At 28.8% G+C, this 139,040-nt stretch overlaps 8 protein-coding genes across 9 annotated transcripts; 3 read left to right on the top strand and 5 right to left on the bottom strand.

Annotated features, from left to right (window-relative positions):
- Nucleotides 1-18,040: 18,040 nt before the first annotated feature.
- LOC113855307 (probable pectinesterase/pectinesterase inhibitor 51) lies at nucleotides 18,041-19,813 on the top strand. The gene is made up of 2 exons (XM_027486893.1): nucleotides 18,041-18,987; nucleotides 19,072-19,813. The coding sequence occupies exons 1-2, from the start codon at nucleotides 18,048-18,050 to the stop codon at nucleotides 19,755-19,757; spliced, it is 1,626 nt and encodes a 541-aa protein (XP_027342694.1). The 5' UTR covers nucleotides 18,041-18,047; the 3' UTR covers nucleotides 19,758-19,813.
- Nucleotides 19,814-33,113: 13,300 nt separating this feature from the next.
- Nucleotides 33,114-40,496, bottom strand: LOC113855125 (UDP-glucuronate:xylan alpha-glucuronosyltransferase 1). Its single transcript, XM_027486616.1, is given in 6 exon segments — nucleotides 33,114-33,513; nucleotides 33,515-34,133; nucleotides 34,582-35,195; nucleotides 35,687-35,896; nucleotides 40,203-40,307; nucleotides 40,394-40,496. Coding segments are annotated over 5 exon segments (1,896 nt in total). The 5' UTR covers nucleotides 40,256-40,307; nucleotides 40,394-40,496.
- A 14,861-nt stretch (nucleotides 40,497-55,357) lies between these two features.
- On the bottom strand, nucleotides 55,358-57,114 carry LOC113855242. Its single transcript, XM_027486795.1, has 3 exons — nucleotides 56,851-57,114; nucleotides 56,544-56,736; nucleotides 55,358-56,319 (listed from the first exon to the last, which is right to left on the bottom strand). Exons 1-3 carry the CDS (start codon nucleotides 56,983-56,985, stop codon nucleotides 55,859-55,861), a joined length of 789 nt encoding a protein of 262 aa, XP_027342596.1. The 5' UTR covers nucleotides 56,986-57,114; the 3' UTR covers nucleotides 55,358-55,858.
- A 4,783-nt stretch (nucleotides 57,115-61,897) lies between these two features.
- Nucleotides 61,898-64,533, top strand: LOC113854683 (protein MKS1). The gene has a single exon (XM_027485833.1). It carries the CDS (start codon nucleotides 62,145-62,147, stop codon nucleotides 62,757-62,759), a length of 615 nt encoding a protein of 204 aa, XP_027341634.1. The 5' UTR covers nucleotides 61,898-62,144; the 3' UTR covers nucleotides 62,760-64,533.
- A 301-nt stretch (nucleotides 64,534-64,834) lies between these two features.
- Nucleotides 64,835-68,084, bottom strand: LOC113854682 (uridylate kinase). Its single transcript, XM_027485832.1, has 7 exons — nucleotides 67,753-68,084; nucleotides 67,517-67,658; nucleotides 66,681-66,734; nucleotides 66,277-66,368; nucleotides 65,845-66,071; nucleotides 65,462-65,638; nucleotides 64,835-65,310 (listed from the first exon to the last, which is right to left on the bottom strand). Exons 1-7 carry the CDS (start codon nucleotides 67,938-67,940, stop codon nucleotides 65,201-65,203), a joined length of 990 nt encoding a protein of 329 aa, XP_027341633.1. The 5' UTR covers nucleotides 67,941-68,084; the 3' UTR covers nucleotides 64,835-65,200.
- Nucleotides 68,085-70,057: 1,973 nt separating this feature from the next.
- Nucleotides 70,058-74,519, bottom strand: LOC113854614 (WD repeat-containing protein 44-like). 2 transcript variants are annotated; one of them, XM_027485729.1, is made up of 9 exons: nucleotides 73,781-74,519; nucleotides 73,387-73,747; nucleotides 73,179-73,305; nucleotides 72,970-73,060; nucleotides 72,632-72,789; nucleotides 72,475-72,526; nucleotides 72,277-72,356; nucleotides 72,098-72,191; nucleotides 70,058-70,979 (listed from the first exon to the last, which is right to left on the bottom strand). In XM_027485729.1, the coding sequence occupies exons 1-9, from the start codon at nucleotides 74,172-74,174 to the stop codon at nucleotides 70,441-70,443; spliced, it is 1,896 nt and encodes a 631-aa protein (XP_027341530.1). In that variant the 5' UTR covers nucleotides 74,175-74,519; the 3' UTR covers nucleotides 70,058-70,440. The 2 variants fall into 2 exon arrangements, with proteins under 2 accessions (XP_027341530.1, XP_027341529.1); XM_027485728.1 differs by having other exon boundaries at nucleotides 73,179-74,519.
- A 26,120-nt stretch (nucleotides 74,520-100,639) lies between these two features.
- On the top strand, nucleotides 100,640-108,925 carry LOC113856338 (macro domain-containing protein VPA0103-like). The gene is made up of 7 exons (XM_027488124.1): nucleotides 100,640-100,898; nucleotides 100,983-101,031; nucleotides 101,148-101,250; nucleotides 101,575-101,670; nucleotides 101,817-101,891; nucleotides 102,268-102,337; nucleotides 108,571-108,925. Exons 1-7 carry the CDS (start codon nucleotides 100,758-100,760, stop codon nucleotides 108,643-108,645), a joined length of 609 nt encoding a protein of 202 aa, XP_027343925.1. The 5' UTR covers nucleotides 100,640-100,757; the 3' UTR covers nucleotides 108,646-108,925.
- Nucleotides 108,926-131,960: 23,035 nt separating this feature from the next.
- LOC113856236 (U-box domain-containing protein 27) lies at nucleotides 131,961-134,258 on the bottom strand. The gene has a single exon (XM_027487971.1). It carries the CDS (start codon nucleotides 133,661-133,663, stop codon nucleotides 132,392-132,394), a length of 1,272 nt encoding a protein of 423 aa, XP_027343772.1. The 5' UTR covers nucleotides 133,664-134,258; the 3' UTR covers nucleotides 131,961-132,391.
- Between the last annotated feature and the right edge of the window lie 4,782 nt (nucleotides 134,259-139,040).

Below are 139,040 nucleotides of genomic sequence, written 5' to 3'. Positions count from 1 at the left end.
CAATTGTGCAATGCTAATATTTTGTACTTAAAATTAACAATATATATTTGAGATCTGATTGATTCTAACACTTGCTATGTAATTAATATATAATGTGTGGAAATTATAGGATATTATCAATACTAGAGTGGTTCAGCATCCAAATTAGCATAAAGAAAATTAATGAACAATAAGATAAAAGTTACGAACGAGTTATTCATTGAATTGGAATTGGTTTAATGAAACAATAAAATATGTATTTTGTTGGGATTTCAGGCATCAAGCTCAGAATGTGTTCAGACTTCTGAGATTGCTCGGTCTCTTTCGAGGCATTCACAACGCTTGCTCAATATTAGATACATGGAACTAAATGATTGTCCAAAAGTGATATCATTGTTCACTTTTTCTATTACTTCAACAATGTTGCTGGAGAGTTTGACGATTGATTCATGCGATGGATTGAAGCATGTAATAACAAGCATGAGACATGATGAAGATCGCAAGAATTTCAACTCAATCTTCCCAAAATTAAAAGAAATTTCTATCCGGGGATGTGACCAGTTGGAATATGTGATTGGACCAAACCATCACGAGGATGATGGTCGCAATCTAGAATTTCACATGGATTTCCCAGCTTTGGAAGAACTTTCTCTCATGAGACTATCAAAAATGGTCAACATCTGTCCCAGAAACTATGTTGTCTCGTTGCAATCTTTAAAGATGTTTGAGTTGGATGCATGTCCCCAATTTAACTCGGTTAGTGATTTGATGATTTCTGGGTATTCAAGACAGCTGCATAGCACAACCAACAAGGTATTGCTCTCATTTCTTGAAATTCTTGGTTAGATTTGAAGTGCAGAAATAATATAGACTACATCAATAAATAATTAATATAATATTATTCGATATCTTAAATGATGATGTGTTAATTTATTTGGTTTCGTCTCCCATATTTTTCTTTTTCCAAAACTCTTAGCCTTTTTTCCTCATTTATCTTTTTTTGGAGTTCATAAACAATTCCAATGTTCTTATCTGAATAATATACAATTAGACAATAATTTGATATTATTACAGAGTAGCTGAGAAATATTTAATAAAATACCTCAAAAAAATTCTCTTCATGTATTAAATTTTAATCATAACTTTATTAAAAAGGTTACATTTGATATCGTTAATTCTACTGAAAAATACACGTATTATGATATAAATATTATTTATGATGAATTTTTATAATAAATTATAAATTAATAATTATCTAAGTTCCTAACATTTTTTTTTATATTTTCAATATTATATTTTTATATTTACATAAACCTTTTAAATTTTTGGCATTATATTTAATTATTTTGTAGGAGCATAGTGCGGGAAAAAGTGTTGAATGAAAAGAGAAAAAACTCCAACCGTATTTTCATTTATTTATAAAGAAATATTCATAATTAAAAAAAATTATCTCTAACAATATTGCCAATCTATATTATATAATTTAGATGATAATATAAAAAAAAATGTGTGTACAATAAAGATTAAATTTTAAAAGTAAATGTGATTTTATTATGAAGGGATTATTTAAAAATAAAATATAAGTAAAAGCAACAATTTGACTTTACTGCTATTTACTGAATTATCTAAATATGTGTTATGAAAAGATGAGGAATGTTTGGAGATAAAGGCAAGTTAAAATAAATTTGTTGATGATATATCAAGTTATGATGATATAATATAAAATTTAAAATGACTATTAACTATCAGATACCAATTTTATTTTATTCTTTTCATTTTTATAACTGTTTTTAATTTTCCTTTCTTTTCTTGTACACTAATTTCTTTTATACATTTTTTATCGCCTTGCTTTATAGGACACAAGGGAGGGTGAGAAGCGCTTGCTCAATTTGGAAACTGTATGCATAAGTGGCGCCGGAGTAGAAAGTATTTTTCATATAGATGAACATCAGAAAATTGAACAACCATTGAGCACAACATTGAAACAGCTAGAGTTGTTATATCTAAAGGAGATGGTGTGTATTTGCGTGGCTTCCAAAAATTCTTTTACCTTCCAACATCTTGAAAGATTAATAATAGTGAGATGTGAAAAATTGGAATTAATCTTTACTGCTTCAATTTCAAGATGTCTACCAGAGTTGAAAACGCTAGAGATAACAGAATGCGAAGAATTAAAGGAAATAGTTGAAAAAGATGTAGAGAATCAGAAATTGTCTACACAAGCATGTTTCCCAAAGCTAGCAGCACTCATCATCCGAGAATGCAACAAGTTGAAACGTTTGGTTTCTGTCTCCAGCTCCGCATCCAATGCTTTTCCCAACCTGGAAATTTTAATAGTAAATGGAGCCTCAGAGCTAGAAGAACTGATTGGATATGAACAAGGAAAAGGTGATGGTGAGATGGGGAAGGTGGAAGTTAAGTTTCCAAAATTAAGAGTGGTGATATTTAGGCATCTGTTAAGGCTTTGTCATGAGGTTGAAACAATGCAGACCATAAGGCATCGTATTGTCTACAATTGTCCAAATTTCTCTTTGACTTCAACTACTTCTCGTGAGAAGCTTTACAAAATAGCTTCTGATTTGGAAGGTAAATAATACAATACATCATTCCTTATCATGCATCACTACACAGTTTTGACAAAAATGATGTTTTAGTTTTGTTATTTTGATGTAAATGTGTATACATAAATCCACTTCGGTAATTTTGCAACTAATCATCTAAGCTTTTCTATAACACATTTGAAATAAGTCTCCTATCTGTTAAATTTAATGGACTGTAAAATTTTTTAATTACTATTTACTTTTTTAATTTTGTTTACTTGCTGTAATATGTTTGATTGTGTCAGTAAGTAATGTTATGATTGGTAGTTTTAGGTTGCTTGTATTTTAGGTAGATTTGCACTCTTAGTTAGTGGGTGCATGACCTTTTTTGCTGCATATCAATATTGGGTTATTTTTCTGATGTATTTTACACTAAAATATCAATGCATGGTTGTAGAACAGAATAGGTTATGCAACAAAACGAAAATAGCTCTGTTCTTCCCTTTCCACTCTTCTCTTTATATTATTTTATGGTTCTGTTTTATGTTTTATGGTATTTTGCTATCTTCATTTAACAGTGGTATCTAGAGCTTTGTTCTTATAGGTTGTGGGTCTCTAAAAAAAATATTGAGAGGAAAGATTAAACACTTATGAGTAAGTGAGTGAAAAAATGGCTTCAGGGAACAATGCTATGTTTACTGTTCCTCAATTTTCTGGGGAAAATTTTCATATATGGGTAGTCAAAATGAGATCATGTTTGAAATCTTTTGACTTATGGGAGTATGTAGATCAAGACAAGCAAGTTCCAGCATTGGGAACTAATCCTACAATGGCTCAAATTAGGCAACATGAGGAGGAGACCTTGAAAAGGGAGAAAGCTGTTTCGTGTTTACATTCAGCCTTGGCAGATGATGTGTTTACCAGTATTATGCATCTGGAAACAGTTAAGCAAATATGGGATGAACTAAATGAGAGACATGCAGGTGATGAAAGGGTACGGTCCATCAAGCTCTTGACTTTTAAAAGAGAGTTTGAGATGCTAAAAATGAAGGAGAATGAATCAGTCAAGGATTACACTTCAAAGTTGTCCCATTTGGTGAATCAAATGAGGTTGTATGGTGAAGTTGTGGATGACAGCAAGGTGGTTGAGAAAATATTGATCATCTTACCTGACAAATTTGAAGTCAAAGTTGCTGTAATTGAAAAATCATGTGATCTTAAGAAACTAACTGTTTCTGAGATGGTGAGTAAGTTGCATGCTCATGAACAAAGATGTTCTATGAGGATGGATGATATAACTGAAGGTGCATTTCAAGCAAGACATAAGGGGAAACAACCTGTACAAAAAGATCAAAAGAAGCAACAATATAAAAAAAGAGGTGATAAAAAGGGAAAAGACAAACAAGATGAGAGTTCAACCGAATCTACAGCAAGGGACCATTTTCCTCCTTGCACTACATGTAAAAGGACAAACCACTTGTCTAAAGATTGTTGGTATAAGGGGAAGCCTCAGATTCAATGTAATAATTGCAAGAAGTGGGGACATAGAGAAAGGTACTGCCGATTTAAGCAGAACCAATCTCACCCACAACCTGCACATCAAGTCAACTTCTCAGATGAGCAATTTGAAGAACACTTATTTATGGCTACCCAAGCATGTAGTACAGGTTCAAAGAATGTATGGTATGTTGATAGTGGGTGCACAAATCACATGGCAAGAGACTCAAATCTCTTCACCTTTTTAGACAAGGCTATTAGAACCAAAGTCAAGCTTGGAAATGGAGATATTGTACAAAACTAAAGGAAGAGGTATTGTTTCTGTTCACACTAGCAAAGGTCCTAAATTTATTTATGATGTTTTATTAATTCTAGATTTGGATCAGAATTTGCTAAGTGTTGCTCAGTTCATGAAAAGAGGATATTCCTTTCCTTTCAAAAATAATGGCTGCATCATATTAGATTCAAATGATTCTGAAGTTATTAATGTTCAAATATGTGATAATAGCTTCCCAATCAGTTTGAATCAAGTGAAACAATCTGCACTTGTTTCTAAACATGATGATTCCGCACTATGGCACAAAAGATATGGTCATTTTAATATGGATGCATTGAAATTTTTGCAAATTCATGAAATGGTGAGAGACATGCCTGTGATGGGCAGTCTTGATGATTTATGTGATGTTTGTCAATTGGGAAAAATGCACAGAAAGTCTTTTTCAACAGCAAATGTTACAAGGGCAAAGAGCAAGTTGGAGCTTGTTCACACTGATTTGTGTGGTCCAATGAGCATACCTTTTTTGAGCCAAAACAAAAATTTCATCTTATTTATTGACGATTTTACAAGAATGACATGGGTGTATTTTTTATCAAGCAAAGCTCAAACTTTTAATGTTTTTAAAAGGTTTAGAGTTATGGTGGAGTCTCAAAGTGGCTGCAATATTAAATTGTTGAGATTAGACAACGAGAAGGAGTATACCTCCAATGAATTCAATATGTTTTGTGAAGAAATGGGAATTATTCATCAATTGACAGTCAGCTACACTTCTGAACAGAATGGAGTTTCTAAGAGAAAAAACATAACTGTTATGGAAATGGCAAGATGCTTGATTGTAGAAAAGAAGCTACCAAAGAACTTTTGGGCTGAAGCTGTCTATACAACAGTGTATCTCTTGAATAGACTTCCAACAAGAGCTGTTCAACAGAAAACACCAATTGAAGCATGGATGGGAGTAAAGCCCTTTGCCAAACACTTGAAGATTTTTGGTTCAATATGTTATATTCATGTTTAGCAGCTAAAAGAACCAAATTAGATGATAAAGCTGAAATGGGGATTTTCTTAGGCTATGCTGCACACTCTAAAGGTTATAGAGTGTATAATTTCAAGTCAAAACAGATTGTGATCAGCAGAGATATTCAATTTGATGAGAATGCATATTGGGATTGGGAAAATAATGAAGTTCAAAGAAGTTTGAAGTTTGACCAGCAGCAAGATACAAATGATGATGAAGTTCAGGTTGCTGAATCTAATTCCCCAATTTTGAAAACAAAGTCTTTGGCTGAAATTTATGAAAAATGTAATTTTGTTGTGAATGAACCTTCTACTTTTGAAGAGACTTTCATGCAAATAGAATGGAAAGATGCAATGAAGGAGGAGTTGAATATGATAAACAAAAATGGTACTTAGGAACTTACTTCAAGGCCCAAGGACAAGCATGTTATTGGTGTGCAGTGGGTTTATAGAACCAAGTTGCATCCTGATGGTTCTGTTCACAAACATAAAGCTAGACTTGTTGTAAAAGGATATTCTCAAATGGCTGGAGTTGATTATGGAGATACATTTGCGCCTGTTGTAAGGCATGAAACAATTAGATTAATTGTTGCTCTATCAGCTCAATATAGGTGGAAAATCATTCACTTAGATGTCAAATCAGCTTTCTTAAATAGAGTTTTGGAAGAAGAAATTTATGTTGAGCAGCCTGCTGCTGGTTTTATTATTGCAGGTCATGAAGATAAAGTTTATAGGCTTCATAAAGCCTTGTATGGGCTGAAACAAGCTCCAAGAGCTTGGTATAGCAAAATTGATTCACACTTTCTGCAAAATAATTTTAGGAGTCAAAATGAGCCCACTCTTTATGTTAAAGATTGTGGCAATAAGAAGAAAATTGTTATTTCACTTTATGTTGATGATTTGCTGGTTGCAGGTGATGATATTGATGAAATTGACAAATTTAAAAAGAGCATGTTACAGGTCTTTGAAATGACAGATCTTGGAATGATGAAATATTTTTTAGGAATGGAAGTGCATCAACTCAATGATGGAATCTTTCTCTCACAAAGAAAGTATGCTACTGATTTGCTCAAAAAATTCAAATTAGAGAGTTGTAATCATGTTTCAACTCTCCTTGCTATTAATGAAAAGCTTTCAAAGAATGATGGTGATGCAAAGGTTGATGTAACTTAATATAGAAGTTTAGTTGGCAGCCTTCTTTACTTGACTGCAACTAGACCAGATTTGATGTTCTCTGCTAGTTTGCTTTCAAGGTTCATGCATTCACCAAGTTTAACACACTTTGGTGTAGGCAAAAGAGTGTTGAGATATTTGAGAGGTAAGCTGATTTTGGTATTTGGTACTGCAATGGAGATGGAAGGCTTAAAGGTTATGTTGATAGTGATTGGGCTGGTTCTATTGATGATTCAAAGAGTACAACTGGATTTGTCTTTTCACTTGGAAGCGGGGTGTTTTCATGGAACTCCAAAAGGCAAGCTGTAGTTGCTCAATCTTCAGCTAAAGCAGAGTATATTGCTGCAGCAGCTGCTTCAAATCAAGCTATTTGGATTAGAAAGATATTGGATGAGTTGAATCATGTGCAAGAGGAGCCTACAGAGCTATGGTGTGACAATAATTCAGTCATTGCTATTGCCAAAAATCCAATTCAGCATGGGAGAACCAAGCATATCAATGTCAAATTTCATGCAATAAGAGAAGTTGAGAAGAATGGTGATGTTCAACTGATGTATTGCAGGTCTGAGGAGCAAATTGCAGACATTTTTACTAAGGCACTTTCATGTGCCAAGTTTAATGAGCTGCGGAACAAGCTTGGAGTGTTCAAGAAAAGTTTTAAGGAGGAGTATTAAATTTAATGGACTGTAAAACTTTTTAATTGCTATTTAATTTTTTAATTATGTTTACTTGTTGTAATATGTTTGGTTGTGTCAGCAAGTAATGTTATGATTGGTGATTTTAGGTTGCTTGCTTGTATTTTGGGTAGATTTGCACTCTTAGTTAGTGGTTGCATAACCTTTTTTGCTGCAGTATGTATCAGTATTATGATGGGTTATTTTTCTGATGTATTTTACACTAAAATATCAATGCATGGTTGCAGAACAAAATGGGTTATGGAGCAAAACGAAAATAGTTATGTTCTTCCCTTTCCACTCTTCTCCTTATATTGTTTTATGTTTTATGGTATTTTGCTATCTTCATTTAACACTATCATAGGGATGGTTGTACATCTATTACTGCAATTTTGAAGCAAATCTTCTCCCACTGAACAAACAATCTGGGTATCCTATTTACGCCCAAATAAAACCTTAGAAAATATTTGCTTCATTTATGCCCAAACACTCATCAGATATTTCTCAAACAAACAAATTATATTATTCTCAAATTCTAAGTAAGCATAATCACATAAGTTGTAATTTCTTTTCTTTCCTTTTTGTTAATTAATATGCTTCTTCACTAAAAGCATGAATAATTTAATTATGAAGAATAAAGGAATTAAGATTATGATCACTTAGACATAGAGTCACCATATGCTACTGTGGAACTATCTAAATTATTTTATAACGTTAAATGTTGAAGTAATAATTGATGTTCCATATTTCAAGGTCGATGTTGCAATTTTTTTTTTCTTTTCACTGTCTAATGGAGTCCTTTGTGTGTGTATTTTATAGGCTTGCAATTGTTTGGGTTTGATATTGATGTAATATTTGACAATCTTGATCGAGGAATAGAGAAAGTCACCGCTGACTATCTAGTTGACATCGAAAGCGAAGGAACTTCAGGAAGTATGTTGCCCTCATCTAAGGTAAGTGCAAATCAATCTATGCAATATCTAATTAATAGACAGTTATAACAATGATTACATCAAATCAAACGACTCATCCATTGCTTCAAAAAACTTTACAAAGGTATATAATATATCCACTGCTAATGGCTAACCCACTTTTTGGCACCATTTTTTATGATTCATTAATTAATTCTAAAATAATCCTTGCCATCTGGAATTAACTTTATTAGAAAAATGTTAGATCATAAAAATGTGTTGGCTTATGAAAAAGAAAAGTGAAAAGCATTTGCTTTTGTCATCTAGTAATTTACGGTTCAAATCACTTTTCAGCCTCAAATGAAACATAATGATCTTGCAACCTCAGAAAATGAGCTACCTTCTTCACAACTCAATGAAAAAGAGACAACCATTATTGGAAAAGATCCAACACCAATGAAATCAACAATAGCAACTCCTCTGACTTCGCTTGTAAGTTTATAAACTAATTGACTTTAAAATGAAATTTTAGAAATAGTCCAAAACTAATTCTTTTCATGCTTGTTAAATATTTCAAATAGAACTTCAAGGATTGCCAGTCAACCAGTGATCCAAATTTTCTAGACCAACAACATGCGCTTAGAGAAACAATAGTAACCTTAGACATTGCTTAAATAACTTTTCTACCACCTTATGATATTCATTACATAATAAGAGTGGACTTTTTCTAAGCTGTAACTTTAAAACAACTGAAAATATATTGTTCCCTTTCCTCTTGTACAGAGTATTGAGGCAACAGTCAAAGAATGCATTCCAGAGGAGCGAGAAATTAGTGTTGCTTCAACTGACAACATTGTGACTAAGAGAAACGAAGAACTAGAGAAGAAATTTATTAGAAGAGCTTCTATTTCTGAAATGTCAGCAAAAGCAACTTCGCAAACATTTTCAAATTTGATTGAACGGTCATCTCCAAATCCCTCAGATATTCCTCTGCCTTAACCACCGTCGAATGTGAGTCTATGCTAATGTTGAAATTCTAATATACACCCGTATTTTGCACTTGGCTAAATTATAAATTTAATTCTTATTTCTAACACATTTCTTTAATTTGGTCTTTAAAGATAAAATTACAATTTAGACCTTACTATTTAATACAGATGGTATTAGATAAAAGTACTAAAATTTACACACACACACAAAAGTTGTATAAATTAAAACGTAAATTTTAAATCACAGGGACTAACTTGTGCTATAATTTAATTTTATATTTGAAATATAATTATTTTTTAACTAACAATTATTGACAAAAAAATTGCATTCATTATATTAAAATTATAAAAGTGTAATAAATATTTTTATTTTTATACAATTTTATTATAATTGGTTGTTTAAATCTAGTCTTAAGGGTCAAAATTAATTTTTTATTTTTTTATTTTTTTTACCACACCTTCAAATGAATAAATAAAATATCAATGTTAATATTTTTGTTATAATTTTTATTACACATCAGTTACTATATAATATTAAAAAAAAAACTATTTTTTATGAGAAATAATAGATATACTATCTTTGAGATATAAAACTATACTTAGATATAAGTTTGTTAAAAGATATACGTTTTTAATCACTTAAAATATTGTGATTTTTTCGTTCAGTATTTCATTTTTCTTTTTCTTTTTTAGTTAAACAAGTCCATTTTTTTATTTTTAATTAGAATACACATTTGACTATAATAAATGTTTCTTATTTTAATAAATTTTATTAAACTTAGTTGTTTAAACTCAATCTTAAGAGATACAATTAACATTTTTTATTTTATATTTTAAATATATAAGATTTTAGTTTTCTAAAATTTCATGAGTTTTTTATTTGGTGCATTAGTTTTTTACATAAGTAAATTTTTTAATTTTTAATTAGAACACATATTTAGTCCTTATATAATTTGTTTATATTTTGTTGACTTCCATTTAATATCATCAAAATAATTTTAAACTTTAAACCACAAAAACTGATTTAAAAATATTCACTTGTATGGGAATTTAATCGTAACATTTTTATACAAAGATTAAATTAAAAATTATTTTATGTATAAAAATTCAATTTATAATTTAACTTTTAGATTATTAGATATGTGACATGTATTTTGACTTACTTAATGTTGACCCATATATTTAGGAGTGTCTTAGTATAAGTAATAAACACCTTATGATATACATTACATTATAAGACTGGTCTTTTTCCGGTCAACCAGTGAACCAAGTTTTCTAGACCAATTAACAACATGCTCTTGGAGAAACAATAGTAACCTTAGACATTGCTTAAATAGCTTTCATACCACCTTATGATATACATTACATTATAAGAGTGGTTTTTTTCTAAGCTATATATAACATCAAAACAACTTAAAATGTGTTCGTCCTTTTTCTCTTGTATAGAGTATTGAGGCATCAGTAAAAGAATGCGTTCCAGAGAGTTCCAACTTGATTGACAGAGAGGGAGAAATTGGTGTTGTCTCTATGGACAACATTGTGACTCAGAAAAACGAAGAACTAGAGAAGGAATTTATTAGAAGAGCTTCTATTTCAGAGAGGCCATCAATAGCAGCTTCACAAACGCATTCAGATTGGATTAAAGGGTCATCACCAAGTCCCTCGGATATTCCTCTGCCTAAACCGCACTCAAATGTGAGTCTATCTTAATGTTGAAATTTTTTACATACGCCATGATTTTGTCATGTGTAATTTTATTTTATTAGATATTGATATGATATCACACATGTATTCTGACAAAGTGTATAGTGACCCATATCCTTAGAAGTGTCTTACCTTACTTGTTTAGGTGTTCTTTTTTATCTAAGTGTCCATGCTATGTATTTGTATCTGTACCGAGAATAATGCTTTTACTCTTATCTTTCACTGCTTATAGGAATTGATGGATGAGCAATCAATGGCTGAATCATGTATTATAAAGCAACAGAAGCCATTCGGAGAAACTGTATGTATTGTTGAAATTCCTCATGTGTATTATGTAAAATCACATGATTATAAATTTACTATAACGAATTTCAAAGGAAATTAATAGTTGAAATGGAAATAAGTGTCCAAGAACACTGAAAAATCTCACAATAATCTTTCATTCATAATTTGTTGAAAATAGATATCAACAAAAACAACCAAAGGAAAATTTAAAACCCTCTAGTGGACATATTGTCAAATACTAAAAAAATACTAGTAACTATTATGAATACAAGGTAAATCCTTAGTTATCATAAATAAATATAATGTTAATCCTCATAAATTAACAAGCTTATCCATTTGTACTGCAAATTTACATTTTAGACATAAACACCTAGTCTGCAACTTAACTACATTTTTGTGCTATACAGTCTCTTCAAGAAATAGCGGAGCAAAGTACTAAAGAGGATTCTAAATCAGAGAAAACCATAACAGCAACTTTGTCCTCTGATTCAGGAACCAGGAGAACATCCCCAGGACCATTACTTGCTTCCCTCCAAAAGGCATCGAACTGAAACGCTTATTTTGAATTTTAAAATGTGAATGTAACTATGGAAGTGTGTATGTATTTATTTTTTCGTTTATGTGTAGAGTACTAAGAGAGGTGTTGAAGAAGGAGCATCTGAAGAGGCAAAGATGGCAACTTTGTCAACTCCTTTGAAACCAACTAGCTCACGGCCAGGCCCGTCAGTTACTCCTCAGCGTGAATCATATCGACACGTAAGTTTATTGAATGTAATTACCTTTTGAATGTAGGTAAGCTTAAAATAAGGTTTCTTTGTTTGTTATTCAACATCTATCATAAAAATGGGATAGAAAAATTGACATAATTTAAATTAGACTTCTTATGCTTCTATCCAAAGGTGCATCAAAGCAATTGTTGCATGGCAAGTATTGTGGCTCGATGCTAATGCTTTATTCGGTTATTCTTTTCTTTCTGTTCCGCCCAGAGTGAAATAAGACCAAGCCAAACTGAGACACTCACCTACAATGAAAGTGAAGGCCATCCTATAAACATTCAAGACTTGAAGGATGATGGTGATGGCCAAATGTCAGCTTCTGTTGTCACCACAGATAACTTGGTGGTTAAGGTCCTTACTGACCTTGAAGAATCTCTAAAGATGCCTATGAAGGACATAGCTTGCTCTGAAACTAATAGCCTTCGTCTTCTGACGGCTCTTAACTTCTTGTCTCGACTTTCTTTAGAATATGTTACCCTATCAGATGGACTTAAAGCTATAATAGAATCATTGCACAAAGAGTTTCCAATTATTCTACGTTCCTTCAAGCAAGCCTTTGCTACCACCAACAAATTTGTAGTGTTTGAAGAAAGAGTGAAATCAATCAAGGAAGAACTTGATCATCGAAAAGAGGTAGCAACTACTCTTGCTTGCAATATTTCCAAGACTAGGAATCTTATGGATGAAGCTCGACAAAAGGAAGCAATGTTGAAGGAACAGATGAATAGGTTGGAGGAAGAAATAAAAGATTATGAAGCTAAATTATCATCACTTGAAGAGGAAGAGAATTAATTTGTTGAAGAAACTATATGGTAAGAAAAAGAGTGTGATACTATGAGCAATAACATGTCTCAAATGGCGGAAGATCAAAGAAAAGCATGGCTAGAATTATATGAGGTCGATTATAAATGGTCGGTTCTGTGTAGCCAATTTGAGCATAATCGCATTACTGCTAAGAATCCCTCTTAAGGATTTTATTTTTCTTGTTTGTTGTTTTATTAAATGACCATATTTATTAAGTTGTGGAGGGTGCTACATTACGAACTCATCACTTATATTTTGAGTGCATTGATTATCAACAAAAACACTGAAGACATGTAGCTACTATACTGTTCATTATTTTGTTTCTACTGGTGTATGCTTTGAATAATGGTTTCAGTTGTGGAAAAATGTTCACTTTGCTTGGTCTCTCTCTTGTTCTTTGCTTGGTCATTCAGCTTAATCTTTTCAATGTACCTTTTTCTCGAGTTGTCTTCTTGTGAATCAAACTCATTCTATATGTTTTGAGACTGTGTGTTATGCATATAGCTTGGTATTTATTCATGCAGCTCTACCTTGCAACTTTTAAAACGCCTATTTGTGTCATTGAGAAAATGGGTTCCGAATTTTCAATCTGTATGTCATGTCTAGAAGCTGTAAAATTATTTGGTTCAATACCTGAATTTACAACACTTAAATATTATTTATGTAGAAGGTAAATTACATACATCTTGAAGACATTTTTTATAACTCTCTCTTGTATCACAAAATATACACACTTGTATATGTCAAGAATAGTCTTTCTTACACTGATCTCCTTTTCTTTTCACACTGACACCTTGATGGAGAGAGAGAGTATATTTTTTCAAGAGTTAGGTGGAGATCAGACTCCTTTCAAATAAAAATATAAGTTTCTAATTTTCATCCATCATAGATATTAGGTTCTACACATACTATTCAGTACACTCATACGACTCAGTCTAATAATTATATGTACATATAATGATTTTTAAAATCCAAAATAGGATTATAAAATGAAATATTAGTCATACATACAATCTATTTTAATAAATTAAAATTACACCAGTCAATAGTAGTCTAAATAAAAAAAAAATTCTAACAAAAGCATCAATCCCAGATAGAGTAGCCTGTTGGAATGAGAGAAGAACACGAGATCATAAGCAATGCAGTATAAAAAAACTAATGTTAACTGAATTGACCATCAAAATAATGCCCAGTACTTAGACCCTGTTTGGATTGAGGAAACATTTCTTGTTTTCATTTTGTATTTTTATTTTCATGAAATAATTTTTATTTTTAAATTTTTAATATTTAAAAATATGTTTGATTTGACTTATCATTTTTTGTTTTAAAAATAGAACATATTAAAAATGTATTTAGTTTAATTATTTTCATAATGAATTTATTTATTTTATATAAAATTTTAAACTACCCATTAATATTTTATTAATAAAAAGTGTTCATAATAAAAATTTTAGAATATATATTCTTATTAATACCAATTTTATTGTACTATTTATTTAACAAATTTAAACAATATCACTATTATATCTCAGTATTCAAAAATAATAAAAGATTATATAAATATAAGTTATGATTTAGACCATGTGTGATGATTTATATTGATTAACCCTTACTTTTGATGCTTCTATTTTTGCTTTATATTATTCCATTTTTATTTTAATTTTTTCTGATTTTATAATTATTAATTCACTTCATTAGCTTAAAGTTATTTTTAACTTATTTATTTTAAAAATTTTGGACTCTTTACTTTGAGCTCACTTAAAGATCCTATATCTTTCTTTTTCTTCTTCTTTTTTTCAAATTTTTGTAAATCATCTCCATCAACGTCAATAGCTTTATAATTGAAATGAACACCCTTTAAAAAAAGTCTTTTTCTATTTTTTTTCTCATCTTTAGAGGTTGATATTTCATTTGTAAAAGCTTGACACAATTTCCAGTTGTTGAAGTAGAATTGAATTTCTTATCAAATGTATCATAGTCATGCTCAAATTTATGTTTTTTAAATTATTTGTATTTTTTTCAAATAATAAATGAACAATTTTAATATTAAGTATATCTATACATTAAAATAATATTATAATTGATATTGATATTATTTTAAAATAATAAAATTAAACTTACTATTTACAAATATTCTTGTACTTCTTTAAGAACATTCACTTTATTACCTTCAAATTTCATGTAATTCTTATGTGAGATAGCAAAGTTGAAAATTCACAATATTGAAGACATAAGCAATTGAATTTTTCCTTCAATTTATCTATATCATAATTTTCTCCAATTTTATCGAGCAACTCATTATTTATATCTTTCCAAATTGTTATCTTAAATATAGACTTTTTCCATTTAATTTTTTTTTTACTTGTTCATAAATTATATCAATGAAAGCTTTTCTGTTTTTGATTGTCCATTCCATGACCTCTCCCTTCTCACTTTTTCTTCTCATCTTGTGTTAATAACTATATATCAAATAAACATATAAAAACATGAATTATTATTAATTAATTTTAAAACAAATATACTAAATAAATAAATAACTTATAAGTAAAATAATAATTTATTACTAAGATAATATGTTCTAATTTTTCTTTAAATAAAGTCTTGTCAATATTGAAAGTATTTTTTTATTTTTTATTTTTTTTTATTAACCAACTTATTTTATATATAAATTAATCAGCGCAATTATTATTTCTGCAAAACTCATGAAAAGGATGACATTCAAATTATATGAAAATTGAACATTGATTCAAGGGAAAGAATGACATCAAAATTATACAAAAATTGAAAAACTCATGCAAAGATATCAAAAATAATAATGCTCATCAAAAATTTTATGAAAAAAATAAAAAAAAATGTAAAAAACATTGTTATTATGTTTTAACAAAAAAAAAATTATGAGAGAAAAAGAAGGAAAAAGAGAAATAAATGTGAAAAAATAAGAGGAAAAAAAAAAGAAAAAGAATTACATGTAACAAACAATTTAAGTGAAAAAGACAAAAAAGAGCGTATAATTGAATAAAAAAGACAATACGCAAAACAAAATGTAAATCGACAAATATAATAAAATTTAATTATAATTAAATAATATTTACAATAACGTCACTGCATTTTCATTTTTTTTAAGTGTTCTCATTTTTTTTAAATATTGAAAAAAATGTATTTTTCATTTTTAAATTTAGATTAAAATTTAAAAATATTTTCAAGAAAAATATTTTTTAAAACTGAACCAAACATATTTTCTCTTATTAAAAATAAAAAAAATAGCAAACCAAACATGCCTAAATTTTCAAAAGTGGTATTAAAATTATACTGTGGTTTCATTAAAAAAAAAGAAAAAAAAAAGCATAGTCTACGTTATTCTTTCATGGTATAATTAACCGCTCCTCTTGCTTTTGTCTGATTGGTTCCAGGAGACCGTACATGGTTGCCAAGCACAAGCAAGACCAAGTTTATGCCTATTTATTATTATATTGTTAGAATATTTTAGAGCAATTTTCTGGTCCTAAAAATTAAAATCATATTTTTAACTCAACAATAATCCAAACTTTACCGTTTATTATAATTAAGGCAATATAGTGTTTTAATAAAATTAAGATTTAAAAGCTATTTTGATGCCGTTGGTGTTTGATATGCCAAAATGATGTTACAAAAAACTCTCTGCTATTTAATACAAGTAAGAATCAATACAACTAAGATATATAAATTATAAATTTATATTAAATCAATTTTTCATATTAAAAATTTGATAAAAAAATTATTAAAAAAATGAATATAAATATTTCTTAAAATTGTTCATTAAAAAATTACACATTATAAGAGATGGATTCCCACAAAGTTGTCCGCCATCAATATGGGGCCACGACCGCTGCCAAAATACATCAAATGTTATTATAATTAGCATCCAATTATACAACATAATCAGCACAAAGTGTTCCCTTCTTTTACATCAAAGGGTTATTACAGCTACCAAAATATTCTACTAATTAACTTCTAGTTATTTATTCTAAATACTTGCTAATAAAAATTTATACATAGTGTTTTTTATTAAAAATTATAATATTTAATACAATAGAATTTATTGTATTTTATAATTTTTCATTAAAAATTATTATGTATAAATTTTATGTTTTTTAACATATATTATAAAATTAAATTATTTATTTACTAAGAATAAGAAATATGGTACATTTTTATTTTTTTATTTTGTATTTTATAATTTCAGTCTTAAGCAACTAATAATAGTAAAATTTTATTAAAAAGAAAAATATTTATTATATTTTTATAATTTTAATATAATAACTATGTATTTTTTTTATAAAATTTTTTTATTTGTGAATACTTAAATTTAACTCTAAATACTGAAGTTAACAAAATTCATGTATTTTAGTATTTTAATTGAATTCAATAAGTGCATATTAATTAGCTTTTCCAGCTTCCTAGAATCAACTAGTTAGTCAATTAGGAAGATTAATGGAGGAAAAATAAATTATTTATTTAGATAGAAAATATCAATGGAGAAAGAAAATTTTAATGAATTGAATAGAGAGTAATTTAATCATGTGAAGTTTATTTTTATGATTATATTCATTTAATAATTGATTCACTTTTTGTAACACTTTTGAAAAATACTTTTAAAGCAGAATAAAGAAATAGTATCATATTTTCACTGTCGTATGAAGAAATACTAAAAAGAAATATTATTCTATTTAGTATTTAATTACTCTTATGCATGCATCGCATTACGGGAAATTTACTTTAGTCCTACATCATTTTATATACTCATGGTACACATTTTAAGTGAATGTTTGGTTGAATTTATTTTTAAAAAATTGCAACTTTTTAAAGGAACTTTAAGAAAATAATAATTTTAAAACATATTTAATAATATTTTATGTATAGTAACTTTATAAAAAAAATTACAAAATATTAATAACATATGAAATGATATAGTTTTTTTAGTAAACTTTTTCTTTGGTATACCATAAAAATAAACTAAAAAAATTAAGAATCACAATCTAAAAAGTGAAAAAAAATGGGAAACCAATGGAATTAGACAAAAATTCCATTCCGTAGAACATTGAAAAGTGAAAAATAGATGAATGGCTCGTGACCCGTAGAGCATTCGTGAACGCGTCGAACCCATCATCCATCACGTTCCATGTTCCAACCCCTACCCTAAAATCCTTCCCCCTTCCCTTCAATTTGTCACATTCATAAGAACCAATGTGCCACCACTAATTACCAATTACCAATTACCATAATTTTCACTATTATTAACAATAATATATTGTGTATAGTGGTGGCCACATCCACTGATCCACTCCTTCATCCCCATAAAACAAACACAATCCCATCCCGTGACCAGACCAGACAATATAAATTAGAGCATCACCCATCGTTAACAAAGGAGACTCACCATACCCCATGGCTTCTCTCTTCTATCTCTCTCTCCTCCTAATCCTAACCCTCTCCTCTGCCACGCACCACCACCATTCCCCCTCCATTTCCGCCGCCGCCTCGTCGGATATTCAACAAGCCTGCAAGGCCACGCGCTTCCCCCAGCAATGCGAATCCTCTCTTTCCCAATCCCAGAACCTCCCTCCCAACCCCACCCCTCTCCAACTCCTCCAATCCGCCATCGCCGTCACCTCCGACAACCTCGCCACCGCGCAGTCCATGGTCAAGTCCATCCTCGCCTCCTCCTCCGACAGCCGCAACCGCACCGTCGCCGCCACCACCTGCATCGAGGTCCTCACCAACTCCTACCACCGCATTTCCCTCGCCAACGATGCCCTGCCACGAGGCAGAACCAAGGACGCTCGCGCCTGGCTCAGCGCTGCCCTCGCCTACCAGTACGACTGCTGGAACGGCCTCAAGTACGCCAACGACACCCAAATGGTCTCCAAAGCGATGTCGTTTATCGACTCCCTCACCACCCTCTCCAGCAACGCCCTCAGCATGGCCTTCTCCTTCGACGCCTTCGGAACCGACACCGCCTCGTGGAAACCGCCCGCAACGGAGCGCAACGGTTTCTGGGAATCCGCTGGGTCGGGCGGAGGATCCGGACCCGGCTCCGACGGTGGTGTTCCGTCCAAGTTAACGCCAGACGTTACGGTCTGTAAGGGTGGAGGGAACGAGTGTTATAAGACAGTGCAGGAAGCCGTTAACGCTGCGCCAGATAACGCCGCTGAGACGCGGAGGTTCGTGATACACATAAAAGAAGGGGTTTACGAGGAAACCGTTAGGGTTCCGTTAGGGAAGAGGAATGTGGTGTTCTTAGGCGACGGAATGGGCAAAACGGTCATCACTGGCTCTGCAAACGTTGGACAACCCGGGATGACCACTTACAACTCTGCCACAGTGGGTATGATTCTTATTTTAAATAATTGTTTTATATTTCAAAACTTTATCATATAATAATAATTTATTAAAAATTTAATGATTGCAGCGGTTCTTGGGGATGGATTCATGGCTAAGGATCTGACGATTGAAAACACAGCAGGGCCTGATGCTCATCAAGCAGTGGCTTTGAGATTAGACAGTGATCTTTCTGTGATTGAGAGTTGTGAATTCTTAGGCAATCAAGATACTCTTTATGCTCACTCTCTCCGACAATTTTACAAGCTATGCCGCATTGTGGGTAACGTGGATTTCATCTTTGGAAACTCTGCCGCCATTTTCCAAGACTGTCAAATCCTTGTTCGTCCCAGGCAAGTGAAGCCCGAGAAGGGTGAGAACAATGCCATCACTGCGCATGGCAGAACAGACCCTGCACAGACTACGGGCTTCGTTTTCCAAAACTGTTTGATTAATGGCACTGAGGATTATATGGTATTGTATCGCAGCAAACCTCAAGTGCACAAGAACTACTTGGGTAGGCCTTGGAAGGAGTTTTCTAGGACTGTTTTCATTCGTTCAGTTTTGGAAGCCATTGTCATTCCTCAGGGTTGGATGCCATGGAGTGGTGACTTTGCTCTCAAGACACTCTACTATGGAGAATTTAATAACTCCGGACCCGGTTCTGATTTGTCTCAGAGGGTGTCATGGAGTAGCAAGATCCCTTCTGAGCATGTGTTAACATATTCAGTTCAGAATTTCATTCAAGGAAATGATTGGATTCCATCGTCTCAGTAATTAGCCCATCGTCGTTAGAGTGATAATCAGAGAACCGTTAGGAGGCATCAGTAAATGGGGGACCTTTATTCACCACCCCCCCTGTAATTACTTATTACCCATTACTATTACAATAACAATATCTACATTAGAAAGAAATTATAAATCAAGTTCTCAGTCGTATTGGGATGACCCCGGTTTGGAAAGTTGGATTTTTTTTCTTTTTCATTAATAAATGGTTTGTTTACATATGAACATGACCTGATCAAGTAAAAGTAGTACACCTTTACGTCGCTTTCCATATAGTGGAACTAGGAAGAACAAGGCATGGGGAAAAACCATTATGGGCACCACGATCCTCTAAAGTTAGCCCATTAATCGTTTCGTTTTCTCCAACTGTTGCGTGGACAACACCTCTCACCCTTCTTGCGTTATACAAATGGCATCATAAGTACATAAATGTTTTCTTCTATGTATTTAAAGCAAATAGTATTTACGGTCACAACGAAGTTGGACGCAGTCACCATTGTTCCAAAGAAGTTAATGCCTAGTGTATATGGCACGTTTGCCTCAACTTGAGCTTTGCCAAAAGGGTCGTTTAGTTGCTAATGTGTCTCACTCCTTTTAATAAATTTTCCATGTTCCCGCTGAAACATCGCCTTGATGATGAGTATGTTGAAAGCGTTGTACGTTTATTAGAATGAAACCTTTAAATGAGGGGTGTAAAATGGCAAAAAGAAAAGAATTGAGATTTCTTCATTTTATAGTGCGAACATAGCTCTTATGTGTTTATATTTTTATATTTTTGTTTAAGTAAAAATGCAAAAACTCATAACATAAAGATCTGGAGGGAATCTGATAAAAAAAAAAATAGAATAGAATAAAAAATAGGAATTTGTTAAGAACGGGTATAAACATCTATAAATATAATATATATATATATATATATACTTATTACATTAAAGTAAAAATAGAATGAGTATTTTATTTTAATGAAATTTTATTATTATTAATTGTTTATTTTTTAATAAAATATAATAAATGATATGATAAAATTGATAAGAAAATAGAGAAAATTTAAAAAATATATAAAAGTAAGCATAAAAAGTATAACTATTGGTTGATAGAAGAATCGTAGTTCAACCCATACAAGGAACGGTCGGAAATTAATTTGACAAAGAAAGAGCATTGGTTTGGGCAGGAAATTCTCATGATCGAAGCTATAATCACGGACGTAGGTATGGAGCGTTGCTTCCTCCCAAGTCCCTTACGTAGAGTGACCAAACACAGGTGTCCCCACAAACAATTTCATTACATCAGCATCGTAGAATAGTCTAGTGTTCTGCTTGGTCACATGAGGACTAGGCTATTACGGTAGTCACATGCGGCGCAATGGTCTCAAAGTACTTCCAAACCGAAATCAATTTCAAATTGACTGGTTCATACTTCACGTGAGTTTGCTCACTATTCATTGAGCATTGTAATTAGGTTAACTGTCCAGGTGTCTTTAAAACTGCAAAAGCTATTTTACTAGTGTGTTTAATTTCCATTTTAATCTCTCAAGTTAAAGCTTTTACGTTAACGTGAAAGTCCACTATATTGTGTTAATTTGAAGCTGCTTTAAGCATAATGAACATCATTCTAAACAAACAATCAAATCCAGTGACAGAGATACCATTGGTTTCATCCATGAGCGTGTTTAACTTAGCTTTTTACCTATTTACTTAGTTTAGTATCTAGCGTTTAAGTGTACAACCTCTTGACCTTTTTTTTACGATCATTATCTTATCATAATTTTATATTAATTAACTATTTAGTAGCTAATTTTATCAAATACTGGTGTTGTTTAGAAAAAATATATATTAATCGGTATTTTTTTTAAGACACCAATTATTACAGAATTAAAAGAAGAAAAATTACTAAATACACATCCACCATATTTCTCAATGCATCATTATTGTAATTAGAAATAAAAAATTATAATTTTTTATTTCTTAATCAGTATCCTTAAGAACTTTGAACTAATTTATCCACTATCTTTAACAAACGCATCCTAATTTGCTGCATAAGTGCTAATTTAGTAGTTTAGTAAACAAGAATGGATTAACAGGTTGTTTGTGGGCACTTTGAAATTGGAGCCATCCATATTGCATAGTGAATGAGTGGGCTCTCCATTAAGAAATGCTCTACTGAAGTGAATATAATAATGAGCAGGTTTGTTGGTTCCATGTGTACTCGGAATATTGTGGCTGATAATCACAATCACAATCAATCATGGGCAATAGTTGTTAACGACACCCCTATGAAACTTTCCTATTCAATTCGATTTTCAAAGAGTGGTTTACATTGTTGAATAATATGCCTGGTCGTTCAACCAGTTATTGCTCTGTCCCCAGCCTTGTTTTTCGCCACCATCAACAGGTACTAGAGTGCCTTAGCAACCACTTAATTTTGTTTATCACTTTTTATAATACGTCACTTCAAATGTATGATTAAAAATTAATAAATAATTTCTTTTTATTAAAATTCATGACACCTAATATTATTATATATTAAATCCCGTTATTTTAAATGAATATTTATTATATACAATTTTAATCATACCATTTATAATATTTTTTTAGAGAAATGTTTAACAGTATTTTTGCATTATATGCCTAACCAAATTCAAGTTCATGGTGTGTTTGGTATGAAACCCTCCCCGGTACCCAATTTGATGCGATGTTTCCTTACCATAAAACAAAACCCTGACGCATCGTTGCCCTATTCGCGCTTTTCAATAGTTTTTAAATAATAATAAAAAAATGTTAGAAATTTTTATTTTATCAAAATAGGATAATTGATGGATGTGGATTACAGTAAAAAATAATAGAAACGTACGACTAAATTATAGAACTTACTCTATATTATATCAGCTTCAACATAAAACACTTGAATAAACGTGTTAGTTCAAAGCGTTAATTTACTTTGCACTTTATAAAGAGTTAAATTGGTTAAAATTAGATGTATGGGTTTATAATATAAATAATATTAAAAATTTTATGATTTCAAATAAGTTTCTTGATATATAAATAATATAATATTTATTAATATAAGTATTATTATATGGATAATTATAATAATTTTTATCACAGAAAATATACTTTATTAAAAACTTCGTATGTTTTCACACGGCAGTCGGCAGCTCGTTAGTGTAAGATGGCAATTCATTTAGCTTCTTGTAATATGCCAAATTACTTTTTGTTTTTACATTAATATGCCAACTAACTAGATTTCTTAAGGGACTTTAAGTGGATTAGCTCCTTCCACAATAAGGGGTTAAGTGGTAGCTTATCGTCATCAATATACGTTGTTCTTTGCAAGATGTCAAACACAATTTATGAATATAAATTTGAATTATCTTATAGTATATAGTTTATAATTAAAAATAAGCTTTTGATATTATATATATATATATATATATATATATATATATAACTTTATGCTATCAACTAATTGAAAACTATGGTTGGTATGACTTTTGAAATAACTATTATAAAATTCAATAATTTTTAATGATATAGTGATCTTTGGTTGAATGATAGTGTAAAAAAAAAATATCTACTGTTAATAAATTGTAATTAAATTTAATCAAATAATATTAAGAGTATTATTTAACCTTTAATAATTTACATTAATACATACGCTATGTATTTTTGAAAATGTACAAAAGTTACTTTTATTATTACTTGTGAAAAATAAAAATTATAAAAAAAAAGACCTTCATTGAATCCGACATTGGCTCTTATAAAAACTTAGTTTTACCTAAAAAAAATTTAGTATTATTTTTTTTACATTATCATTAAAGATTAAAATTTAAAAGAAAACATATTTAAACAACTAAAAAAGTTTTCAAAGTTAATACAATGGTGTCAAAATATTAATCTAAATTTAAGAATTTATAGTATTGAAATCTTATGTATTTATACACATAGGAGGATTAATATAGATTATATTCATTCTTATATTATTTACTTTTTTTATGATCTTAGATTGAACTAAATCTTATATTATATTATATTATTTTTACATTTCTTTTTAGAATTTAGATGTATATTTTTTGGATGAAATAGTTTATACTTAATATTTGTTATGAATTGAATTTTTGTATTTTGATAAATTTTTATGTTAATAATTTCTTAAAAAAGCTTCAAAATGACTTAAATTTGATTGGATTAAAAATTGGATATTTTTAACACTATGATTGTTGGTATGTAACCATAGGTTAACTTTTTTATGCAATATCAAAAGTTTGACTCTCTGAATTTGTTTTAGACCCAACATAGAGTCTAGCCCAAGTTTTTGAGTGTCAAGTCTGTATTTTATATATATATATATATATATATATATATATATATATGAATGATGTTGTAATCATTTAACTATGATGTCTTTATATTTTGAATGTGATGTTATATTTAATAATAGTATGAAATGACTTGGATTTATGTATGTGAGTTGTATAGTTGTTGAGTATAGAGCTTATGCAAGTTGTGTGGGTTGAATAGGTTTAGTTGGTATAAAACTACAAGATATCTTGTTGTATCAAGATATCTTTTGCTGTAGCGAGAATAAATTGTCCAGAACGAAGCTCTCTAGAGTTTTCTCGTTGTAGCGAGGGAGTCAGACTAAGCGCCAAGAATCTTATATTTTCAGGACAATCTCGCTCAAGCGATATGAGTCTCACTCAAGTGAGACAGGATAGACTTGGTCCAATTGTCTTCTCACTCAGGTAAGAGGTGATCTCGCTTAAGTTAGCAAAGATTTCACCCAAGCGAGGTGAGTCGCTTAGGCGAGGACTCACATGAAAATTGTCTAATTCTCTAAACATTATCTTACTTAGGCGAGAATGACCTTTACTCAGGCAAGAATATCAAAAAGTGCTTAGAAAGAACATTGTATAGTTTTTTCGCCCAGGCGAGACAGGGCTCTCTCAAGCGAGAAATGCTCGCTTAAGTGACAGCGCACTGAGGGGTATTTAACAGATTTTTAGTATGAGAATTTCATTTCATTCCAAACCTTACATTCTCTCTCAACTTTATCTGAACTCTCACTTCCTTCTCTCGGATAAAAACATCTTTAAACTCCAATCACTCCTTGAATCTGAACTTGGACATTAAATTTAAACGACTCCAAGTAAGTTTCTTTGAATTTAACTTTATTTTCTTCATTCGTTTCTCTTGTTTTTCATTTCTTAAAAGTATCTCACGATATCCAAGAAAACTTTCATTGATGAGTAAGAACCTTCATCAATCTCTCTCTGAATACTCACCTCGAGGTAAGGAGAACTCTATTTTATCATTTTATGAAAGTGTATATTTGGTGCTCATGGGAGGATTATTACATAATTATTGTATGAAACTATATGTTTAAATAATGGGATTTGTGAAGAAAAATTTATGATATACATGTTTGATTGATTGAATTGAGTGATCATGCTGTGTTATATGCAATATGTGATGAAAATCAAGTGTGAAATGTTATAATAAAGTATGAGACTGTGCTTGTTGATTTGAGATGTTTAGACTATATGTCGAGATGTGTATGTGAAAATTTAGCTGAAAAGTATTGTGCAATAAATGTTATCTGGTAGTTGAGAATTATGTCAATATGATAAAAGGTTAAAGATACTGGTTGGAATGACGCAGTGACTGAAAATATATCATGATGCTATAAGTGATGTGGACTTAGTCCGGAAGTACTTTATTAAGCACCATTTTTTAGCTGGATAAGAAAGTGCCATGAAAAGAAATATGATACGGGTATGAAGTGCTGAATAGATCTAGTATGAATAGTTATAGAGATATGTTTGGGGTATAGAGTCCGGAGACGATGGTAAATATGGGAGAAACGTAGGGTAGTGAGGGATATTTGCGTATGTGTACATTGTTTCTAAGAGCGAATACGTCACATGACTTCACACTCATTTTCTGACTAGACTCCTGACTATACCTTTGCTAAAGGGCCTTTTATTGCATATGTTGTATCCATATGCATGAGTTAACCAACGATTATTTACCTAATTGAGTAAGACCTCAAGAAATACTGGAAGCATCATAGTTTTGTGATCACAGTATATTGAGAATGCGTGTTTAAGAGAGATATTTAGGAATTTATGATAAATTATGTAATTTGTGTAACACCCTTGTTTTTATATTTATTATTATAGTATTGAATGTTAGTTGTATATGTGAAATTAATTGAATTGTGGAGATTTTAAATAGTGTAAGCTGCATGATATCTCACTGTAATGAGAAAGAGCATCCATAATCAAGCTCTCTGATGCACTCTCGCTGTAGCGAAGAGTTCTCGTTGTAGTTAGAATGACAGACAGCAAAGGAAAATTGTGTCTAATATTTTCTCTACAGCGAGAGAAGGGCTCGTTGTAGTAAGAATATCACAAGTTAAGGGGTATTTAAGGATTTTCAATATAGAAAACTTGGATTACAATCTAACTTTTGACCTATCCTCAATTCTCTTTGATCTCTAACCCTCTTTTCTCAGAAAATCTCCCCTAAACTTCAACCTTCCTCTGAATCCGACCTTGGAAGTTCAACAAATCAACTCCAAGTAAGTTCTTGGAGCTGAGTTCTTTCATTTTTGTTTCTTTTCTATGTTTCTAATGAGTCACTGCTCATCTAGAAAATTAAAAGTTTTTGGCATATTTGATTGAATTTAAATTATAAGTTAATGCAATTAATTGAAAATTTTAATGGAATGTTGTAATTGCTGAAAAATTGATGGATCATTCATATTTTGATTGCTGACATTTGAATATTGAAGGAATTAAAAGAAGAAAATTGACAATTGGACTAAAAAGCAGAAGTTAAGTGCTGTAGGACATATTTGTGGGAACACGGACTTCTGATTGTGGGGACACGATGCTGATTGAGCATATAAAAGCAAAATTTTCTGTTAAAGGAGACATCTTTTATCTTTCATTTTTAGTACATTCTAGAGACGGAAAAATTTAAGTTTTCATACAGTTTACGTATAAATGGTAGCTAGGGTATTTTTCTTACATGTTTTCTAGAGGATTCTTATAGGAACTTGCATTTCCTTTTCATTTTCTTTGGTTTATGTAATGGAACAGTACCTCTCTCATTTCATTTTTGTTATAAGTGCAATATATTTCAGTTTTATATTATTTACTTTCATTATGTCTAGCTAAATATCTTGGAGTTGAGTGAGGATGAACTTATACCTTTACCCTTTGCAATGAACTAACATTGGATATAGCTCAAGATACAAACTTTAATCTAACATCTTAATTCTAAACTTAATGTTTTTATGTTCTACGTGAATGGGATTGATAAAAAGGAGTTTGTTGTTAGAAAGTAGTGAACTTTCTTGGAAACAAATTAATTTGCTCATTATGAATTGTTTAGAGATAGAAATTTTTGATGATGTGGTCAATGGGTCTAAATCTTAATGCTGAATATTTTTAGTTGTATCTAAAGAATTAGGACACTAATTTCATTTTAGAACCAATTACCAAGGAATTGAAGTTGAGTATTTTAAAAAATATGACCATTAGAAGAAGTTGTGTTTTGAGTTATAAATATATTTGTATGCAAAGAAAAAGGGATAAAAGATTCCGAACTCAACCTGCCTTTTAATTGTTTTCAGACCTACTTCCAATAATTAAGACATTTAAATTCTGCAATTATTTTGATTTTCATTCTCAATTTTAGTCTCTCAATTCTATTCATTTATAAAAATCAATTCTAGTAATTTTAATTTCATTTAGTTTACAATTCTGCAATTAGTTAAATTTCGTTCTGTTTATATCATGTTTTTGGTGACCTAACTAGTGTTATTCTTGTGTGTTGGTATTTAGCATTAATCTCTGTGGACGATAATCTAATTTGTTATTTCAATGATTTGGTACACTTGCTAAAAATTTTATGAGTTTCTCACTTCTCAAAATGCTCTCTTTTGTAATATCTGGGAAAAGTTATGATCTTTCACCGAAATCTCTCATAAACCTTCTTTCAAAACTTTGTTTCAAGATAAGAAGGGCTCTATTTTGCCATTTTAGGCATAATAAATATTTTATACCCATAAGAGTACTTTTTATCTATTTTCTTGTATGATTTTTATGATTGAATGATATTATATTGTTGTGAAAGTATGTTGGGTTAATTTTGGGTGTTAATGATATATTCTGATAGTATACGTATTTGAAACTTAGTACATAAGTGCTTTACTAAGCACTATCTCTTACCCGAGTAATGAGTTTGACATGAAAAAGAGTATGAGATGAGTATGAAGTACTAAATAGATCTAGTGTGAATAGTTACAGAGATATAATAGGGTATAAAGTCCGGAGATGATGAAAAATCTGAGGAAAGTGTAAGGTAGTGAACGACATTCGCTCATGTATACACACTCTTTCTGAGAGTGAATGTGCCATATGGCTTCATAATAATTTTCTAAGTAGACTCATAACTGTACCTTTGCTAAGGGGCCCGTTATTGTACACGTTGTATCCGTTTGCATAGGTTAATCAGCGACTATTTACCTAGTTGTGTAATATCTCAAGAACTGTTGAAGGTATTATATATTTGTGATCACAGTGCACTAGGAGTGCATATTTGAAAGAAAATAATATAATGACTTGTGATGGAATATATGCATATGTGATATATTACTTTTGAGATTGATATTATTATGTTTTTTTATATTCCATGATTATGATTGTGCTGTGATGTTAATTTTTAAAACAGTGTTATGTTTAAATGATAAGATAGATACTCATCCTTACTAAATATTTCAAGGAACAAAGATGACGGTACCACAAAGACAATTTTGATTAGTAGACTATCTTGTTAGTAGTAGAATGAATTATAAATTTAAAAATATCAATGTTGTGTGTATTTTAACTTTAATATGGATTGTGAAGATGGTAATATATGGACTGTAAAGATGAATATAAATTATGATATTCCTTTTGAGTTCCTTACAAATAGTTGTATCCACCATATCCTTAGTTTTTATATCTATTGAAAGACAGTTAGACCTCAAAAGTTGTAAATAATGTTTTTACTTTCCATGATCATAACCTTTTTGGGGAGATCCACTCGGTATACATTTGAGAGATTCTCAAGTATAGAGGTTGTAGCGGATTCTGGTAATGCCTATCTTGGAGAGGACGAAGAGTTGGTTGCTGAGAATCTAGCCGAAATAGAGGACTAACACGATATTGATTACTAGGACCTAGTCTTCAGTGTATGGGTGTGGATAAAGACTGTTAATATGACTTAGTTTATTTTAATTATGTAAACATTTATTTTAAGACCTACAACTTTTTGACTAATAATTTGTAAATTATTACAATGTTCATATGTAAATAGAATTTAGTATCTGTATATTTCTGTAACTATTTCAATATAATATAATTACTAAGTCACGATTTACTTTGTATATTTTACGCTCTTATTAATTTTGTAAACAAATTCATCTACAGAAAAGTTTTAAATTCATTCTAAATTTTATGTTGTTTGTTTTAATTTAAATTTATTTTGATGTCCTTTGAAAATACACGAATTATAAGGTATTTTAAACGTCAAAATTTAGGGTATTACAATTTGACTATATGAGAATTGTTGTCATGCTATTTTGTGGTTGAATTTCTTCTATTCTATGCTTATAATCACAATATGATATTCATTTTTATATGAATGTATGTTTTATGATAAGATAAATGATCATCCTTACTAAACTTTCAGGGAACAAGGATGACGATACCCTGAGAATAAATCAGATTGATAGATAGTTATGTTTAATGTAGACTAAATTATGTATTTAATAAATATTAGAGAACTTGCTATTTTAAGCTGGTCATAGACCGTGATGATGTACCTAGCCATATTTTTATTTTAGAAATGGAATTGTATCATAGCATTCCCTTAGACTTTCTTGTAAATAATAGGATTCACCATGCCGTGTGTATATATATTTATAGAGGTACAGTTAGAACTCTGGTAGTTGTGACTTACTTGTGCACTTACCACAACCTTGATCATCTTGGAAGGCTGACCCGAGTAACTTTTGAGCGGGTCACGAGTGTTGAGGTTATGGTTAACTCTAGAGATCTTTATCTTAAAGATGATGAGGATCTAGATTTTGAAATTGCGGTATAGCATGGCAATGATTAGTACCTAGTCCTCAGTATCTTGGATATAGCTTAGAACTATTTTGTAACTTAGTTTATTTTGGTTATGTAATTATTATTTTAAGTCTCACATATTTTGATGAATAATTTGTAAATTATTATACACATTACATGTAAATACACATTCAGTATTCATATTTTGTAAATGTTTCTAATATACCATAATTTTTAAATTTCTGGTTTACCTTATCTGATATCATCGTGTTGGCAAACTTGATAAATAATTTTATTCATGAAAATATTTTAAATTTACTCATAATTATATTGCCTCGCATATACGAAAATTTACATTTCATTTTTTTTAATTTCAATTTTGTATAAATAAAATGTGCAGTTTAAAACTAAAATTTAGGATGTTACACTTTCCCTTTTGTTTTCTCTCTGTTCTCTTACCCTCCTTTTTTAGAGAAAAACATTCTCAAAGTCGAATTTCTTCTTAATCCAAGTGTGAACGCTTATTTCCTAGAAAATCTAAGTAAGTTTTCGGAGCTTAATTCTCCATCTTTATTCCTTATTTCCTTGATTTCTCTTCTCAAGAGCTTTATGTTTTGTAATGATAAGAAGATCTGAGTTCTTTGGTCGTTATATGTCTTTTTGGGACTTACGAAAGGAATGATATAGGAAAACATCTATTTCTAGGTAAAAGGAGCTTATTCTAAGTTATTGTAATTACCCATAGAAATATTTATATACAAACCTTGATATAGTTAAGAATAAATCACTTATGAATAAAACCTAAGGTAGAATACCAAGTATATATATATATATATGTATATGTATATATATATTTGTAAAAGTTGAACTGTTGAGCTAAGATAATATATGCTGAAATTAACTGATAACTAATAATATCTTATGTTAGTTAGGCTGTGATACAAGTTATAAATAATAAAAGATTGCTATATCATGTTGATTGTTGTTGAGAACACATTGATATTGAACTATACTATCATGATTTGTATGAAATATCATCATACTAGAGTCAAGTTACATATTTAGGGGTAGACATGTAACGGTTAGAAAACATGTTGAGTTGAGTTGTGCTGTATACCTGGATCAAGATACTGGAATGGGTCGCTTCCAAACCGGTAATTTGTAAGTTTTTTCTGGATTAATTAAGCTATAAAACTAGTTAGAACTGAGTTATTGCATTTGCATTAGATGGGCTGAAAATTTGCTGAAATTGTTGTTTTGCTTATTGAGGATTATGAAAGTTGTATAAACATTTTTGATATATTTTCATACTCTATGATTATGATTGTTGGTTATATAAGCTCACCCTTATATTTCTGTCTGTGTCAGTGTATGTAGTACGATTTTACGGTAGTACGTGAATTGGTGTGAGAAGTGACGTGTCTACTTCTCACGCTGAAAAGCCTAGCTGAAGGATATTCTGTGTTTAGTGTTCATTTTGGAAGATTGTAATTTTATGTATTTTGTTAATCTAGACTAATTAACTACATATGTAAATATTTTATAATTTTGATAAATTTATATTTTAAACTCCATGTAGAACAACTGTTATAAATATATATACGTATATAAATTTTTGAGTTATATAAAAATGTTCTTAAAGCTTTGTTATTATGTTAAGATGTTAAATTTTCTTTTTGAAAATTATTTTGTTCTTTGCAGGATAATACGTTGTTAAAGTGGATTAGCTCCTTCCACTGTAAGGGATTAAGTGGTAGCTTATCATCATGAATATACGTTGTTCTTTGCAAGATGTCAAACACAAAATTATGAATATAAGTTTGAATTATTTTGTAGTATATAGTTTATAATTAAATTAAGCTTTTGATATATATATATAAAAATTATACTATCAACTAATTGAAAACAATGGTAGGTATGACTTTTGAAGTAACTATTATAAAATTCAATAATTTTTAATGATACAGTGATATTTGGTTGAATGATAGTGTAAAAAAAATTACAAAGTTAATAAATTGTAATTAAATTCAATTAAAATAATATTAAGAGTATTACTTAACCTTTAATAATTTATATTAATACACACGCTATATATTTTTGAAAATATACAAAAGTTACTTTTATTTTTATTATTTGTGAAAAACAAAAATTATAAAGGCAAAACTGACCTTCATTGAATTCGACACTGGCTATTATTAAAAACTTAGCATCATCTAAAATTTTCTCAAATTTATTTATAATAACTTAGCACTTACAAAGTTTTTTTTTTTTTTACATTATTATTAAAGACGTTTAAAACTGAACCCTCCAATTAAAATAAAATAAAAAAACATATTTGAACAACTAAAAATATTGAAAAGTTAATACAATGGTATCAAAATATTAATCTAAATTTGAGAATTTATAGTATGGAAATCTTATGTATTTATACACATTATCTTTTTTATCAGATAAATTTTTATAGAGGATTAATATAGTTATATTCATTCATACATTATTTACTATATTTTATGAATTTAGATTGAACTAAATCTTATATTATATTCATTTTTACATTCCTTGTTAGAATTTAGATGTATATTTTTTGGATGAAATAGTTTATACTTAATATTTATTATGAATTGACATGTTGTATTTTGACGAATATTTTATGTTAATAATTTCTTTAAAAAATTCAAAATGAATTAAATTTGATTGGACTAAATCAATTGAATGATTTTCAACACTAGGCAATTGTTGGTATGTAAATCATAAGTGAACTTTACGTGCAATATCAAAAGTTTGACTCTCTGAACTTGTTTTTGACCCAATATAGAGCCTTGGCCCAGGGATAAACCCCACATCACACTTCTAGACTTTGACAAAAAAAATAAAAATTACTGTAACACTAAGAACTTGTTTGTTTGTTTTTTTTTTTTATAAATTATATTTTAAAAGAATTTTAAAAAACTATTTTTGAAAAATAAAAATATGTTGAAAAACAATTTTTTTTATTTTTAAAAATAGAAAACTGTTTTTAAAAAACAGAAAACTAGACAAGTTCTACGTACATAATATTTGCAATATAATATATGATCAGACAGAAGAATAGACAAAGTACCAAAATAAGAAAAGGATTTGTTACATGATATTTATGCATAAACTGTAGAGGAATAAATTTTGTTCCTTTATGCCTTTTTCCTACACCAAGAAATTTAACATTTGCATGGAAAATCTAAATCCACATGTCACAAAGCAGAGAGAGATGATGTGGCAATGATGGGTGGTGTAGGAGTATAAGACTCATCATCTGCCCAATTAGTCTCTCCCCAGTGCTTCAACATGCTTTCCCATGAACACAAATTTTCTATGCATTTATTCAATCGCTGATCTTTAACTTTGATTCTCCAATGCCCATTTGTGTAGTTTGCTAATTCAGCTTGCCTACGATCCCATTCTAACTGTGCCTTTTGCTTGGACTTCAACATGCAAAACTGCTGCAACATCTCGGGCATTGCATTATGCACCTTCCACCACCTTTCATGAGCAACATCACTTGCAAACTCACGAAATATATTAGAATTCCAGTTACAATCATAGTCACGGAAGCACAACCATGGCTTCATTCCTAGATAGTGAAGGACATAGAGGCTCAGCACCAAATAACATGGTCTTCGTTTGTTTCTTCTCTTCCTCATCACCAGCCCAAAAATGCTTCAGAAAGTTCATGTGTCTTGGTATCCTATGCCACCATGTAAATATTTCATTTAAGTATCCTTGGTCCCCTCCATTGTAGGAAAACTCATTAATATTATCCATTAGGAGCTTGAAAGTGCAATTTGATGGCCCAACCACCATCACACCTGAGTTAAAAAGTGTGGCATCGTTTCCTGTAGCAGTGATTTCTGGCATTCCAAATAGGAAATCTATGTTTCTTAGTATGAGTAAATCTGCATCAATGAATATTATCTTGTCATAATCTGTTAGTTGCCATAAACGAAACTTGCTGTAGTTCCATTCATTGTAAGCATCTTTTTCAGCTTTTGGGTTTCGAATCCTTTGTATTGTCCTAATTTTCCACCCTGCTGCTTCCAAACCACTTCTGTGGTATTCACTGATTGTTTCATCAACAAGTATAATTAGGTCCCGGGTTGATCCAGACATGCGAATGCTTTGTGCAGCAGCAATAGCTCCACAAACATAAACATGAGCTGAATGAAGAATTGTAGCATATGCTTCTCTATGAACATCTGCCGCGTAAATCAGCTCTGCTTGAAGTTAATTCATTTTTAGTCATGTCATCTATATGATAAGAAAAATATAATTAAGACAATAAGATAAAATTTCTGTTGCACATGGATTACAACATAACAAGTCTGTTGTAAGTAGAAAAGATTGTCATATTTCTTGGTTGTGTAAATATGGAGTTTTCAGGTTTCAAGTTTCAACAGCTTTGCTTCTTTTAAAGAGAATCTAATTATTCAAGAATATATATTTTGTAGATTGGATTTGTGATTCTTGAGCAATTATTACGTTCAAAATCACATTTATCTTGCAATAGAAAATTGGTCTAAAAATGTGTTAGAAACAAGTCATTGCTGGTTTAAGGACTGGTGACTGTATACAAGTTCCCATGTTATATGTTTGTTATAATACTATGATGTTATCATGTAATGTCTACTATGTGTGTGTTAGAAAAAAGAGAGTAGAACTAACCTTTTCCCCTCAAAGGAAGTGCAAGTTCACACGATCCTACTGGGAGGTGTAGTTTTTTTCTCAAAACAATCAAATTTGGTTTGTATAGCCATACATTTCCTTCATGTCCCACAAGTTCTTCGCAGTGAAACAAATTTGGTGTGGGAAAGAAATGGGTAACAAAAAGCACATACACAGGGTAATTTCCTTTGAAAGAGGTTGCAAGTTCAGTTGCTGCTAGTTGCAAGTGCAACCTAGCTACATCTCTAGACCAATTATTCCCCCTATTAGGATGAGGATGCTTCACAGCTATGAGATTAAGCCTTGTTCCAGGAGATTTAAGACTTGGGAGAGCAGGACAAATGGGAACTTCAGTTTCTTCTTCCTCATCAATCCATTCTGGGTACAGTGATTCTCATGTCACATTTTTTGCCGCATACTCCAAGTGCATAACCAAATGTGTCACATCAGGAATAAGCTGTTTCCAATGGTTTATTTCAGTCTTATTGAAGTTTAGAAGGCCAACCCCTTTAAATTCTTTTTTTCTAGTCAAATTCTCAGTAATTTGCAATATACCATCCCAGTTAATATTTACATTCGATATATACCGAGGATCTGAACCACCCCATATCCACCTGTTCATAAAATTTGGTCTGCACCATATAAATTTGACACGATGAGTTCATCTTCTTCTTATATATTCTACACCAACTTAATTTCACATTTTTCGAAACCAGATTACTAGGTGGGCATGATACAAGAATTTGCAAGATAATTTCACTCGTAGTATAAGGAAAATTTCAGTCATTATTTTTTTCGTTCTCTGAAATTTAAGGAAGAAAAATGTAAAATATGTCACTCTGTATCATCAATGATAATTATTATGAATCATATTTTTCTACTACTTAACAAAATTCAATACTTCTAAAGATATTGCCATCCTTAATTGAATTCCTTAAACAAAGTTTCATACGTCTTAAACTAACAATATATGCGCGAATTGGGAAGAAGAAAACAAGTGTTTGATCACTTGTGGGCGATATTTGGTTTGGAAGAAAAAAAAAAAAGAACGATATAGAGCGAATATATTTAAATGTAGCGTATGCATGTGAAGAATAATACCTACCCAGAGCTAGAGCTTAATAAATGGTGGCTTTTGTAAACCTCTGGAGAGTACATGAGAGTTGAAAAAGTGCCGCAAATGATTAACACAAGGACAAAAGGTTTTAAGAAAGAAAACTTGCATCTTGAGCTTTTATCATGGATGGGTAAGTGGATAGGCTTCTCTATATCTTTTGCATTACTTCTTGGTAATCTTCGTCTGTATAACTCTTCACTGCACCACGTAGTTATTCAAAATTAAAATAATAGATATAGCAGAAGAAAACAAACAAAGAAAATAATATTAGAGACCATTGCAGATAAGAGTTTTAATTAAACTCTGGCAAGCATACTGAAATATTCTTTGACAATTCCATTGTTTGTGTCTGTTTGGCAGAAAATACAGTAAATCTACAATGAGTAAAATGTTTGTGATTTTTCAAACTTAATTTTATAAAATGGTGAGTGGCAGGCATTATAATTCTTTTTGTTTTCTATATTTATTTCTAAAATCACTAGGCCTGGCCTAATACAATGGATTTAGGCTGGTCCATTTTCTATTTTCTCTTTATTTATATAATTAGAGTATAAAAATAATTTTAAATCATTTATTTGATTGATTTATGTTACAAAATTAAATTATCTAAAAAAAGTAAAATTAATTAATAGTTAAAAATAATTTTTTTCAATGCAATAATGTTTAAGTAAATTTTGAAAAATAAACTTAATATTGATTATGATAATTTTAAGTTTTCTTTTGGTCAAAAGATAACTTTAAAATTGTGGGCCAAATCATGTCAAGCAAGGCCGGATCAAACTGGCCTAAGTTAGATGAAAAAAAAGGAATATTTTGCTTCAATTTTATTGACCCAACACGTACACTTAGGTACAACATTTGTGTAGACCAAATGAAAAATGTTTACAATGTTTTTAGCTAAAACCCGCCAAAACCAAGGATGGCAGTGGATAAATAACTCGATAGACACTCACAAAATTTATCTACAATAATTAGAGTATTTATCTGTTATATAGATACGTGTATAAGTATTTAATTATTTACTTCATCCTATATATATATATATATATATATATATATATATATATATATATATATATATATATATATATATTAATTGTGCTATTTATATAAATTTTGTTCTATAAATATATACTAAATTTTTATATTATTATATTATTTATATAAAGTTATATAAGATTAATATAAAAATATATTCAATAATAAAGTAAATCAAAAAAATTATTTTGGTTTATATTTTTAATAAAAAAATTTATTTACTATTTTATATTATTTAACTAGGCTAATACAATTTAATTATTACCTAATTGATATGAAATCGAATTTTTTTAAAAATATTATTTAATATGACACACATAAAATATTTTTCACACAAATATTTTCGTTAATAAAATTATATTAATATTTAAATCATAAAGTGAATGATAAATAATAAATATATTGTAAATAATTTATAAATTTTATAATCACATACTATTACCATAAGCTTATTATTTATTGATAATATTTAAATTTTATTTTTTATATTTTAATTTAAAATATTATTTTTTTATGCAACATGTGTAATACAAGTATAACTATAATTTATTGAATCTAAATAATATTATTCTTACCATTTATTTACATTTAAAGAAGTTTTTGAAAGGACATAAAATATAAAAAATATTATTAATTCTTATTTGTTAATTTTTCTTCAGATAAAAAATATTTTTTTTATTTTCTTCAGATAAAAAATATTTTTTTTTATTATAAGATTTTATTGTGACCATTTATCTTTTATTCAAATTCTTTCTTTTAAAATTTATCTATATTATAAATATTTAATTCATTAAAATAATTTTTCAAACTATATTTATGATGCAAAATATATTTCACCAATTTGCAGGGAAGTCTCCAAATCATGTCATAGGACTGTTAGATGGTTTCCTCCTCCTGTTGATAATTTCAAATTGAATGTTGATGGTACTATATCCAAAGTTACAAGTGTTGCTGCCTGTGGGAGTCTAATTAGGGATGCTCATGGCAATTGTATTGTTGGTTTCTATAGGAAGATTGATCTCTGTTCCCTGTGGCTGCTGAGTTATTGAGTCTTTTCTTTGGTATTCAGATGGTGATTCAACTCAAGCTGCTAGCTATATGGATTGAGTCAGATTCTAAGGAAGCCATCTCTCTCATCTTGAAGTTGCAACCAACTTCCCATCCTTTATTTCCTTTAATTTGTAACATTAGGGAGGCTTTGAAGTTTATTAGCTTTATTAGGCTATCTCATATTTGTAGAGAGGCAAATGGTTGTGCTGATTTTCTTGCCAAGATAGGCCTTGACCTCCTCTCTCCCTGTGTCTAATTTATGGATCCCCCTTCTTCTTCCCTTCTTCCCTTTTTAAGCTTAGACTCTTGTAGTTCTGTGTTTCCTAGACCTTTTGTACAGGTTTTTGGGCGTTTTGCCCCTTTTCTTAGCAAAAAAAAAAAAATTTCAAAAATTTATATTTTTAACAAAATACTTTTGTGTAGTATATGAGTTAAAATACTAGTATTAATATATATATATATATATATATATTATTAATTATATTAAAAAAAAGTGTTATGTGTCAATTTCTCGTTGTCGTTTAGTACTTGAACTTCTTTGTCCTAACCCTACTCTCATTCTCAATGTTTGTCTCATTAAATCCTATTGCAGCAACCATGAATCGTTATTCATTAAAGCTAGTTGTCAATGTCGTTACAAGAGGTCATCAAGTGATCCCACATAAGAGGCACCCACTGTGTAGATCTAACTTGTTGTCATTCTGTTGTTGTCGTTCAGTCGGATCTCACACAAGATAGGGTCATCGCTTACAAATAACTTGAGTGTTTAATTTCACTTATGTTTTTTAAGAATTTTAGTTTAGAAAATTATTGTATTAAGATACATTTAGCACTTGTAATATTTGAATATTTATTTTTTATCTATGCTTGTACCTTATTCGACAACTACGTATTAAATTTTTATATTATTATAATACTTATGTGAAATAAGCATATTTTTCTTTATAAATATTTTTTTTTCAAGAAAGCAACAGAAGTCCCTCTTTCAAAGAACCGATTCTTTATACGGTAAATGAAATGGCTATTGGATGGGAAAGCAGTATACGAAGGACTAGTACCCAAGCATCAGGAGATGTGAGAGCCCTCGCTTGAAGAAGCTTATTGTGTGTGAAAATCCAGTCGGGGAATCTTTGAATTGACTCCGCAGCTGAGCAAGCGCTCGAAACATAGCTTAGGGAATGCCTTGAGCGAGCCGAGTGCGTATCCCCTGAGTACGATGCCCTAGATCCAGCACCAACCGATCTATAAGCTTTGGCCGGGCCAACCATTGATCTATTCGAACGCCTTCCCGCAGTTTTTCCTTAAGAGATGCCGGCTTCTGGTGTGGTGGTTGGAACCTTGTGAAAGACCAAGCAAGAATCGTCCTTTTAGCCACTCGAGAGGTTTGAATATAGGTACACAGGTACCTAGAGGGCATGGGTACGAGGATTAATGTTCATACTTATGCGGGTGTGAAATTGGATACTAGTATTTTTTTAAAAACACAGATATGAGGATAGGTATTATAGTACCCTATCCATACCCTACTCAGTGTCATTCCTAACCAAAATCATGTAAATACAAAAGATGAAGTATAACATTATTTATCCTTTATAATATTATGTAGCCATAACCTTCTGTGAAATATTTTAAATATATTTTTTATTGTTAATTAAAAATTTAAAAAAAAATATGAGTGAGATTTATTAAATGGAGAAATGAAACCCTCAAAGTTTTGCAATTTCAAAGAAATTTCATCTGATAATAAAATGTACTGTTTTATGTTTCAATTTATTTGTCCAGAAAAAAATTATTTATCTATTCATATAAAAGTTTAAAATAATATTAATTATTATTAACTACTTGATTAGCTCAAATTAAAGAGAGGTCCATTAATAAAAGATAAATATGTAAATCATCAAATAATTCTAACCAAATAATTAAGTTTATTAATCTTGTAATTTCGTTTCTTTCTGAATAAACAATTAAATATAAAGATAGTATTTGAAAAAAGTATGTTAAAGCATATCCAAAATAGTTGCTCATCTAGTAGCAACTACATACTGTTGGACAGCATCTTAATTTTTACGCATTAGAGTATCAATTATTTCAAATTGTAAATTCCATTATATTTTATTTTATTTACTTTCGACGAGTTTCACTAATAAGTTTTAGCAATTCATTAGAGTTGCGTAAATGGTATTGTCAGTGTGTTGCTAGTATAGTTTTATTTTTCTTAGTAACATTATAATCACAATTTTGTTAAACACAGGTTTTGACAATTCTGATTCAAGATGTGAAGCACGAGACAGACATAAGATCTTATAAATGGTCCTAAACAATGATTTTCAGAGGAACAGTTTTCAAACTAATGGAGGGAACAACTTGTTAGGAGCGACAATGATAAAATGAGAATGGGTAGCAAGAAAGAACTTACATTGGTGCTGGAAAACGGTGTCTACCTTCAACGGCATGTGGAGAAGTACCCATTGTTCCTCATATAATATCACTTTTCACTTTTCAGCTACAGGGGCATGCACATCTGACCTAAACATGTAGGTGACCAACTTCAGTGAAATAATCATTAAGTGAAGTATAAACATCTATGTTAAGATGTAAATTTACGACCTCAATTGCAATAGCACAATCTTTAGAGGGACAAAAACTGATTTGACACATAATAAGAAACCCAGAAATCAAGATAGACAAACAAGGTTATTATTATAAAAATGTGTGTGAGAGAAGAGGTTGAGATATCTCTAAAAAAAAAGACACCTTTTAGAGGTTGGTCGAGAACAAAGATAAAGGGTTGGAAGGGACACATGATTGAATAGTTGGGGAGTTTGAGTCAATGTAGACAGGCTGACAGAGTTACGTCCTTGAGAATTTTTTCTTTCTTTTTTAGGTTTCATTTTAGTTTTTGGGTAGTCACCAACTCTGCCCATCTTTCAGTGTATTTTTCTAATTCCTAGTTTTTCTTCTATTTTTAGCCATTTCTTTTCCATTTTTAATGTTGGAGTGCAAACCCTCCTACTTGCATTCCTCTTCCTGCTATGTAAATCAATTATTAATTTGCACTTGACAAGCCACGATAATTAATACAAAGAAGACATTATGTGCAAACATAATTTTCCTTTGCATATTATGTAGTATACTTCAACTTGACACTTTTAGTGGTAAGGGAAGTAATAGCCAATTAGTCAGGGCATGCATGGTTTTAGCAACGGTTTTTGTATGATTTAAGTTTTAGCCGCTCTGGTGAGCAAATGGTACTTAAATCTTCTCACAATCTTTCATACTAAATAGATATGTACTTACTTTGCTGCCTTTTGTTTTCTCAGGATCATATAACAGAAGTTTATGAAAACAAGTGCTTATTGGGTTGAGAATTGAAGTCGCACACCTCATGTTTAATAAGTTATATGTTAGAACTAGAGTACCAGTATAATAACACAACTAAAATAAAGAGATGAAAAATAAGAGCCAATAAAGATAATATAAAATTATCATAGAAGAAAAAATTACACTACTACTCACTCTAAAATTTACTCCTTCAAATAGGAGACTATTACTACCAAGTACAACCTCGGTGTAATACAAAATCAGAGGGAAAGAGAGGATTTTTTGGGATGATGCTTAAGGGACCCTTAAGCCTCCTTTTATAAGCCAAAGGAGGTCCAAAATATGAGTACCCACCGATGTAGGACTTCTATCATTCTCCCACTTAAAGATTATGATTAAGTTAATCATATCTTCACACATTATAATTATATGTTGCTTATATTCCTAATAAGCCATACAAGGATCGACACCATGTAAACTTGTCATTATTCACTGGCTTTGTCATTATGTCTGCTATGTTGTCTTTGGTGTGAATCTTTTGCATATCCACTCTACCTTCCTCTACTACTTCACGAACAAAGTGGTATTGTATACCTATGTGCTTTGTTCTGGAATGAAAGGCTGAATTCTTTGCAATATGTAAAACACTTTGACTGTCACAATACACAGTAGTAGTCTGCTGTTTGTGCCCAAGTTCCTCCAATAGCCTTTAAATCCAGATTGCTTCCTTGCATGTCTCAGTAGCTGCCATGTATTCAGCTTCTGTAGTAGACAAAGCCACAACAGTCTGCAACTTAGATAACCAGCTTACTGCCCCTCTAGCAAGTGTAAACACATAACCAGTAGTAAATTTTCTTTTATCCAGATCTCCTGCAAAATCTGAATCAACATAGCCTTTCACAATAAATTCTGATCCTTCAAAACATTATGCAACATTAGAGGTTCCTTTTATGTATCTAAGGATCCTCTTTACAACATTCCAATGCTCTCTACCAGGATCTGCCATGTACCTACTGACTGCTCCCACTGCTTGTGCAATGTCTGGTCTAATACAAATCATGGTATACATAAGACTTCCCACCGCTGATGCATACGGTACTCGAGACATTTCCATCATCTCCGCTTCATTGCTAGGACACATACTTGAGGATAATTTATAACTGACAGGAAGTGGGGTAGAGATTGGCTTACAGTCTTGCATATTGAAGCGCCGTAAGACTTTACGAAGATAATTCTTTTGAGAGAGCCTTCCTATCTTTTTTTGTCTTGGTGTATTTGCATCCCTAAAATCTTGTTTGCTGGTCCCCAAGTCCTTCATATCAAACTCCCTAGCTAATTGTGCCTTCAATTCTTGGATTCGATCTTTGCTGGGGCCTACCACCAGCATATCATCCACATACAACAACAAAATAATGAAATCATTATCACCAAACCTCTTGTAATACGTACAATGGTCTGAATTCAATCTGTTGTATCTGAGGCTAATAATGAAGGAATCAAATCTCTTGTACCAACACCTTGGCGCCTGTTTTAAACCGTACAGAGATTTGGTCAACCTGCAAACCAAGTCTTCCTTTCCTTGTTCTTCAAAACCTTCTGGTTGGAGCATATATATTTCTTCTTCAAGTTCACCATGAAGAAAAGTAGTCTTTACATCCAGTTGCTCAAGATGTAAATCAAATGCAACACACATTGTCAGAACAATTCTGATTGTGGTTAATCGGACTACTGGAGAGAATATCTCGTTGAAATCAATGTCTTCTTTCTTAGCATATCCTTTAACCACTAATCTTGCACGATACCACTCCACTTGATCATTACTATCTCGTTTTATTTTGTAAACCCATTTGTTTCTAATGGCTTTTCGACCTTCTGGAAGTGTTACAAGTTTCCTTGTCTTGTTTCTATGTAAGGCTTCCATTTCTTCTTGCATTGCTGCCATCCACAGAGAAGCATCTGAAGTGCTCACAGCCTCTTGAAAGGTTGATGGTTCTCCTTCATCTGTTAGAAGACAATATGCATCGTGGCTTGCCATCACATAGTCTGAGTGCCAAGATGGTCTCCTTATCTCATGTCTTGTTTGTTGAGTTTCTCCATCATTAGCATCATTTGGTTCTTGTTCTCCGTGCTCTTGTTCTGCTTCAGAGTTGTCATCTTCTTTAGCCTTCCTTTCTATCACTACTGAAGTAGTGTCTTTGGTAGTACTGTCATCTTTCTGCTCCTTTTGCAGTTTATTTTCTGCAAAGACTACATCTCTGCTAACAACAACTTTGCGGGCAGTGGGATCCCACAAGCGATACCCCTTAACATTGTCAGCATAACCCAAGAATATACATTTCCTGGATTTTGGATCCCGTTTTGTTCTTTCTTGGGAATTGTACATCACGTACACAGGACATCCAAACACATGTAATGAAGAATAATTAGGTGGCTTTCCATTCCATATCTCCATTGGTGTCTTCAAACCAATTGTTGTTGATGGTGATCGGTTTATTACATAATAGACAATTTTCACTGCTTCTGCCCAGAAAGATTTAGCCACTCCTGCTGTTCTTAGCATAGCTCTTGTTCTTTCTAGAAGAGTTTTGTTCATCCGCTCTACTACACCATTCTGCTGAGGTGTATGAGGCACTGTGAATTGCCTTGAAATACCCTCTTACTTGCAAAATGCCAGAAAATCACCATCTACATATTCTCCTCCATTGTCTGTCCTTAAGCACTTAATTCTTTTCCCAGTTTCAAGTTTTACTAGTGCTTTGAATTCCTTGAACACTGGAAACACATCTGACTTCTTCTTGATTGGGTACACCCATAATCTCCTTGAGTGATCATCAATGAATGATACAAAATATTTTGCTCCTCCAATAGATACTTCTGGTGATTCCCATACATCAGAATGAATCAAGTCCAGTATGTGTCTGTTTCTTGTAGTCACGTTACCAAACTTCAATCTATGCTGCTTACTTGTCACAAAGTGCTCACAAAATGGTAAGGTTACCATTTTGAGCCTTGGTAAGAGATTACGTTCTGCTAGAATTTTCAGGCCTCGTTCTGACATATGACCAAGTCTACGATGCCACATCATTGTTTCTTCTTCTTGACTAATTGCAACTGATGCATCTGCTTCTTGCAACGTATCTCCCAAAAGCATGTATAAATTAGTTGTGAGCTTTTTTGCTTTCATCACCACCAAGTTGCCTTTAACCACTTTCAAGATTCCACCTTCAATATGGATCTTGCAATTGAGGTTATCCAATTGCCCAATGGACAATAGATTCTTTTTCAAACCTTTCACATGTCGTACTCCTTGAATTGTACGAACAGTACCATCATGCATTTTTAATTTGACAGTACCAATTCCAGCAATTTCTAGGGCATGATCATTTCCCATGAACACGGATCCTCCCGAGATAGGTTCATAATTGTAAAACCAGTCTCGACATGGAGTCATGTGCCAGGTTGCACCTAAATCCAATATCCAACATTCATGAAGTTGTCTTCCACCTCTAGAATTTACTGCTTCACTATATAAGATTTCACCATCATCTGAGGTACTTGCAACACAACCTTGAGAGGTTGATGCTTCAATATTCTTCCCTCCTCCACTCTTCTTGTTCCAACAATCTTTCTTCACGTGCCCTCTCTTGCCACAGTTGTAGCATTTGAGGTTCTTCCTTCTCTGAGATTTTGATCTACCATGATTCTGGCTCCCATTGGAACCACGTTCCATTGATCTTCCTCTCATCATCGTCAATGCTTCTGCCTGTTTAGAATTTTCCAGTCTATCTTCCTTATTCTTTCGCCTGGATTCTTCTTCAAGAACTGCTCCAACAACATCATCAAAGGATAGACGACCGATAATGTTGTTATTTGTTATATTGATGATGAGTTGATCATATGAATCTGGTAAACTCTGGAGGAGAAGCTTCGCACGTTCATTTTCTTCTATGTTGAAATTTGCGGCTGTAAGATGAGCAAACAGCGTATTCAGATTGTTGATGTGGTCCGTTACTGATGTGAACTCACTCATTCAAAGAGTGTAGAGTTTCCTCTTCAAGAATATTTTGGTGTGAAGTGACTTGACCTCGTACAACTTGATCAGTGTGTCCCAAATCTCCTTTGCAGTCTTCTTCTCTGCAACACTAGATAACACTAAATCAGCCAATGCTAAGTGCAAATTGGCAACAGCATTGTTATCCATTTCTCTCTATTTTTCTTCTGAAATATCTGCAGGTCTGCCTTCAATTGCATCAAGACAATTGTCTTTCCTCAAAATTGCTCTTATCTTCAATTTCCACAAGGAGAAATTACTCCCATGAAATTTCTCTATCTCATATTTTGCTGCCATAATTTTTCTCTTAATTATACCGACTTATGTAACTTTCATTGTGAATAATACTACCTACTAGAACAATAATAATGGTAGACTGTGAATAAATACACACTATATATGCACTTTTACACTACCAAAAAATTGTATACCCAGTAACAAGAATAATTCTTTTCTGATGTGGCAGATCAGACAATACTGCAACCACAGAGCATACTAAGAATTTCCTCTAGCACTATACCAATGTACACTATAGCGGAATAATATAAACAACCTAGAAGCTCTGATACCACTGTTAGGACCAGAGTACCAGTATAATAACACACAACTAAAATAAAGAGATGAAAAATAAGAGCCAATAAAGATAATATAAAATTATCACAGAAGAAAAAATTACACTACTACTTACTCTAAAATTTACTCCTTCAAATAGGAAACTATTACTACCAAGTACAAGCTCGATGTAATACAAAATGAGAGGGAAAGAGAGGATTTTTTGGGATGATGCTTAAGGGACCCTTAAGCCTCCTTTTATAAGCCAAAGGAGGTCCAAAATATGAGTACCCACCGATGTGGGACTTCTATCATTATACACTCTCCGGTTCTTCTTATAAACAAAATAATTTTTTTTTTAGTTTTTATTATAAGAAATAAATGATAGTTTTAAAATATATTAATTACTTAATTTTTTTTATATTTTTTTTATTAGTGTCCTTAAATATATAAATTATTAACTACACTATTTAATATCATGAATATTTTTAAAATAAATTTTATATTTATAAAAAATATAAATAATTTAATTACTTTTCTTAGTTCTGATTATTTATTCTTTTATTTATTGTAAGAAAATCGCAAAAGGTATTATGAAATATTCACTCAAAAAGAAAGCATGTAGTATATTACTTTTCAATCTCATCGTACATTTGGTACCTAATCTTTAATGTTGAATTCCCAGCCTAATCTTCTTATAGAGAATGGGCGGCTCGGTAAATTTCTTATCCGCAGTAGGTGAAGTCTCTTTTCATTACAATTTTCTCTGTATGTTGATGTACACAAGCTTTTGAAGAAATTGAGAGCCTGATGACATCAAGCACCTAAAATTATCTTCCAGAGACAGTTACACGTTAATTTACTATTTTATTGTCTTTTCGGTATTATCTTATAACCATTATAATTCAATTAATCTTATTCGTTCAGGTGTCCTTTCATACTATTCCACCAAACCGGTTTTAGAAGCACTATCAATATCAATGAAAATCTTCAAAAATACAGTAAGAAAAAATGGAACATATATGTGTGTGTATTAGCAAAAGATTATTGCATAAGTTGACCACACCTTGTCCATTCCATTCCATCTTTTTGTTCTTTGCTCTTAAGTTAAGGCATGCAATGTGGAGGGGAAATGGTGGGGAATGCAGAGTCATTACAACTTACAATCTTAACCTAGTGGCTGAAATGCAAGAGGGTTTAACATTCACTTGCAACAAATAAAAAAAGGATCATATATTTATTATTAGGTATTGAGATTGTCCTTTTTGGTATAGAAGTTGTCTATTGAAAGTTAAACTCTTGATATTAACATTGTGAGTTTACACCAGCGTAAAACATAATATCAATAGATAATTTTGTTAAGAAAAAATTTGATATAGGCTTTTATGTATCATTATTTTCATATATATTACTAATATAATACTTCATATTAATAATATGTAGACCAATAACGTGTTTGCTTATAATTTATTTTTTATTAGATAAAATGTATATTAACAAAAAAACAATCTTAATATCTATTTTCTTTTCCAGTTAATGTATGACATTTTTTTAGTGTTATAAACAATTCTCTAAAGAATTTGTGAAGGAAATAAAGATCCCTAAACAATCTATGATGTGATGATAACTCAAACCAAGTGACAAGTAGTCGAACTAAAAAGAATAAATGAAATAGTTAATTATCCTGCTCAAGTGTGTGTGTTTCCGAAAGATTAGAGTGTGTTTGATTTTCTATTAACATGGATGTTTAAGCATGCCAATAGAAAAATAATAATTGCTTCTTGTCAAACATATGCTAAGTTCTATCCAATCGAAGATTAAACACGTAGATAGAATTTTGGTACGATGAGTACTCAACATTTAAATAAACTAACTAGATGAAAATTATCAGATTTTCGAGGCATCAATTGACCACGTAAGTACTCTTGATGCAGTTTGTAAAGGAGAGTGTCAATGTGGTGACTTTACTCATGAATAATTAATGAACGCTCTTCTTTAATAAATGTGTGTGACTCCTTTATACTTTTAACTCTAATGTTATGCTTAAAGTTTTAGGTGAATGAGAAAGTAAAACCCAACTGTGATTGACACTCTAATCCATCCTAAAAAGTGTTACAATATGTGTTTTAGTTTATGTGACAAATTCTATGTATAATTATTCCATAGCAGTTTAATTGAATTTTAAAATTCATTTAAAAAATGTAAAGTCCATTCTATAGTAGTCAAGATTAGTTAAAAATTTACTTAAATATTAAAAATAAAATTGGTGTGATATATATAGTTGATCTTGATGATGATCATCGATCAAACACTATTGAATTGACAAGTATCTCTACGACTACTTAAAAATATTTAATCAGGCGACCAAATGAGAGAAAAACTCCACAGGGTTTCCTCCACTAGAGGTGCACACAGCATAGGGATGGCAATGGGTAAAATACCCGATAGGCACCCGCAAAATTTACTCACAATGGGTAGGGTATTTACCCGCTATACGGGTACAGGTATGGGTGTGGGTAAAAACTCGCAAATTTTAATGGGGATGGGTGCGGGTATGGGTATCTAAGTACCCACCCCGCCCCATACCCGCATATATATATATATATATGCTTAAACTTTATTCTACAATTATGAATTGAATTTTTGTATTATTATATTACTTACGTGAAGTTATATAAGATTAATATAAAAATATATTTAATAATAAAGTAAACCAAAAAATTTATTTTGGTTTATATTTTTAATAGAAAATTTATTTACTATTTTATATCATTTAATTAGGTTAACACAATTTAATTATTACATAGTTAATATGAGATTGACTTTTTTTTAAAATATTATTTATATATGACACACATAAAATATTTTTTACACAAATATTTTTGTTAATAAAATCATATTGATGTTTAAATCATAAAGTGAATGATAAATAATAAATATATTATAAATATTTTATAAATTTTACAATCACCTACTATTACCGTAAACTTATTATTTATTAATAATATTTAAATTTTATTTTCATATTTTAATTTAAAATAATACTTTTCTATGCAACATATGTATTACAAACACAACTATAATCTATTGAATCTAAATAATATTATTCTTACTATTTATTCACATTCAAAGAAGTTTTTGAAAAGATATAAATATAAAAAATTATTGTTAATTTTTTTAAGATAAAAAAGTAAAATTTTTTAATATACACGTATATTTCTTTATTATAAAATTTTATTGTAACTATTTATCTTTTATTCAAATTTTTTTTTAAATTTATATACATTATAAATATTTAATTCACTAAAATAATTTTTCAAAAATTTATATTTTTGATAAAATACTTTCGTATAGTATATGAATTAAAAAATACTAGTATTGATATATATATATATATATATATATATATATTAATTATATTATATTATTTTAATTAAATCTATTATTTTTCTTACAATTTCAAATTCAAAAGTTAAAAAAAATATTTTATGTATCAACTTTCTATTGTTAGTATTGAACTTCGCTACTCTAACTCTATTCTCATTCTCAATGTCTGTCTCACTAAAACTTAATAACTATGAAATGTTATTCATTAGAGTTAGTTGTTAATGCCGTCACAAGAGGTTACTAAGTGATCCCACACGAAAGGACAACTATTGTACAGATCTATTTCGTTGTTGTTCTGACATTACCAATCAATCAAATCTCACACAAGATAGGATTATCACTGACAAATAACTTGTGTGTTTAGTTTTACTTATTGTTTCTAAGAATTTTAGTTTAAAAAATTATTATATTAAGATACATTTAACATTTATGATCTTTGAATATTTGTTTTTTTATCTATATTTGTACCTTATTCGACAACTACATATTAAATTTTTGTATTATTATGCTACTTATGTGAAATTATATAAACATATTTTTCTTTATAAATATTTTTTTTTTCAAACAAACGCGGGTAATGGGTACAAGACGGGTATGCGAGTACCCAGAGGGTACGGGTACGGGGATTAATGTTCATACCCACGCGGGTATGGGTCTGGGTACGGGTATTTTTTTAAAACGCGGGTATGGGGATGGGTACTGTAGTACCCTACCCATACCCTACCCATTACCATCCCTAACACAGCATACATTGGGTCACAGTGATCAAACTAGGCCCACCCCCATTCACTGCACAATCCAATTTAGCAATTTTTTTTTCTTCTCTTTTGCAATAATGTCTTATTTTCTTGTCATGTGATTACTGAACAAAAATAATAATAAATTGAATTAAAGAAAAATTTAAAAATACAGAACAGAAAATGAAAAAAAAATTTAATTCATATTTTGTTTCTCACCATTCTATATAATTTATGGTCCATTTATAAGCCCAAAATAACAATGAGTACACATATATGGATAAAATAATATTAAATATCAAACTTAGTAAAATAATATTTTTTTACGAAAATTAAATTTTATCGATCATTGAAATTACAAGTAAAGTTCTAATAATATTTATTAAAATTATAAAATTTTATATAATTTAAATATTAATTAATAATTTATCACACTATTATTTAAATTGTAGGTATATATCTTTATTAGACCACGTATTTTTAATGTTGTCACAATAATCTCAAATAGGATTATTCATAATTATTAAAAATATATATTATAATTTAATAATTAGATTAATAAAATTTAATGATTATAAAAAATATTAAATTTAGTATTTTGTTAATTTTAATATTTGGTGTCATTTCATATATGTATGTAATATTTTGATAAATACATGTCATATTATTACGTGCATGATAGTTAAATAAATCAATATGATTTTTTTATATCATGCGTGGAAAATAATTGTGCTAAAACCTATGTTTTTATCATGTCTTTTTTACATGATGTGGTATAAAAAAATATCATACTTTTTTATTGAGTCACGTAAACGAAATCATGGTCAATGAGGACGACAAGCGTGGAGTGTATGGTGACAATGCATGGGCACATTTTTTTTTTCTTTCTTATGATATTAAATTATTAATCATATAGAAATTATTAATTAATATTAATTTAGTATTTGATAAATTATTGTAGTTTCATTGAAATAAAACATCATAATTTAGTTATTATAAAAATATTAACTATTTGTTTTAATTTCCTTAAACATATAACTGACATAAATTTTACCTTCTAAAATTTGAAAATGTCAAATAGTTTTTTTAAAGATTAAAAATGTTTTTCATTTATCATATTTGATGAGTTTTATTAAAATTTATGTCAATAATAATAATAATAATAATATAGGCAGACTATATATACTTGTATTTTATTAATTAATAATACTTTTTTTTCAAAACACGCATGGAGAATCTTCTTCAGAGTAGTACACTAGTACATAATGTAATTCGATAAGCAAGTCATATGATTCTTCATAGAAGTCTTAAAGTTTTGTGATTTTTAAATTCTTTTCTGGTGTGGTTAGGGATAAAGAAACACTAGCATGTATATGTGCTTTCTGTAAATGAGTTTCGTGGAGACAAGTGTTAGAGATTAAATATAAAATATTTATATGTTTTCACTTAACATCTTTCATTAGAAACATTAATCCATGACGATAAAGCACGAAGTCCTTATGATCAAACAATTTAAAGTTTGATCCTTATCGTTAGTCTAAATAGTCGTGCTTCTAGTCTAAACGGCTCACTCAATAACTAGAGTCTTTTGGATAATTAATTTATAGCATCATAAATTTCAAATCATTAAATACTTTTATTTTTTTTTTTACTAGAAAATACTAATAAATATCTATGGAGTATTAGTTAAAAATGTATATTATGTTGAAAAGATAGTTAATATTTATTTTTAACTAATTCATTTAATTAGAATCATTTAACAAAAATATATTAAATATTTTTAATTTAAAATCTTTAAAACACCCGTCAAAGAAAATCTAAAAAATAATAATTTGTATAAATGTACTTATCTAGTAGTGATTACAATTTATAATAACAAAAGTGAAAGAGGTTAGTCATCATATAACAAAAGCAATGGTAATTAGTTGTTATTTAATGATTGAAAAGGGTAATATAGAAAAAGAAAATGTGAATCAAAAGAAGTATATTTAACTCAATAATTGACGTGGGCCAATGGACAAACAAAGAAAAGGGTGAGGTGGATGACGATGAATGAGGTTATTCATTCCCTCTTGTTGCGATATATACTAATACAAATTTAGCACTTCAATACGTGTAAAGAAATGAAACGATGAAAGGGAAAGAAGCACAAAGTGGTAAGCAAGTTAGGATAATTGGATCAAAAGGGGAGAGAAAGAGACACGTTAATTTGTCGTACATATCAATAAGTTTCCCATGGTTTTGTTGCCACATTTTTTTCCCATTGCCACCGGTTTCATTTGGAAACGTATTCTTGGTACACCTGATTCAATGTTCCAATTAATATTCGTGTCTTGGTCCCTTTGACAACGTTGCCTCTCTCATCCTTAACTTATTAATCCATGTCTATATCCTTCCGTCACGTCAAATTTTCGGATAGCATTTTGTTTATTGGGACTGTGTATATACGGTTTTAAATGTTCATCAATCATGGTAGACATGCTAATCATAGTTGTCCCTCTCTGTGTATTTATATACACTTGTGTGGGTGATAAAATCTTAAAAATACAGTGAAATATACAAAGAAAATTAACAGAGAAAAAAGACTAGGCCAGGTACTGAGCCTTGGCTAGCTTTGCCAGCACACCACATGCAGTGAGAGGCGCCAAATTTTGCGGCCTCAGTGCAATAAACACAGAGTGAATTAACATATGGCTAGATTCCAAGTTTTATTTCTTAGATTGATCAATTTGGTGGTTGTTTTCTCACATTAACACACGTAATTCCTTAGAACAGAAAGCAACAACTACTAGCTAGACAACGTACCAAAGGAGACCCACTGTCACAAATTGGCTGTCTTTATATGTATTCATAATGGCTGCTACCAATTATTAGGATTGCTGTAATGGCACTTTCTCTAGCTTCTTATGTTTATAGGAAGAATAAGACTCACTAAAATTAGCTTGTTTATGATGAACACAAGATTGATTAAATTTAATATTGATTTGATTTAAACTACGTTGCCATCTAAATTAACTAAAATTTACCCTTTCTTTTTCTTTGTTTGGATAAGGAATTTATAAACCCTTTCTTATGCGCTTCACATAACTCATTTTAAAGTAACTTAATGCTCTATATATAATTTTTAATTCTTTAATGATCGAACAATAATTAAAATTTCTTACTAAAGTTAAGCATTTACGATAAAAGTATCATTGAGGTGTTTTTTTAAGACACTAATAAAAAATATTTGGCCTCGTTATCTACATGTATTCAGTGTGTTTTTCCTTAATATTTTTACAATCACATATTATTAAATGAAGTCAAACTAAGATAATAACTAAATTCATGGCCAATAGTGGAGATATATAGAATTTCTTAATACCCAACAATAATATTCTTGTGGTTCATCATTTTTGACGGCAAAATATCTGTAAGAGAATGATAACTTAAACCCCCCAGCCCACCCTGCGTACATATGAGCAATGATTAAACATTAACTATTTGCATCGAAATTATTTTGTTAGCAAATGTAGAACTCCCTTCAACATTTTTTAAGTTAAATTTTTCTTCAACTATTTGTAAGTTAATATCATTTAATTATTAAAATATTATTGTATTATTAAATAACATTGATTAGGAAATCTAACAAGTAATATTGTGCTCCTCCATTAGGAACTTTATGCATAATTCCCAAACAAAAGCAAAGAAGGATTAGTTTTTGCGTTCTAACTGAATTCATTCCATCGGTTAACATAGAGCATTTCATGATTTTGTATACATCTTTGATGAGTTCTTATTTAGGTTTATTATTAGAAAAATTATCGTTTGATATCAAAGATTAGATTGACACATTTATGTTTGTTATTTGTGTTTACGTTTGAAATAAATTATAGATTCGTATCATATAAATCCTAGCTTCGTTGACCTTGATTTTGACTAAAATTGGAGAAAATAATTTAGGGCTTTTCATCGTAGAATGTGTGCCTTAAATTAATCTTAATTCTTTTTTTTTATTCATAGAACATGCTAGAATGTCCATCTACATGATTAGATTAATTTAGGTATATTATAGAATTTTTTTGACTAATGAGTTGTATAAAATCTATCTTAAGGTTGAAGCATCGGATATGTTATAAGATCAAGTATTTCTACCGTATACCAATGTTATTTTTTACTGTTGGTAAGTGGTAATGCCATAAATCCTATTTTAATACATAGTTATCCTTCTAGAGAGATTTATTTTAAAAATGAATTTAAATTCATTAAGAATCTTATTAATATATCTCTGATTACCACCAGAAGTATAAGCCCATAGATTTTAAGACAAAGGAGCCATACTAAGGAGAAGTATTTTAATACTTCCATTTTTTTTCACGTGGGTTTATGTCAGGTATATTTAATGTTGATATAATAACAATGTAAGTGTTAATGTGTTTTATCTCTTAAAATTGTTAGACAAAATTCTATTGAGACTTTAAATATTACAATAACTCATTTAATATATTTTTTAATTATTAGAAGATAGTGCTCTAAGATTCATTAGTCTTGTTTTAATAATATATATATACATAAAGTGGTTAATTATTTCCCATTTATATATATTTTTCTTCATTATTATCTTTGTTTGTTATTTTAAAAAGTATTATAAGATTCCATCACATTTGATCTTGAACGTACAAATTTAAATATGTTGCTATACACACAGTTGTTTATTCTATCTATTTTTAACATTTAATCCTTATTCTCGTTTTTTATCATCAAGCATTTTATTTAAGCAGCTACCTACCTAGTAACAGTAGGCGTTTTTCCCTTCCCTAGTTGAGGAATCATGGTTGTATGAAATTATATTTTTATGAACTTATATTTTTTTTTTATTGTTTTTCATGTAAGAGATTGAGTAATATTTCTTGCTTACAAGATTTGATATTAATCATTGTTTAAGAAACTTGATTTTTTAAAATTTACTTTTAGGATCAATCTTGTTAATAAATAATTAAAAAACCTTATTCGTAAACCCATCTGACTTTACTCAAACTAATTAAAGGCTAACGTGATTTTCAGATACTAAAATCCAAGATGAAAAACAATTATTACCCGCAGTTGATATTGAAGTTTTTATTCCACAAGATATATATATATACCTTGTTCATATATTCAATAATAAAATATTTAATCACAATGACTTGATTAGTAATCATATATGCATTCTTAATGATTTAAGAACTATTTTAAGGTTGTAATTACCATGGTTTATTCAGGACACAGAGACATATACAAAACTATAATTAACCGCCCCATATGGAGACAAACTAAAAAGACATCAATATAATATTTTTAGTCTCTACATAAAAACTTTTTTTTTTTTTCAATTTGATTATTTATTATATACAGCCCTGTCCTTGCAGTCTAATTTACTATAACACTGATATCTCCATAGAGGAATTGAAAATATACTTTTAAGTGAGAAAAAAAGAATAACAACATTGATTCCAGGGTGGAAAAATCAGGCAGAAAGAAGGAATCATGGAATCTTTCTTTTCCAATGTTATCCATTTGGATCATTTAAGCGTTCAACATTAAAAAAAAAAGTATACACACTTGGGTCTTTCAACATTCTAAGTTGGAGGAGGAAATTATAATAGATTGCCTCGGAAAATCATAGGGTAGTGTTGAATCAGAAATATGAAACAACCAAGTTAGTAGGGTACATGATTCACATAACATGAAATATGATTATTCTTTTCCATATTCCTTTCAGGATTTTCAGCACCTTTAAAGCAGAAAAGAAGAAATGAAACATGAAAATGATGGACAAGAATATTCATTTATTCAACAACAGGATCCGGCAGTGGATTGCAGGCACTCTTTGCTCACAAAATACTCATACCTAAAAATACAGGTTCGATAAGCACTGCTTATTTTATTGCACTAGCACAAGTGACAATTCAAAAATACTTCATCCGAGTCATCCCTAAGTTCAGCAGAAAGAACTCCAAAAATTAGACCAAAATTGGGTAGTTCTCAGAATGAACAAAGATTCCCCTAGCAACAATTTACACTCATATTAGATAATTGACTAGACAAACCAGATCCACCACCCAAATCCCTTTTCTTTGGCTTCAATAATGGTGGTACCCAGTTGCCAATAAGATCATCATGCTCCACACCAATGACATCACCTTTTGCTCCCACATAATGCTCATGCTCTTTACGACACACAGAGAGCCATTTGGATTGCATGTATGTGGTGGTTCTCCAAGGGGGTACGTGAAGACCCTTCTCTTTAAGGGACTGTTTGGCAGCAGAACATAGCAGGGAAATTATCTTGCACAGTTTGTTCTCAGTCCCAACAAAGATAACCGGGAGTGAGTCTGTCAATTCCTTGTAATGTTGTGTAGGCCTTGCAAGTTCAAATTGTGACCTAAAGTCTATATCTACTATTAGCCTCACAGGATTAGCATAACTCTCACTTTCTGTTATCACTTCGATAAACTCGTATTCACCTGTTAATATAACAAAAACCAAAAGGTTAAATATAATTTGGGTATCTTCCTAGTACTAATTAACCAGCCAAAGATTAAGCAAATGTTATGAACTTGGACTAGATGCTCTCAAATGAAAAAAAAAAAAACGGAGCCAAAATGGCTAATTGGGTATATGATTGAATATCAGAATGAGTTGACAAAAATTGTAATTGAAGGTTGATAATAGGTAGAGAAAGACCCACCAGCAGGACATCCCAAAGAGGTGGACCAAGATGTGTGGCATATTGAAGCATTAAGACCATCCATTTTCATCCTCATAACAAGCCATCTACTAAGACTTGTTTTCTGAGCACTTTGTCTACCTCTCATATGTTTAAACACACACTTCAATACCTTACCCTCTTCTGCTGTATCACCCTCACTCCTTAGAATGTCCTGAAACCAATTACAACATAGTAAAACACAACACATACATAAAACCTATGCAAGAGACAACCTTAAATAAACCAAAACAAAATTGAACAAATCATTGAATTCATTAAAAAGCACCTGTAAAATAAAATACTGGGTTTGATGGTTTAAAGCATGGCAATTTGAGGAAGTGGAACTTATAGGGGATGTTGATTCAGATTCAATAAAATCTTGTACCATTCGTACCAACTCGTCTTCTTCTAAACTTCCCATTTGTGATTATCCTCTCTGGTCAAAGAGAAGAACAGAGTGTAATTGAATTTCTTGAGAAGTTGGTGTTTATTATATATAGAGGTATGGCGGTGGAAACAGCACCTGTGTGGTGACAGATCATAGATGAGGCCCTGCATTGATAAGGTAAAAATATAATAAATAAAACAAAAGGAGCAAATAATTTTGAAAAAGAAAAAAAAATTGTTAGCGGTTAAAAATAGTGCTAAGGTATAGTGTCGGAATATCCTTATCTTCGTTGGTTTAATAACCATGAAAATGACACAACTGAGTGTTTTCAACATATTCTAGAACTTACTCCCAAGGTTTCCAATAAGTGACACATGAAGGTTAACTCAGCTGCTAATGCATATACAATTATACATTTTTCAATCACAGATCCGTCATCTGAAAGTCATTTTAATATCGATTAATTCGAGTGGAATTGGATAATTTAATCGAGGGAATCAATTAAAATCACTTCAACTTTTTCTTTTTTTGCATTAGTAAGACTTTGAATTTCAAAGTTGAACTTAAAATTTTGTTTCAAGAGAACCTATCATTATTACATGCCATTTAAATCCATTTGATTAATTAAATGAGTTTATTTGACCAAAAATTATTTTTTAACTGGTTACTAAAAATATCTACAAAAATAAAATTACTTATTTAAATTTTTTTGTCATATGTACACTTAAATATCTTTTATGTCAAGAATGATAATATTAAAAATAAATAAATAAAAGTTAAAGTATTAAACATACTAGATGATACTTTCCTGTGCTCACAAGTAGCGCATGTGCAGAGTATTAACTATATAATAGGTCAGACAAATAAAATAAATAAATAAATAACCACATGTTTCACCACTTCACATATAAATTATATATGATAAAAAAATTAAATCAATAAATTAAAATTTGTGTATTTTTAACTCTTTAATGAAAGGAATTATTTTTATTGTAATAAAATAAAAATATTAAAAAATATTAAATTTAAGTAAGAAAGAGTAAATTTTATAATTTTTAATTTTTAATAAATTTTATTTTATAATTTAGGATGGATTAAAAATAATATATTAATAACATATTTTAATGATTTAGGTCATAATGACATCGCTAAAATATAATCATTTTGTCGGCCTTCAACATAGTTCCAAAAATAGTACAAGACAGTTCAATAGTGAATAGGTATCCAAAACTTATCTTTAGACTTTAAAAAAATTCCCTCTATTTTATAATTATTTTTAAATTATATCTAAGATAATTCTTAATTACTTAATAATCCATTAAATTTAAATTTAAAAGATTGCCAGCAGAGTACAAATATGCAATATTCCGATATCTTCCATTAGATCAAATTCATAATCTTTCCTTCAAACTCCTTCAAGCAATGGTAAAAATTAAGCATATAACGATTCATATTTGAAAAATGGCCGAAATGAATCAAGCTTTTCTTACCACTGTGACACTTCTTCTTCTTCTTCAAAACCAAATAGCTATGCTTTTGGGAATAAAAGAAAAGCTATACTAATTACTAGGTTTATAGGCATAATTGATCAAAATTTAGAATAATATTAATACAAATTTAAACACTCATCCAGCTAGTCTTAAATCACCGTCCAATTATCTTTAGATATTTAAAAAAAGATTTTAAAAAATTGCTCTGGTTAAATACTGAGTTTTGTTACAAAAGTTTGGTTACATCATTTTAAACTTAATTTTAAGTAAAATAAATTTTATAGAATTAAATTTATAAATTCTCACCCCTTGACACGAATGCGCTGCCCAATATCTTCTAATCTTCTATCAAGTTCGGCCCAAACATATCGTGGGCCTGTTCTTTGCTTGAATTCTATCAATTCATTGGGCTGCATCTTTTTAAATAATTCGTTGATCGAGGCCACTTTGTCTTGTATTTCCTTGGGCTTCATTTTTTTGTTTTTAAATTATCCGTTGATCCAGCTCACTTTGTCTTGTATTTCACCTGTTGACATATTTCTAGTCTAGTATCACTTGTGTAGGGAAATTCCTCTTTTCAACTGCAACAATGCACTCATCATAAGTAGCTTGGCCTTTTGTTGATCTCTTAGATTAGAAAGTGCTCCATCCACCATCCAAATTGTGAAATGGGAATTTTGGGCACAATGAATGATGGAGAGCGTAGTCTCTGAACGTGAATGATGAGAAATCACAATAATGATAGCTCTTGCAAGAGAAGAGCCCAATATTCACGTGGCAAATCAACGTCTCCATAAATGACACCAACCACCATTAGGATACCTTACATCAAAACCATTTAAATTACTTCATTGTCCATGCACCCTCTGTTTTTCATATTAAATTTTCATCACTTTTTGGGATATCCAAATGATTCACTATTAATAGTCACAATATCACAATTCCTCCAGAATTTGAGCCCAACACTCACTCAACACCAAATATATACTTTTAGCCTTTCACCTTACATTTTGAAAATAAAACACAATATAAGAGTTTAGAATTCATCCCTTAAATACCTATGCCTAACTAATAAACTTTGACTCGTTAATTTAATGAATTATAAAACATATCTTGAATTATTCATTATTTATCTAATGATAAATAGTGATTTAATTCAACTTTCTATTCTTTTTTTTTTTATAGTGAGATGGGTTGATTGTATTTATGTATAGATGAATTAGATAGTTACAAAATAAATTAATTGAATTATGATCGGTACTGCTTATACATTATACTAATAACTATCCTTCTATTTGATCAAGTATTAAATAAAATATATAAAAATAATAAATATTTATTTAATTATTAAAAATTTTATAAGTAAAAAAAAAATAAATCATTTAAGTGTGTTTTTTTTTCTCTATCCTCAATACACGTTCTTGCTGCTCTCCCACAGTTGCTAAATTAAATTTAGCTTTTAATGCCTTGTATTGAAGCCTAATTATTTGTATACAAAATTATCAAAGCATATGAAATTAGTTTTTTTTTTCTTAGGAAAAAATACAAATAGTTATTTCTTATAAAAAATCAATAAAAAATTATTTTTAATACTTACAAAAATCTCAAAATGAATATTAACAATATATATATAACACTCAAATTATATTTTTTATTTTTAGAATCACAATGTTTTCCATTGATAAGTGTGAAGCTACTTCTTTAATCGAAAATTCCACTCACCCATTTTCCATTCAGCAATTTAATATTGATTATTTTTAAATATAAACTTATAACATAAATTCAAAAGTGTGTAGTTATAACTTATTGATTTTAACGAAATAGTTATTTATTTTGTATAGAAAAACATCTAAAATATTTTTAAGTTCTGCCTCTTGTTGCTTTGGTTGCACAATAAATTTCTTATTTTAGCACATATTTTATTTATTTTATCATATTATCAATGGCATTTTATTTTATTTTATTTTATTTTATATATCTTTTTTCTTTTCTCCACCTGCCTAATACCCAAAATGATTGTGTCAAGCTATAATTTTCATTGTTAAAAAAAATTGGAATGTCATAATGAGACAGCTTTCTTAATTGTATTGTTGAATTAATTTGATTAATAAAGCAAGCAATGTTTTCAGGATGATTTGTAAAATATGTTGTTAGAAAATGTTCAAAACACTGTCACACTGCTCGTGTATTTATCAATAAATGCTTCCTTTATTGGGCAACCAGCATTGACTGCATGCTTTGGAGTACTGAGTACAAGACGGAGTACCTTTTCAAATAATAATAATAATAGAAAAACATTAATATTATTTTTCAAATTTGACTTTAAATGTTTTAAAATAATACAATTTAATAAATTTTAATAAAATTAATCAATAATATATATTTTTACTAAAATTATTCTCATTCTTTTTATAAAAACATTTTAAAGATTTTTATTGATATTTAATATAAGAATTTAAGTTTAAGAATATTTTTTTATTTTTATATCTTAAACCTTTTTAATATCTTAATAATTAATTTAATGATAGGATATAACTTAATTAATGATAAACTTAATTTATAATTAATTTTTCATAAATTAATGTATTATTATTTTTTTAAATTTTTTTAATCATGTAATTTAGTTAAAATATTCTTATGAAAAGGACGACAAAGATATACAGTATTATCAAGTCATTAAATTCTAAAATATTTTAATTTTTAATAAAATTTGATTATACACATGTTTTTATTATATGTATTTTAAGATACATTTAAAAAATGTAATTGTTAAAAAATATTTTTATAATAAATATTGTTATGTTTATCAACAACATCAATAATAATAATAATAAAAAGAACCAACAAATAAAATATTTTTATATCAATGTTTATTAAATAATTTAAATCACTTGAGAAACATTTAATATTATTTTAAAATAATAATCAAGTTTTATTTTTTGCATTACTAGTGTATTTTATTTATAATAACATTTAATTAAGAGTTTTCTTAACTTTAATTTTTAGGATTAAGTTTAAAAATTTATAAATAATTTGTTTTAAAAAAAATACATATTTATTACATTAAAATTATAAATATATAATAAATAATTAACTTTTCAATGAGATTTTATTATTATTATTATTAGTTATATATCATTAGTCTAGGGTTGGTTTACATTTTTCTTTAATTAAAGTTCATAGGCCAAGTATTTCATCGTTAAAGTGAGAACTATAGAGTTATATACAAGTACTCTTTTAAATACTTTTTAAGTCTTGAGCATACCCTAACACTAATAAGCCACTCATCTAAATTTTTCAATATAAAAAATTAAAAACCATCTTAAATATAATTTTTAAAATAATAATTATAAATATCAATAAGTTATAATTATGTAACAATTTATCATTAATTAATAACAAAAATGAGTGTATTCCAATAAAAGTTATAAAATTGTATATATTATATAATGGGAGGAAATGAATGAGGATGTCTATTGTCAAGAAAAGAAGAACATGTGGTTTGACTGTTATCCCTGGGTCAATAAATGCCCATCTAATATCGCTAAAATAAACAAATAAAACATTTTAGTCCAAAGAAAAATTCAACAACTATTTATTAATTTATTATATAATTGTATTTTAGGGTCCAAAACTAACCTCTTTCTATTCAAATTAATACGCATTTTCTTTTCCTCTCGCACAAGCTTCACCACGTTCACCATGAACCCGCCGGAATTTTCCTCCGGAGCCGGCGGATCCTCATCGCCGTCGTCGAAGAAAGAGCTCCAACTTCAAGGGGCGCGCCCGCCGCCACTACGAGTCAGCAAAGAATCCCACAGGATTCGCAAGCCGCCGCTTCCCCCCGCCGCACACCTACCGGCGCCGGAGAACCGGAAGCCGGTGATTATCTACTCCGTTTCTCCCAAAGTTCTTCACGTCACCGTCAGCGATTTCATGAACGTGGTCCAGCGCCTCACCGGGCCTTCCGCCGGCGATGAAGCTGCTCTTCGACCCGGCGACGTCTCGCCGGCGGCGAGACTCGCGTCAATCGAGAGGACGAGTCCGTCGGAGAGGGAGAGAGTTCACGGAGGAGAGGATGACACGACGTGGATGTTAGAAGGAGTGGAGGTAGGTCAGTTCCCGGGAATATTATCACCGGCGACGTTGCCGCCAATATCGCCGGGTTTTTTTTCGGAGCCGCAAAATACTTCGCTGTGGCATGAACTGAGCCCGTTTTGGTCATCGAACAGCTTCGTGGCGAGTCCGTCGGGGTTGCTTTCCGCCGCCGTAGTTTCTCCGTTGCCGTCGCCGGACCTCTTCAATCTCTTCGACTAATTTTTCATTTTCATTTTTTTTGGCTGAAAAGTTTTAGGGTTTTTTTATTTGATGATTGATTTGGGAAGGGTAAGGGCGGTGGTGGAAGATTCAACGTTCACTGACTTTTGTGCCATAAGTTTTGTAAGTGTGTATACTGTTATTGTTGTATTGCGAAAAAAACAATGGGGACTCTTCAAGCTTTGCTCCCCTGTTCTCCACTGTTCAAAATTATATTTATTTGCTGATTTTCTTTATTACAAACTCTTGAGTTTCCTTCACAATATGTTCTGGTGAATGCGGATTGGGTTCTTTTTTTCTCTTTACACTTTATATTTTATTAATTTAAATTCAGTTCCTAAAATGGTGTGTTTCAAATTTTTCAATAATGGAGGATATTTTTCCCTTTTTGGGGACCAGAATGAATTGATGTTAGAAAGATTATTATTTTCTAAATACTATATTGTACATTTTTATATAAGAAATTGATGAAATAAGTACAGGACTAACCGTAAAATATTTGCCATTCACTTCGTATTCAACGGTTATAAGAAAGCCCAAAACAAAAATAGGTTTTGGGATATCTTTAATTAGATAAGTATTCTTAAGATTAAGCATGATTGGAAATATGTTTCTTTTTTATTTTTCATCATTAAATTTAAAAGACTTATGATTATTTTTTTTTTGGCAATTCGTAGTTCCAACTAATTAAAAAAAATTATACATGCTAAAGTTTAAATTCAAAATCTTTTATTAAATAAATTGAACTGTAGATACAATGAAATCTTATATCATAAAAACCTATTTTCATTTCTTTTTCTATAAGTAATTACAAAAACTGTCATTTATTTTCACTTTGTTATTTTTTTAATAGTTATACATGATAAATAACAAAATCATGTTTTGACTTTGTTTTTACATATCTTTAAAGACAATAAATAAATTTTAAAACAAATTAGTATTTTTGTAAGTGGAAACATAAAATGAAGAATAAATCTATTTTTTCTGATGTGTGTGTGTGCACTCGAATTTTAAAAAAGTTAAACACACATGAGGATATATTGTGTACTCGTCAAACGTGGCCTCACCCCCTGCACTGGGATGTTAAAAAGGGGATGAATTCTGAATTTTTTAATAATATATTTTGCGCTGTAAAATAGATAGTTCATTGTGTGCATAAATACATTTCATTTGGTCTTGTAGATTGGGTAATCACGTTAGCACAATGTAAGACTATCACTCGAGTCACGCTAGTGGTTAGGAAAACCATCCACAGAATCATGACTCTTGTCATTATTATTATCATCAACAAAAGAAATTCTAAATCCCAACGGTGCTAGTAATGTCCTTGGTCCCAATTCATTTCTGTAACCAGATATTTTGTTGGGTATGAGTACAATGAATTATTAAGACACCCACGAACGGTATTACTGTACTGCTACATATTAATACACCAACGCTGAAAAAGGAAAATTTTACATGGTCGGTTATTCAGAAGAATTTCAACCTTTTGATTTTTACGTAGGTCTCAACTACAGTCAAACATCCCATAGAAAGCTTGTGAAATGTGTAAAAGGATAAGAGAACAAATAAATAATGTGATGGGTAATATGTTGAAGGTGAAAATGACGAGCACAAGCCTTCACGGCCGTTGTTTAAGTGTGGGCTATTGAGGCGGGCAGTTCTAAGCTACTCCTAAAACTACGAAGTACGGTATAGGAAAGTGTCCAGTTAACTTGATTACTTGAACACGATCCTATACCGTTGCGAAAATAACTCTAACATGATTCCCTGATCCAAGAAAAATGAAAAAAAAAAAAATGAAAAAAAAAAGATGCTATGTTTTCATGTGCTCAAGGTATGTCATCATGACATCACCTTAGAGGAATGAAAATGTCAAACATGCATATGCTGAATTTCGTTCCTTCACTTCTCTTTCTTCAATTTTATTTTCTAAACAGAGCCTTTCAGCTTGGGAGAATTATATTTATAGCCTAATAGTTCAGTGTACTAGCTGAAAATGGAAACGGGGTGATAAACATCACCCGAATTCCCATTCCTGTGAAGTACATTTCAGAAAGTAGGATTGTCGGTGGCAGCCAAAGTGTACCCTTTTTTTTTGGACGAAAGATATAAGGTACTTCATGAATATTATACAAAATATGGATTAAAAAAGAAGACAGCAATCGTGTGCTAACAGAGCAAAGTTCAGAAGTCAAAATGTCATTTGTTTAAACCACAAGATGGCAAAGTAAAATTAGGCCAAACCTTGGGAGGGAAATATCGAACAGTAATTTACCTTGTTATATTTTACAGATTCATGACTCAACAGAACCCTTAAAAGTCCATCAAAAAACACCAATTGCAAAGTAATGCACCTCACATTTTTGGCATCCTCAACTGGAAGATTGTGAAGGAAAAACCCAACAAAGAATTGATTGGTAATTCGACTGCAAATATTTTCACGTTCTTGATATAGTAGAATTCCATGTTCCCCCAATCAGAGTGCCAACTCTTTCGCCTTTAATGGCTTTCTCAATGTTACCTGGTTTGTTTAGATTAAAGACAACAACTGCACCAGAAGGGAAGGACAGGAACATCAAGGTAACCACTTCACCTTTGATACGGCTATGGACACAGTTACTCTAATATAAATATGAACTAATACCAATAGAACAATATAAAAAGAATAGTCCATATAAATGTTTGTCTGCATGGCTTACCTGGGATATTATTTTCCTGGCATAAAGTTATGGCAGTCATGTCCATCACTGACAGATCTTTTGAAGTTACCTCCTGATAGGTTACGTTTTCAAGAAGACGTGCTTGTGGATTAAGCTTTGGATCATCATCATAAACTCCATCGACATTTGTTGCTTTGAGTACAACCTCTGCATTAACTGAATAAATGAAGGAATAACGTTAAGGAGACATTGGTAAAATTCACCTTGTACCCTTAAGTGTAAAAAGATTTAGCACATGTAGAAATTGATTCTGAAAATCTACATCCTTTGTCAAGAAGAGTGAAAACAATATACTCTAAACCATCAAATATAAACAGATAGAAATGCTTGTTTTAGATCACAGAAATAAAAGAGTAACTTACTTTCAGCACATCGGAGTGCTGCTGCAGTGTCTGTGGTAAAGAATGGATTTCCAGTTCCGGCAGCAAATATGACAACTCTTCCTTTTTCTAGATGCCTCACAGCCCGTCTACGGATATATGGTTCTGCAACCTCAGACATGCGAAATGCGGTCTGCACCCGAGTAGGAATTCCAATACTCTCCATTGTTGCTTGAAGAAATATAGCATTCATAACAGTGGCCAACATCCTAGAGGATAAATAAACAAAATTATTGAAAAACTGGATATTATTTCTCTCATACTATGCATTTTTAGCAACTCAGTATAGTGGATAATAATTAATTGGAAACGAAAGTGAACCACTAGCACATAAGAGCAGTGACTTAATATGCTAGATAAAATTAATTGAAAGAAGATCAGAGGAAGGTGCATAAGAGAGATTAGTGTCATTACCCAATATAATCAGCAGATGAGCGGTCTAGTCCACTACTTCCAGCCCAGGAAGATCCACGGAAAATGTTACCCCCACCAACAACAAGTGCAACCTGAAACATCAACCTAATTGTTAAAAACCAAGTCTCAGAACCAGTAAAGAGCTCTGAATAACTTCAAGTCAAATGCTCCAACTTGAAGTGATATCATAAACTCACCCAGTACTACTGCCAAATACAAATTAGATCGATCCAGCCCTACTGCTAAAGATTATTTTTGTGAAACACATCAATAACAATAATGTGAAACAATAAGTTTTGCACATTCAATTAGCCAAATGATCTCACATGATGTGAAGATGCAACAGAAAACTACAGCAAAAGAAACAGAAAAGTATTATTATAAAAAGCATCCAGTGTATTCACCTCAATGCCAAGGCGAGTCACAGATGCCACCTCCCTTGCAATGGCCATGGTTATCTGTACCCAAATAAAAAATAAAAAAAATCAGAAACAATGCTGAGAACAACGTGATACAGCAAAATGTTTCATTTTTTAAGGTAATGTTTCAAGAAGTGTCTGTTGCCACCCTTCTCTAATTAACATATTTCTCATTTCCCTAAAATGTCCCTTTTAAGTAATTAAGCCATACTAAAGGTCTATTATGCCTGTATATCTATCTAAACTTCTAATTAACAATTATAAAATTAATTTAAATATAAATATAACTTCCAAATTGTAATACACAGAACAAGAGTTTGAAACTCGAGAAAAAGTATATATTTGAACTAGTCTTATTCACTAGACAATTTTATTCAAAATTATATTTATTATAATTGTTTGTTGACTTCAAGCAAGTTATTCAAATAATAAAAAAGAAATTTTTTATTTAAAATTCGGTTTTTCTAACACGTGCAAAAAATACACAATAAGAACTTATTCATAACGAATAAGCCTTATTGGAAATCAAATCATCCAATATATTGATAACATTAAATACTATAATTAAATTATTATTTGTTGATTTTTAATTGTTTACGCTTTGGCACAAGCTAAAAAAATACATTAAAAATTAATTAGTATAAGTTTTGTTAATCTCAGTCTTTATATAATAAACATATTTATTATATAAAGAGCCGAAGTTAACATTAATAATAAATTACTAATTTGACTCATGTACTAAATAAGAAAAATTCAATAGACAAACAGAGTGGCAAAGTACATTATCATGCTTTCAATACAAAAGAGTGTAAAGATAAGACCTTTGGGTCAATATTCTGAGAGTGGTCTCCTGCAAGTGCTTCTCCGCTGACTTTGAGCAAAACCCTTTGCCACTTGTACGATGGTTTGCTTGATTCATTCATCGAAAGACCCAACCGAGACATGGACCGAATTTCAGGATTCCTGCCAACAAATTTCATCTAAGTTCCCCACAGAAACATTTCTACAAACAGCTTCTTGGTGACCCAAAAAAGAGGAATAAGAGTTAGAGGAGAACCTGAAATTGATGGGCTCAGGGGAAGAACCCGTTTCGGAATAAGAAGAGCGAATAACAAGATTAGAAAATGAGGTTGAATTGCCACGTGTCAAAGTCAAAGAAGGCGAGAGGAGCTTTGGAAGATACAGAGGTGAAGATGAATGGATAGAAGAAGAAGAGAAAGAGAAGAGAGGGGTTGAGATTGCCATTAGCGTTTTCGCTCTATGTTGTCGTTCAACACTTTCTCTGAGGTTGCTGAGGTTGTTCTGTGCTTCGTTAATTTGTGTTGGAGTTGCCGCTAAAGATAATTTTTATTTTATTTTTCCTTTTTGGGACATAAAAAACAGTGAAATGCCTAGCGCACAATAAATCCGTATTATATTGAAATATCTCAGTGGACTAATGAAAAAGAAAAAGAAATTTCCTAAATGAGACTGTCCAAAACTAAGACAATAACAGCTACATTTGATAGTAACTGTTGATTATGTTTATAAAATATTTGAATTTAAATCATTAATAAATAAGTTGACTAAACCGTCGTATCCCAGTATTGACTAAAGGGTTTACCTAGTGTAATCGAAATAAAAAAAACACAAAACTACGTTTCATATCTCCATTAAAAGAAATTATTACATTTGTTGCTCAATCTATTTCAATTAGCTCTCTAATTGATTAAAAAGAAAAGTTGAAAAGCGCACCAGTGAATTTCACTGTTAGTAGCATTGTGTAAAAATTACCCTACCATTATTATGGCCTCCCTAACATAAATAAAATTAAAAAAACGAAATGGATGCGTAAAAAGAATATCTACAAATCTGATTATGAATAGAATGCCAGCAAATAAATGAAAACAAAGCTAAATTTTTTTTAAAAAAATGGAACAAGCCGAGGTGAAACGAATTACCTCTCACAAAAATCTAATAAAAAGAATATGCTTAATGGATTTTGATAATAGTAAGCATTTTTTGAAATAAAAGAAAAATAATTCAAAAATGGAATGTGATCCTCTAGAACAAAATTTCTTTTCCACAGGACTTGAATTTTATTTAAAAAAATAAAAATTAGAAGTAACTATTTATCTCGAGAAAATGTATATTCATTTGCATATTAAAAAATATGAAATACTAAAGCTAGTTGACACCTTATTTTCTATTCTATAATATTGTATCTTATAAAATATTTTTTAAGGATTCAAGATTTTAACTGTTAAATTTTAAGATTAACAATAATTTTAATTGCCTTTAAATTTTATTTTAACAGTTACGAAACCGATTTAAAATTGGCGACACAAAGTTAAATTTGTAGCAGTTTTGAATTACTGCTAAATCTTTAAATTTGCAACTATTTTTTTAGTAATAGTTTAAAATTGTGACTAAAATTTAAAATTTAATGGCAAGTAATAGTGCTCTGTTTTAAAGTTTGGTTCCACCCTTTTCTCTAATTTTTATCATTTACTTATTTTTTTTTTTTATTTTTTGGGTTCATATTTCATTTATTTTTTAACATCACAACATATATGTTATATAATTTATAGTATAAATTCGTTGAAGAAGAGTCATTTTTAAAAAAAATAAAAAGGACAATAGAAGATTACCAAGTTGTCATAGTTGGAGAAGATACTTTGACAATAGTGGCGGTAGTATTGATGGCAAAGAGAAAGGTGGTGGTGGAACTCAATGAGGCTAAGATGGAGGTGAATGAGTAGCTTTGAATGGGTGATGGAGAATGAGTGAGAGTGGAATGGTGTTTCTTATATTTTGTTATTGCAAACTGACGCTAAATCTCGCATTTTTTTGCGGCGATTATGCAAAATCATTACTAAATCCCATACTTTTTGTAGCGGTTACACAAAACTATCGCTAAATTCTGTATTTTTTGTGACAGTTACAAAAAATTGCTACTAAATCTCGTACTTTTTGCGACAGTTGCAAAAAATAACCGTTAAATCACGTAATTTTTATGACAGTAAACTGCCACTAAATCTTGTATTTTTTGACGTTAAATGTTATTTTCTACATATTTTATTAACAATTATTGCTAATCGCCGCTAATAAGCTAAATGATACAATTTTTTGTAACGTGTGAATCATAAAATTTTGACATCTAACTTCATATGAGTGGTAAAGATCATGCGGTCCTAAACCACCTAATAATATTCCAGATCAGTTAATCATTTTTCATCCTATAATAATTATTTAGCTGGTGGCTGCAATTAAGCTAGCGGCAAGCCATTACCGGTAAAGGGAACATCATAAATTAATAGAAGCACTTACATGCACAAAATTTCATTTACACCTTTAACTGATGACAATATTTGAGGGGGGTAATTAGGATTCATGTGTGGCCTGTGACCCTGACGCCACCACCAGAACCACATTAAATTTGAGGCATAGCAAAAGTGTAAAAGTGCAAATTCTTGGAACATGTCAGGAGGCTTGACATCCAACATGGATTTAGCAATGATCCTATAAAAGGAAATGGCAAGAGGATATCACAAGCTTCAAAATCTGGCTTCCCAAAATTTTTAGCCAGTTATTTTGAATTCTAAGGCCTCAAAACACCCTTGTAAATTTCCACCTTTAACAAGCAAAGCCTTAAAATAACCGGCAAAAGCTCTCATAAATGGATAGCATGTAGGCTAAAATGAATGACCCTTAAATAAGAGAAGGTTACAAGGTTATTCAGCACCAACATGACCATGGCATTGTCCTAAAGCCTAATGGGCAATCCAAAGTTGTGGAATGTCTTGATAGTTCCATCACAACCAGCTGCCACAATTGGTAGTCCCCATGTTTCTAAAACACTTCTGTCATGGCAAGTATCTTGGTGATATAACTGTTGGTGATCATACTCATCATCTTCTGCTAAAGGTAAATCCCAGCTTGGTAGTTTCTCCTCAGGCCATGTCATAGAACCTCGACATGTAGCATCAATGGAGAACCAATTACTGAGAGAAAAACGTTCTGAATCTCTAACATCTAGTTGCGTTTGCATGTCTGAAGACCGGTGGGAAAAGTTACTGCTAGAGCCCCTTTGATCTGCTTTCATGCCTGACCAAGGTATTGCAACAGTAACACCCTTGGATGAAAAGTACTCACAGGCTCGTTTGGATTTTCTCTGTTTAGAAGAAGCATTTTCCAACTCATTGAAGTTCCAAATATACACATGGGAGTCCTCTCCAACTGAAATTATATGTTTTTCGTTTGGTGTAAATGAACCAGACATTTGACTTCCTGACTTAGGAAGACCTGTTACAAGTAGTAAGACTAACAAACTTAGTATTTTTTATGCAAACTGAGGATAAGCATATGTATAGTGTTAAACAAATACTATCTTAAATTGATGAAAATGCCACTGGTATAGATGTCACAAATTAGTGAGAGTAAAGTCATAGATCTGACAAGGAAAACATACAATCCACCCACAATGACTAAACATAACTCTGAAGCTTGCTGGTAAAACAAAACTATATTACAGTCAGAAAATTGGAGAACATGCATATGTAAAAGGGATTAAGTACATTATTCTGATGGAAGAGGAGGTTGTGGAATAGGTGCAGTTGGGAATAGCCTAAAAAATTTGAATATCATGAGACCTGTTGCTGCATATTACAACGCACATAATACAACTGGCACTGTGATTATCTGAAGTAGTTCCACTCTTATATGTAACAATCTAGTACCCTAACTCAATCCCTAAGATAGAAATGGGAAACAAAGCTTAATCTACAAGCACATCAAAGTTGAGGAACTAAAAATCTTTCAGAAGTCCTAGGAAAGCTTAATAAAAGTAAAAAATAACTGAATAAAACTTGAGTCTGAACTTTATGTAATAAAAAAAAACGCTAAAATCATACCAAGTGACAGAAGGAGGCTCAGTTTGTGGATTTTATTTTTAAAAAATTAATATATTAACTAATTGACCAATGATGTTTAAAGCTATTTGAAGTGTCAGGTATAAAAAATAAAATGAAACAGACATTAACAGAATTACAGAGGCCGACCTTTAAAATAAAAAAATAAATCAATGAAACCTTGGGATCTAGCAAAGAATCATTATGCACTTCACAAAAAATTTTACACCTAGGTAGTTATCAGAAGTTGTTTAATTATTTAGAAAAGTATGACAAAGCCTGTTATCATTCCAAGGTAACAAACAACAAAAAATATGCTCATATAAAATCTTTTATTCCTGATAATCATATGATTTCAATTAAGATAACAATTCAGAAGTTTAAGGATGATCAGCATCCTAACAAAAGATAAAGTTCATAAGAAAATGCAAACCCAATTTTGATAAGGTGCTTTTGAACTTTCCAAGCTATCCTATCATTCTCCCTCTAATGGTTCAACACTAGATGCTGTACCTCTGTATTTCTGAACAAGCTCAATGCCATCAAATATATGAATTTTGGAATCTTCTGAGGTGATCATAATTCTCTGAGAGTTTTTTTGCGAGAACTGCGAAGGAACAAGAGCGTTATAATGTTAATAGATGAAGTACAAAGTATAGCGATTTAGTAGTTAAGGATTAATAGATTGAAACCTGAATGCCAGTAATCTTGTTGCCCAATGCTTTCTTCTTTTCATGGACATTTATCTGCGCCTCAAGCTGGAAATATTTTCCTAAATCATTAGAAATCCAATTTAGATAGTCCTTTCTATTTATGTCCATCTATTTTATCTTTTGGAAGAGAGGTTCAAGACTACAATAATTGGTATTTAGTAACTCAAAGGTTCATACCTGAAGCAACATAAAACCGACAAGTGCCTGTAACAGAACCAACTACAAATCCCTGCACATGTAAGTAGTCCAAGATTCATCAATCTCATAGACACTAGTTTCCACTGTAAAGACCCACTAAATCATGAAAAGATTCAATCAAGAATTCATGACATACTTGCCCATCTTGCTGGTAACTTATAGCACTTATGACATCTCGTATATCTGCCCAGTCAATAACTCGCTCTTCTTGTATCCCCCATATTCGAACCTTACCATCAATGGACCCACTAATGAAGTAGTTTTCATCGACAGGATTGAATTGAATGCATGTCACTGCTTCCATTAAAAATACAGGCACAATTAAAATTATATTTATGGGATAAATCCATAGCTAAGCTTCAAATTATGATATGATTATGAATATGAACAAAGCGTGTGGCTTAAATTTTATTGACTGATTAAATTATGGCTGTGGAAAATACAGGTCAAAAGGCGTGGTTCTCTCATACATACCATAATCATTGTGATGGAAAACTTTTAGACATTGATCACAACCAATTTGCCACAAGCGAACAGTCTTATCCATAGAAGATGAAAGGAGAATCTGCAACAGGTATTTTTAATCAGCTACAAGGAAAATTAAAATTGCAAGCAGAACCGACAAAGCATATTGCATGATTTTGGGAAGGGGGAGATAACAAGCTTCTGCAAATTAAACTCACATCTGAATTAGACCAAGCCAGATCCAAGACATCACTGGAATGGCCAAAGAATTCTTGCAGTGGTGATTCCTCAATTTGAAAAATACTATTTGGAAGGAAAATGATGGGTTGGCTTGAGTGTTTTTTCCAACGAGAAGAGTTTTCATGTTTCACTTTGCTACAAGTGGTACTGTCTTCTGTGGTGAAACAAATATTGGATGTATCTAATGATACAACACGCCATATGCGCACAACACCATCTTCACCTCCACTTGCTAAATACTGACCATTGGGACTAAATTTCATGGTCCAGATTAAGCCTTTATGAGCTCTAACCTCTTGTCCAATGTGTAGCCCACTGAACTCCAGCCACCTCTTTTTATTCTGCCTTACCTTTATTCTACGAGTTTTATTCGTCCCTGTATCCAATTTTGATCTGACTTTTCCATCACCACCTTTCTTGAGGTTAGTAAAGCGCTTCCACCAGTTTTTCCTTCTCTTTTTACTCATTAAATCCTGAAACTCTTCTTGGGCCTCAGCTTCTGTGTGTCTGTGCTCCTGGGCTGTAGAAGAGAGCTCATGCACTTTCCCTTGAAAACTTTCATGTGATTCATCTTGAGGACACCCTTTTTGTTCATCCAACAAGACTTTTGCTTCAGAAGCTGTTTTGCATCCAGAGAGAACCAACTTCTCAGATACTTGATCAGCAGAAAAACTGCAAGCATTTGAGATTGCTCCACTGCATTCCGTGATCCTATCCAATCCTAAGTTGATGGATGAGTCATCGAAGCTTATTTTTCGCTCTTGTGAACAAACCTTGGAAGAAGCATCAGCTAAACCCATACCATGCAGAAAACGTTCCCTCCTTTCCTTCACACTAATAGGCTCTTTCACCCAAATTTCATCATAATCATAATCACACCTTTCAGAACCAATGGCTAAAACGGAATCTTGAGTTGGCAAACTATCCACTGAATCAAAGAATATATCAATATCTCCATCCCCAGAGCTCAGCATATCTCCCACTTAGGTATGAAACAAACCACCTTCCACATGAAAATCTTACCTCTAAGTTCTTACTCTTTTCCCAACTATCAATACACTACTTTTATAAATTGGAACTTCCCAATTCGAGGGACCGAGTTTCTCTCACCAATTATGCAAAACCCAGTAGAATATTAGATCTCACAAGTTACAGTCAGGGACTAAGTACAAGGAACCAATTAATCACCAGTGACAACAGTTAACTTGGATGTTCAAAACCTCCCAACACAGAAAGAATACTAATCAACAATTCCACAAACCCCAATACACCATAGATTATAGAATAATCATCAAATACAAAGCAGAAACAAAGTCCAAGCTTTGAGTTCAAAGTGGAGACTATACCAATATTATATGTTATTGTCAAGTCAAACAAAGCCAATACTCAACATGATCACCAACCGTCCATTATCATCATGGCCTTATCCACACCAAAACCCAAATCAAAAGCTCTTCAAACCAGCTTCTGTCGTGAACAACCAAAAATGCCTCGAGATCAGGATTTTGGGATTTGAAGATTGGCAAAGCACACGAGCGGTGCTACTGCTCTGCCTCTCTCTTCTCTTAACTTATCATGCTTCGTAATCCTCGCCCATGATCTGTGACATTAGTGCAGCATTAAAGTCAGACACTGAAAAAGCAAGAATTTTTAAAAACCATTTCCATTTCCAGAGAACAACTTTTAAACGTACGTAATGGGCAGGAACTAGCAAAAGCTCTCAACTTTAAGCTAGTTTCTGCTGTTCTCTGTGACTATAAAAGCTACAAATTAAAAGTTGCATTGATTGGTAGTAATTGGTTACTTACAATTAACGTTGTTGTTTTAAGAAGCTGTTACAGAACTAGTAGACACAACTAAAGAAGATGAAAGTGATAACTCACAAGTCTAGGCCTATTATAGGTACCCACTTTGTTGGTTGCAGCTACACACATACCCGCTATTCCTCTGCATTGCAGTTTGCACTTCAATTTCTTGGGTTGTGTAGTGTGGTATATTCTTGTATTGAGGCTGCTATAGCTCAAGCTCTATCTCTAGCTTTAGCATTAGGTTAGGTTGTAGCTCTGATAGTGTCTCTCTCCTATGCATATTTGGGTATGTTGTGTTTTTTTGCTATTGTTATGTAAATGGAGAAAGAAAGAGAAAGAAAAGGGGGTGTTGAGAAGAGAAGGGTTATGTTATGCCTAATATGCTTATACCATACCTTGTCGTTAGGTTGATACATAAATGACAAGGAAAGCTTGCCACTTTCTATCACCAACAGCTATCAGTTCTTGGAAAGTCAATCCCTTCTGAAAAAGGCAGTTTCAGAAAAGAAAAGAAAAAAGAAATTTTTTTAAAGGGGGTTGTCCTTTTTGGTGGGTTGAAGAAACTGACATGATTCAATTGAAAGGAGAGAGTGATCATCCATTTGAAGCGGTGGAAGAGAAGAGGGTGGCGGGGACCGGGGTGGTGTACGGAAGAAGAGAGAGAGAGAGAGAAGCATGACATGTGTTTGTGGGAAGAAAGATGATAAGATAGATCATAGTCTACATCATTATTAGCGTTTAGCATCCATCGAAGCTTCCAAAACCTTCTCACTGTCACGCTCCCTCTTCTAATCCTTTATTCATTCATTCATTCATTCATTCATTTCACGTCAATTATCTGTGCCAAATTGGAGAGCGTTCCTTCGTTACCTGCTTCCATGAGTGGTGGTACCCTCTCCCAGTTTACTGTGACTTCCACTCAATTCCACACTGCAAGCAAAAACTAAATCTACCTCTGTTGTTCAAACTTCAAAGAGTAAATCTTTGTTATCAATTTTATTTTTTTTTAGCTCTCTGTCCTTGTTAGGATTTATTTTATTTCCTATAATAAAATATGATAAGATTATATTTCTTTAATAAGGATTTGATTTTAACCCAGATATTATAAAAATTTATAAAGTCAAAGTTTTTTTTTTATTTCTTCTATTTACTTGAATAAATATTTATCACGCAAATTAAATAAGACATATTTTTCTCTATAATTTTTTTTTATTTACGCTCGTAATAGTTCTTCCCCTTTTTTTTCTTCATTCCGATCAATACATGATAGATACATCAACATTTTTTTCTATCACAAACTCAATGCTCGTGGATTTTAAACTTAAAAGGTACAAAAACAATGTGTAAAAGATAACATACATCTATTTTCTTCTTATTCTTTTGTATGAAAACATAAGTCTAATTATTTGATTCTATACATAATTTATAAATTCATTTGATTCCTTAATCATAAAAAAAAATAACATTGATTTGGTTTCATAAGAAAAACAAATTGATTTAATTTTTAATCAAAAGAACTAGCAATTTAAGAGAGTGATATTGCCAATTTACTGTATGTATTGTTTTTTTTTTATTTAAATAAATTTTAAATTTTATATAAATAATTAATTTCATTGAAAGGAACGGTATTTTAGAAAAAAAATATTTAAATAAGAGTAATACTAAATACCTGAGATTGATAGTGAATACTTTCTTAATTTTAATTCATTAATCATATATAATTAATACTTCAATAAATATTTTATCAATTTAATTCATTAATAATATGTAATTAATACTTATATAACCTTAGTGTTGAAGATCGTTAATACCATCAAATTAATCTTAATATTAATTTATAAATGCTAGAGCATTTTTTTATAAGTAAAAGATTAAATTACTACAAACAATTATTGAAATTTTGATGTCATTCTTGGCGATACATTTTTAGGAATTTATAAACATGTTCAAATAAATAAATAAATAAATAAATATATATATATATATATATATATTTCATTTTAAAATTATTTTTAATTGTTCAGACCGATAAGTTGAACTGACCAGTTGATCACCACATAATCAATGAAGAACTCAGAACTGGCTATGTAAAATAAAGGCCGTTTATTGGTTTTATCAGTTTAATCTTTTTAAAAATGTTTTAAAAATTGTGTAAATTCCAAACCCAAGATCATTTGTACGATGGATTCTTCATATCACTATTTTATGACACTTTTTTTTCATTTAATGTTTTTTTCTAATTTTTTTAACTCAAGTATTTTAAATATAATTTACGTAATAAATTTTTTTATTTAACGGTTAATTTTAAGATAAATTTATCTAATAAAATTTTATTAAATGATATAATCATTAATATAACGTAAATGGGTATGAGTTAATTCATCCTCTATTTTATTCAATATATTATTTTTAAAACAAAAACTAATATTACACATACATTTTCTACAACTTTACGATCACAACTTAATATTAATAATTTAGGCTCTGTTAGTTTTAAATTTGAAAATTTTTAAAAATCATATATTAATTATTTTACTTAATATTTATCATGTATTTTTATTAATTAAATATATGATATCACACTTAAATTAAACTCAAATTATGTGTGACCCAAAGATATATATAGACCAATGATATCGCGTCACAACAAAGTCAAATGATCGGTGATAGACGAAAGTACAAATTCGTACGTGCTGTTAAATTGAAATTCTTAATTTACTTCGAATCGGTTATATATATTTTTGTTTTAACTCCTCAGACTTGTACCAATTTTCATGCGATTAATTTCGTACGTATTTAATTTTACATAAGATTAATTAGATTTATATTTTTTTTAACACTATCAATTATAATTTTTATATTAAATTTACGCTTTTAGATATTTCATATTTTTATAAAGAATGCGAATTTTAAGAATAAAGACGAGAAACTTTATTTGGTCTGTGAGAGGGCAAATGTTAAGGGTACATCCGTACATGTAAAAAAATATACAACTTCTATTGAAAAACATTTATTGCATCAAACATAGTATAAAGATTATTTAATGTTTTAATTAATTAAAAATATTAATAGAAAGTATTTAATGTTTATTACATAAATACATTAATTAAAACAATTGTTTTCGAGAGCCATGTGAAAATGAGTCTGAAGGCGGGCCGAGGAAACACAGCCGCCGGTTCCAAGTAACCGTTTAGTATAACTCCTAACTTAAAAGTCTATTATAGATAGTAATTAAAGTTAATATATATATATATATATATATATAAAATTTATATCATTATAAGTATAAAAAATTTTACATTTAATTTAAATTTAATAATAAATAAAATAATAAATTATAATTCATTAGATTTAAATTAAATAAAAAATTTAAATTAAATATAAAATTTTTTAGAATTATGTCAGTATAAAAAAATTTTACTTCTGTATATATAAATTTAAAATTAAATTTATAATTTATATAATCTGCTTTGACGCTTGCATATAAAACCAAAATATATGTAACATTTACAGTTAGAGAACAAAAATCAAAGTACTTTCATGTTACAGATTTGACGCTACAATAAGAGTTTTTTGAATTTGAGTACGATGAAAATAACCCTTTTATTGTCGTAGCTCGTTATCAGTTTATACTTTATAGCATCAACCAATCAAGTTTATCGCATCGATTATCGAGAAAAGAATAACAAATGGTTTAAACAATTCTACATGTCGCACCAGTGGGTCGTCCATTTCAATATTAGTCAATTATTAGGTGTGTGGTATTGCCAATTGTGACATTTGATTTTCCCTACTCTCTTCGGTCGCTCTCACTTTGTTATGAGAAATCATTTTTCCATCATCCAACCAAATATTTTTATTTATTTATTTATTTTTGGTCTATCTATATATATTTCAAAAAATAAGTTAAGCTAAAATAATTTAATAAAAATAATTATATACAATATTATATACCATGTGAATTTTTTATCACTTAAGTAACAAAATTTTATTATAATGCTTCATATATATCCTAAACAAAATAAGAGGGAAACATGATGACGTGCGATCCTAGTTGCGAAATAACAGTGTTAGGCACTTGCAGAGATCTCCTTGCTGTCCTTGCTTTTATCCCAAAAAAAAGAACACAAACAAACAACGCATCAATGAGATGGAAGGAGACAGATTGCAAACAGGTACATGGAAAAGTAACAGGGTACGAGAAATGGATTGAAATAACGTTTTCTAAAAAACAGAGCGAATTGAATGAAGATATACACTTTGTATTCATTCATTTAATCAAGTACATAGAAGTAGCACAGTTAGCAGTGGACACCAACCTCAAACAATAACAAAGGGTCGATGAAACAAAAATTAAGAGGACCCCCACTCCTTCCAAGTGCCCGACTCTTTCCTCTTTCCTCTTACATTTGTAGTAACTCGACCATGTCAATTTTGTGAGAGGGAAAGACATATAAGTAGAGCTAGTAGAATGCATACAAATAATGGTTACTCTTATTAGGATTTGTATTCTCTTTTATCTCTTGTTCAAGAGAAAAACAAGTGCAAAAATTGACTACAGAACTCATTATATATATATCTTTCTCTTCGTGTCTAGTTATTTTAGATTAAAACTAGGATTGTTTTGCATCTTTATCATTTATAACAGGATAAAAATTACCACGAGATATCCAACTTCCCCATAAACTGTAGCCAAGACATACGTGAAAGCAGACTCATAATTGATGTACTGTGACATGTATGTACATGCTGTCTTTATATATTTGTGTGTAGGAGGGAGTGAATAAGGCTTGTTTGTTTTTGTCATTTTTCCACAAACTGATAATATATTTTAATAAAATAAGATAATTTTTATTTATACAATATAGTTATACAACTTTTTGTAGAAATAAAGAAAAAATAAATAAATACTAATAGAGATATACAGAGAGAAAAAAATATATAAACTATTGTATAATTTAGTGTGAATATTGAAAAAGCATGTTTGGCCTGAGCATGATATTGACAATGTCTGGGCATCCAAGTTGTTAGAGACAAATCTCCGCTGAATCTTCTGAGTTTCCTCTCATTTGAAACCAAAAGGTGTGCGGTCCGCTGCCAAACTTGATTGGTTCAATTGAGGGGCTACATGCATCATGAAAGGTACTTGCACAAAATATTCTGTTGCCAAATCAATTCTAGTTAAGTGATTAAGGTTAAAATCAAACATGCTTGAACATTCAAAGCCCTAGTAGAATTAATGTCTCTATTTATGACATTTAAGACTGTTGCGTTTGCCTATTACACATAAAGACAATTTTTTTTTGTATATATACACAAGTTAAAAATTGAGCCATTATTAACGTGTTTATAGACACAGCTGTGGATCAACTATGCTTAATTTTATTGCTTATCTTTCGATCAATATTGAATTCTTTAATATATTAATGTCAATTTTGAAGGCAAATTTCATTTTGGCTAGCAATTAGAGAACATCTAGAAATCCACTGTCACTTCCATTTTAGAAATCAAAATTAAAATGTAGTGTTCAACATTTGTGATTAAAAAAAAAGGTTTCATTGAATAGTATTACTTAGTTTAATAACTAAATATTTGTCTCAGGTTTATATTATCACATAGTAAAGTTTTTCTAATATATGCACGTGTTTTTAAAAAGGATATTGAAATAGTACAGAATTTATTGACAAATAATGTTGGATTATTTTAAAAACAAATAAATTAAATATAATGTTTTTATAAAATTATTTTTAAGTTTAGATTTAACTTCTTTAAAATAAAAATGTGTAAAGTGATAATATAATAAATAAGTCTTTGCTTTAAATTATTTTTTTTTATAATCAAGATATGTTAAATTATAAGCTTGAATATCACACTCATTTTCTTAAAATATGATAAATATAATTTTTTTATGAGTGTCCTTCAAATTTGAATATATATTTTTTAATTTAAATTCAGCTATCATTCTTTTATCCTAAAATATTTGTATACCACAAATAATAAACATTGTTCGTGTCAATGATTTTAGATAAATTTAAACCTATATTTTGAACTATATATATTAATAAAAAATTATAAAATTATATTATTTATGAACAAGAAAAAAAATTCTTTAGAATGGTGAGGGAAGGATTTGTATGACATCGTCATGCCATGAGACACCATTGATATCTTATTCCTGATTACTTTGAACATTTATGGCATGGTAGATAAATTTGGTCAATATCTTCAATAATTTCAAAAAATTTGCCAAAACCTATAATCCTACGTATTATGCCGTGACAATGAATTGATAAGACACTATAAAGAACAATGATTATAAATATGTGATGATAATTAACTATTAGTGGCAAGGGTCATGGTCAAGTATGGGAATGGGAATGGGAATGAAAAGTTACTTTCGTCTTGTTTGAATGAAGAAAGTGAGCTTGAAAACGAATTATGCAATTGACATAGAGCCTCTTTATTTTAATTGAATATGATGTTTGGTATATTAAATTTATTATTCTATTTGTAAATACATAACTTTAAGTAAATGAAAATAATTAACTGGTTCAAATCAATTCTAACTGAACCACGGTAGCATGTGTCGCAAACATTATATGTGATGATAGTTAACTATTAGTGACAATAGAGTTGTAATGGTATGGGAATGAAAAGTAACTTTAATTTGGTATTGCTTTGAAAGTTGAAAGTAAGCTTGAAAACTAAATTTTGGAATAGACACTGAACCACTTTATACTAATTGATTATAATATTTGGTGCATTAAATTTGAAATTATAATTTTGAGCTATGACCTCTTTTGGTACAAATTGAGTTATAACTAAGTAATTGAAAATAAAATCATAATCCATGGATCATCCAAATAATAAATTTTAAATTCAGTTCATAAATAAAGATTTGATCATCAATTGTTTGTTTGTGTAGTGATTAGACGTTGATTTGCTATAAAATAATAATAACAAAATACTTGGATGGAGAAACACGTCACCATATGACGTGTGGTTCGGGTTTTATGCGGAATCATCGTATTAAATTGAATTTTAAATTGCTGTCTCGACCAATATATATATTGTTTGGAGTTAATCTGAAACATAAAACTAATTCTGAAACCACTAAGTAATTTAATGCATATAACTAAGAAAGATGTCGTGCTTCTTACCTCACCATAAATTTAATTTTACGGAATATTATGATATCATAACTAATTTATTCTCTTATTATTATTTATTGATGCAAATATTTATTTAAATGTTAAATATATTTTTTAAGTCATCTTCGTGTGTACTATCGTTGCAAATGAAGTGATATATAAGATCCTATATACATAATGAATTCAGCAAAAAAATTAATTGATAGGTCAATAAAAAACATTAAAAATTTAAAAATTGATAAGTTAATAAATGAAATTAAACCCATTTAATAAAATACATTATTAAATTAGTTAATAATTACAAAATAATATACCGAAACTAAATAATTCTTTCAGTAGCATTTTAAAAGTTACTTTTAAGTTTTATAATTTTGTTATTTACTAAAAAAATTCTATTAGTTTATCTATTAAATCAATACTGAGTTTATATCACAAAACATATTATTTGATGTGTACCGCTTCTTCTATCTTAATTTCTTGTAAGCAAGGAAGTAATAAAGGTTAGTTTAGTTTATACAAATTAAATTTACATTTCAAAAAGATTATATAGATTAAAATCTCATTATAAATATAAGAATTTTACTAGTGAATACTTTATCAATATTTTTATAAATGTTGTTTGAACCTTAAGACATGTTTTAATCCTGATAAACTATCAAAATTTAACTAACCTAAAATTTTATTAACAAAATATTTTTTTATCATATTTAAATATTTCTAAATCTGTATTTACTTCTATTACGTTATAAATAACATCATAAAACATGGAATGTTTACAAATAGTGTATTTTAAGTCGTGAAGTAATTTGAAAACTTTTTAGATCTGCCCAAACCAAATCCTATCCTCATTCCTCATTACTCAAACGTGTTTTGATGGTTGCCAAAGAAAAAATTTGGAACCTAATCATTTGTCTCCATCATGTCTCATTCCTTATCCACTAATTAAATAAAAACGCGTGAACAAAGAACTAACAATAATAAGAAGTGTTAATTTTACCCAGTGTCACATTTTGATTGGGAGACAGAAAACAAAATCATGTGATTTCAATTTAGAAATGTCAACCCATGTCTCTAATCCCTATCATTGTGCAAACTTGAATCTAAGTATCCCCTTTTTACCCATTTCGTTCAGTCCAACTAAATCCCTTCCACCTTTCCATTCACTCATCACAAGCAGTGTTGGAGCTAGTATTGCACATTGCAGAATGAGTGGGGATTAGTGTAGTTATGGTAGAAATGAGGTGGGTTGTGTCACCTATGGTGGGGTTGGCAAAAGGGGTTGTTCATGTGTTGCTTACTAATGCTAAGGTTCTGTAGTGAAACTGTGGAAGCCAAATAGGTGATATAAGCAACAGTCATTAAGGTGGCTCACAAGAGTAAAAAGACTGCGTAGATGTTGATTATTAATTTAGTTGGATAAAGTGCTGATTAATAGCATTGACTAAAAAATTATTAGTTAAACGTTTTGACAATTTTACATTTTATTTTAACAACAATAACTGTTGATTATCTCTAATCAATTGTTATTAAAGCAATCTGTTCTCTAAAGTATTCTATATTTAAGGGAAATAACCCTTTATTAACAATTTTGAATCCAATTGAGTTAATTTGGTTTAGGTTAATTATTTTTTTATAAATTTTTGACATAGCCAGGCCTAATGGATAAAAAAATACTGACAAGCCCAAACGCCAAGCACTTGTATTCTCTTGTTACAGGCCATTAAATTTAATTGTCCCATGTTGAAAAAAAGAGGTACAAAAATATCTTAAGGTAACTGATTATGGGGGAAAAGAAAAAAGAGTATAACAAACATAAAATATCTGTGATCCAACGGGGTGCAATTAGGCATTCATAATAATAGATATAAATGGTTTTCAATTGTTATTTTTATGGTTATTATAAGTCCACAAGTAAGAGGGCTACACGCAGTTGTTCAATTCAATAGTAGTTAGGGGATAGAATGACACAGGGAATATAATTGAAATCATAGGAATGCAAAATCCATTACCCATCATCAAATACTACTTTTGCCATTGATGGCCACAATGATAGCTATTTGGTAATGGTATGTACTCTTTTCTAGTTTTGAGAAACAAGCATACAAAAGAAAAGAGCATGGAGTTTTGATATTTCAATTATTAAATAGTTAATGGTACACAATCCTTGAGAAGAAGGAAAAAAGGTGTGTGAGAGGGTGACGACAATTTGGCAAGCACAAAATGGGTTTGGCATTAGTCTAATCAATGAGATTATTACGAAATTAAGTGTAATTGTGGATTAATTAATAAACTGATTAATGGAGAAGGGAGAATATTATTGAATTGGAGAATAAGTAATTTCGTAATGGCAGTGGCTGCCTAATGCCTATAATGCCTACCCCACTTTCCTTTAACCCTCTCAAAAGTAGGGAATGTGCTGCAAAAATCCAACCTATGCAGAATTTTAAATCTTAAAATTCTTTATAAATTGTAATCGAATGGATCTTTATTTGTTTTCTTTCTGCTACGTTGCTCCACTACACCTACAACTCATTCCTCACCAATGTTTAAATAGTATTCAGCAAATTATTTATCAAAATTATTAATTTCACTATTTAACTCTAACTTTAAGTATTTAATAATAACAAAATCGTTACAAAATTAATATATTTTATTTATCATATAATTTTTTTAAAATAGTACAAATTTATAATTTTTAAACGCTTAACTTAACTCTAATAATTAAAGTTAACAAAATTGATTCTTAAATTGGTTGTTTAAAGTTATATGTATTATTTTAATTTTTTTATTTTTTTATTAACTTAATTGTTTAAATATTTTTTTATAAACTATCAGTAACTTAGTCTTCTAAAAATTAAATTTATTATTTTTTAAAATATTCAATTTATTATTAAAATAGTTTCTAAAAATTTTTCTGTCACTACTTCCTGAAGTTTTTTGTTTTTTTACTTTTATAAAAGTAATTTGATGATATATTTATTTAAGTTTTGAAAATTTTATTTAATGATAATATTTTAAATACTAAAATATTAATGAAATAAGTTAAAAGATTGATTTAATGAACAAAACTCTTTAAAATAAAATAATGCAGCTTTAAACAATTAAATTCATAATTTACTCAAATAAATAAATGGTGTTTCTTACAATACTTAGTAAATTTGAAAGAATATTTTATGCTTCTTTTAGATTAACAGTTATAATTTTTTTATTTTTTAATATCTTTTTTTAATTAAATCATTAATTTTACTGGCTATTAATATAAAATTATCGGTGATGATTGTTTTACATGCAAAAGAGAATATAAACACTCTTAATTACAAAGGATATAGTAGATTTTATCTAAATAAAATTTATTTGCATTCACATCTTTCTTTTTCTTTTTTTGAAATGCACATATGGTATTGCTGATATTGGAAAGAAATTTAAAATGACAAAAATATTCATATTCATAAATACTCAAAATGTAGTGGTGAAAATTGTAACTTTCTTTTTATAAGTTTTTAATTCATAAACACTCACAAATATTTATAGATATTCATTGTCTACTATCACTACTGATATAATTATAAATAGACAAGGATTAAAAAAAAGCATTATGTTAAGATAATCGTTTGCCTATTTGATTTAAAATTCATATAGTAATTTGAAAGAATTAATTATGACATATTCAAACTCAAATTTTAAAGTATAAAAGTCAAGAATAGAAAAGTAAATAACCATATTCAATAAGAATTTGTGTGGCTTTTGGTGTCCACACTACTCATCTGCATCTATTTATCTATATATATATTTTATATCTATGTGTAAAATTGACTGTACTTACTTATTATTTGGTGTATTAAATTTTGAAAGTAAAAAATTATTTTGTGACTCCACTCACTTATTATTATATACATTAAAATTTTAAACGTATAACTTATTTGTATTTATTATGTTTGAATTATATTTAAAGAATGTTTATTAGTATTTATGGTTATATTATGTTCCAAATGGCAAGATAAATATTTATACTATAAATTAACTTAAATATTTATACAAGTTCCAATAAAGATAAATAAATTTTTCTTAACAATCTGAATTTCACAAAAGATTATTAAAAAAATAAAAGTGCGAATATCACAATTGTAAGATTCACTAAATATATATCGCAAAAAAGAGTAATTGATATTGATATGGTACTAATTGATAAAAATGTATTAGTATTTGTATTTTTCTTATTAAAAAATTATTATTTTTACTAAATTAAATTGTATTGTCTTTTATATCTTGTTGCATAATAACTAACTAAATTAATTAATTTTTAAATTTTTTAATTGATTAGTTTTTTATTTATACATAACAATCACATACATGCTTTCATAGGATGAGATATTTTTTACAGGTTTAAAGGTATATTAAAGGAAGAAAAATTATTCTTCATAACAAATGTTTATAATACGATGATGAATAACTTTACTTTCATTGTTTAATATTTATTGATTGAGAAGAAAGAAAGTTTATATAATATAAATATGAAAACAAAAGAAAATGACTTGGCTATAAGTTTTTCACTTATATTTTCAATTGTGGAAATACCAAATTTACTAAAAAGAAAGAGAAAATTAATATATAAATTATAAATTTGTAATGTATTATTTATATTCTTAGATCATATATTTGACAAAATTTGTATTTAGTCATGGTTAGTTATATGTTGCTTTATTTAGAGTAACGTCATAAAAACAATAAAAATCATTATTATTGAAGAGGATAACAAATATATAAGATATAAAAAAATGTTATATATAAAGAAGTATTTTATAATCTTTCTCAGTGTAATTATATTTAATAAATTAATTTTTTATTATATTTATATATTTTTTATGTTTAAAAAGTATATTTTATATTTTAAAATAAATTAATTTAATAAAAATAAAACAAACTCGTGCAACGCACAAACATATTTACCAGTCTATATATAAAATTGACTCAACTTACTTATTATTCTGTATATTAAATTTTGAAACATTAAAAATTATTTTATGTATGTGACTTTATATACTTATTACTCTATGTATTAAAATTCAGAATATATAAAATAAAAAATTAATTGTACCTATTTATTATTTTGTGTATTAAATTTTGAAACGTAAAAAATTATATATATATATTTTTATCTACTTATTATTCTATGCATTAAAATTAAAAATGTATAAAGTCAATCATATTAACTATTTTTACTTATTAGTCTATGCATTACAAATTGAAACGTATAACTTACGAATTGAAATTATATTTTATCTACATTTATTATGTTTGAATTATATTTAAAGAGTGTTTATTAGTATTAATGGTTATATTATATTATAAACAGGAACATAAATATTCATACTATAAATTGACTTAAATCACCATTATTCAAATTAATTATAATATTTTTCATAATTTACAAATTAAATTATATTTAAAAAATATTTATTAGTATTTATAGTTATATTATATTACAAATGGCAAGATAAAAATTTATATTATAAATTACCTTAAATTAACGTTATTAAAATTAATTGTGATATTTTTCATAATTTACAAATTAAAATTATTAGTAGATTTTAATATAATCTATATTTTATTATATACTTCAAACACTAAAATATATTTTGAATTAAAAAATTACACTTACAAAATTATTAGTTTATATTATAAATTATTAAATTAAATTTTTAATAAAAGACAATTTTACATATTTAAATTTTTTATTAATTAATTTAACATAATCTATATTTTAATATGTACTTCAAATACTAAAATGTAATTTAAATTTAAAAAAATACATTTATAAAATTATTTATTTATATTACATATTGTTAAGTTAAATTTCTAATGAAAATACATGCTTACATATTTAAAATATTTTATTAATTAATTTAATATAATCTATAGTTTAATGTATGTTTCAAACACTAAAATAAACTTTAAATTAAAAAAATTATCCATACAAAATTATTATTTTATATTATATTATTAAATTAAATTTTTAATAAAAAATAATTTTAAATATTAAATTATTTTATTAATTAGCTTAACATAATGTATATTTTAATATTTACTTCAACTTTTAAAATCTACTTTGAATTAAAATTATATCTGATTCATAATTATTAGTTTATATTCCATATTATTAAGTTAAGTTTTTAATGAAAATATATATTTATATATTTAAATTATTTTATTAATTAGTTAAGTATAATCTATAGTATGATATGTATTTTAAACTCTAAAATTTATTTCAAATTAAAAAAATTACACTTACAAAATTATTATTTTATTTTATATTTTGTTAAATTAAATTTCAAATAAAAAGATAATTTTATAAATAAAAATACTATCTATAAAATAAAATTAAAATTACATAAAATTAAAAATAATTAAAATGAATTATAACATTTTACATAATGAAAATAATTAAATCAAAAAATATCTATAAATTTTATGAATTACCTTTTAATTAAAAAAATTATATCTTTACTTTAAATTATGTTTAAATTTTGATAGTATTAATTTAAATTATTTTAATAATTAATTTAATATAATCTATATTTTATTATGTACTTCAAATAGTAAAATATACTTTGAATTAAAAAAATTATCCTTGCAAAATTATTTATTTACATTATATATTCTTAAATTATATATATTTTAATATATACTTCAAATAGTAAAATGTAATTTGAATTAAAAAATTATATTTACAAATTTATTATTTTATTTTATATATTGTTAAATTAAATTTTTAATAAAAAGATAAATTTATATATTTAAATTATTTTATTAATTAGTTTAATATAATTTATAATTTAATATGTACTTCAAACACTAAATACACGTTAAATTAAAAAATTACGCTTATAAAATTATTAATTTATATTATATATTGTTAAATTAAATTTTTAATAAAAATAAGTTTACATATTTAAATTATTTTATTAATTAATTTAATATAATTGATATTTTAATATTTACTTAAATAACTAAAATGTAATTTGAATTAGAAAATTACATTCAGAAAATTATTAGTTTATATTATTTATTGTTAAATTAATTTTTTAATGAAAAGAGAAGTTTATATATTTAAATTATTATATTAATTAGTATAATATAACGTATAATTCAATATATATTTTAAAAACTAAAATTTTCTTTGAAATAAAAAAATTATATTTACAAAATTATTAGTTTATATTATATATTGTTAAGTTGAATTTCTAATAAAAAGACAAGTTTATATATAAAAATACTATATATAAGATAAGATAATTTAAAATTATATAATACAAAAAATTATTGAAATTAATTATAATAATTTTCATAATTTAAAAATTACAATTATAATTAATTAATACATTTAAAAACTTACTCACCATTATTTCTATTATTTTTTTTTAATTTTTGCAATTATCTCAGCTGTTAAGAATTATTTATTTACGTAATTACATGAGTTTTTATTATTGATATTTTTTATCTTTTTAAACTAAATTGTGTTATATATTTCAATTTAATTTTTTAATTAAGCATAAGGTTGTATTATTTTTTAAAATATTTAATTTATTATCAAAATAGTTTCTAAATTTTTTTTTGTCACTACTTCCTAAAGTTTTTTGTTTTTTACTTTCATTAATGAAATAAATTAAAAGATTAATTTAATGAACAAAACTCTTTAAAATAAAGTAATGCAACTTTAAACAACTAAATTCATAATTTACTCAAATAAATAAATGGTGTTTCTTACTCTACTTGGCAAACTTGAAAAAATATTTTATACCTTTTTTAGATTAACAGTTATAATTTTTCTAATATTTTAATTTTTTTAATTAAATTACTAATTTAAATAGCTTTTAATATAAAATTATCAATGATGATTCTACATGTAAAAGAGAATATCTAACACTCTCAATTACAATTACAAAGGGTATAGTATACTTTATTTAAATAAAATTTATTTGCATTCAAATTTTTTTCTATTTTAAACTACACATATGGTATTGTTGATATTAGAAAGAAATTTGGAATGATAAAAATATTCATATTCATAAATACTCATAAAATTAGCTGTAAGGATGAAAAGTTGTACATTATTAAATTATATATATATAATAAAAATAAGTTTACATATTTAAATTATTTTATTAATTAATTTAAAATATATTATATATTTTAATATGTATTTCAAATACTAAATTTTAATTTAAATTAAAAAATTGTATTTATAAAATTATTATTTTATATTATATATTGTTAAATTAAATTTCTAATGAAAAATAAATTTGCATATTTAATTTATTTGATTAATTAGTTTAATATAATCTACAATTCAATATGTACTTGAAACATTAAAATATATATTGAATTAAAAAATTATACTTATAAAATTATTAGTTTATATTATATATTGTTAAATTAAATTTTTAATAAAAAATAAGTTTACATATAAAAATTATTTTATTAATTAGTTTAATATAGTTTATATTTTAATATTTACTTAAATTATTAAACTGTAATTTGAATTAAAAATTATGTTAATAAAATTATTAATTTATATTATATTATTATTAAATTAATTTTATAATAAAAAGACAAGTTTACATATTTAAATTATTTTATTAATTAGTTTAATATAATATATAGTTCAATATATATTTTAAAACTAAAATTTTCTTTGAAGTAAAAAAATTACAGTTATAAATTTTTAGTTTATATTATATATTGTGAAATTAAATTTCTAGTAAAAAGATAAGTTTACATATAAAAATACAATATATTAGATAAGATAATTTAAAATTACATTAAATAAAAAATTATTAAAATTAATTATAATTTTTTTATAGGTAAAATATATGTTATTAGAGAGTTAAAGGGGAACTCAAAATTTAAATATAAAGAGAAAAAAAACTAACACTTACTCAGGAGAATAAAAAGATAGAAACATACTTATGTGAAGTTACGACGGATGTAATTTCGTGGGTTCAGATACCAATCAACTAACGGAATAACTTATCCTTTGTTAACAAGTAATAGCCATTTTCATTACCTTAGAATAATAGAATCTATGACTTCCGTTTCATCTAAAACACCACTGGAAAATACTATTCTATTTCTATGTAACCACAAAGACCACATTGTACTTACCTAAATAATTAATAAATATATCTCTTCTTTTTTACTACAACCAATACCAACCCAAGAAAACAAGTGAGTTGATAAATCTGAAGGCAAGACCAGCAAGAATTCAAGCTAATGCGCAGTAAATTACCAAATTTCAGATGAAACTGAGCGCGTTAAAAATAAATGACTTGAAATTTCCTTCAAACTATGACAAAACCAACAAGTTATATCATCAATTTGAACACCACGATCAACCAACAGACCTTTACAAGGAAGTGCATTCAATAACAATTGCTAAGAAAATACTTGACACTTAAGAGGGACCTTTCCTCTTCATAGCCTTTGCAATGCGTCCGCTATATACTGATCTACACTATTAGGACCATCAAAAAGTTCAAATAGCCATAAATACGCAGATTACATTGAGTAAAAACCTGAAAAAATCGCCCTCCATACCCATTTATCTTCCTGTAACACCTTAATAGGAACCTCATCCACAAGCTACAACAAAAGATTAAAACTTGAGATCTTATGTTGAAAGAGTCCTCTTCGCCAACTAACATTCCAAACCCACTTTGTGCCATTACGAAACCCATTCTCCAATACACAGGATTCAACATTCTTTGCCACCGTAAATAATTGCAAAAATTTCTCACACAATCGCACTCCGCCTACCCACTTATCTCTCCAAAAAAGGGTGTGCAAACCTGCACCTACACTCATATCAAACTTCTCATCCAACCATGAATTCTCTTGATGAATAATCTCTAACAAATCACTCCACCACAAAGAACATATGTTGTAGATTGATGGATGCTGAATAGAATAAGCTAATATGCCATACCTAGCTTCCAATACCTGCACTCACAATGAACTAGAACAATTAACACATTGCCACAACCATTTACTAAAAAGCGTTTAGTTAAACAATTGCACATTCCTAATGCCCAAACCACAATTATTTCGCAGTCTACAAATCGTTTTCCATTTCACCCAGGAAATTTTAAATTCGTCCTTAACACTTTTCCATAAAAAAATTCGCTGAATAGAGACAATCTCCTTTATTATCGACTTTGGTGCCTTAAAAAAGGATAAAAAATGCAATGACTTAGAATTAAGAACAACACTAATCAAATTCACCCTGCCTCCAATCAATAAATATCTATGCTTCCATGATGTCAACCTCTTTTTAAAAGCCTCTAATACACCATTCTAAGCACTAGGCTTCTTTGGGTTAACACCTAATTGTAAGCTGAGATACTTTTATCAGAAGCTACCAATCTTACAATGTAAGAACTCTAAAGTCAAGTTTTCAAAGTCATCACTAGTATTAATCTCTAATACACAGCTTTTATGAAAATTAATTTTCATACTTCACATAAACTCTAAGCTACGCAATATTACTTTCAAAGTCCACAAGTTCTGAACCGAAGCCTCTCCCATAATCAATGTGTCATCAGCAAATTGCAGCAAAGAAATATCTAGTCCCCCAACCCCAATCTTCACACCAGAGAACAACTCATAGGCCATTGCCTTTCACATAAGAATTCCTAACCCCTCCACCGCCACAAGAAAAAGAAATGGGGCAAAAGGATCCCCTATTTTAGGCCCCGCCGAATATGAACCTCTAATGCAGGACAACCATTAATCAAAACTGATAGGCTACCCCCCACACACAAGCTTGCATCCAACTGACCCATTTTTTTGAGAATCCAAAGCTACATAACATAAACAAAAGATATCTCCACTCCACCGAATCATAAGCCTTCTCATAATCAAGCTTTAACACAAAATATTTTTGGTTATGCCTCCACACATAATCAACTATTTCATTAGCCACAAGCACACTATCTAACATGTTCCTTCTCGGGATAAAAATTGATTGTTGTTTCAAGATTATTGAATCCAGTACCCCTTTCAACCTATTTGCCAAAAGCTTGGAAATAATCTTATAAAGGCAACCTAACAATGAGATAGGCCGAAAGTCAAAGATTTGTTGTGGGCAAGACACTTTTGGCACAAGCGCTACAAAGTAGGACAATAGATACTTAGGTAGTTTCCCATTTCTAAAAAATCCAGCAAGCATACCCATCACTTCTTCCTTGATCACTCCCCAAAACCTCTTAAGGAACATAAAATTAAAACCATTAGGCCTGGGGCTTTTATTCCCCTCACACTCCAAAATCACCCTCTCCACTTCTTCCTCCAAAAAAGCATCAACAAGTCCCTCATTCTGCGGAACTGAGACTCTCGGTAAATCATTATCATCAATAGTAGGTTGAAACCAACCTCTACTACTAAAATGATCAACAAAATAAGACACTACACATGCTTTAATCTCATCAACCTCTTCGACACTTCTCTCCCTAATTTGAAGCGTATGTATATTATTTCGTCTCCTCCTCCTGTTAATACACAAATGAAAGAACTTTATATTTAAATCATCCTCCTTCACCTATCTCACCCAAGCTTTTTGAGCTATGAGACTCTCCTTATTCTTCCTAACCTTCCAAATATCACCCACCAATATCTGTTGACATTCCTTCTCCACATCAGAAAATTCCATCATAAACTTTTTATCATCAATTAAGCTCAACTCAGTTGTCAAATTAGAAATCATCTTATCAACATTTTCAAACACTTCAATGATTTTAATGTAATCTTAACATTCCTCAACCTTTGACTAACTTTCTGGGCAGCCCATGGAATAGTAATACCTCTTTTCCACGCTTCCTCCACCACCTCCATAACTTCCTTATGAGTCAGCCAACAATTGTTAAATTGAAAAAATTTTGAACCCAGTTAACCATTTTGTACCTTAGATTAATAAGACAATGATAAGACATATCTCTGCTCAGAACCTGAATAAAACCATCTCCCCAGTAATCAAGCCAGGAACCAGAAACAAGGACTCTATTCAGCTTGCTCATCATAGAAACATCCCCTCTTGTCCATGTAAATTTCTTATTCATTAGTGGAAGATCCACAAGCTCCATTTCCTAAATGAAATAATTGAAGTCATTCATTTCAGAGATTCCATGGTCTACTTGACAACCCTTCCTTTCTTTCACCTATCTCACAACATTGAACTCACCCAATATACACTATATAAATTTGCCAAAATCCCTTCTTGTCATGAGCAAATCATCCCATAACTTTCTCTTCTCACTTAGTCTACACGATGCATAGACATTCATGACAACACATAAGTTTTGAGTAGCCAATATCTGCAAGTAAACACCCAATAATCCAGTACCAAAAAAGGATAAAAGTACTTTACCTTTGGATGTATCCCAAAGTGAAAGCATACCATCGCTTCTGCCAACGGAGGGGTAGGCAATCCAATCAAAATCCATATAACCCCACAAACGTGCACATAAGTTGCAATTACATGTCTCAAGTTTTGTTTCCTAAATCGCTAGAAACTCCAGACCTTTAGAGCAAACAATCTCACACACCTTCTTTCGCTTCACCTCGCTCCCCAGCCCTCGACAATTAAAAGATTAAATCTTCATTTAAAACCAAAGCAAACCTTATGTTCATTCGCAATAGTTTTGTCGTGTACTTCTATTTCAATCAATTTCTCTCGAACCTGCTCATCATTCCTATGTACGACCATACCCACCTTCTTATCAATTCCCATTAACCTCGATGCCACTATCTCATCATCACAATCTGCAGCAGTCATTCGCTCCTCCTCCACTAAAGGATTGGAAGGATGCGAATTGTAGTAGCCCTTAGAAGCATTAGTCGAAATTTCATCATCTAGAGATACCTTCCTTCTAAGCGGTGACGACATTGACACTTCTCTACTATGATTCCTAAAGTTTTTTGAAGAGGGTCTATGAAAACTGTGCTCTTATGTCTCTTCCCTCCTTCATCACTTCGACTACCTTTTCACAGATCGTGTCTTTCGAAGGGATTCACGCACATTCACCCTCTCTTTCCCAATACAAGCTTTGGAATGAGAGGAGTCTGCTTGCGCTGTCCCAATTGTCTCCTTACCCCTTGATTCAGAATTTTTTCAAATCAATGCATCTAATTCAAACGGGTCTAATAGCTTCAACCTATCTCCACCTACCTCTTGCAACGGACTAAGTCTTGCTATTAGGACCCCCCTCTTCACATTTTAAGAAGGCTCATTCACAACATCATAAATAACCACTGTCGGACCCATAGCATTTGCACCACTAACCCCCAAACCTTCAATCACCAAATACCTTATTACTGACACTGACACTTCATCATTGATCACATAATCAACCAAACGACCCTTATCTCCGATATCACCTTGCAACACACACTCTTCCTCACTAGAAGAGTTATGCCTCCAACTCCATTGAACTAACCTTAGTTGAGTCATTGTTATCCTTAAAAGAGTTAATCATGCCTTCCTCTATTACGGCTATAGCATCACAGACATGCTCTTTAAGCATGACTATTGAGTAAAAATGATCATTGACTTTCACCATAATGTTTTATTTGATAAGCTCTGCAATGGTAGTACCTAATTGTATCCTTCCATAATTTAATCGTCGCCTTTCTGCCGTGGCTTGGTCTATCTAGATAAAATCACCAAGTGAAGAAACTAACTTATAGAAGAATAATTCTCCCCAAGCATGCAAAGGGACCGTATAACAATGTACCCAAGTCACCCTCCGCGTAACTACCATACTAGGGTGCCACTCCTGTAGATCATAGAACCATTTCTCCTATTACAATTTGTTGAGCGATACTGTAACCTCTAAATCTACCCCCGCATAAAATTCCACAAATACCATGTCATCACCCATGGTCGTGAGATTAATATCTTCCCGCAGGAGAGCCCCTTGCATACTTTTCAAATCCTTTTTTCTATGAAGGTGTCTAACCATAGCACCTCTACACTTTTCAATCAGCCCCTCATCCACCTCATACTCAAAATGAGCCCAAGATTTCTTCTTTTTCGCCCACTTCTGTCCCTTTTGTGTCCCATCTAGACGAGGTACTTTAAGCTTGTCCGCGTACGTATTCCCTGACATCTTTGTAGTCCCAGTGACAAATGAGTGTCTCATTCCATTGCCCTCTGTTGACACTATCGGACCCATAGTTTTCTCCCTTGCATGCATTGTCAAGTTGATAGACAAGCGCATCCTGTCAATGATAATGGATCTAAGCGTAGCCTCCAAACCCTTGGCATCTGCTACATCCACAAAACACACAAAATTAAAGCAACGTTCTTGTTTGTCACTCTTTTGTGGTATGAAAACATTAACCACCTTCCCCTACTGTTGAAACACTCGCCACAAGGCCGAGACACCAATGGCAAGTGGGAAATTTGTAAAAAAGTAAGACGTGAAATTGTTGAGAACTTTCCCATGATGCCCACCAAATTTACCCCTTCCCCTAGACCTCTGTTTCACCATTAAGTTCTCCAACTCCTTTATTGCATTCCAATTTTTGTTTTTCAACGATTCAAATCTTAGGGTTTCTGATTTTTCGTAGAATAGGCCATAGCAACCAGCGGAGACTATAATGAATTCAATTGGCACAAATTCTTATAATATGTTTTTATCTCCTTGCCTTGGATCTCCGATGCTCAATAAACATTCATCACCGTCTTCATCGATGTGCAACCAATAGAGGGAGAAATCGAAAGCGGCGTGAAAGAATTTCCTGGCAGTGGGAAAGGTGAAAAGTCCCCTTTCGCAATTCATACTTATTATCTTTGAACTATATTTAAGAAAAATTTATTAGAATTGATAATTATATAATGTTAAAAATAACAGTAACAAAACTACTGTAAATGATATTTAATAAAAAAATTATCAAAATTTATTATAAATGAAATAATTTCAAAATGTTCTATGTCAAATGTTGAAATTAGAAAAAATAATATTGATTAAACTGTACAAAAATATTTTTGAGAAAATTTGATGAAGTTCTCGAATTATCTTTTAATTAAAAATAAAAATGTACCTTTTTTTTTACTTGTATTTAACATTTGAATATTAATTATTATATTTTATTATATATTATTAAATTAAATTTTTAATAAAAATACAAATAAACTATAATAGAGATGAAAAAATAACTTTTATTATATTAATTTTTCATTTTTAACTTTTTATATATCTCCAAGTAGAACTTCATCTCTACTTATATAAGTATTGTTTACATAACTTTTGAAAAACCTTGCTCACTGTCCTTTCAATTATTATCTTTTTTCTTTGATTTTGTAATCATGTAAGCTGTTAAAAATTACTTATTCACACAAGTAAATGTGTTTTTGAGTTTGATATTTTTTATTTTGTTTCAGTAAATTGTGTTATATATTTCAATTTAATTTTTTTAATAAGCATAAAACTGTATTATTTTAAAATGATATCATATATTGAATGTTAATTTTAACTGATTAATTTGTATCAAATATATTATTTACTATTATTACTATATTTATGAATTAAATTAAATAATTTTAAATGATATTTCAACATAAAATTGTTGTTAAATTATTATTATTATTATATATATATATATATATATATATATATATTATATTGACTTTGTTCGTAACATAAAATTTGTCTAAATTTTATATTATATCATCTATAATTTTAATTGATATAAATGTTAATTTTTGTATTAAATAAAATCATTCTTCTCTTCTAGTTTCTACCTAAATCTTAATTAAAAATTTTTTAACTACTCTTTTCTTCTCTTCTTCTATTATTTTATTTTTTTTAAAAATAATTTAATAAGAATCAATATATTATAATTATATATAACTTTTAATGTAGAAAATATTTATTCATTATATTATAATAATTATGATGACAAATTTAATTTTTTTAAATTAAAAAATTAACAATATTTATATTTAATAATTTTGTTGCAATGTCTTTTTTTTTATAAAATGTTATAACGATGATGATAAATTCAATTCTCCAATTAAAACTAATTAATTATAATAATTAAAATAAATTAAATATTATTAAATATCATAATAATGAAAATGAATATAATTTGATATTTAAATATTTAAGTAACTATTCAATTTTTATATTTAATAATTTTATATCATAATGAATGAATAAGTAAAGAAAATATAAGTTTTAACTCTAAATTAAGTTAAAATATTATATTTAATTTCTATATATATCATTTATTTAAAAAATTAACGAATATTATTTTCACATACATTTAAAATTTTATGAGTATGAAATCTAAATTTTCACAACTATCAAAAGACTTCAATTCAAGAAAGATAGAAGTTAGTATTTAAAATATTATAAAAATATTTTTTAATATTAACATATTAAATTATATTTATTTGTTAAAATTCATATTTTAAGTATATAATTATTTAAAATTTTTAGATTGAAATATAAGTTCTAATGCTTTTAAAATTTTCTGAGAATATTCAATTATAAATGTAGAGAACAATACTTCTTAATAGAAAGATTCAATCATTTTGTAGACTTACAATTAGTTTCCAATATATAAATTAAACTACAGATATTATAGATAAAAATATTAAATCAATACAAATATTTTTTATTAATATAATTATTTATTATATTATATTTTTAAAAAAGATTAACTGAATATTGTTTTTTTTTTTTTGTAAAATCAGGTAATGTATAGAGAAACAAGGTATCACACAAAAAATATATTTGAAAGCAATCATCAAATATCAAATTCACTAAATCTGCGTCAAAATAGTTAGAACACATTTTTTTTTTTAATGATGATATAATATTTTAATCAATTTATATTAAAGTTATATTTATATATCTTTAAAATCATTATAGACTTAATAATAATATATTTTTTACTTTTTTTAATTCAATGTACATGTTTCTTTTTATCTAGTATTTTTAATTTATTTTTTAAATTTTATTTAAATCAATATTTGTTCTTTTAATAAAATTTTTAAAATATTATTATATCATTAAATTACTTTATAGATACATTGATTTTTATTGATTCTTAAAATGATAAATGATAAAGAAACTATATTAATTATTTTCAAAAATTAAAAATTATTATATAAGAAAAATTAATAAATTTATCATTTTAATTTTATGACTCAAACAATATAATTTTATTATACTTAATTAGTTATTAAATAAAATTAATTTATCTATAATATTGAGTAATATTAATTATATTGTGTTATAAAAAAAATATAGAATAATTTAATCATTTTAAAAAAATTCAATTCTATATTTTTATAATTTTTTATTTTTATTAACAAGTAAACTTTTAAATTCAGGATATATATAAAATTATTTATAATTTTTATTTACAATAATTTTATATATATAAATTTTTTAATATATTTTTTCAAATATTAACATATATTTTTGTATATATTAATATTGAAATCAGATTTTTAAAATTTTATATATTTGTTGAATAAATAAAACTTTAGTTTTGTATAGATTATTAGTCTGGTAATTTATTGTTAAAAAATATGGTATCATCGTTTAATAATTATATAGTAAAATTTTATTAGTAATTTTAAATTATAATTATAAATAAATAATTTATTATATAAATTTAGTTCAACAAATATAAATAAATACATAAATAAAAAATTATAAAAATTTTTATTTAAATTTTATAACTTATATTAAAAACATTATTATAGTTAATAATTTATTGTTATAATTATTTATTTTAAAAATTTATAATGATGAATGGTTTATGATATTATGAGACAATATGAATTTTATTTTTATATTTAAAAAATAAGATATTTTATACTATTTAAAATAAATTACTTAATTATATCATAATTTTTTTTTATCAAACATTCTAATTTGTATAATTAACTTTAGAAATTACTAAATTATATATATTTTAATTTAGATGCATTACCATATAGTTTTTTTTATATATTTATATTGAAATTTTTATTATTATCATTTGTTAAAAAATTATGACAGTAATAATTCAATTTATTTATAGAATAAAATATTTATTAATGTCTTCGTTAAAATTTTTTAATTAATTGAAAAAATTTTAGAAAATTTATAAGTAAGTTGGTATTTATTTATTTATCTTTTAAAATTTATCATACTTATTATCATATGAAATTTATTTATTATATTATATTTTAAAATAAATAATAATATATATGATAATATATATATATATATATATAAATATTTTATAATTTTTTAATATAATTATATTTAATATAATAAATTTTTTTACTATATATTTTATATGTTAAAATAAAACAAATTCGTGAGTATATTTATTAATTTTACTATAATTTTATATTCATAAATAATTGAATTAGTAATTTAATTTAGTAAATATGATACCATGGAAACGGCCCAATAATCTTTGCACATAATAGGTATTGTAAACTTTGGAGAAATAATGAAAGACCTTATTCATAGGTTCCGGATTTCCTAAATTTGGCTGCAATTCGAAGGTTAACCTGTGTAGTTTCCGCGCGTGTGTAATGAACGAAGCAGCAGCAACAGCTAGGCTTTCCAGTGGTGGCGGCGGTGTGGTTCGCTTTCCGTTATCTGCATCCACATCTATGGTCATTCAGAAAGGGGACATCACCAAATGGTTCATCGATGGTTCAACTGACGCAATAGTATGCACACTTCCTCTCTCGTGATCCATTTCATTATTTCACTTCGTGGAACATGAATCACCTGCGTGGTCTCCTCTCCTGCAGGTAAATCCTGCAAACGAGGGAATGCTCGGTGGTGCTGGTGCCGATGGAGGTTAATTCCTTGAATTTTTTTGTAAAATGAATAAATTAATTCGTAATGGTTTATATATAATGATTTCGGTGGGGAAAAGTGGGGGCCAAATTAAAATCGATTGACTCTGATTTCAGCTATACATAGGGCTGCTGGCCCAGAACTTTTTGAAGCATGCTTCAATATCCCTGAAGTCAGACCCGGAATTCGGTGCCCAACAGGGGAAGCAAGGATCACACCGTTAGTGCTTCTTCTGATTTTATGCTTAGCTGTGCAATTCTTTAAGCTTATTCGGGTGCTTTTAGAACAACCGGAACATGCTCACGGTGGAATCTGGATGAGCTTGTCAAAATAGTTTTGAATTGAAACTGTTTGGCCTTATTTTCACTTGTTACCCTATGTTTGTTATCACATTACGGCCGAAAGTAAAATTTTTTTTCCTTTGCAAAAATTACATTACGCTTGCCTTGGAGATCGTGATTTACCTTTGCAACACAGTTCTTTTGAATGTATGCACAAACACCGTATGAAGTGTAACCTGTTCTTGTACTTGTTCATGTGCAGAGGTTTTAAGCTACTTGCTTCTCATGTTATTTACACTGTTGGCCCAATCTACTTTGCTGATAGTAATCCTGCTGCCTCTCTAGCAAGTGCTTACAGGTAAGGTTTTTGACACTGTGCTCATGTTTCTATTCTTCATTGTCGTTGAATCAGCACATGTTTATTTCATTTTAATGTTTTGGTTCTCCCTGTTATTACACTTGGTTCGGTTGGTTCAACGTTTGTGTTGTCAAATTGATTTTCAGGAATACTTTGAGGGTTGCAAAAGAAAACAACATTCAGTATATAGCATTCCCAGCTATATCATGTGGTGTCCATGGGTAGGCTTATGCTAACAATTGCCCCCTCCACCATCTTAATTTATTCATTCTTTATTTGTTGATTATCAATATTGGTCACGTGGCATGGCTTGAGATGTAATTGTCTTTTACAATGGAATCCCAATGAATATTATTTTCATCATTTCTATTCACTTCAAAAGTTTGATCATTGGAACAAAACAAAACATACATGAAAAATTAATAACATAGTGGCTGTTCGTTTAATACGATGTGATGACTGTACTATTTCTTATGATGACTAATCTAATCTGTTCTCAAACCTAATAAATTCAATCTTTTGGCTCTCAAATCTAATCTTCCTATTGATTTAGATCCGAGCCTTTCATGACAATTGTGTAATGCTGCATTGTTTTAGATACCCTTATGATGAAGCTGCTACTGTGGCAATTTCTACCATCAAAGAGTTCCGAAATGAATTTCGAGAGGTATTACCTTCCATTTTCTTTATTTGGTCTGAGTTATGTTATGAATAAATATACATTTCAATTTGAACTTTTAATAAAATGATGCATTCCCAATTAGATGTGATTGTGAGTTTGCCTTTGGGTTTCGTTTGAGGATTACTTTGGCACCTTGTTTTTAATTTTCATACTACACTTTACTTTTTAATGTAATTTCTATTTTAATAATAATTTATCACCTGTGTTGTCAAAAGCACTAGTGGGATCAGTTAGGGTTCAGATATAAAATCAAGGTAAGGATTTAAGTTAAGAAAATAATGGTTTTATTAATCCCTAGAAAGAATTAGGATTACAAAAGAATCCCTTAGTGTTAATAGCTCCTGAAAAGAAAATGAAATTCTCCCCTAATAATTAATAGAATCAAAGATGCCTAAATCAAGAAACTAATTATTTATAGAATCTGTTAGCAATATTAACAAACTAGCTAACGTTAATTAAGCCTTATCTTTATCTTAAACAACTCTTTTCTTCCCTTCTTTCTATAAAAAACCTACACTTGAAGTCTCTTATTGACATTAATCATATGTTTCTCTGCCATGATTTTAACACTAACTTCACCCAAAGAAACACCCTTGTCCTCAAGGCTTTCAAATCTGGAAATTGATTTGGTAGAACAAATTCATCCTCCCAAGTGACTTCTATAAGAAGAAGACACTTCCATTGAACTAAAATATACTTAACCTTCTTACCCTCAATTGAAACAATGAGACTAGATAACTCAAATTCAGGTTTAGTCATATCTTTAGAGACTAAATTTGTAGGGAGTTCGGTAGGAGTATCATTAAACAATGTCGTACTTGGTAAAAAAAATAAATTTAAATACAATAACTAGGAGACAAACCTAGTTCCTTTGAGGACCTAGGTTATAAACGCTAAAAATGAAACATAGAAAATTGGAGGGAATTTTGAATTCAAGCAAGAATCAAGAAATTAAAGAACAAAGAAATTCAATAAATCAAAAGCAATTGACTTATGATATTTACTCCCCAAAACATATTTGGTTCCAAAATCAATCTCAATCCAATTTGTAAATTCAATTTAAAGAATGTGTGTTTTTAATCCAAATTCCTTGAATGATCATTGAACATGCATCACTAATCGATTTGATACAAATTTTTTCAATCCGATCTTGGAAGTCCGATATATGCGAAGAAACATTTTGAGATTGCACGAGGAAGGAATTCGACATGTACGAATTATCCGTAATTATATCAATGTGATTTGATACCAAATTAAAAGTATGTATAATAGAATTGAGAAGGGTAAGAAATAAGATTTCATAGTGGATTGAATTAGAAAAATTACCTCATTGCCTTGCAGCTTGCAGGATCAAATTCGTAGATAAGGTTATGAAATTTCTCCTCTATCACCATTGTAAACACAAATGCAAGTTTAAAGGTAATTATCATGGAAAAGCTAAAATTAATTTGCCAGAAGCAATAGAAGAAATAATACAGAATTTAAAGTAGTCTAAATCAAAAGAAAGATAAAAATGTAAACGGGAAGAAAGTTAAAAATATCCATAATTCCTCTAACTCTTCCCTCTTTTTTAGATGCTAACCCTAAATTAAACCTAACTAATAAATTCAGAAAGTAAAATGGGTGACAATCCAATCTGCCCCAAATCTTAATTGCAAACTATTAATCGATACTTATTTCAAGTAATAGCATCTCCACTTGTATCAAAAGTTATGATCAAAATAGTAAGCAAAAGTCGAAAGTACTACAATATAAGAAATAGATAGAATTACTAATTAAAGTCCAAATAGGCTCAAGCGAATAAAGCTAACTTAAAATAGTAAAGCATGGTAGTCAAAATCGCGAGTTAACACGTAAAATCGTACGATTTTACGATCTGCTGCTGGTCCAACGATCTTGATCCTAGGTTGGAACTCGTTTTGGTGGGATCTCTGGGATCGCACAATCTTCCTTGTGAAATCGTGGAATTTGCGATCTTGGGTGAGTTGCTTCTGCCCCATTTTTAGGGTTTTATTTTCACTCTTCTCTCTGATCTCTTGCCTCTTTGCAACCTGCGAGGCACATTTCTCTTCTTCTTCAGCATAGCGAATCTGTTCATTTCATTCTCTACCTTTTCTCCTTCAAATTGCCTCTTTCTTCACCATTTTGGACGTGACTAGGACTTTGCGACTTCGTTCCTCTGTTCTGCGATCCCTATAGCTTTCGCTTTGATGACCTTGTTTGTGCCAACAACTTTGCTCTGCGCTGGCAACCTTGTCATAGTGAAGCATTTTGCTATGGTGGCCATCGCAGCTGTATTTGCAGCCAACGTAACCTAATTTACAGTGTGGCTGGAGTAAAAGTTATTAAGTTTCCCTTTCTATTCCTAGAATGAAGCAGATTTTAGGGTTTTTAAAGGGTAAAAAAAGACTTCTCATCATTTAAAAATAATTTGACTTTCCCTTTTTACCCATAAAAAGGCTCTGTTTTAAGTTTCTTTAAGGATAAAATAGTCTTTTAACAGAATACAAGATCTTTTCCCTCTTTGTTTCTGTTCTTAGTATCTCTGTTTTGAGATGGGGTGGCTCACTTCTCTCATTTGTCTTCTGGTCTTTATATTTATACTATTTTACATGTATTTGTACAATTTTGTAGGATCTTATGATTCTTGTTACGATCCTACGAGATGTAATTTTTTATCTCCTCTTCGATCCTACTTAGAATCTCGATTTTGACTATCTTGTAGTAAAGTAATCATAGAAACAATGTCAAGAGATAGCATGAGGATACAAAAGTGTCAATATAATATGATTCATCAATCATAATGTCCAATAACCTTTTTTTATTGAGAAAGATGAAAAGTAGGATGGATCTTAGAGGAGATAGGTAGTTGCAGCTTGTAAGCAATATTTCCAACCCTTTCTAAAATCTGATAAGGACCAAAAAACTAAGTAGCTAATTTTTGATGAATGCGGTGGGTAACATATTGCTGTTTGTGGGGTTGTAATTTGAGACATTTGTTACTTGTCCACATACTTCTTCATCTATTCATGTGCCTGTTGTAAATGGCCCTTAAATTGGTTAAGAGTTTCATCTCTATCTTTAAGTTCTCTAACCACTGCCTCAACCCAAATTTTTCCTTAAAGCAATTTAAGCTTCAAAAGTTGTCCCAATAGAGGAATGAAAAATAGTCTTGTACCACAACTCAGCCCACAAAACCCATAAAGACTAGTTTTTAGGATGGTCCAAAGTAAAGCACCACAAACAAGTTTCCACGCAATGATTAACAATATTTGTATGGCTGTCCATTTGCAGTTGATAAGTAGTACTTAACAGCAGCTTAGTGCCTTGGAGAGTAAATAATTCTTGCCAAAAATGATTCATTAAGGATAAATGAGGCGAAGCCATTTAAATGAATGATCTCACCAGCAAAAATATCTGCTACCTATTTTTTTATATAAAGGTGTTTTAAATGAATGAAATGCCCATATTTAGTTCATCCATCTACCACCACCATCAAGACATCAAATCCCCTAGATTTAGGCAAGACCATGATGAAATCTAGTGATACTTAATCCTTGATTAGAGAAGGAGTTGACAGAGGTTGCAAAATTTTGATAGTGGAAGTTACGTTGTACTTATGTCTTTGACAAGTGTCACAAGCTTAAACAAACTCTTTGACCCTCTTCTTTGTATCAATCTAATAGACATTTCTAGCCAAACACTTATAAGTTCTTGCAATAAATCTAGAAGTATAAAAGAAATTGTAGAAAGGACCAGTTTGTCATGATAATATAGGATTCTACCTTCGAAGGAATACTCGGGTATGGAATTTGGGTCTTAGATGATTTCTTGCAAGAAAGAATCCTCCATGACTTCCTTTTGAATTGTAGGAAGCTGGTGCCATAGGGGAAAAGAAATCAAAGTTGCATTCGTTGCTGAACTCTTTACGTCTCTGTTTTAGGACAAGGCATCAGTAGCCTCATTGGTGAGACCATGTTTCTAAATCAGCTCAAATTGAAAGCCTAAGAACAACTTTGATATGTAGCATTGTTTGTTCGCAGAAGCCACTCTCTGTTGTGGCAAATGTCTCAAATTGTGTTGATCTGTGTAGACCAAAAACTTTTTTTTCGAAGGGATAATGCCTCCAATATAAGATGGAAGAACCATAGCCATCAATTCTTTTTCATATATTGATTTAGTGTTAGGGTTCAGAGATGAAATCAATGAAAAGATTTGGGAAAAATGATGGTTTTATTCACCACTTAGAAATAATTTGGATTACAAAGTCTCCTAGAGCTAATAGCTCTTGAACAGAGAATGAAATTCTACTCAAAACAATTACCTAGAAAAAGAACCCCTTATTAGCCCATCTAATTTCATAGTTTTTGCTCCATTTAGGCTTCCACTCGCAAGGCCCAACTAGTCCATCACCTTGCACTTTAGTTCTTTCCCATCCTCCTCAGACCCATCTCCCAAGGTGGGTGCCAAGGCTTCATCTTCCTTTCTCTCTTCATCTTCCGCCAAAACCATTAAGCATAGAGAACAATCTCAACATTGATGCCTAGGACTGAATTTCTCTTTGCATTTCAAACATAAACCCAATTGCCAACGCTCCAAATCTCATGAGGAAGATGTCTCATGCCTCTGTTATGACTCCTACCATCATTCCTCACTATCCCTGACTATGTTGTTGTCATCGTATCGGAATAAGGACCTAAGGTCGGAGCTTTAAACCCTTGGTTAACTGAGTTTTCCCCTGTGCACATAGATTCTTGTTCAATGGAGATGGCAATACCCCTTCTTGAACTTCTATTGCCCAACATTCCCCCACCAAAACTCCTATTTTGCGACAAGGAAATCTCACTCTCCTTTGTGATTTTGGCCTCAATTCCCCTTGCAAAATGCATTGCATGCCGCCTAGTCAATGGGTCTAGGGTTTGTATCCTCAACCTGATCTCTTCTTTTAACTGTCCTACAAAATACCCAAGGTACGACTTGTTTGTGAACAAGTGTATCTGTGAAAAAGTAATAATGATTTCTAAAATAAATTTCTATAATATCATCTTACTAGGATTGTTCTCAAATACTTGGAATATCTTAACTTAATTGTTTGAATTAAAAGGATACGTAATGAAATAAAATAAAAGAAGATTAAAATAAAACAACACAACTTATGACAACAAATTTTTTGAGATGAATTCTAGAGCTTATGGCAGGATTGAGTGGAAAGTGGTTCGAAATAACAGTGGTGATTGAGTGGAGCGTGAATGGCAGGATGGTAATCTGGATTGAGGTTGCAATCTATGGCTTTACAACCCTTTTCAAGACAATGTTTACAAGCAAGAAGCGATATCTTATAATTTTTTAAAAAAGAAAGGTTAAAAATAAATTCATGGTGTTGTCGAATGTAGCACATTGGGTGCAAAAAAAAAGTAGTGGTGCAGAGATTTCCAAATATAAGATATCATTTTTAAATCAAATTAATTCCTATTTTATAACTTTTCAAAAGAGATTACGATTACATTTATTTAAATCAATTCTCAATTTTGTGGTTCCAAATATCTATTCACTTGTAATACCATATAGAGCTATGAGATGAGGCAATGTGTTGCTTTATTTGGAAGGTTGAACATTCATTGACGGAATATGCATATAATAAGACTATGCATTAGGATCCCATTGCAAGGTATGAGACTTGAATTGCACATTAGAAGTATGGGATTCTAGTGAGGAGTTTATATGGTTTTGGCTCTTCAACTACAATGACTAGTTTTTTGTGATGTGGTTCTCTCAAGGTTCTTTTCATGATATTTCTATGATTAAGCTTTATAGAATATGTAATTAAATTTAAGTGTCTATTACAGGTTCACTTCGTTCTGTTCTCGCCAATAAAGCCTAAAAAATTTAAAGGTGGTGTAGAAAAGAGAGTTAAAACAGTTGCAAAAAAATTTAATGGTGGTGGTGTAGAACTTTCAAAATATAGGATATCATTTTAAAATCAAATCAATACCTCTTTTTATAACTTTCAAAAGATTGCATATATTTCATTCAATTTCCAATTTTGTGGTTACAAATATCCTTACACTCGTAAATACCATATAGAATTATGAGATGGGGCAATACTTTGCTTTATTTGAAAGGATGGACTTAGATTGATGATTTATGTATCTAATAAAATAATATTTCTATGATTGGGGTTTTTGGAATATTTAATTACATCTAAATGTTTATTTCAGGTCCACTTTGTTCTGTTCTCGCCTGATATTCATGACATTTGGTTAAATAAGGCAAACGGGTTGCTGAAAGAGTAGTGTGCTCCATCTTGTAATCAGCCCACACAATTGAACACAATCATCTAAACTCCTGCAACAAGTTTAATAGATGTGTTTTCTTAATAGATGTTTACTGATTCTCATCTACGTCTTGTAATATCTATCTAGTTTGCATATGCATCAAAGTTAATGTAACAAAGGTGAAGAGAAGAATAAACATTACATATCTATTTACTACTAAGAAACAAAGTTAATTAGGTGACAAATGTACTTGAATAAGCCACCCCGCTTAAGTTTTATATTAAAATACTTCCTTTTTTAACTCGTCGGCTATCACTTTCTTTTTCTACTTTTATATAATTTTTTCTAACTACTTTTTTATGTTTTCGTTTCTCATCCTAACACTCCTTTTACTGATGAGCAAAATAATATAACCTTTTTGTGTTCACTTGCTGTGTTTTATAATGATATAAAACACAATTCATTGTTCGCCTAATTGCCTATCACTTGTAAAATATTATTCTACTGTTAGATTAATATAAAACAAGTTGAAATAACATCCAATTAATGTCATAAAGTATTTCACTATCACATATTAACGTTATGTATTATAGTATGAAAGATTATTATAATTAATTTACCAATATCTATGTAAAAATAGCTTTGTTATTTTATTATCTTATTTGTAAGTAATTTATGACACGTTACGTGTGCAAATAAAATATGCTATATTTTTTTTTACTACATAAATATACAAACACTTTGTATTATAAGGAAGATTTTGATATGATATTACGTTAATTCTTTTAAATCATTAAAATTTTATTTTTTATATCACTTTAGTTTTTCATGAAGATTAATAGGATAAGATTTTAGATCTTTTTCTTAATAATTTAATTTATTACTACTCATTTTTTTTTCTACTTAAATCCTTTGTAAGGATCAACATGACGACATTTAAGATTTGTGAAGTGTTAACAAATTTGTTTGAGTATTTCATTAAGACAATATAAGTATAAATTATCTAGATAGATGATCATATTGTTTGAAAGACAATGCAAGAATAAATCATCAAAGCTGATTATAACGTTGGTAAGAATGTTTAATTAATAAAATAGTCTAATAAAACAAATAAACTATTCATGCATGAAAAAAATATATATACTAAGGTAACTCAAAAGAAAGACTATAAAGCAAAAGTTGAAGAGCCAAGTTTGAAGATTTGAATATTAAGAAAGCACCAATCTTAAGAAGTTGAAGAAGGATCATCCAGAAGAACAAATGTGCATTCATTTGTAAAAGATAAAAAACACTTTTTTTCTTTGCCTATTCTTGCACATTTCACAAATCTAGCAAAAAGATTGAAAAAAAAAAGAAAAACATTCTTGATATAGAAAAAAATTTGCTCACATAAAAAAACCTTACACAATTTTTTTTTTGTTAAATCTAAAATAGACCTAGCATGAATCTTATATTTACTGTAACATCCTTATTTTTTATTATTTTTATTTAAATAGTAATTATATTATTTTAAATTGAGGAATAGAAATTAGAGAATATATAGGAATAGGATTTCATACACAAGCTATAAAAAGACTAAAAAATTAGACTTCCTTAAGATGAAATTGTGAGACAAGATTAAGGTATAATCTAATTATGAATGAGACATATTTATCTAAATTGATTTAGTTTAATAAGAATTCATCTAAGAAAAGATACATAAGAATTATTTTAGTTATTAGAAGATAAAAATAAAAATTTAGCAATAAGTCAAAAACTAGCTAAAATGGTTAAGGATTTAGTTCAAATAAGCTTTAAAAAGTTAGCCCTTTGTTTTAATTATAAGTTGATCTTTGTTTGAATTAAAGGAATGATTTATTTATAAAAATATTTTTTTTATTTTATTAAAGAAATATTTTATAAAGAGAAGAACTTATCTTGGCACTTTTTTTTTGTTTTTTATGAAATAAAATAAAATTTTTGTTTTTATATTTTTTATAAAGAAAATATGCTTGAAATTACTCTTAGTTTAAAATAATTTTAAAACTATTTTGAACCTGAAAAATAAAATAAAAAATATTTTATACTTAACGAGTCTAGTTCTCACTCTTATGTATATTCCTTGTGCAATAGAGGAATTAAAATTGTCATGTAGTTCTTTTTTTTAAAATTGAGTTTTGGATAAGTGTTAAAGATTTTCTTCTTTTTATTTTAAAAAATTGATTTTTCTTTATTATTTTTTTAAGTAAATCCACTCTTATACAAGGTTCAAGTTAGCACATGGCTACAAAATAAATCCTTACTATCCAAGCAACATTAAAGGTGGATCCACCACTCTATCAAAATTACTTAAATTCAAAATGATTTTAATATTAATTTTTCTTTTTTAGAAATAAATCCATCCTATTTGTTTAGAAAACAAAAGAACAATATATATATATATATATATATATATATATATATATATATATATATATATCTTGATGAAAAAAATGAACAAAAGAAAAAATTATAGAGTTAAGTTAAGAAGGTTAAGTTTTTAAGATTTGCAAAAAGATATTTTTAAGAATAGAAAAGGTTAGGTTTTTTTAGAGTTTGTAAAGAGGATTTTTAGGGTGAAAAGAGCATTAGAATTTTTAGGTTTGTGAAAAAAAGAAAGAATTTTTAGAGTTTATCATTGAAAAAAGGTTTTTAGAAAAAAAATTAGTTTTTTTAGAGTTTTGCAAAAGGAGTAATTTTTGGATAAAAAAATGAGGTTTTTATTTATTTATTTATTTATTTTACAAAACGAACAGATTTTTCATGTTAGAATAAAATTAGGATTTGCAAAAATAAAAATTTTAGAGTTAAAAAAATTATAGATTTTATAAGTTTATTAGAAATTTTAGAGTTAATAATAGATATTGCAGTCATACGAAAGAATGATGTAACTCTGATATTTTTTGTAACCCATTTGTTTGATGCTCTATTATTATATCTCTCCTTCCATTAGATTGGCCCAAATCTCTAACAATAAGTGCAACAATTTCAGCTTGTTATACCGTCGAGATTCTCTTGATCTTATACTAAGAAACTTGATTAGTACAATTTTGTCATAAGATGAATATAATTTATCTCTTGCTATTCTAAACATCTAGCCAATAAGATTATGCATATCCAACATATCCTTCAAACTTTGAACAATATTGTCATCAAGATTTTCTCCATTATTGATGGAATGTAATCTATTTTAGACTTCATTTTCTATATCATGTACATAAAGTTGTGAGAATTTTGGTTGTTGACCTTCTTGTGGTATGAGTGCTCTAATCCTGTGATAATTTTGACCACTAATTCTAAAAACATAAGGCCCTGATCTTAAATTGATTGTATTGTCAATTTTTAAACCTTTTGGTGGTTCTTGAAGGATTGGTAATTAAATTTTTCCTTGTTGACAATAAAGAGAAAACTTAGGGGTTCTTGGTTATCATAGTTTATTTGTTCTTTCTGCAAACCACACAGAACTACCACAATATTATATAAATATATTAAAATATAACTTCAATATTAAAATTAATAATAATATTTTTCATAATTTATGAATTAAAATTATTACCATAATTTAATATAATCTATATTTTATTATATACTTCAAACACTGAAATATATTTTGAATTAAAAAATTACACTTACAAAATTATTAGCTTATATTATATATTATTAAATCAAATTTCTAATAAAAAATAAGTTTATATATTTAAATTATTTTATTAATTTAACATAATCCATATTTCAATATATAATTTAAATACTAAAATGTAATTTGAATTAAAAGAATTATATTTATAAAATTATTTGTTTATATTATATATTGTTAAATACAAGTTTACATATTTAAATTATTTTATTAATTAGTTTAACATAATCTATAATTTAATGTATATTTCACGCACTAAAATATATTTTAAATTAAAAAAAATTACACTTACAAAATTATTATTTATATTATATATTATTAAATTAAATTTCTAATAAAAAATAAGTTTAAATATTTAAATTATTTAATTAATTAATTTAATATAATCTATATTTTAATATTTACTTCAACTACTAAAATATACTTTGAATTAAAATTATATCTGATCCATACTTTTTAGTTTATATTCCATATAGTTAAGTTAAATTTTTAAAGAAAATATAAGTTTATATATTTAAATTGTTTTATTAATTAGTTAAGTATAATGTATAGTTTCATATTTATTTCAAACTTTAAAATTTACTTCAAATTAAAAAAATTACACTATCAAAATTATTATTATTATTTTTTGCTAATAATTATTAGTTTATTTTATATTTTGTTAAAATAAATTTCTAATGAAAAACAATTTTAGAATTGAAAATACTATATATAATATAAAATTAAAAATACATTAAATTAAAAATAGTTAAAATGAATTATAAAATTTGACATAATAAAAATAATTAAACAAAAAAATATCTATAAGTATTTTGAGTTATTTTTTAACAAAAATAAAATTATATCTTTACTTTAAATTATGTTTAAGTTTTAATAGTGTTAATTTAAATTATTTTAATAATTAGTTTAATATAATCTATATTTTATTATATACTTCAAATACTAAAATGTACTTTGAATTGAAAAAATTATGCTTACAAAATTACTAGTTTATATTATATATTATTAAATTATATTCTAATCAAAACAAGTTTACATATTTAAATTATTTTATCAATTAATTTAAAATATAATTTATATTTTGATATGTACTTCAAATACTAAAATATAATTTAAATTAAAAATATTATATTTATAAAATTATTAGTTTAATTATATATTGTTAAATTAAATTTTTAATGAAAAGATAAAATTATATATTTAAATTATATTATTAATTAGTTTAATATAATATATAATTCAATATGTACTTCAAATACTAAAATATATGTTGAATTAAACAAATTACACTTATAAAATTACTAGTTTATATTATATATTGTTAAATTAAATTTTTAATAAAAAATAAGTTTACAAATTTAAATTATTTTATTAATTAGTTTAATATAATCTATATTTCAATATTTACATAAATACTAAAATATAATTTGAATTAAAAAATTACATTCATAAAATTATCAGTTTATATTATATATTGTTAAATTAATTTTTAATGAAAAAATAAGTTAACATATTTAAATTATTTTATTAATTAATTTAATATAATATATAATTCAATATATATTTCAAAAACTAAAATTTACTTTGAAGTAAAAATATTATACTTACAAAATTGTCAGTTGATATTATATATTGTTAAATTAAATTTCTAATAAAAAAGATAAGTTTAAATATAAAAAAATTGTATATAAGATAAAATAATTTAAAATTATATTAAATAAAAAATTATTGAAATTAATTATAATAATTTACATAATTTAAATATTATAATTATAATTAATTCATATTTATTATATTTGAATTGTATTTAAGAAAAATTTATTAGAATTAATAATTATATAATGTTAAAAATAATAGTAACAAAACTAATAAAAATGATATTTAATAAAAAAATTATTAAAATTTATTATAAATAAAATAATGTCAAAATTTTGTATATCAAAATTGATTAAATTGTACAAAAATACTTTTAAAAAAATTTGATGAAGTTCTTGAGTTATCATTTAATTAAACATAAAAATGTATTTTTGTTTTAACTTCTATTTAACATTTGAATGTTAATTATTGTTTTATATTATATATTATTAAATTAAATTTGCAATGAAAAGATATGTAAATTATAATACAGACAAATTTTTTTAATATATTAATTTTTTATTTTCTAACTTTTCATATATCTCTAAGTATGACTTTAACTCTATTTATATAAGTCATATTTATACAACTTTGAAAAACTTGCTCACTATTTTTTCGATTGTCATCATTTTCTTTATATTTTGTAATCATGTTAGTTGTCAAGAATTACCTATCCACGTAAGTACATGCATTTTTTAGTTTGATATTTTTTTTTATTTTGTTTCACTAAATTGTGTTATATATTTCAATTTAATTTTTTGAGTAAACATAAAGCTGTATTATTTTTAAATGATATCATATATTGAATTTTATTTTTAACTGATTACTTTGTATCAAATCTATCATCATTTTCTTATATTCATCACAAGTAATTATTTACTTTTATATTTTCTATGCTTTTGTAGGAGAACAACAAGTTTCAATGAAGATAAATATGATTTTCTTAACGATATGAATTCAACAACTGTGGGATACACTAGATATATATCGTATGAAAGAGTTAATTAGTACTGCTATAGTACTAATTGATGAAAAGATTTTAGATTTGTGTTTTTTTTTATTAAAAATTTATTATTTACCATATCTTTGAATTTGTAAACTTTGAAGATTTGAAAAGTCGTTATAGAAATAATGTCTTAACAAGTATTTTGTTATAAAACTTTACTAAAATTTGTTATATAATTTGTATTTAATTTATCAATTAGTTTCTTAAAATTATTTATTTTATGAATAGATGTGATTTGAGTGGTCATGCACATAAGTTTTAGATTACAAGACATGAGGTATAACAATTATTTTTAGATTATTATTAATTAAAAAATATTATAACTTTAGTTAAATCATTTGCAGGAAAAATAGAGTGAAAGTAACACAATGACATGATTATATTGCACTATTTTGAAGAAATAATAAAAGATAATGTATCTAAGAATTCAAAATCAATGTTTCAATATTCATATCCACTATTGTGAAAGAATTTCAAAGTAATTATATTATCATATTTTTAAATATTTTATTTACATAAATTATATATATATATATATATATATATCTATGTGTGTGTGTGCACGCGCTTCATATTCAATTATAAAAAAAATATAAGTGTATGTATTATAGGTAATATTTCTATTTCTACATCAAGATCAACAAAGATTTATGTCAATATTGACAGAAGTTACTCATTTTATATATTCATTCAAGTAATGAAATTATTTAAAATCTTTCTATTACGTTAATAATTGTTAATTTTTTACTTTTTATTTTAACCACATTTTTAACTATTCATTAACAATTTATTGTAGGAATTTTAATAATATGCATATTGCTCACAATGTTGATAAGACAATATCTACATTCTTACTAAGTTATAAAATTTCAAAAACATATCAGAAATTTTGACATTGGCAAAATTAAATAGTGATATGGTAAATTTAATTTCTCTTATACTTTGTTCTTCTTATTTAATTTTTAAACTAATTTTTTAATTAATTTTCAAAATGTCGTAATTGATTGTATTGCAATTGTGAATGATATATTGCTTAAAAATAGTTAGTATTATATTTCTTGCCCCTATTGTAAGAAGAAAGTTTCTTTTACTGCTACAAATTTTAGATGTGAATCATGTTATAAAGATGTTGAGTATCCAACGACAAAGTAATTTATCGAAATAGTTATAATATTATTTATTCCAATTTTTAAATTTTCATATTAAAATAAATTGAATCATATATTATTACCTTAATTTATATACATTACATGTTTCATCTTGAGCTTGATGTTAAATATTCTACATATTTAACTATATTTGTCTTATTTGATAAAGTTGTTGAACAATTAGCACAAGTAAAGTAAAGTGGTCTTATTGCAATATCTGAAATTGTAAGCAAATGTATTAAGTTCTGTGAGTACCCAATTCTATCTGAGTCCCTTTCAAAAATAAATTTTAAAATTAAAAATTCATTATAATGATTTTGTATGAGGTTACGAAAATATATTATAAAAATTCAAATTCAAATTTTTAAATTTAAAATTTAAAATCAGATTTAGAAATGGTAAAAGTAGTTTGTAGATTTTTAAGAGAATGAATGAGAAAGGAAAAAATCTAATTATTGGTCATAAGAAAATAAAAGAGCCTTTATTAAAATAAATAAATAATTAATTAGGATCTAGGGTTTTAGAAAATATCTATAAATAAGAAGCTAAGATATTCAGAGAGAGAAAGTTTTATTTTTTTTATGAGAACACTTTGAGAGCACAGTGAAATGAAAAAGAGAACTGGCCACTTCAAGAGCACGAGGAAAAAAAGAGCGAGAATTCAAGAGAGAGGGCTCGTGAAACAGAAAGAAAGAGGAGAAAGCTAAAAAGAAATTAACTAAGAATGCTAAAGTACAATCCTAAAGATCAATTAGAAAGAACAAATCTAAAGAGTTAAAGAAAAGTTTCACTCAAAGTCATCACAAAGGAGTTAGAAAAAAAGAATCAACTTCTCTCTTGTATGTATTAAAAATTTTCTTTTTTTGCAAATCCTAGTTTATCTAACCTAAAAACATTTTCTTTTCTTATAAACCTACAAAATTTCTATTTTTTTTTAAATCTAAAATTTTCCTTTTACAAATCCTAATTTTTTTTTTCTAACATGAAAAATCTATTCGTTTTGCAAAAAAAAACAAAAAACAAAAAACTTAAAAGCCTAATTTTTTTACCCAAAAATCATTCTTTTTGCAAAACACTAAAGAATCTAATTTTTCTCCAAAAACCATTTTTCAATGATAAACCCTATTTCTTTTTTTCACAAACCTAAAGACCCTCATGTTCTTTTAACCCTAAAAGTCCTTTTCGCAAATCTTAAAAAAAAAAACCTAACATTTTCTAATATTAAAATATCTTTTTGCAAATCTTAAAAACTTAGCCTTTCTTAATGCTAAAATTATTTCTTTTGTTCATTTTTTCATCAAGATATATGTATGTTTTTGTGTTTTCCAAACAAAAAAGGGGTGAGTTTTCTAAAAAGGAAAAATTAATATTAAAAGTATTTTGAATCCACGTAACAGCCAAGCAATTTTGATAGAGGGGTGAATTCACCTTCAACGTTGCTTGGATTGTTAGGGTTTATTGAGTAACCGTGTGCTAACTTGAACACTGTGCATCAGTGAATTTACTTTAAAAAAAAGAAAAATCAACTTTTTTTTTTATAAAAAGGGAAGAAAATATTTGAAACTTACCAAAAATTCAATTTTCAAAAAAAAGTTACGTGGCAGCTTTGATCCTTCTATTGCATACGGAGGATACGTAGGAGCAGGAACCTGACCTGTCAAGTTCAAAATATTTTTTTTAATTTTTTTAGATTCAAAATATTTTTAAAATTGTTTTAAATTAAGAGTAATTTCAAGCACATTTTATTTATAAGAAAATAAAAAATAGATATTTTATTTTATTTCATAAAAAAACAAAAAAAAAGTGTCAAGAAATATATTTTTTTAAAGTTAGGTAACAAAAAGTTAGGTAGTTAATAATTAATAAAACTTGATAATGTTGATCTGTAAATTTTTAATAAATAAATGATTATTTATTAATGATTTAAAAAATAACAAAATGATAATAATAAAAATATTAATAATAATGATGATAATGATAAAATAGTAATTTTATTAATAACTGTGATGATAATGTTAAATTTAATAATAATAATAATAATAATAATAATAATAATAATAATATCGTGTAAAAAAAATAAAACTACGAAATCGCTATCTGCTAACAATTTCACTGCGCTAATACATTTTTTCAGTGATCTTGGCCCAATTGTCACTACTCAATCACTGATACATTATACCTACACTAAAAACCAAACTATCTAAATAGTAAATAGAACAAGACAAATGAAAAATGAACGTCACATTAATTTTGAAGTTCAGAGACATATATGAAAGAGGAAAAACGAAAAGAATTAGTTTAACAGATATAAAATAAACAATGTAACACGATACATTAAAAAAGATATAATAAAAAATAAAATTGTGTAAATGTATGAATATTATTTTTTATAAACAAAAATATTAAATATAATATATATATATATATATATATATATATATTATTTTTGAGGAGTAGGAGAAAAAAAAAGATATAAAAAATATTGTATTTAAATGATTAAAATATAATATTGTATATAGTTTGGGTAAAATTAGTCTTTTTGTCCTTTACCTTTATGATAAAATTTACTTTAGTCTTCTATTTTTTTTATTCAATTTAGTACTCAAAGTTTTATTTTTTTTTTTAAGTTAATCTTTTTCGTTAACTCTGTTATATGGTATAACAGAGATATCTTAGATGGCGCTGACATGGTCTAACGTCGTTTATTTAATCCAAAATATAATTTTTTATTTAAAAAATTATCCAAGTGGCACGGACTCCTCCATTTCCCCTTCCTATCTCCTTCCTCCTACCTCACCCACCTCTTTCTCTCCAACCTATCAACTATGTCTCGCTCTCTCATAGCTTTCATTTTTCCTTCCCACTAGGGATGACAATAGGTAAAGTACCCCGATGGGCACCCGCAAATTTTACTCACAATGGATAGGATATTTACCCGCTATATGAGTATGGGTATGAGTGTGGGTAAAAATTTGTAAATTTTAATGAAGATGGGTGTTGGTATAGATATCTAAGTACCCACCTCGCCTCATACATATATATATATATATATATATATATATATATATATATATATATATGCTTGAATTTTATTATACAATTATGTATTGAATTTTTGTATTATTATATTATTTATGTGAAGTTATATAAGATTAATATAAAAATATATTTAATAATAAAGTAAACTAAAAAATTTATTTTAGTTTATATTTTTAATAGAAAAATTTATTTACTATTTTATATCATTTAATTAGGCTAATATAATTTAATTATTATATAGTTAATATGAGATTGACTTTTTTTAAAATATTATTTATATATGACACACAATATTTTTCACACAAATATTTTTGTTAATAAAATCATATTGATGTTTAAATTATAAAGTGAATAGAAAATAATAAATATATTGTAAATATTTTATAAATTTTACAATCACTTACTATTACCGTAAATTTATTATTTATTAATAATATTTAAATTTTATTTTTATATTTTAATTTAAAATAATATTTTTCCATGCAATATATGTATTACAAGCATAACTATAATCTATTGAATCTAAATAATATTATTATTATTATTTATTCACATTCAAAGAAGTTTTTGAAAAGATATAAATATAAAAATTATTGTTAATTTTTATTTGTTAATTTTTTTCAGATAAAAAAGTATAATTTTTTTAATATACACGTATATTTCTTTATTATAAAATTTTATTGTGACTATTTATCTTTTACTCAAATTCTTTCTTTTAAAATTTATATAGATTATAAATATTTATTTAATTAAAATAATTTTTCAAAAATTTATATTTTTGATAAAATATTTTCGTATAGTATATGAGTTAAAAATTATTAATATATATATATATATATATATATATATTATTTTAATTAAATCTATTATTTTTCTTATAATTTCAAATTCAAAAGTTAAAGAAAGTATTTTATGTATCTATTTTCTGTTGTTAGTATTGAACTTCTCTACTCTAACTTTATTCTCATTCTCAATGTTTGTCTCATTAAAACTTAACAACTATGAAACATTATTCATTAGAGTTAGTTGTCAATGTTGTCACAAGAGGTCACTAAGTGATCCCACACGAAGGGACAACTATTGTACAGATCTATTTCGTTGTCGCTTTAACATTGTCAATCAATCAAATCTCACACAAGATAGGGTTATCACTGACAAATAATTTGTGTGTTTAATTTCGCTTATTGTTTCTAAAATTTTAGTTCAGAAAATTATTATATTAAGATACATTTAACATTTATGATCTTTGAATATTTATTTTTTATCTATGTTTGTACCTTATTCGGTAACTACATATTGAATTTTTATATTATTATGCTACTAATGTGAAGTTATATAAATATATATTTTTTTAATAAATATTTTTGTCTCAAACAAGCGCGGGTAATTAGTACAAAATGGGTATGCGAGTACCCAGAGGGTATGGGTACGGGGATTAATGTTCATACCTACACAGGTATAGGACCGAAGTATTTTTTAAAAACGCGGGTATGGAGATGGGTACTATAGTACCCTACCCATTGTCATCCCTACTTCCCACATCCCCTTTTTCCTTCACCTAAAGTGAAATATTTCAGTGCTTTTCTCTGCCACAGGTGCCACAAACAATTCAATTTCTAATTTCGTGTTGCCCACAAAAATTTAATTAAGATAAACAATCTATGATCATAAAGGAACCAAAAACACAAAATCAACCACAAGAGAATTGAAATTTTTTTGAGAAATTGTGAGAGAGAGAGAGAAGAAAAAAATTATTGTGTTTATATTTTTAAATTTTTATTTTTGCTTATAAGGGCATCTAAGGTAGTGTCAAAATGTTCTTGTTCTTCTCAAAGTGTGTCATTTTAACTTTAAAACATTGGGTTTGGTAGAGTGTGTTCTCTTTTTTTGTGAGTTGAGGCTTGTGAGTGCACATGGATTTAGTTCTGCAACAATTTGTGTTTTTTTTCTTGTGATTATAATTTACTTAGTGTTTTTTCATGTTGCAATTTATGTATTTTGGGTTAGGGGTTTTCATGTTTTGTTTTGCAGAAAGGGAAAAGGATGCTAAAGGAAGGGGAAATCGAGGCTACAAGTTGGTGGGTTGTGGGGAAGGGTGAGAGAGCTACAGGAGGAGGAAGGGGAAGGGAAGGGGCTACAGGAAGGAGAAATTGGAATTGCAAGAAGGGGAGACAAGGCTGGCGAGTTTGGAGAAAAGAGGTGGAGGAGTTGCAATAGTGGGATGAAGAGGAAAGAGCTGTAACAGTTGATGAGAAAAAGATGAGTTGTAAAGGGAGGAGGAAAGAGGAGAGGAGAAGGAGAAGTGGGGAGTGCAGCGGCACCTAGACAAATCTTATTATTTTTAAATAAAAAAATTCAAATTAAATTAAATAAGCAACGTTAGGCTATATCAATGCCACTTAGGAAATCTCTATTAAACTATGTAACAGAACTAACGGAAAAGACTAACTTAAAAAAAATATTGAAAATCAAATTAAATAAAAAAAATTACAAAACTAAAATAAATTTTATCTTAAAATTAAGGGATAAAAAGATTAATTTTACCTATATTTTGTAGATACGTGTTTCTTGATGATATAATAAAAAATAATTATCGCGTAAATTGGTTTAAAAGATAATTATGTGAAAAAAGAGAGAGAAAAATGTATGAAAATAAAAATTCAAATGGAAATAAGAAGGACAAGACTGAAAAGATATGAGGAGTACTTTGCTTGAAACGAAATAGAAATTGCAAAAGGTCTCTTTCTCTCTCTCTCTCCCAAGTCTGAAATCCCAATCCACCTGAATCAAAGGTTCCACATGGAGTACAAGAAACAAGACCACAAAGAATGTATCAAACATCAATCCCCAAAACTGAGTTGTCAAATTTGCAAATTACAAATTCAGTCAAGTTTATCATCATCATCATCACCCAACCTTTGCTGCAAGGAACCATACATAACATGGCTTACTCTCAATAAAAACCTTCTAAATAGTTTTTGTGCTGCCTCTAGTCTCTCTATTAATAAAGATAAATCTTCTGTGTTTTTTTTTTCCAAAGGTTGTGTTCTTAGTATTTCTCAGGATCTTAGTAGTTGTTTAGGTTTTAAGCAGTCCTCTTAGGTGTGTACCTATCTTGAAATTCCTATCAGTCATCTTAGCCTTACTCGTCAGAACTTTAAATCAGTTCTTGATAGAATTAGAAAAACGCTTTCTATTTGGAAAATGAATTTTTTGTCCATGGCAGGGAGGATCACTCTTACCCAAAGCTATTTAATGAGTATCCCTAATTATTTGATGCAAGTTGTCTCTATCCTCATCTCTGTTTGTAAAGAGATTGATCAAATATGTAGAAAATTCATTTGGGGATCTTTGAGTGGAAAAAAATGTCATTTAGTTAGTTGGAAGACCATTTGTAAACCTAAAAGTGAGGGGGTTTGGGCTTTCGAGATATTCACTTAGTCAATAAAGCTTTTTGTAAGAAATTTTGTTGGAGACTCATAACATCTCCTTATGATCTTTGGGCACAAGTGGTCTACCACAAGTATAAGTTTAGTTTAAGAAAACTGCCTACTTCTTCTGACTGTAATAAATCTTCTCCCATGTGAAAAAATTTAGTTGTTGTTTGGGACTATTTTTATAAAAGTCTTAGTTGGATTCTTGGCAATGGAATAAGAATTAAGTTTTGGAAGGATTCTTGGATTCCTAATATTCACAATCTTGCCAGTTTTGCTCTCTAACCCTTGAATGAGGATGAATTGGATGACCCTGTCGCCTTGTTCTCAAATCATGGCTGCTGGGATTGGCCAAAAATTAGGGAAGTTTTACCTATTCATATTTGTAATTTGATTGCTTCTTTTGATACTCCTTTGCTGACTGATAATAACGATCAGATTTTCTAGAATCTTGAAGGTGATGGTAAATTTTCTCTTAAGTCTGCTTATAGTCTGTTAATATGATTGTAACCAGGATAATTTGGGAAGTACCCAAAATTTTAATCTTATTTGGAATTGGAAGGACCCCTTTAAATTTTCTGTTTTTCTCTTGAAAGTAGACCATAGAAGGCTTTTAACTAATGTTGAAGATTTAATTGCAATATAACTTCTTCCTCTTTGTGCCCTAGATGCAATGAAGCTCCTGAGACTGTGATTCATGTCTTGAGAGATTGTTGGTGTGCTACTCAAATCTGGTCCAAGATTTTGTCTCCTAATAAATGAGTTTCCTTTTTTAGTTTGGGTCTCTCTAGTTTGCTTAATTTTAATTTGTCTAATAATAATGTTTCTGGACATGTTTGCTGGAGATTTCTTTTTATGTTTGTGGCCTATAATCTTTGGCATAATAGAAATTGCATTGTCTTTAATAACTCCTCTTTGGATAATAATGCTTTGTTGCATAAAATTATTCATGATTTTGATTATTTCTCTCTTTGTAACAGGGGTACCTTGAATTTAGTTGCTGAACTTTCCAAGCGCCATAGTCAGATTAGTTGGCATCCCCCTTGATTCATCAGTTCAAGCTGAACACGAATGAGTCGATTTTGAATAGTTCAGGTCTTGCTTGCTGTGGTGGTCTCATCTGGGACTATAATGGTATGTTATTGGCTGGCTTTTATAATTCTCTCCGCAGCTGCTCTCCTCTTGCTGCTGAACTCTGAGGTATTTGTTAGGGCTTAAAGTTAGTCATCCATAAAGGTATCCATGTTATTTGAATTGAAAATGATTGTAAAGAGGTTATCTCTTTAATTGTAAACATTCAAGATAGTAGACACCCTCTTTTCTCTCTAATTCAGGAAATTAAATCTCTTTTGAGTAATATTAAATTTATTAGATTTAGTGATGTGTTAAGAGAGATCAACCATTGTGTTGATTGGTTGGCTAAGTCAGGGGCAAATCTTTGTTTGGAGTCTCGGTTTGATGAAGCTCTTGTTTCCCTCCTTCCCCTTGGCTTGATTTGTTAGGGTCTTCTTAACCTAGACTTGTTATCTAGTCTGTTTGGTTGTTTTGGATTTTGAAGCCCTATTTATTAGCAAAATAAAATAAAATTATTATTTAAACATTTTGACAATTTTACATTTTATTTTAAAAACAATGACTGTTGATTATATCTAATCAATTGTTATTAAAGCAATATGTTCTCTGAAGTATATTCTACATTTAAGAAAAATAATCCTTTATAAACAATTTTGAATCCAATTAAGTTAATTTGGTTTAGGTTAATTTTTTTTTATAAACTAAACCCCAGTGAAAACTTGTGAAATGTTTTCATTTTATATATAAATAATAAAAACGATATACTTACTCATATAATAAATGAGTTTATAGAAGTGATGAAAGCCCGACTCCGGCAATTAATTTTAGTTTTTATCTCAATTCAGATATGATTATATATATATATATTGATAAAGTCAGAAAAGTAAAGCCCGAAACTAAAAAGCGTCAAATGTCTCCCTTTAATTTTTTTTGTTGACTACAGGCGATGAGGCCCAATGGACCCAATATCCCATGTATATTTGTATACTTAGGCCCTTCGGATATGCATTAACTGGATTTTTAACATAGCCAGGCCTAATGGATAAAAATACTGACAAGCCCAAACGCCAATCACTTGTATTCTCTTGTTACAGGCCATTAAATTTAATTGTCCCATGTTGACAAAATAAATGGTACAATTTTGCCATTGGATCACAAGAAAAATATAACTTAAGGTAACTGACGATGGAAAAAAATAAAAATAAAAAAGAGTATAACAATCATAAAATATTTGTGATCCAACGGGGTGATGAAATTTGTGTCCAAGATGCAGAAAAATAAAAAGGACAAATCACCCTTGTCGAAGAAGAAATAGGCAATTAGGCATTCATAATAATACATATAAATGGTTTTCAAAATTATAATTAAAATCAAATTTTATTTTTATGGTTACTATAAGTCCACATGTAAGAGGTCTATAAGCAGGTGTTCAATTCAATAGTTAGGGGATAGAATGACATAGGGAATATAACTGAAATCATAGGAATGCAATTCACACTACACCTTGCATTTCTGAAAGCTGGGATTTTTTTTTTAGATAAATATGATAGATGATATGATTGGATAAAAATATATATTAAATAAATCTCGACATTATTTAACTGTTTAAGAATCATTATTACCACAGAAAATCCATTACCCATCATCAAACACTACTTTTGCCATTGATGGCCACAATTATAGCTGTTTGGTATGTACTCTTTTCTAGTTTTGAGAAACAAGCATACAAATGAAAAGAGCATAGAATTTTGATATGTCAATTATTAAAATTAATATTATACATGATATTCATCTCAATATTATTATTTTTACCTTTTGTTTTTATTATGTGTGTGTTAGAAGACACTTTTAGGTGTTTATTATTTTTACCTTTTCTTAACCATCCAACCTTAGATACTAAGTAAGTGATTCAATTATGGAGGTAATAATACATGCACGTATAGAAATGATATTTATTTCAAACCCATTTCTTCTGTGACACGATACACCTAATTACTGATAAAAATACTAGAATCTAATATATAAAATAATTGAAACTTAAAGATAGACCCCACAAATATCAGTTAGGGAAAGTCAAAAATAATTTTTGCTATAACATTGTATATTATTGGATATAACACATTAAATTGGAAGTACATAGTTAATGGTACACAATCCTTGAGAAGAAGGAAAAAAAAGGTGTGTGAGAGGGTGACGACAATTTTGCAAGCACAAAATGGGTTTGGCATTAGTCTAATCAATGAGATTATTACGAAATTAAGTGTAATTGTGGATTAATTAATAAACTGATTAATGGAGAAGGAAGAATATTATTGAATTGGGAGAGTATGGTAGTGTTGGGGCACTTTCTGACTTTGGAGAATAAGTCATTTCGGAATGGCAATGGTTGCCTAATTAATGCCTACCCCACTTTCCTTTAACCCTCTCAAAAGTGGGGAATGTTCTGCAAAAATCCAACCTATGCAGAATTTAAAACTTAAAATTCTTTGTAATGGAATGGATCTTTATCATTTATATACCTATTTCTTTTCTTTCTGCTACGTTGCTCGACTACACCTAAACCTCATTCCTCACCAATATTTAAATAGTACTGAGTAGATTATTGATCAAAATGATTAATTTCAGTATTTAACTCTAACTTTAAGCATTTAATAATAATAAATCGTTACAAATTTAATATATTTTATATATCAAATAAATTTTTAAAAATAGTAAATTTATTATTTTTAAACGTTTAACTTAACTCTAATAATTGAAGTTAATAAAATTGATTCTTAAATTGGTTGTTTAAAGTTATATGTATTATTTTAATTTTATTATTATCTTAATTGTTTAAATATTATTTTATTTTTTATAAATTATCAGTAACCTAGTCTTCTGCAAATTAAATTTATTATTGTTTAAAATATTCAATCTATTATTAAAATAGTTTCTAAAAATCTTTCTATCACTACTTAATTTTTTTTGTTTTTGACTTTTATAAAAGTAATTTGATGATAGATTTATTTAAAATTTGAAAATTTCATTTAACAATAATCTTTTAAATTCTAAACCAATAATGACAGAAATTAAAAGATTAATTTAATGAACAAAACTCTTCAAAATAAAGTAATGCAACTTTAAACAACTAAATTCATAATTTACTCAAGTAAATAAAGTGTTTGTTACGGTATCTCATAAATTTGAGAAAGTATCTTGTATTTTTAATTAACAATTATAGTTTTTTTAATATTTTTAAAATTAGAAAGTATTAATATCTTTTTTAATTAAATTATTAATCTCGCTATCTATTGATATAAAATTAACAGTAATGATTAATTCACATGTAAAAAAAAATATCAAACACTATCAATTATAAAGGGTACACTAAATTTTACTTAAATAAAATTCATTTGTGTTCATATTTTTTTTAAGTACACATCTAGTATTATTAACATTGGAGAGTGGAGTTTGGAATGAAAAAAATATTCATATTCATAAATACACATAAAAATAGCTGCAGGGATGAGAGGTTGATACATAACTGATGAATTTGGATGTTATACAATATGATACGATATTAATCACTTTTTTTTTATAAATTTTTAATTCATAAACACCTACAAATATTTATGGATATTCATTGTCTGTTAATATAATTAAAAATAGACAATGATAAAAAAACACTATATATTTAGGTAATCATTTGCCTGTTTGATTTAAAATTCATACAGTAATTTGAAAGAATTAATTATGACATATTCAAACTCAAATTTTAAAGTATAAAAGGCAAGAATGGAAAAGTAGATAACCATATTCAATAAGTATTTGTGTGGCTTTTGGTATCTACATTACTCATTTATTGTAAGAAGAATATAGAGGTGACAAATTAATGATGACCTATAGTATAAGCTCTGTTGAGCAATCTTTATATTATATGTTCAGCATGGCTTATGACAAAATAACATAATTAATAAAACTTGATAATGTTGATCTGTATTTGTAAAGGTATTAAATTAGGTCAAACCTCTACTAATCAACTTTAATATTCTGACAAAATTGTGTTGGAGTAATAAATTTAAAGTCAAATTGCATATTAATTTTGACTTGGTTGGGTCTGATTTGATTTGGCCAAAATTAATGTAAAAATTGTTCTAATCTTTTCAAAATCAAATATTACATATTTTAAAAGTCTAATTCAAATATTATTTTGAAAAAAAACTTAAATTCCAATAATAATTACTTTTAAATTTTGAAGAAAAATTAATTTACAAATTTTAATATAATTAATCTAATGAAATAATTTAAACTATATTATTGAATTATAGTTATATAAATAACAAATTATTTTAGGAATAACTCATAATTTACATAAGGTTTGGCTAAACCAACAAATGATTACTCCAAGATTAAAATTTAGGAAATATTTAAAAGAATTTATAGTTTGTTTGTGAAAATAGTTTAAAATTTTTTAAAATTTATTTTAATAATTAAAATAGATTTCAGATGATAAAATTATTAAATAAATATTAATTTGTTCCATTTATTTGAACACAATACAATAATAATCGGCTATGCATTATGGTGGATGAGAATATAATAATATAATCTTAAACTAATCATAAGTCTCGTGCTTAAAATATCCTCTTGCAGTCAGTGTCTAGCCATGGGCTCAACCACCACTCATTTTAGCACTGACAATTTTTTTAATTCCCTGACATTTAAAATTATTCAATTATGTGTGGCCCATCAAATATCTTTTTGCTAAATGGGGCATCAAATATTTGATAATATTAAAAGTTATTCAATATATAACTTACACTAAATTTATAGAACTTCGTAATGCACAGCGCATCATATATATGTAGAATCTTTTTTTTAAGCCTAGATAAATTATTTTTCTTCATTTTATTAAATGGTTGTTATAATTGTAAAATAAAACTACTTTTAAACAAATGTCTACAATTTTATTCTAGATTGCAATTTGTAACATGATTCTTTTGTTGGGATAACTCTAGGTGAAGATAAAAAAGAGAGAAAAGTTTTGATAAATAAACTTTAAAAAAATAATTTCATTTTTTTATCCTTTCTTTTTATAAAATGATTAATTTTAAAAAAATTGAGAAATATGCACAACAATACTTGTTTTGAGTCTAATTGTTTATGTTCAAATTTGCATGGTTGAACATGTTACATGTATGGCTTTGTATATTTGTACAACTATCTTTTTGAAACACAATTGCGCATGTTTAAAATTGTGTACTGCATTTTATTTCAATGTTAACTTAGGCTTTTTGGTTATTATATTGAGCAAAACATGGCATGCTTATATATATATTTCATGTGTTTGTTTTTTTTTATTAAGCACATATAATAACACATAAATTTATCAAATTAGTAACAATTAAATAAATTAATGAGATTCTCAATTAAAATATAAATATTTGTTTTGTAGAAACTTAAAAAGTAGGTAAATAGCTCAAATATATAATATAAAAGAAGCTTAGTTAAGAATTTAATCTTTATAAAAATTGTCCAATTTGATTTTAGTCTTTACAAATTCTCTTTTAGAATATAGTATTTATTTTTTTATAAATTATTAGTTTTAATATTTATATTTAAAGTAATTCACTGAAATTTTGTAAAATATTAACTTTTAGTTAAATCACTAAATTGAAAGACTAAAATCAATATTCATAAAAAAAATAAGAATTATACCCTAATAAAATATTTTATAAAAATTAGGACTAAATTATGTAATTTTTGTAGGAAATAAATACTTAATTAAATCTATAAATAAATTTTTAATAAATAAATAATGATTTTAAAAAAAATAAAAATATTATTAATAATGATGATAATGATAAAATAGTAATTTTAATAATAATTGTGATAATAATGTTGAATTTGATGATGTAAAAATAAGAATAGTATCAATAATAATAATAAACTCGTGTAAAAAAATAAAACTACGAAATCACTATGCTAACAATTTCACTGCACTAATACATTTTTGCAGTGATCTTGACCCAAATGTATTTAAATGATTAAGAATTAATATCATATATATTTTGTAGATACGTGTTTCTAGATGATATAATAAAAAATAATTATCGCATAAATTGGTTTAAAAGATAATTATGTGAAAAGAGAGAGAAAGAAATGTATGAAGATGAAAATAAGAACGACAAGACTGAAAAGATATGAGGAGTACTTGCTTGAAACCAAATAGAAATAGCAAAGGGTATCTCTCTCTCTCTCTCCCTCTCCCATGTCTGAAATCCCAGTCCACCTGAATCAGAGGTTCCACATGAATTACAAGAAACAAGACCACAAAGAATGTATCAAACGTCAATTCCGAAAACTGAGTTGTCAATATTGCAAATTACAAATTCATCATCATCACCCAACCTTTGCCTCAAGGAACCATACATAACATTGCTTACTCTCAATAAAAACCTTCTAAATCTGTCACGTGATTTGTCCACGTTCACCCAACATCCTACCCCATCCCATAATCACACGTCCTTTGCCTAAAAACCACTCACTTCGCATTCCCAATCGTTTACCCTTCTCATTATACCCCCATACGCATGATCCAATACCTACGCTACACAAAAATTAGTGCAAACCCATTCCAGTTACACTTTAAAATACATGCCACCAGATAAAATGTATATAAAAAGCAGAAAAAGAAAAGAGAGAGATAGTGCTCGGCGAACCATGCTTTCCCAACTTTTCCTTTGTTATTGGTGCTACTTGCAGCCAATCCACATTCTCCGCACGCACGAAAATCCAATATAGAACAAACAAAATTTGAACAATGCTTGTTTGTTTGTTTAATAATATATGATCTAGCTCATGGATTGTAATGAAAGCCGTCCTTTTCTCAAGATTATGTATGGATTAGTTATTTAAATTTATTGGTTTATTTTAACTTTTATGATTGGGGGTTGGCTTTGTTTAGTGCCCTTAACGCTTTCCAATTCTCAGGGATAGAAGTGGTCAAACCCACAATGTATCTCGCTCCCCTCTTTCATCCCATTTCTTTTTCCATTGGGATTCCCATCCTTTTCGTCCCTTTCTTTGCAAACAAACAACACTTCATGAAAGAGAAAGCTCGCATGATTACAGTCAGCAAAGCAAAAGCCCATTTCAGCATTTTGCGGCACTTTTTCACTCTCTCTTTCCCTCAAATTGTTTGCTTTATATGTACATCAATACCCAATACCAAGTCACTTCCCTTCTCCTCCTCCTCTCACTTCATCCCTTTATAGTTCCGGAATCTCGGCACTATTCAATTCAATACTAAAATTGTATGTTCTATTTAGGTTCTCTTAAAACCCTTCATTACACTTATAGAAAACTATGTTGCTATTAGTCAAGACCTAATCAATCACTTTAAAACTTGTACCTCAAATAACTTCAAAATCCTTAACGTTTAAGCACCCTTTTTCATGTGTTTCTTGGAGAAAAATAAAAACAGTGAGAATTTGTTTAATAATTTTGAAAGAAATGAAAACACACAAGAGGGAGTTAAAATTGAAAGACTTAGAAAGAAAAATTAAACCTTTGTACTAATTAAACTGATTGTTTCTAACTTAATAATTTAATTTAACTTTTTTTTATTAAATAATAGAAATTAGTTATTATTTTTTCTTTCCTTGATAATCTAATAAGGTGTTCTTCTTTACTAAAACCCTTCTCTCCTTCGTTAATATTTTTTTTCCTACGCTTTTCTTATTTAAACCAAACATTGCATTCATTTAGATTTCGACTACCTTGACATTCTTAAAAAAAGCCTAGCAACGTATTATTCCCACTAAAATTCAGACATACAAAGAGATCGTGATTAATCTTTCTTCGCAGTTGATACGAATAAGGCAATTACTGAAACACTTTAAATTTTGTTTATCAGAAAGAAGGGTCACTCCCTTGCTTGATTTATAATGCTGCTTTTCAGAGAGGAGACAACACACTGTCGAAGTTGAATTACTTGGTGGCTGAAATATCTGCTAAGGTTGGTGTAGTGCACCAGGCGCCACTGAGTAAAATTATTAGGATATGATAAAAATTTCAAGGATTTAACTCGTGCGAGCGATAGCATGCGTAACATGACTGTATAAAGGTGTATCATTTAAGGTTGGTGAAGTATTTTAATTTAATTTTAATTAACGACGAATATACCTTTATTTTTATCTTTTTACGTTAGACATATTGTTACTTTGAAAAAAATGATTTAAATTATAAATATATAATATTGTTTTATACACACAGGGTATAAAATATTCTTCATTTTTCAGAGTCCAAAAATAAATGTAAAGTGTTTTTATATATTTTTTTGTTTTTTAATTTGGACAGTGATAAGCAGAGTGTTGTGCAAATTATTTTGGTTTATTTAAGGTGAGTGAGTGAAGTGAGAAGTGTCTCTTTAACTCCCCCAGATTAATGTGTTGAAATTCGGTTGCCTTCTCAACAGTTTACCATAAAAAAGCATACATAAGACGGCAAATGCAGTGCCAATTTTGTTTAACAATTGCGCAACCTAGCGTTTGCAGAAAGGTTCCTCGCAAAGTATAATACTGTTAATTTCATAAAACAAGAGTCTGTTACGTTAATGCACACTTAAAACTTTCGAAACTAAAGAGAATTAATTCCAAATCCTATGTATTGAATTTGGCAGTGAGATACGAGATTTGCACAAAGAGAGTCTCCAAATGAATTTTCATTATCCTTTTTGTCTCTATTCACTAACAAAATTTTGGTTTGATTTACAAAGGCAGAAGGAGGAGGATCAAAAGGGCATAATATGAGTGGTCTTGGTGTCATAAGAAGAAAGACACGACTTAGAATTAACCCGAAAGATCTTAAGCAAATCCGCGGACATTTGGCGCACTTGGGGCGAGCAATTGCTCTGCATCAGAAGCAGAATCTTGGTCAAGCCGTTAGCCTTCGTAACGGCTTCTTGTGCTTTCTGATCCCTAAACAAATAACACACACTCCACAGCGTCGTCACGGCGTGTTCCGTTGCCACGTTCGACACCTTCAAAACCTTGTTCACTATCGCCGCCACGCACGCCGTGTCCTCACATATCTCCGACCTCCCTTCCTTCGTGGACGACACCGTTTCCACCAGCTTCAGAACCTTCTCCGTCACCAAAACGCTCAAATTCGGAGCCGAAAGAAGCTTCGAGAACACCTTAACGGCTCCGAGATGCACTAGCTTCATTTTGTTCCGTTTCGGCGTTGAAATTTCCACCAAGCACGACAAGCAGTTCTCGATTAGATCCGGATCTCTGTTCGGCGTTATTTGACGGAGCAATTCGGATACCAGGCCTTCCTTTTCCGCTATCAAAAGCTTCGATTCCGCGTCTATGGCGATGGATTTCAAAACCCTAGCCGCAACGATCCTTGAATCGCAGCTTCCTTGTTGCAGGACGAGAAGCAGTGAATCTATGCTGCTATGTTTCTGTTTCTGTCCCTCACTCGGCTTCTGCAGCATCGAATTTGTGAACCCCTCGCGATCCTCCATTTTACTTAGAACCAAATCCAACGCCTTAACCACCTGTTCGAGGAACTGGACGTTCCGTTGCACTCCGCCATTGACATTGTCGAGGAAGCCAACCAGCACGGGAACGAAGCATTCCGTTCTCACAAGAAAATCGCGGTTCTCTTCGGAATCTTGTGCGAAACGGACGATTTTGGTGAGCGAGTCGAACCGGTTGTCGGTGCGAGTGTCCAACTCGGAGATGGCTAGGAGGACTTGGTCGTTGGAAAGGAGGGATTCGGTGGGGGGTGGGGACTCGGGCGAGTCGACTCGGTGACGGACCGAGTCGGACCAGATCTGGATGAGTCTCTGTAAGGTGCGATTAGGAACGAATTCTTTGCTTTGGAGGACCTGCATAGTAGCGGGGCAGGTGTTGTTCCCGTTGTCAAGCCAGCGTTGGATGCTGGAACGGTCGTAGGTTACTCCGGTGCAGAGGCTGACAGGGGATTTCATAACGTCGAGGGATATGGGGCACCGGAAGAAGCTGGGAACCGTGATGTAGAGATCGTCTCTGACCATGGTGACCGCCGTGGTGTGACTGAGAGAGAAAATAAAAGATAAAACAAAAACGCGGAAGGAACAGAGAGAGAGAGAGAGAGAGAGAGAGAGAGAGAGAGAGGTAGGCGATGGAGCGGACAAGAAAGGGGTGTTTAAAGAAGAGAGAGAGAGGGAGAGTCAAAGGTAGGGTGACGTCAGATGCTCACTTTATAGTTTTTATTTTCACTTTGAATATATTTCTTTTTTTGGGATATTAAATGCAATGGTGAACAATATTCGTTGCTTGCGTTTTGGGTCTTTGGTCAAAGAGAGAGTGGTTTATTTAATGCGGAAAGGAAAGGAGATGGCGGTGAGCGTTGGATGGGAGTGGAGGAGAGGTCACACGTGCGGAGCGAGAGAGAGAGAGAGAGAGAGAGAGAGGGTGTGTGTGCAAATAATTGAGGGGACCATAGGCATAAGGGAGTTTTTAGAATGGTAGGGCCCACCCAGGGTTCCATCGGTCGGCTCTATTACATCATCCAACCGTGGACTCGGACAAGCAAGCTCACCTATCTGCATCTCCAACTGCAAGTGGGGTTAGGGTTAACCTTCTACTCCCTCTCATTCACTTCTTATTTTTAGTCTAAATCAATTTTATATTCACATATTACGTTCAACTCTTTTCAATCATAAGTATATATTCTAAACATACTTCATTTATAATATAAATAAATTAACTCTCTTTTTTACTTTACAAAATTTATAAATGCATTATAATATATATTCATTTTAACTTCAAATCTAAATAATTATTTCACATAAAAAAAAATGCACGTGCCCCCGCCATTGGAGTAATCATTAGCTTAGTCAACCTTTGCATTTTTGCCTCGTTATGTGAAATGGATTATTAGCTTATTTTTATTATTACATTGGCTCTTGCTTTTATGTTTTATATATATATAATTAAAATCTATAAATTATTATATAACTTCTCAAAATTTATAAGTTTAGTTTAAATAATTTTTTTAGACGGATAAATAATTAATATAAAAAATAAAATTCTCTTATTTTAACACTTATCATGTATATAGTGGTGTTTTGTAACTACTCTAATATTTTATAAATTATTCTATGATTATATATTATTAAAATATTCAAATAATTTGACTATTACAATTATTACTTAAAAGTTTAAGTCTTTTATTGTTTTTCTAAATCGTCATTTACTCATTATGTAAATAACTTGATATTAGAATCGGTCAAATTTATAACATTACATTAAATACAATAAGAAAGAATATTTATTATGCTCTTATGTTTTTCCACGAAAACAAGGAAAAAATGTGTTTCATGTACTTATATTTTAAACTTTCATTTCAAAATTGCATTGATGTTTTATTGATTTTGAGTGTTGTCAGTTTAATTTGATTAATTTTTTTTAAGTTACTTAATTATAAAAATGTATTAAGTTTAATTTAAAATTTAAATATAATATAAAATGTAACATTACAATCTGATTAAAAGTGATTTGACTTGTATTAGATGATCTATATTTTGTATTTTTATTTTGCTTTTTATAATCAAAATATTTTTGTATAAACAATAAAAGTTATATGACATGAAATAAAAATTTAATTTTAATTATTGTAAAATTCATAAAATTATAAATATATTAAAATAGAATTTTGAGAATAAAATCATGAAAATAATATTTTTATTTTATAAAAATTTAATTATTCAATATAAGTATGATGTTGAATTTATAAATAAAATATATGTATATAAGTTTAAATTGAATTGGATTGTATTAGTTTTAAAATCTTATTCAATTTTTTCCACCATTTTTAACTACCATGGTTATACCTCTTTCCATTCATGCATTAATAGTTCGCTTTAAAATATAAAATTTCAAAAGGTATTTTTACTTAAATAAATAATCAAACGTCTTCTCTTCTTTTTATATTTAAATTTAAATTTAAAATTATATTCCTTTTTATTTTCTCTTCCTACGTAAAAAAAAAAAAAAAAAAACTACAAACAAAAGAAAAAATGATGAGCCATTATGGCTTGCAGCGTCATAATGGCACCGAAAGCAAACTTTTGTAGGGGAGGAACACAATTGTTGCTCCTATCCCCCATATACAGTACTAGCTGCTCTACCATTTTTCCCTTTTCTTGTTTCTTTAATTCTAATTTTCTAGTCTTCTTCTGTTCGCCATTGGCACAGTTTGAGCAACAGGCTATGCATAGCAAGCTACTGCCCTCTTTTCACGCAAGAGACATTGGAGAAAAATGCGTGGATCTGTTTCTACACATCTTAACAACAAACATTATTTTTATAATAATCGTAGCTATAACACATATCACTACTCCAATTATGATTATAAAATAGTGCTTTAATTATATTTGATTGGAGCGCACGAATTGAGTAACATAAATTGAAAAAAATGGAAAGCTGTGAGCTAGCTAGCTAGCATAGCAATTTGCATAGCATGTGAAATGTTTACGAAACGTCAAAGAAAGAGGGTGTATATGGAAGCAGTAACAGTTGTTTTTTATACCCAAAAACCCAAAGTAACGAAAGTACGTGAGTTTGCATGAAAACGACACGAGTGTAGGCGCGTGGCTTGGACGCTGCAAATATTTCAACGACGTGGACAGGGAGTGGTATTGTGATATTTGACCAAACCTCACGGTTCCATTTCTAGCTCTTGCTTAATCTAACCAAAATCCAATTTGGTATCCACATTAAGCCCAAACAGAATAAACCTAAAGTCCAATTTGGTTTAGATGCACCATACGGCACTCTTTACCACTTCCAAGTCAAACTCCATTTATCAACCACTCCCATTTGCCAAACCCCATTTACACTTACTTCACTTCGTAGTCCCACACGCTCACTACATTTCCACCGTGAATCCCAAGCTTCCAATTTCAATTTTATGGCTACTTATATTTTCAAAATGTTCACTTGGGCATATGATGGTGCCGTTTACTGTGTTCGTTTATTTTTATAGAGTATTTGTGTTGTTTTCATGGGTTCTTTTCTACTTTAATTTTTAAAAAAATATTTCAAATGAAAATTACTGAAATAAAAAAAATAACAATAAACACTTGAGAATAGCAACCAACACTCTTAATTTTTAATATTATCTCGAATACTTTATTAGCCCAAGTTATACGATCAACGCCGATACTGAGCTGTAAGTCAATAACGTGGCCAGAATAAAAATAGAAGAGGGTCTGAGAGCCTTTTTAAACATACATTTTGACTATATACATGTAAAGTGACCAACGTGTTATTCGTGGAAGATCATATATACTAGTTATACAAAATTGTCCAACGTTGAATGCCGCCTAAGTTACGGGGCAAACAAATTTAAAAGGTTAGATAATCCTATTCACATGTGGAATCTTTTTAGCACTCTCCATCACTTTTTGTCTTTTGTTATGTGAGTCTGATGTCTTTTAGATCATCTAGATAAGAAAACATGAAAACTAAATACATAAATATTTCTTTATAATTATTTGAACTTAAATGTTTTATAAATAAATTTAACTTTAAATTAATAAAATACATCCTCACTTTTTCATTTCACATATTCTTTCATTCAACTCCCTCTTCTGCAACCTGATCTAGGATATGTTCACTAAATTTTTTTGGTAGAAATAATTTTAAAAATTAAGAATTATTGTAAAAAAAACAATTATGTAGTTGAAAAAGCTAGTTTAAAAGAGTTTTTTTTTTCATATATGAATGTAGGCTTGTTTTTAAGAATTTTATACATCTCAAATCTTAAATCAATGTTACATATCAAAAATTTAAAATTTATATCAATAAATAATTATATCTAGAAAGCCATATTATATGACTGTGTACAACGTGATATAATTTGACTAACGTAAAATTTTGATATAAACTATTGAGCAATCATACTGTTGGTATAAGGCAGCACAATCTATTAACGTATATTTATGTTGTTAATAAAATTTTATATATACGTGCATTTAATTATGTTAATAGAAGTTATACCAACGAAAACAATCGCCTAATAGATAAAACTTTTTTATAGCAATTGTACAAACTCGTTAATCTAAAGACAGACATCCATTTAACAAATGTTATCCAAACAGAGTATTAAAAATGAGTTTATTATTACTATTATTTGGATTAACCCTTAAGTAGATAAAGTTTTCGTTTTAAGTTTCAAAAAATATTATTTTTAATAATACCTTTTAAAGAGGTAGAATTACCTTGATAAATAATAACATGTTATAACTTTTTTCTATTCTCATAAATATTAAATAATGAGAATTTGAAGGAAAATAGTCCTAACTTTAAATATTTGTCAAAACATAATGATTGCTTGTGTATTGGAAGTTTTAAAATAAATTATGCAAGTAAAAATGATACACCATGATACTACAAAAAATATTTGATTCTTATCTAAACGTATATATTATTTATAGCACAATATAAAAAATTTCGGCAACTGTTGTTTCCGCAAAAAAGAAAAATTTCAGAACCAAAATTGAAAATATCTTAGATAAGATTAACAATGTTTCAAAAGAATTAGACGAATTAATTTTATCATCGATTATAAAAAAATTTAAACAAAATTTATAACTAAAATAATAAATATTTATATTCCAAAAAATCAAAAAATAAATATAGAATAAAATAATTATTTTAATAATATTTTTTGTTAGTTTAAGAAAATCTCGTGTTAAAATTTGATTTAAAACTGAATCACTGTTGAGTCAACCTTCACACTTCCCAACTCTATATAATTTAGTCATTCATTAGATAATGATATGACTAACCTATTAATGGATATTTGCTTAGTGACAAGTGAGTTTTTTCCTCACGTTATTATCATAAATTCAAAGTTGTAGGGAGTCAAACTTCAATCAACTTACGTGCCACGTTCGATATAAGAGAAATTTTTTCTTATTTTATTATTATTGGTTCCATTGGTAAGGTGGTGTTGCTCCTAATTAGTTTCCACTTCCCTTCACCATGCCAAGTTCGATACAAGAGAATCCTTGCATTCAATGAATAGTTTGAAAAATGTGGAACCCTTTGCAACATTTTAAATGGTTTATTCAAGCATTGATTTGTGATTTGGCCTAATCTGAAGCGAATCACGATCCAATGGAAAACAAAATAAAATAGATAAGAAATGTTTGACATTAGACATAACACAGGCTGTAGTTGTCGTGTTGGACCCAACTACTATAGTAGCAGTCCATGAAGTTCTGTATGTAGTCATCATTTCAAATTCAAAAACGTGTTCTACTCTAAACAAATTAGACGTAAGCATTTGAATTACCAGTGATTCCGCCATATTTTAAGATACAGCAATCGGTAGAATATAAAATGATTATTTGTTTGTGTATTATTTTTGGTTTAAAGTTT

Source organism: Abrus precatorius, unplaced genomic scaffold, assembly GCF_003935025.1.
Source record: "Abrus precatorius isolate BTA unplaced genomic scaffold, Abrus_2018 Scaffold11, whole genome shotgun sequence".
Taxonomy (NCBI): Eukaryota; Viridiplantae; Streptophyta; class Magnoliopsida; order Fabales; family Fabaceae; genus Abrus; species Abrus precatorius.
The sequence above is the reverse complement of the archived record's forward strand: the minus strand, read 5'-3'. Positions and strand labels throughout refer to the sequence as shown.

Excerpts from the sequence above, each read along its gene's own strand:
- LOC113855307 (XM_027486893.1), top strand. The coding sequence starts at position 18,048 with ATGGCTTCTCTCTTCTATCTCTCTCTCCTCCTAATCCTAACCCTCTCC. Across the intron at positions 18,988-19,071 it reads TTACAACTCTGCCACAGTGG|CGGTTCTTGGGGATGGATTC; the intron begins GTATGATTCTTA and ends TAATGATTGCAG.
- LOC113854614 (XM_027485728.1), bottom strand. The coding sequence starts at position 74,174 with ATGCTGAGCTCTGGGGATGGAGATATTGATATATTCTTTGATTCAGTG. Across the intron at positions 72,790-72,969 it reads TTTCCATCACAATGATTATG|TGACATGCATTCAATTCAAT; the intron begins GTATGTATGAGA and ends TAATGGAAGCAG. Across the intron at positions 72,527-72,631 it reads GTTACCAGCAAGATGGGCAA|GGATTTGTAGTTGGTTCTGT; the intron begins GTATGTCATGAA and ends TTACATGTGCAG.
- LOC113856236 (XM_027487971.1), bottom strand. The coding sequence starts at position 133,663 with ATGGTCAGAGACGATCTCTACATCACGGTTCCCAGCTTCTTCCGGTGC.
- LOC113856338 (XM_027488124.1), top strand. The coding sequence starts at position 100,758 with ATGAACGAAGCAGCAGCAACAGCTAGGCTTTCCAGTGGTGGCGGCGGT. Across the intron at positions 101,032-101,147 it reads TGGTGCTGGTGCCGATGGAG|CTATACATAGGGCTGCTGGC; the intron begins GTTAATTCCTTG and ends CTCTGATTTCAG. Across the intron at positions 101,251-101,574 it reads GGGGAAGCAAGGATCACACC|AGGTTTTAAGCTACTTGCTT; the intron begins GTTAGTGCTTCT and ends GTTCATGTGCAG.
- LOC113854683 (XM_027485833.1), top strand. The coding sequence starts at position 62,145 with ATGAACCCGCCGGAATTTTCCTCCGGAGCCGGCGGATCCTCATCGCCG.
- LOC113855242 (XM_027486795.1), bottom strand. The coding sequence starts at position 56,985 with ATGGGAAGTTTAGAAGAAGACGAGTTGGTACGAATGGTACAAGATTTT. Across the intron at positions 56,737-56,850 it reads CCCAGTATTTTATTTTACAG|GACATTCTAAGGAGTGAGGG; the intron begins GTGCTTTTTAAT and ends AATTGGTTTCAG. Across the intron at positions 56,320-56,543 it reads CTCTTTGGGATGTCCTGCTG|GTGAATACGAGTTTATCGAA; the intron begins GTGGGTCTTTCT and ends TTATATTAACAG.
- LOC113854682 (XM_027485832.1), bottom strand. The coding sequence starts at position 67,940 with ATGGCAATCTCAACCCCTCTCTTCTCTTTCTCTTCTTCTTCTATCCAT. Across the intron at positions 66,735-67,516 it reads CTCAGAATATTGACCCAAAG|ATAACCATGGCCATTGCAAG; the intron begins GTCTTATCTTTA and ends ATTTGGGTACAG. Across the intron at positions 65,311-65,461 it reads CCAGGAAAATAATATCCCAG|TTGTTGTCTTTAATCTAAAC; the intron begins GTAAGCCATGCA and ends CTTCTGGTGCAG.